Source organism: Silene latifolia, chromosome 4, assembly GCF_048544455.1.
Source record: "Silene latifolia isolate original U9 population chromosome 4, ASM4854445v1, whole genome shotgun sequence".
Taxonomy (NCBI): domain Eukaryota; kingdom Viridiplantae; phylum Streptophyta; class Magnoliopsida; order Caryophyllales; family Caryophyllaceae; genus Silene; species Silene latifolia.
Window position 1 is genome coordinate 12,950,960 of NC_133529.1, and position 144,179 is coordinate 13,095,138.

Here is a 144,179-nt window from a genome sequence, read left to right on the forward strand (position 1 = left end):
CCTGGCGTTGTTTCGACCACAGTCCGTGAAGATGCATCGCAAGAAGGTTTAGAGATTGGTAGTGGCATGGTCAACGAGCAAGTTGAGGGCCCTACTGAACAACCTGGTTGCCCTGGTTCATTTCAGAATGATGACAAGCCCATGGATGTTGCAGAGGGAGCAGATAAGGTGGTTGTTGAAGCACCCTCCTCTGAGTTTAAGTTGCCGGAATTTCAGTGTACGTTTATATCTCTCGAGAGCTAGTCGAGGCATTTAAGGGGGTTCCGGTGAGGATTTTGGAACGACTGATGTGGCAGGCCCTTCTCAACCAGCCGTTCCCGCGGATGTTCGGGAAATTTATGTTCCCCGGAGTAATATGGATCACCACCCTTTCCTATTTCATTCACCTGTTCCCTTACAGTGCATGGAAGTGGTCCCTGAGAATCTGACTTGCACCATGGATTGTGGGGAACCCATGCCCGGCGGGGCTTTATTCTGTAGACTGCGAAATTTGAACAAGAAATTATTTAGGGGTGTTTTTAAGGAAAGGAAATACGTCCTGGATTACGTATTTAACAAATCAGAAGCTTGGTTGAACGGGTGAGTCGTTTAATTTCTATGTCAAACATATTAATACTTATATGTTCTCGTAACCATGTTAGCCTTATATAAATCTTTCTTTTTTTGTAGGGAAGAATTGGCGTTTTTCAGACTTTTTCTTCGTGTCACGGAAGACATGTTAACCCTTGAACCTGGACGGGAAGTTATGAATTGAATCGATTGTTGGTGCCTACTAATCAATAAGATGATGTATGACCAAACCGCACCGATTGCAACCTCTCGTTGTTTCTTCGGGCTTAGTCACACCGTACTTGCCCTATCCTCACTCATTGCAATTTTTATAGTTCCTATTTAATTGTAACGTAAGTGTCTAAATTTAATAACGCTGCCCTTCGCTTGAACAGAGCCCCGCAGACTTTGGATATTTGGAAAGCCAAGAAGAAAGGCATTGTTCTTGACAAGAAGGACGAAACTGGGTCATTTGGGTGGGATGCTTGGATTCAATCTGTTTGTCTCCATTTCAACTTGGATCGATATGGTAAGTATAAATGTGAGCTATTGTCAAGTGTAAATGTGAGCTATTGTCAAGTGTAAATGTCATCACACCGAAAGTGTATATGTGATTTTCACAGAAAGTATAAATGCCTGGATGTGATTAAGAAGAAAGTGTAAATGTCATGAAATATGAAGTGTAAATGTGATACATAGTGAAGTGTAAATGTCATGATGTATAGTGTAAATGTGATTATATAGAAAGTGTAAATGTGACGAAATAGCGAGTGTAAAGGTGACTAAATAGAAAGTGTAAATGTCAGCACATATAAAGTGTAAATGTGAATATATGTAAAGTGTAAATGTCATGACATATGAAGTGTAAACGTGAGACATAGTGAACTGTAAATGTCGTGAGATATTATGAAGTGTAAATGTAATGAAATATGAAGTGTAAATGTGACACATAGTGAAGTGTAAATGCCATGATGTATAGTGGAAATGTGATCATATAGAAAGTGTAAATGTGATGACATAGGGAGTGTAAAGGTGACTAAATAGGAAGTGTAAATGTCAGCACATATAAGGTGTAAATGTGAATATATGGAAAGTGTAAATGTCGTCACATAGGAAGTGTAAATGTGAGATATAGTAAAGTGTAAAAGTTATGACACAGGGAGTGACATATGAAGTGTAAAGGTGACTAAATATGAAGTGTAAATGTCATGACATATATAGTGTAAATGTGAATATATGGAAAGTGTAAATGTCATGACACAGGGACTGTAAATGTGACGAATTATTGAAAGTGTAAATCTAAAATTTTTTACTGAGTGTATCTTTTATGTCTTTGTTGTCACACCTGTCAGGTCTTCATCCCGATCTTATCTGGCAATAATGATCATTACAGCTGTGCATGCATAAACTTCGTTTCCGAGCAGATAGAGTATTTGGACAACCGTCGATACGACGATGATTTTGAGAAGCTTCCATATTTTGGAATTTCCCGTATTGCGGTAATAATTATAAATAGCATACCTTAATTTGTTCTTTAGTGTTGTTGTATTCTGGAATGATAAACACTGTTTTTAAATTGACTTTTTTTTAAATTCCTTTTACAGTGTGATTTAATGGGTGCGTATCTGGAGTCTAAAGGGTTTGTCAGAGGTTCAAAGGTTGCTGGGTTCAAATTTGTGAATGTCGAATTTAAATGGCAAGGCACGGGTTATTCTGCGTTTGATTGCGGGGTGTACATGATGATACACATGCTGCTTTTCAATGGGAAGCTATTTGACTGCGCCTTAGGTGAGAGGGACGTTCTGAACCTCGTCCGGGCTGAAGTGGTGTCGATTCTTATCCTGAGTGACCATAACAAAGTGAGGGAGAGCGTTCGCTCAAGGATAACCCAATTCAGGGAAAAGTATGGTCAAGGTGTGAACCTGCTGGAAAACCTGGTCTCCAATGTTCCACAGAAGCGGAGTCTGGACGACGAGGAAGAGATTACGTACAGTAAACGTCCCCGTGTTGCAGTCCCACCCCCTAAACGCGTAGACGGAAGCCCTGTGGGCAATCCTGTAGCCTTACAGGCGGAAAGCAGCCCCGTTGTTGTTCAAGCGTCAGTGCAGTCGTCGGGTAGCCAACCTTTGTCAGCTGTACAGAGCCGTCCCCGTGGCGGGGGGGATGGCTTGGGTTGCTCAATTGACTGTGGGGCTGCTGGTACTGCAACTCTTGTTGTCTCGACCTTCTTACGGAACAATCAAAGCTTGGTCAGGGGTATTCGATCACGTCGTAAGCATGCGGTGGACTATTGCCTGTTAGACGACTACAACTTTGAAAATTCGTAAGTACCTGCCATACTCTTATAACAGGGACAATTAGTTACGATATTTAATTTGTAACTACTTCTCAATTTCTTACTATTATACATGTGTTTTATTGTAGTGAATCAATCTCTTGTACAAAGAGGCATGCCGCGCTGTGCAGTCCGACATCATGACCATGCTTCCGAGGTTGTAATGTCGCCCTTTGTTGTCATTGAGTCGTGGGCTGCATTTCTTTGAACCATTTGGAGTCTATTTGAACACTTACTTCCTAGAATGGCCTTCTTTGGGATACGTCATATGGTAGACCCCCCCCCCGCTCAATATATAAAAGTTATACATTAGTTCTTACTTGTATTATGTAGTCTCACTCACTCCCGAACAGGGAATTTATCATGCGGACTTTTGGAAACCGTGAAGCAGGCTCACGATCTAATGACATCACCGATCGGTTGTATCACATTTGGGATACCTTCATCCAGGATGTGATAAAACTTTCAACCTGAATGCCGAGTTTATCTTCGTACTTGTCAACATTGGTGGGCACTTTGCATGCGTGTGTATAAATTTTGGACAACAAACTGTTGATCTGCTTTACTACCAACATCATGCCAACCGGGATCGATCGAAATGTGCAATGTTACTCGCCAAGTGGCATCAATTTTGTTAGCGATTATTTGGACGTCGAACGGACGGGGGATATGAGATTACGAGCTTTGAGCATCGGCAAATCCCGTTCAGGCGCCAAACACCCCTTCCTAACATAACGAGAATCAGGGGATTTTCGTATGATGTATATCTTTGATGTACGAGGGTCTACCCTTTGAGCATCCAGACTTGGAGAGGAAGAGGAATCGACGGTACTTGGTAGTCGAGTTGGTGGCGACGCTTGTTCTAGCTGACATAAATGTCAACAGAGACATTTTTGAAGCAAAGTTGAATGGGTTTATCGCCTAGGAAAAAGAAGATTTATGGGCCAAGTTACAAAAGAAGCGCAAAATTAAGGCTGTGTTGTCGAAAAAGTGAACAATTTGTGGACATATTTTTTTTAAAATGTATTTTGTTTGGCAATCTTGAACTTAGAAAGGAATGTTTTGTATTGTGGTTGGCAATGTTTGCAAGTGTAAGCTTTTTAAAGAATGAAGTGTAATGGTTGACTATTTTTGGCATTTATAATCATAGTTTATTCAAAGTGTAAATGTGACTAAATTGCAAGTGTAACTGATATCACACTTGTAATTTACTCACATTTACACTAAGTGTAAATGTTAACACACTTAAAGTGTAAATGTTAACACTGTCAGTGTCAACTTTAACATACTGAAAGTGTGAATGTAAACACACTGAAATTAATTTGAATGCAGTGTAAATGTGGTGACATGGGAAGTGTAAATGTGGTGACAGCCCAAGTGTAAATGTGAACAAAAAAAAGTGTAAATAAGAACAAATAGGAAGTGTAAATTTGAATAGAGGAGAAGTGTAAATGTGAACAAATAAAGTGCAAAACTGACTAAATTGGAAGTGTAAATGTGAAGATATTCAAAGTGTAAATGTGAGGATATAGTATGTGTAAATGTGAAGTTACTGGAAGTGTAAATGTGCTAACATGGGAAGTGTAAATGTTAACACCAGTTATTTGAAAATAAGTGTAACTATTACTTGAAATAACATAAGTAATCCAAAATAAGTTCAAGTAACACAATGTTTGGCTATCTAATAAAACAGAGAGATTTTGGTCTTATGCCAGTGTAACTCTAACGTTGGTGTTACTAAAAGTTACAACAACTGCAGTTCAAAGTTACGCTGCCATGAGATCAATTCCTTATCGCCCGTTCCAGTTATAGCACATCAAAGTTTTAAGTTACACACTCAAAATATATAGAGCAACACTTGTCACTGATCTGACGTCTATTCTTGTTCTGACTCCAGCTCTTCCTCCTCCTCTCCTTCATCCTCTTTAAGTTGATTGACGACCCTTCGCACAATGGAGTGTGTCTTTGAGAAGGGGTTAGGGCGATTTCTCTTGTCGTGATTTGTCATTCTCTTGCAATTCTTACACTTACGTTTGGGTTTCCTAGCCAACACCATTGCTTTTGTTTTGGTGACAAAGAATCTTTTCCCGGTCCCCTTGTTTTTCGAACTCTTTGGTGGCAATATCGTCACTACCTCACATGCCGTACAATTCAGAAATTTCTCCATTTGTTGATTTTTATTCAACACTTCCCCTAATGGTGACAGGGATGCATTTAAATGATCTAATTACAATGGAAAAGTCTGTCAACATCAGCTATTCCTTTGTCTCGAAGGAGCCCTACTGACTTCATGAACTTCGACCACATTATTGACATTGCAATTTGTTTTTCATCGATGACTTGCATGTTTTCTGTTCCTTCACCATTACTATTGAAAATCCTTAATCGGAGATACTCTTTCATCCATCTATTCAGAACATAATCTTCTGGTATAGTCTTTATCCCACTTGCTGAAAAAATCCATATTATATGGCGGCATAGGATTTAGGTTCTTTCAAACATTGTACAACTGCACTTGCTTTACGTGTACTGTGTCATCAGATAAAGCTAGCATGTAAGTGTGAACGTTAAAAATAGTGTCACTGATCTAAAGTGTAAATGTCATGAATTGTAAAGTGTAAATGCTAAGTAATTAGAAGTGTAAATGTTATCTAATAGGAAGTGTAAATGTTAAGGTATTAGAAGTGTAAATGTTAAGTTATAGGGACTTGAATGTGTAAATGTCATGATGTAAAGTGTAAATGTCATGACATGTAGTGTGTAAATGCTAAGTAATTAGAAGTGTAAATGTAAACTAATAGGAAGTGTATATGTTAAGGTATAGGAAGTGTAAATGTGAAGGTATTAGAAGTGTAAATGTAATGATCTAAAGTGTAAATGTCATGAATTGTAAAGTGTAAATGCTAAGTAATTAGAAGTGTAAATGTAAACTAATAGGAAGTGTAAATGTTAAGGTACTAGAAGTGTAAATGTTAAAATATAGGGGATTTACATGTGTAAATGTCATATGATCTAAAGTGTAAATGTCATGAAATGTAGTGTAAATGTCAATAAGTGGAAAAGTGTAAATGTTAAGGTATAGGAAGTGTAAATGTGAAGGTATCAGAAGTGTAAATGTAATGATCTAAAGTGTAAATGTCATGAATTGTAAAGTGTAAATGCTAAGTAATTAGAAGTGTAAATGTAAACTAATAGGAAGTGTAAATGTTAAGGTACTAGAAGTGTAAATGTTAAGTTATAGGGGATTTACATGTGTAAATGTCATATGATGTAAAGTGTAAATGTCATCAATTGTAAATGTTAAGGTATTAGAAGTGTAAATGTTAAGTTATAGGCATTTAAATGTGTAAATGTCATATGATGTAAAGTGTAAATGTCATCAATTGTAAAGTGTAAATGTTAAGTTATTAGAAGTGTATATGCAAACTAATAGGAAGTGTAAATGTATACTAATAAAAAGTGTAAATGTTAAGTTATTAGAAGTTTAAATGTTAAGTAATAGGAATTTAAATGAGATAAAAACAGAAAGTGTAAATGTCATAGGAAGTGTAAACTACCTGGACTGTACACAACTTCAAAATTCTTCTTTCTGGTTGAATCTTTGACAGTTGTTACCTCTAGCTCGCCTCTCTCAGTGAAACCTCCTGTTCTACATGTATCAATTGAGAAGATGGCTTCTTGTTTGAATTTGTTGAAAGCTGAATAGGTGTACACCTTTGCAGCATGAATCTCTAATGCCAGATGTGTTGACGCCGTTGCGGACGAGTGCTTATCCATGTTGTCAAGCTGCTTCTGTGTATGTCTTTGTTGGTCCATAGCGCTCTCAAAACGCATCCAAAACTCAACCAATGTTCCTGACTTGTGCTCAAACCTCTTGAAAAAGCTATTTTCGCTCTCTGATCTTTGAGTTGTCCTCATAATCGACGCCATCCTCAAGTCTCTGCAATGCGCCATCACCCACTGTCCCCTTATTGCATATGTATCTGCAAACCAATCATTTACGCCAACACCATGATCTTGAATTATTTGCTCCCAGATACCATCAAATTCTGCTGCCTGAAGCTCATCGTCCCATATAATGTCATTAATTTTACACATGAACTCATTATAATCACTTCTCGAGACGCCAAACTTACTTGGCATTTTGTTCATTATATGCCACATACGTGAACCGATGGGTATTTGTCTTGAAAACAAGAGGGACAGATTTGATAATACCTGGGTCCTGATCTGTAATAATGTACTCGGGTTCCTTACCCCCCATTGCTTGTAAAAACCGGCTGAAAACCCAATTAAACGACTCATAATCTTCCCTTGCAATTAGAGCCCCACAGAACGTCACAGATCGTTTATGGTGGTCAACACCTGTGAATGGTGTGAACACCATAGAATACTTATTGGTGGAGTAAGTTGGGTCGAATGACACCGCATCACCAAAAATTTTGTAATTATCTCGGGCGGTACCGTCCGCCCATATGGCCCTACGTAGGCTGCCATCATCGTTAAGGTCATAGTCAAAGTAGAAACCTATTCTTGTTTCAGTCATTTCCTTGAAATGGTCAACAAACAAACCGACCATCCCGTTCGTGAATGAAACATTTAACATCCCTATGGAAGTTCTTAAAATCATTTAAGCTTGCTCCAATGTTTTCGTATCCATTCACTTGTTCTTTGCAGATTCTGTATGTTTTTGTTGCTCCTATCTTCAGCTGCCAATCAATCATTAACAGATACGTCATATAAATATAACATGAATGGAATAATTTATTTAGTATAGAGACTGATTATGTATTACAAACCCTTGAGTTTGAAACGATTATCATCTTGTGATAATCTGTTATATTCGCGACAATTTCGGAACTCTGTCCTTAAGTGAGATAAGCTCGTGAGTGTGACCCTCGTGGAACCGGTCAATTAATAAACGACCATTCTTCATATATAGTCGTATCCTCGCTTTACACCCCACTCTAGTGACCCTGAATATCCTCTGTGACTTCTCTCCATCCAGTCCGTCATCCTGATCTTTTCTGGGCGTCTTGTGAGCGAAACCTTCTCGATTGCAGACGACGAGCTTTGACTTGATCTCACCGCCACGCCATTTTTTTGTTGTGTACCTACGTACATCAAACCCACAAGCAATGGCGTATATCTTATAAAAAGTCACCGCATCCTCAACCCCCCCAAACTCCTGGCCGATGTACGGTGTAAACCTCTTCTCCACCTCCTTACACAGCTCCTGCCTGTCAGGTTGAACCCCATTCTGTTTTACCAAGTCTGCAAATGTGCACAGAGTGTAAGTGTAAATTTAAATGTCCTCAGATATGAAGTGTAAATGTGCTGTTCTAAAAGTGTAAATGTCATCAAAAGTGTAAATGTCAAAACTATAGTAAAAGTAAACATCCAAAAGTGTAAGTGTAAATGTCAGTAGAAACGAAGTGTAAGTGTGATGTTCTGAAAGTGTAAATGTCAGCAAAAGTGTAAATGTCAACAAAAGTGTAAATGTTTTCAGAATGCTAACTCAAATAAAAACTATAATATTAACAATTAAAAGGTGACTATAACAATTAAAATGTGTAAATGTAAAACTATAGCAAAAAGAGTAAACATCTAAATGTGTAGCAGAAACGAAGTGTAAATGTGATGGCTTTAAAAGTGTAAATGTCAACAAACGAAGTCTGAAAGTGTAAATGTCATCAAAAGTGTAAAAGAACACCAAAAGTGTAAACATGAGCAGGAATGCAGTGTAAATGTAGGTTGAACCCCATTCTGTTTTACCAAGTCTGCAAACGTGCACAGAGTGTAAGTGTAAATTTAAATGTCCTCAGATATGAAGTGTAAATGTGCTGTTCTAAAAGTGTAAATGTCATCAAAAGTGTAAATGTCAAAACTATAGTAAAAGTAAACATCCAAAAGTGTAAGTGTAAATGTCGGAGAAACGAAGTGTAAGTGTGATGTTCTGAAAGTGTAAATGTCAGCAAAAGTGTAAATGTCAGCAGAAATGCAGTGTAAATGCGATGCTTTATAAGTGTAAATGTCAACAAAAGTGTAAATGTTTTCAGAATGCTAACTCAAATTAAAATTATAATATTAACAATTAAAAGGTGACTATAACAATTAAAATGTGTAAATGTAAAACTATAGCAAAAAGAGTAAACATCTAAATGTGTAGCAGAAACGAAGTGTAAATGTGATGGCTTTAAAAGTGTAAATGTCAACAAACGAAGACTGAAAGTGTAAATGTCATCAAAAGTGTAAAAGAACACCAAAAGTGTAAACATGAGCAGGAATGCAGTGTAAATGTGAGGCTTTAAAAGTGTAAATCTCAACAAAAGTGTAAATGTTGTCAGAATGCTAACTCACATAAAAATATAACAATTAAAATGCAAAGGTGAGCAGGAATGCAGTGTAAATGTGATGCTTTCAAAGTGTAAATGTTAACAAAAGTGTAAATGTTGTCAGAATGCTAATTCACACCAAAAATATAACAATAAAAATGCAAAGGTGACTAGAACAATAAAAAAGTGTAAATTTAAAAGTACAGGAAAAGTGTAAACGTGAGCAGTAATGCAGTGTAAATGTGAGGCTTTAAAAGTGTAAATGTTCACAAAAGTGTAAATGTTGTCAGAATGCTAACTCACATAAAAAATATAACAATTAAAATGTAAAGGTGACTATAACAATAAAAAAAGTGTAAATTTAAAAGTACAGGGAAAGTGTAAACGTGAGCAGTAATGCAGTGTAAATGTGAGGCTTTAAAAGTGTAAATGTCAATAAAAGTGTAAATGTTGTCAGAATGCTAATTCACATATAAAATATATCAATAAAAAGTGTAAATGTAAAACTATAGCTAAAATGTTCATGTAAATGTTGTCAGAATGCGTTCATGCTAATCCAAACTCAAATTAATGAAAACCCAGCTTGAAGATTTAATTCTAACAATCTTCATTTCAAACCCAGTAACAAATAATCAAAACAAGAATGAACAAATTCGATGACATGCAAAAATGCAAAACTGTTGGATTTAGAGAGAACTTTAGCTGAATGCAAAATGCAAAAATGTAAAAATGCTTCCTATTCAACTGAAAAATATGAAAACGTGACTGAAAACAATGAATAAAATGAAGAAATACCATTGATGCCATCTATTATTTGCATGTTTACGCTAATTTGGAGGATTTAGAGAGAACTTTAGCTTCGTTTGGAGATGAAAGCACCCAGTTTTAGAGAGAAGAAAGAAAGCAAAAGGTTGGAATTAAGTGTGTTCAGGAAGGAAGAATGTGGGAAGTGGAAACATAGTACAAAGGATATATGGTTTTGTCCGCAGGAAATTATCATTGGTAAGGACAATTTGCAGGAATTGTTGTCCTCTCTCATAGCCAAGCTTTTCCCTTTTTTTTTGCCCTACATTTTGTAAAAAATCTCCACCATAGATGTTGTCCATCTAAGGGTCCTTATAAGGACTTAAGGACTCAAATGAGGTAAGGGACTCATTAGATCCTTACTATATATATATATATATATATATATATATAGAGGAAGGATCAACTAAGGTCCATTATATATTTGAGTCCATAAGGTCTTTTGTGAGCCATTGGATGGAGGGAGATGGAGGGATGAGATGAACCCACCAAAAGTCATTATACAAGCAAATTAACACACTTTACTAATCCACCCTAATTAACCACTAATTTACTATATATTTGTTTTCTACCCACCTATTTCTCTCTCATCTCACACATTTCACTCTTCTCTTCTCTAAATAAAAAACCCAAAAAATCCAAATAAATAAAAAACCCAAAAAATCCAAATAAATAAAAAACCCAAAAAATCCAAATAAATAAAAAAAACCCAAAAATTCCAAATAAATAAAAAAACCCAAAAAATCCAAATAAATAAAATTCATTTCTCTCTTCCTCATTCACCACCACCCACCACTATCCCACCCGACACCACCCACCGCCCACATCCACCGCCACCTCCACCACCGCCGTCGGTAATTATATAAACTCGTTTTTTTTTTTTTTTTTTTTGCGTCTCGGTTTATTTTCGTCACTTTTTTTTTTTTTTTTTTTTTTTTTTTTTTTTTCGATTTTGTGTTAAATTAGTTGTTTGGGGTCGGTTTATTCTATTTCTTAATTTTTGTTAGTTTTTATTGTTATTTATTCTTTTCAAATCTATTCTTATTATACGTTTTTTAAATAAAAATTTCGGGTTTTAAATATCGTTTTTTTTGGTGATGTACTTTTTTTCAACTAAGATCTACTAAAATATTGACTAAAGTTATACAAATAAGGACTAAAGCTATACAAAAATTGACTAAAGTTATACAAAAATGAACCAAAGTTATACAAAAATATACCAAAGTTATACAAAAAAAGACCAAAGTTATACAAAAATTGGACTAAAGTTATACAAAAAATTGGACTAAAGTTATACAAAAATTGGACTAAAGTTATAAAAAAATGAACCAAAGTTATACAAAAATGAACCAAAGTTATTCAAAAATCGACCAGAGTTATACAAAAATGCACCAAAGTTATACAAAAATTGGACTAAAGTCATACAACAATGGACTAAAGTTATACAAAAAATTGGACTAAAGTTGTACAAAAATGAACCAAAGTTATACAAAAATGGACCAGAGTTATACAAAAATGGACCAGAGTTATACTCTGGTGCATTTTTGTATAACTCTGGTCCATTTTTGTATAACTTTGGTTCATTTTTGTATAAATTTGGATCATTTTTTGTATAACTTTAGTCCAATTTTTGTATAACTCGGTGCTTTTTTGTATAACTCAGTCAATTTTTGTATAACTTTGGTTCATTTTTGTATAACTTTGGTTCATTTTTGTATAACTTTAGTCCAATTTTTTGTATAACTTTAGTCCATTGTTGTATGACTTTAGTCCAATTTTTGTATAACTTTGGTGCATTTTTGTATAACTTTGGTCCATTTTTGTATAACTTTGGTCCATTTTTGTATAACTTTAGTCCATAGTTGTATAACTTTAGTCCATAATTGTATAACTCTAGTCCATTTTTGTATAACTCTAGTCCATATTTGTAAAACTTTAGTCCAAAATTGTATAACTTTAGTCCAAAGTTGTATAACTTTAGTCCAAAGATGTAAAACTCTAGTCACAATCTGTATAACTCTAGACATACAATGTATAACTCTAGGCATTTGATGTATAACTCTAGTCAAAAAAAAAAAAAACAAAAAAAAAACAAAAAAAAAAAAATGTATAACTCTAGTCACAATCTGTATAACTCTAGACATACAATGTATAACTCTAGGCATTTGATGTATAACTCTAGTCAAAAAAAAAAAAATAACAACAAAAAAACAAAAAAAATAATATGAAAGATCTAAAACAAATCTAAAAAACTAAAAACTAGATCTAAATAAATAACAACATAATAAGTAAATCCCAAAAAAAAAAAAAAAAAAAAAACCAACAACCCAACCCAACCCAACCCGAAATCTGAAATAAACCAAATAACAATAAAAAAAAACCAAATAACAAAACCAAATTTAAATATCGTGTGTATAACTCTAATGCACACAGTGTATAACTTTAATAAACAAGATGTATAACTTTAGTCCAAAAAATCAAATAACAATAACAACCAAATAAAAAAAATAACAACCAAATAAAACAAAATAACAATAACAAAATAAAGTAAATATGACAAAAACACAAAAAAACCAATAGATCTAAAAAAAAACAACACCAAATGTATAACTTTAGTCATAAATAGTATAACTTTAATGTTTTAAGTGTATAACCAACAAAAAATTAACAACCAACAAAAATTAAAAACCAAATAACAATAACAAAATAAAGTAAATATGACAAAAACACAAAAAAAAACAAAATAACAAAAACCAAAAATAAAAATAAAAAATAACAATAAAAACAAAAACAAAACAAAAATAAAACAAAAAAAACAAAGAAAAAAAAAAGATCCAAAACAAAAGGAGAGAGGACGGAGGGAGAGAGGACAAAGGAGAAAGGACAAAAAAAATCAAACTTCAAAAAAAAGAAAGACAAAACAGAAAACAAACAACACCAAAAAACGCAGACGAAAAAATGAAAAAATCCAAAACAAAACCAACAAACCACACCACACAAGCAGCCACACCCACCACCACTTTCAGGTTGAGTGTGTGGCGTGGTGGCGGTTGTGGGGTTGTGGGTTGATGTCGGCAGGAGGTGCGGCAGGAGGAGGAAGGACGGCGGTGGAGGGAGGGAGGGAGGTGTGTGGTGCGGTTGATGTTGATGTCGGTGGAGGGAGGGAGGGAGGGAGTTGTGTGGTGCGGTGGAGGGAGGGAGGGAGGGAGGTGTGAGGAGTGCGGTTGTGGGGTTGTGGGTGGTGTCGGTGGTGGTGTCGGGTGGTGGTGGGGTGGTGGAGTGATTTTTGTGGTTTTATTTTGTTTTATTTTAGTTTGGTTTTTTTTTTATCAACTTGGTTTTTTTTTTGTTTAGAGAGGGTGGGAGAAAATGAGAGAGAAAGAGTGAATGTGAGAAATGAGAGAGGATGAGTGAATGAGGGAGTGAGTTGGGAGATTAGATTGGTGGTAGAGTTATACACAATTAGGTAGAGTTATACACAATTAGGGAAGGAGATTAGGGAGGGAGAATTGTAACCCTTCAATGAGATGTAATCTCATCCCTCCATCCCTTCCATCCAAGGGCTCTTATAAGGACTTAGGGCCTTATATTGTATGAGGACCTTATAAGAACCCTTCTCTATATATATATATATATATATATATATATATATATAGATTTAGGATCGGGTGAGAACGAACACTCAGTGAGAACGGTGAGAACGACCTTATTATCTCACACCTAACTAAATCTCCTAATAACATACAGGATACCAAATCTAATACGAAGTACTACCTATCTCAATCCACCACCACCAACAAACAGCGACCACCACGACCAGCCACCACCACCAACAGACGACGCCAACGATACAACCACCACCAACATACGTCGGCGAGTCTGTTGCACGTTAAGGAACTCCATGATGTCGGCGACGTAATCAGAATTCGCGCACCTGCACAACCACTAACAGCAACAACTCAAACGACGACAACCAGGCCACCACCCCTACCCCTCGTCGACAACAAGCCACAACATCAGATCGACATCAACCACCATTTTCCGAATCCCTGATTTGCGACCAAATTTGCGGCGCCATTTACAATGACCACCGTTGTCACCCTTATTCCCATCCCACATCGCTCCTATTATGCATCCTAAATTGCGGTGTAAGCGATTGGAAAAAGAGAATCGTCCGTCGTGATTCAGTGTGGCAGAACAAGATGAAGATTGCGGATGAGTTGGTTTTTGAGGTGTGAGAGATCTGGAACGTGTAATTAAAAAATGGGGTGTGCGTGCTTATTGTGGATTTGAGAAGTTGGAGATGCCGGCAATTTCTCGCTCCAGACTGTCCGATAACATCGTCGGCGAGTTGTTTCCCAACTATTTCAATGTATCTACTATAATATTTTATGTATCCAGCCACTATTTTAATGTATCCAATATAGATACACAAAATTAGTTATTAGGTACATTAAAATTAGCTTGAGATACATCAATAAAGAAACCAGGTACACTAATTTCGTGTAGAGTAAATTGATTTTGCAGCGAATTTTGTAGCTCAAAGTGACGATGGTTAGGAGGATAAAACAAAGTTGATGTTGAAGAGGATGGAGTGTGATCCAGGAAACCTTCCACCGCCGGCGAACACACGTGACAGCGGCGTGACATCTGAAAATCCAGGAAACCTTCGTCGAATACCGGTGACCAACTCCGACACCGCGTCACCGGACTTACCAGAAATCGCCGACGACATCATTTGGTTCACCTGACGAGACCGACGACACTAGCCGCCTAAACAACCCCAATTTATCCGATGGAAAACATTGACATTGGACATGGAGAAAAGAAATGGGCGAGCTGGCGCGGCCTCTGATGAGTGTTAGGTTGTCGAAAGTTGAGATTAATGGTGGTGATGGTCGTGAATCAGGGAGAGGGAGATGAAGCTGATATCAATGGTGGTGAATTAGAAAGAGTGAGAGGAATGGTATAAAGGGATTAGATGAGGGGAGAGAAAATGTAAGGTTGGGTTTTGATTTGGAGGCAGTAAAACATACGCGCGAGTTTGTTATTAAGTTCAATAGTTAGTTCGTTCTCACCGTTCTCACCGAGTGTTCGTTCTCACCGGATCTTGACTCTATATATATATATATATATATATATATATATATATAGAGTCAAGATCCGGTGAGAACGACCACTCGGTGAGAACGGTGAGAACAAACTAATTATCCCCTTCTACAAGACTCACGGCCAACCCTATCTTATAAATCCAATTTCCAGAAAACTCTTTTCCATCTCATCCCATCACCACCCATCACCTGTCGTCGCCGCCGACCACCAACAACGCCGGCGAACCATTGACGAGCATCCCTGACGTCAGTGTAACTCCGGTGACACCACGAAGCCCCATTCTCAAATCCCAGATCCAGATTCTCCTCGACCACCCTACCTCCACCATCCTCCTCGCCAATCAACTCGAACCGACGCTTAACCCCTTACGTCCGCCGCTTCCCGCGGATATTACTCACCGGAAAGATGTCGAAAAACAACAAAAAAGAGGCGTATATGGCAGCCAAATCGCCGACTATGGTGATTTGGGATGAGAGAGTTCACTGGTCCTAATCTACTTGTCGGCGATGTAGTAGCAGACATCGATGAACCCGGCGAAGAGGAATGTTATAAGGAACGACATCGATCATCATCGTTTCGTCCCCTTCGAATCACAGTCCAGAGTATATATTTTGTTAATTTATTAATGAGAACCTTGCCCACTAACTTCTCGATTGACGAGTGCGAAATACAACAGTAGTCTCTAGCTCAATGAAACGTTAGAGAGTAGTTTTGCTATCTTTAATTTAATTGCTGCATTCTAACTATTGGTCATCATTAGTGTAACTTAATTATAATTGTTGTACCTATGACTTGATATTGAGTTTAATGTATTAAATTGGCAAAATGGGTTAATAGATGCGTTAATTACAATATCAGATTTACATTCTTATCAATTAAGCGTATATAGAATTCAGGTAAAAAGTGTACTTACGATAGAAAAAAATGTATCTACATTATAAAAAAAGTGTATATAGAATTCCGGAAAAAAGTGTAGCTACGCTAGAAAAAAGTTTATCTACACTATAAAAAAGTGTATATATAATTCCGTTAAAAAGTATACCTACGATAGAAAAAAGTGTATCTACACTATAAAAAAGTGTATATAGTATTCCGGTAAAAAGTGTACCTAGGATGGAAATTGGATACGCTATTTGCATGAATTCTAGATACATTTTTTAACAATCTAGATACTTTATTTTCCATCCTAGGTACATTTTTATGCTACATATAATACAAAAAATATGAATTATCGAAATACACAAAATATTATTCAAAACACACAAATATGTGAACTAGATAGACGTATTGACGTATATAATAAAACTCGAGTATACAAAAAATAATCTTAAATTACCAAATAAAACTTAATTCCAGAAAATCAAATAACCCAAATCCAAACAAAATCAAAATCAAAAAATAAAAATGTCAGACAATGGTTGAATTGAACATATCTACTTATTTCATCATTTTGACCTTCTCTCTTTTTTCTTTTACTGCATTTCTTCTGGTCACTTTTATTTTTTCTTCCAATTTTTTCTTGGATAAGCTTCTTCTCCTATTTAATGTACGGTCTTCTGAATATTGCACCAACAATTTGCCATTCTCAGTAAAATCAAGAACATGTGTGACTGTGTGAGTTTGCAATCAATAGAGAAAACCTCCAAGTCTGCAGCGTCGTCTTAGCCACTTAAGAACAATTAAAGCTCGAAGTTATACGAGGCCGAGGCAAAGTCAGGTTGAGTTGATTACCTTAATCGAAACCGCTATAAGTCAAGCTGGGTGAGAACGGAGAAAATGTGCGCGCATGACTGGCTGACATCGCCGACGTTTTATGGGAGTCCGCCGGTGGTTTCATCGCTAGTGGTGCGCTGGTGTCACAAACGTGAGACGAGAATAGAGCAACGAAGGGAGAAATGCGTCAGTTCGGTAGTGTATTGTTGTTGTCCAGGGTGATTTGTGGTGGTCGGCGTAGTTCGGAGTGGTCGGCATGTAGTCGATGATATATGGGGTGGACATTAATGACGCCGGCGGTTAAGGAAGGAGTGTCGGATGGATAATATTTTTGAAGGCAGCGACGACAGCGGATGGGTGACGATGGGGTTTGGGGTGGTGGAGAGAGATGATTTCGGAGAGATGAAGCGTGGTGTTAGACGACGGCGGTTTATGAGGAAGACACGTTGGTGCTAAGTGTCTTGCCGACGGCGGTGGTGATGGAAGCTCCGACGCCGACTTTATTTAATGGTGGGAAGGGAAAGTTGGGAAAAAAATAAGAGTAGCAGGGGAGTGTAATGTACGGAGTAATGTATGTCAAAGTATGTGTCAGAGTAGTCAACGGACCCTATATTAGTGTGTTCTCATCGTTACCAGCAGGAGTGATCGTTCTCATAGGATCACAATCTATATATATATATATATATATATATATATAGAGGCAGGATCCGGTGAGAACGATCATTCGGTGCAAACGGTGAGAACGAACTACAACCACAAGATTTAAAAATCAATTTAGTGTCTTCATTATATGTATCTTACGTAACTCACATCCATTTTTACCCAAACCACTCACCATATTCCCACCACCCACTGCTTCACTCTCGGACCGCCACAAGCACCGCACAGAAGTCACCACGCCGGCACCTCCAATAGCACAATTCGCCGGTCACCACCACGCCGGCCGCCACCAATTTTCCTTTTAATCATTTCGCATGCCCTTACCTCCTACTCGCTGCTGTTGCAGCCGTCAACAAGTTCCCAAAATGCCGAACATCACCGGTGACCAGCACAACTGACGACGCGGTGTTGTCGGCGATCTCTCCACGAAAGCTATTACTTCACTCCCCTCCCCACAAAAGCTACTACTTTCAGATCTAATAGGTTGCTGCCGTGTGGTGGTGGTCGTGGTTCTGGGTTGATTTGCTATTGTTGTTGTTGTTGGTGGTACGCGAGTTCAGGTGAGAGGTGGGATTATAGATGTGGGGATGAAAAATGGGGCCGACGACGGTGGTGGGCTACTCGCTGGCGTCGTGGGGTGGTTGAATGTCGGAGGTCGGCCCAGATGCTTGCCGGCAGTAGGAGTTGCTACCCGGAGTGCTTAGTTCTAGTGGATCAACCTCAGGCGACCACCATTAATGTTGATCGACTCCCACGGTTTCCCAATAAATCCAATCGCCCATTCACTTGCATACTTTATCATCCCACACTCGTACTCCGGTCACCACCGCCGACTAATCATTATCGGCCGTTCGAGGTAGTAGGGCTGCAAAATGGGGGACGCCGACGCGACTATTTATTCTGATGTTTGTGAGTTATTAACAAAACCACCTTCTTATTTTGTACTTAATCAGATCTCTAGTTCTCTCCTTCACTCTCGATCGCCTATTTCAATGTAACTACTCGAATTTTTTATGTATCTAACCACTGTTTTAATGTATCTAAGTATAGATACACAAAATTACTTAATAGGTACATTAAAATTACTTTGAGATACATCAATATAGAAACTAGATACATTGATTTCGTGTAGTGCAAATTGTGCATCTGTTGGTGGTGAGGGTGAAGATTAGTTTTTACCGGTGGTGAAAAGGTGGAGTGAAGGAGGTGTAGTCGATTACGGAAGTTGAACTGAAGAAATGGCAGTTAAATAATTGATCGATTGACTGGAATTTTGATGAACAATTGTATTAGGGGGAATTAATTTGGGGAAATTGAATTTGGTGGGAAAAGGTAGAGAGATTGGGAACCGTCGTCGACAACAAACCAAAAGACCAGATCGACATAAACCACCATTTTCCGAATCCCTGATTGGGGACCATATTTTCGGCACCGATTTCGATGACGAAATTGGAAAGTTGAACGGTGGGGACTTGGAAAACTACGCCGGAGATGACGCCTAAGAAGAGAAGTGAAGGCCAGAGCGTCGGCTACAAGGTGGCTGGAATGACGATGTGGGTGACGCCGGCGCAGTGCGACCGTTCTGGTGGCGACGGTGGACGACGTCGACGTAATTGGTGCCGGTGGAGATTGCAAGAGTTGACTGATGATAGATGTCAGGTGGAGCCGTGAAGTATTGATGACAGAGATTTGAATGTATTTGTGATTAGTGTTTGCGTATTTAGTTTTTTTTTTGTAAACCTTTATTAATAAGGTCGTTCTCACCGTTCTCACCGAGTGTTCGTTCTCACCGGATCCTAAATCTATATATATATATATATATATATATATATATATATATATATATATATAGTAATAAGATCATGTAAGTCCACCTCTTAAGATCATGTAAGTCCACCTCTTACATGTGAGTCCATAAGTCTCATTGTGAGCATTTGGATCTTGAAAATGAAGGGATAGGATGAAACACAAAAAAGATGGTTAATCCTCTAATTTTGCTCTTTTCCTCTAATTTTCTTATTAACTTCATTAGTTCTCATCACTAATCATTAACCTCTCATTATCACATCTCCTCATTCTCTCTCTATATCTCACTTCTCCATATTCTCTAAAAAAAACCCAAGAAAAAAAAAACCCAAAAAACCAAACAAATAAAAAACCCAAAAACCCAAATAAATCATTTACTCATCTATTCTTCATTCACCTACCCACCCACCGGACACCACCACAGTCGCTACACCCGCCGCCGCCACCACCACCACCACCGCCGCCGCCACGACGTCATTTTTTAATTATTTTTTTTTATTTTTTTTATTTTTTTTTTAAACTTGATGTTTGGGTGTTCTTTTTATTTATTTTTTTGTTTTTTTCTCCTTATATCGTCTTGCTATATAATATTGTTTTAAATTTGTGAGTTTTTTTTATTTTAATCTTAGATCTACTAAAATAGATCAATTTTCATTGACCCGTTTTTTTTGTTCATTTCCGTTTTGTTATTTTTTTTTCAATTTTCATGTTTTGGTCTTTTTTTTTCATTTCCGTTTTGTAGTTAATGTTTTGTTTTTTTTGACCCATCTCCGTTTTTTTTGTTCATTTCCGTTGTTTTTTTTTTTTTTTTTTCAATTTTCATGTTTTGGTCTTTTTTTTCCGGTTATTGACATTCTTACAAATTATAGTTTGATTTTAGTACTAAATCTATTAGTTATGAAATCTCATTTTTTACTTTTTTCTTGTTGATATCACTTTGTTAATATTCGTCTTGTTATATATATTTGTCAAATTTCGTATTTAAAATTTTCTTTTGGTATTGTGTGATTTAGGATCTATTAAAATTATTTTATCGGTTAAAATTACACTTTTTTTCGTTAAAATTACACTTTTTTCCGTTAAAATTACACTTTTTTCCGTTAAAATTACACTTTTTTGGGTTAAAATCACAGTTTTTTCCTTGTTAAAAATACACTTTTTTCCGTTAAAATTACACTTTTTTGTGTTAAAATTACACTTTTTTTTTTCCGGTTAAAATTATAGTACTAAATCTATTAGTTATGAAATCTCATTTTTTACTTTTTTCTTGTTGATATCACTTTGTTAATATCCATCTTGTTATATATATTTGCCAAATTTCGTATTTAAAATTTTCTTTTGGTATAGTGTGATTTAGGATCTATTAAAATTACTTTATCGGTTAAAATTACACTTTTTCCCGTTAAAATTACACTTTTTCCCGTTAAAATTACACTTTTTTTTTGTTAAAATCACAGTTTTTTCCTTGTTAAAATTACACTTTTTTCCGTTAAAATTACACTTTTTTCTGTTAAAATTACACTTTTTTTCGGGTTAAAATTACACTTTTCCGTTAAAATTACACTTTTTTCTGTTAAAATTACACTTTTTTCCTTTAAAATTACACTTGTCTTCATTAAAGTTACATTTATCTCTACTAAGGTTATCTTCTCAGTGACTAAAGTTACGCTTTTGGACTAAAGTATTTAAAATTTTCTTTTGGTATTGTGTGATTTAGGATCTATTAAAATTACTTTATCGGTTAAAATTACACTTTTTTCCGTTAAAATTACACTTTTTTTGGGTTAAAATCACAGTTTTTTCCTTGTTAAAATTACACTTTTTTCCGTTAAAATTACACTTTTTCTGTTAAAATTACACTTTTTTTCGGGTTAAAATTACCCCTTTCCGTTAAAATTACACTTTTTTATGTTAAAATTACATTTTTTTCCTTTAAAATTACACTTGTCTTCATTAAAGTTACATTTATCTCTACAAACCTTTTATTAGTCGTTACTCCCTAGGCATCCTTCTTATATACTCCGTATGTCTTATCTGGATCGGGCAAATGGGTAAATTGATTCAGTTTCGGATAAAAGTGAAAGATAAAACCTACAAGAATTTGTTAACCTTAAAAAACCAGGCCGGTTCCACAAGTAAGCTTGTCACATTTTCAATTGGTATTCTTTTTGCTTTTTAATTTGTAGGTTGGCCGGTTGACCCGCCTATTGAATCTGGCCTAATCAACCCGCAAAATATATAATAACGATTATAAACAAGACATTTTGACAAAGCCGGCGTCTAACCCGCCTGTTCCAAACCCACGCTAGTCCATGAGCTCATACAAAAACCTAACATAATCGTAAAACAAGCAAGGAACCCTAAATCCTTGGTGATCAAGGAAAAAAAAACAATATAAAAATCAAGGAAAAATTTACAAAAGGGAATACTAACCTGCCTGTTCCAAATTAAACCCGTACTAATCCTTGGGCCACAAATTTCTACTTTATATTATCCCGGCCCAAGCGTATTTGATCACCTCTAATTTGTATAATGAGCTCATACAAAACCCTAACATAGAAACCCTAAATCCTAAAGGCCAATTGGATAACATTTGATAGGAAGATCATATAAAATCTTAAAATAAGGAAACTGTTTTCCTAAATACTCATTACTTCCTTGGTGATCAAGGAACAAAAACTGTATAAAATCAAAGCTAAAACCTAGAAAACCAAAGCAATAACAATTAACAAATAACAATGTCAATGCTAAAAATAAGAGGAAGAAAAAAGAATGGTAAAAAAAGACGAAATAAAACAAATAAAACAAAGAAAATTCTTCAATTACCATACCTTCCTCAAAATGTCATGGAAGAAATATTCCATAGATTGCCATACAAAGCCATGGTACGTTTCCGCTTAGTCTGCAAGACATGGAATTCCATAACATCGTCACCAATATTCATGGATGATCATTACAATCGTCTCTCGGTCGAAGGTACCCATTTAATCTTGTTGCATCTTAAGAGAGGCAGGGAATTTAATTTCTATAGGGTAAGTCATAGTAGTAATGTAGTAGATGATTTATCGTCATCGTCTACCGCGGTCCCTTTAGAAGATTATAAAACATGGGGTATGTCCAAATATACCTTACCAAGGTTAATCGGGTCGTATAATGGTATAGTTGCGGTGTCGTGTCAGGATGATAAGTTGGTATTATGGAACCCTATAACGGGTCAACACACGTCCGTTAAAATGAGTGTTTATGACCTTCATAGCGATTTTAATAGCTTTAATCCACGGCTTTTATTTGGGTTGTGTTACGATAGTAATACCGATGAGTATAATGTTGTGGTCGGGTCAGACTATCAAAGCCCGCCTGTGACACCCTCAAACTATGACTACGATGACCTAGATTATGAAAGCATACCGGTTTTCCTATATAGTTTCAAGGATGGCAGTGAAAGGGTGCTTCGCTCGGCTTTGTCGAGGCGGCTACTAGACAGAAAGTTATTCATTGGAGAATCCGGGAAGGTTATTCGTGGCATACCACATTGGGTAGTCCAATTTTATGATTTTGGTGATGATTCGGGTGTGGAAACCGAAATTCTTTATTTCGATTTGAAAGAAGAGAAATTTAATCAAATGGCACGACCCGATTGTGGTGTTGATAAAACGATGCTCGGGTTGGCGGCTATGGATGGAGAAAATCAACTTGGTTGTGTTTTACATGATGTTGCTAATACAAGTTTAGAGGTGTGGGTAATGAAGGAGTATGGGAATGTAGAAACATGGACTAATTTGTTTATAATTCCTTATGAGAATGTGAGTGTTAATGTTGGAGGAACTTTAAGGTATATGGATGTCTTGGGATTTATGCCAAGTGGTGAATTATTGCTTTATTTGAATGATGAAAAATTGTGGGGGTATAATGTTGAAAAAGGCAATTCTAGGGAAGTTAAATTGCAAGATGGCATTGAATTTAGTTTTGTAATTACATTTCAACCTAAGTTTATTTCACCACCTAAGTCAACAAAAGAACCATCAGATAAGACACAAAATGAAATACGTGGCAGCTCGAGTGAAGAAGAGACCGAAAATGAAACAAACGACTTATCGAGCGAAGATTACCGATAAAAGCTCAACCGAAGAAGAAATAAAACTCAGTGGCACCCTAGTTTTGTTTAGGATATAAACTTGAGATTTAGGAACCTCTACTCTTAGTTTTCATTATTATTTTCACGTTAATTAAGTTTTTACTCCATTATATATGCTTGAATGTGGCTAATAATCATGGATATGTAAGGTATATGGATACTTGCATGTCATGAGATTTAGTTCGTCAATTGAGGTATGTGTGATGAAGGAGTATGGCAACTCGGAATCGTGGACTAATTTGTTCACAATTCCTTATTTGAACGTGACTGTTAATCGTACAGTGGTCAGGTTTATGGATATCATTGGATTTATGCCTAATGGCGAGTTATTGCTTTATGTGAGTGAATGGTAGACGATTATGGATTTATGACGTTCTAAAAGGAAATTGTCGGGCAATTGAGTTCGAACACTTTGAGTTTGATTTGGTGATCACACATCAGCCTAAGCTGATTTCTCCACCCGAGCGCTCAAAACACTTTAATATAGAAGACGAAGATGAAGTCGCTGGTGACACATACTATTAGCAGAGGGTGCATATTACAGAATCATGAAAAATGCATACATTTATGATTCGGCTACTAAAACTCGAAAAATGTTGTTGATCTACAAACTTCAGTATCAATCTAAAAGAGAGTAGAGTGTTTGTTAACTAGGACGAAAGACGATCAGAAAAAATCATCGGAAATAGGTACTAATCTGACGAGTTTCAATTTCAGTATGGCATGATTCCATTGAACTTGATTCCAATTGATTCTTTTTTTCTCAGCACTCCAGTAAGATACGTCGTACCCGGGCCAACAACTACTGGGGTCCACCTTCTCCTCAACAAGATCATCCTCTTCCCTGTCTATCGACTTCCACACCTCATGGATCCGATTAGCAAGAGTGGTCCATGAGGGGCAATCATCGATAGGGACCTCTTCAATTAACACCCCTATCGACTCGTCTGTTTCATTCAAGTATTTCCTGATTTCCACTGTTACATCGACCGGCTCGTCCTCTCCATCCTCCGGGCCCTTCCCCTTATCTCCTCCCGATCCTTCTCCCCGTCTTTCCTCGTCTTTCTTTCTGTCTTTGACTTCTTCGATTTTTTGTTTACTTTTTCCCTTCGCTTGAGGGAGAGGCACATGTCCGAATTTTCGTTTACCTTTTCCCATCCCTAAAACCTCGCCGTGCGCAACAATACCACCCTACAAATTCAGAAAACACGTTCGTCAAGGATTCGATTAGACTTTAGAGGTATTAAATCAAGAACCAAAAGTTTTACTGGTTCGCTTATTAGAGGTTTACATATTAATTCCCGTATTTGAAGTACTTCGTAATTACTTGACAGTCGACAGTCGACACAGCGAGAGATTTTATCATAATATAACGGAATTCTACACTTGAAGGCAACACCGTATTAGATATTTCTAATCGAGTTTTCGTATCAATAACCTCAAGAAATTAGATATAACGGAATTTTACACCTGAAGGCAACACCGTATCAGATATTTCTAATCGAGTTTTCATATTAATAACCTCAAGAAATTAGATATAACGGAATTTTACACTTGAAGGCAACACCGTATCAGATATTTCTAATCGAGTTTTGAGTATGTATACCGATTCAGAATTAATCATTTGTCGTAGCAATTTTTCATATCAATAACCTCAAGAAATTAGATATACGTGACATTACTAATAAATACACGAATGTGCGAAACTTGTATGAACGAAATAAATTGAGAGCCAAAAGTTCGTAAAATGACAACTGAAAAACCGAAAAAGAAAAACCTCAGAAGATAAAAGTTGCGACATACATGAATAGAGAAAATGGCGTTGAGGATGAAGGGGAGGGCAGTATGTAAGCTGGAAAGTCCAAGAACCAGGTTGAGAAGCATTCGACCCCACCAGTTAGCTGCTCCGACACTAGCTGAGACCGAGATGGGCTTAAAAAACCCGAACTCAAGAGGAGAGTTTTTGACGGTAGTGGAAATTGGGTGTAGGAGGGTGGCGGGGAAATGGATGCCGGTGGTTGTTGCGGTGGTGAGTTTTGGGGTGGTGTTGATGGCGGTGATGGTGAGAAAGAGAGAGATAATGATGAAGATGGTGGAAGCCATCGCCATGGAAGAGAATTGTAAGGTTTCTTGGATTTGGGATGGTGGTTAGTTGGTTAGTTATTTTCTGTTACTCTGCTATGGAATATAATTAACGACTTTTGTTTATGTTAGGGGTGGTTATTTATACTTTTTTATTCCAACATTTGTGTGCCTCTTTCAAAATTAACTTCCGACAAATTATATAATTAATACTCGGTAAATATCCATATAATTACTAGTTGCTCTTTTATAGACGGGTTTAAGTTAATCATGTTTCATATTTTTTTTCCATTCGTTATCCTTTTCATAAAAAAAAGAGAAGTAAAAATTCTCTCTCTTTTCTTTTCTCTTTTCATACTGAATAATCAAATTGATCCAAATTCTCCAATGAAGAATCTTAATTCACTCATCAAATAAGTTAATATTCGATTTTGTTGGACAAATTACGTGAACTATTGTTTCTATTGACTCAATTAAATGTATGTGTGTTGAAGTAAGAATTTGGATCATCTAATTCCGTTCAATTTCTACTACAGTATTTGTTTACAGAGTAGGTCTTCTGAGAGACGGTCTCTTAATAAGTTTTATTGAGAGACCATTGTATAATTTTAAGAAAATGGGCTACTAAAGGCAATAAAATAGGTACAAATCATGATTAATGATAAAATGGGTACATTTATTATGTAAATAGGTACGAAATTACTATGTCACGATTAACAATAAAAAGGGTACGAAATACAAATAAAAGGGTACGAAAGATTGGTCTCTCAATAACTTAGTGAGAGACCGTCTCTCCTAAGTTTTAGTGTTGTTTACAATTTACTTCCAATTTTGATAATTTTAGTTTCACGGCAGTAGTATTTTGCCATTAGAACTCTGTCGTCATTAGTTTTGATTTGATTTTGTGCAATTTTTTCGATTTTTTTACAATTTTTTTCAATTGTGATAAATTTAGTTTTACGGCAGTAGTATTTTGCGATTAGAACTTTGTTAATGATTAGTTTTGAATTTATTGTGCAGTTTCTTGGATTTCTTACAACTTTTTCTTCAATTTTGATAATGCTCTCGTCACTGCCGATTACTGCCGATTACTATGCAGCCTGGGAATCCACAAATGCTCTCGTCACTTTATGGATTTTTAATACGGTTGCACCCTCGGTACGCAGGCAGATCTCGCTTTGACCAGAGGCTAAGCAAGTATGGGAGGACATTAAAAATAGGTTCTGCCAAACCACTGAAGCACGTGTATATCAACTTCAGGCGGAGTTGCTGGCCTGTCGACAAGGTCCGACAGAGACATTAATGGACTACTACGAGAGAATGACGACAATCTGGGACGCAATCATAGAGCACGATCATGGCCATTCCCTTTTGCTTCTCTAAATTTCATGTAGAATGTGAATTGACCTGTACAGTACAATTGCATAACAGACTATTCTATAGATAGGCAAGCAACGTAAAAACATTCAAGAGGAATAATGATCAACTCAATAGTACAGTACAATTATTTTCATGATCAACTCAATAGTGGCAGAAAAACCCCCGATCTTATTACTGTAAAAGCCGCTTCCTAAAGTAGGAAAATTTCAGATAACCACCTTGGCTAACTTCTTATTGTAATGAAGGCCAATGTATGACCTAGCCAATTTATGGTACACAATATACTCTTCAACAGCTAGTTTGCAAATTTCAACCATAAGACCTTATTCTCTGTATGTGTTCTTAAATTCAACTTACTTGACAAATACTAAATACAGATGATAGACCTGTACTACTAAATCTGAAAGGTTCTTCACCCCAAACTGTACACAAGATCCCGAAAATAGTACAAATTGCAGGTTTATATCAGAAAATCGCAGCAATGATAAGTAACGAACGAGTAAACTAAACTCAATATAAGTGACGAACAACCTGCCCATACATAACATGACTGCCACCAGTGTTCTCAAATTTAATCACATCGACTGACATCTACAAGTAAATAAATAAATCACATCTAACAAATTGGCAATTACTCTGTAAAATGGAAGTAGGACCGACCAAATTCGTAACTCAATTAATTACGGGGTTAATGGGTTGATCTTACACGGGCCATCTCATATAACTATTGCAAAGATGCGTTCTTAGCTTCTTACAGCAACAGACGGCAAAAGATTGAAGCTAGCAACAATTTGGATAGCAGGAAAACAAAAGGCACTGCCCTTGGTATATATTTGCGAAACCCAAGGAATGCTTGGATGATGACTCCATTGGGTTCTAATAATATGAACATAATACATATAAGAAAATAATCTAGCAACATTCTTGAAGTTGTGCAACATATCTTATGTTTAAAAAAAAATATTGGACAAAAAACTTTAAAATTAATAAAAGGCGCAAAAACCTGGCTGATAGGCAAAAGCAGCAGCAGCATCATAGAATCATAGAATAAATAATAAAAGGGGCCTGAGATGATAACTTAGGCTTAAGGTTTCCAGCTACAAACACATAATTAAAGGCATCCGGGGTGATAACTTAATTGTCTTAGAAATTACAGCATAGAGTCGAAAGCAAACATCCGATTACAACACAAATAAACCAGGACTAAACCAACAAAATCCCATGTATGTATTGTCAACTTGAAAACAAAGTAGCTGAATAAAACCGGAAAAGAGCTGCTGCTTCTCAGTACTCAGTATCAATCTCTCTCTGGATTTCAGACCAAAGCAGAGAATACAGCCGGTCATCAAATATGGAGGCGGCAGTAAGGTAACCCATCTGATCATGAGTAAATCGAGAGACAACCTTTCCATCCTTACCAAATGCAACAACTGTATCGCCAATCGTCTCAGCCCATAGAGGATCATTACTCATAAATATATAGTCTATGACAGATTTCCATTTTCCTTGGGGCAATACTTTGATTCCCAATGTTTCCAGCAAGTCAGGTGAATCACACATCAAGGGAACGGTATAAAGTAGGGAGTCGGGAAAAAGCTTCTGAATATTGGGAAACTCACGTTTCACGACGCTGTAGGAGTCATTATAGTCAACAGCAGAGTCTGGGTTAAGAATGTAAAGGATGACATTCTTACTGCGAATATCCAACATTGGGACATCCCCAAGCAAAGACTCAAGGGTTCTTGATCTAAGGCGAGACAAGACACACCACTATGGGCTTTATGGTACACACCACTAGCTGTTGAAGAGTATATTGTGTACCAGAAGGATCGATGGCGAGACAAGACACACCACTATGGGGAAGAGAATCGAATATGGGGGGACAGGAGTTGGTGGTGTAATCAGAAGAGGGAATTGTAAGGCAGTTAAAAGATAAGGATTTAAAGAAGTCGTAAAAAGGAGGGGGACAAGAAGGGAAATCAGAGTCTAAAAGGAGGACGAATTCGACAAGATGAAGAGAAAATTGGAGTGATAATTCAGAGTATAAGGCTTCAAGGGATTGGCAAATAACTTCACTAGGAGTAGTAAAGCCGCAGACGAGGACGTATTTTCCGTAAAGATTAGAAATAGGAACAATTGCTCCTCCATCACCTTTGGAGGGGACCAGAAAATCCAGATCACCATCCCTGGATAGGATGGTTTTGACATCAACCAATTCGCCTATCTTGAATTCTTGCCATTTCTTCTCCTCCCTCAACCAACTTATCGTCGGCAAATCATTCAGAGTCAGCATCGCTAAGACAATAATACAGAGATCAAGCTGCAAAACTCAGGACGATTTGTAATCGGAATCCTAAATCCAATTGCTAAATACCTAATTACTCTTCTCAATATGACTTATAGTCGGCAGGACATTCAAATAGGGTTGTCCTAGTTTGAAATCATAGTTACGGAATTTTTTCAGTTTTTGTCGAAAATTTTGTCGTAAATGTAGTTTTTTTTGTTCACATCGGAAGAATTTCACTCATTTCTAAGGTTTATAAGTGTTGTTTCTCTTTGTAATTTAAGTTTATGAATTGGGCTTATTAACTATAACTAGTTTTGTTACCCGTGAAAATCGCGTGTTATCTCTAGGAAAATTAAAAATTTAGATAGTTGATTTTTTTGTGAATATCAAATGAAATCGGAATTTATTTCATCATTGATACATATTCATATTCTTTAATTTTGATCATCATCTAATAAAAATTCTATAATTTTAGAATTTGATTATGTACGAATTAGAAAACTTTAAAACCAAATTGAAATATTGAAGTTGTTAGTTATATAAAAAGTGAATTTACCTGTGGGAGTGTGAGGTATGCATGACATCAAGAGTTAGCCGCTAACCATACGACTTCACCACAAGGTTTTCCTTTCGTACCGCCTACAAAACAAAAGTACAACAAAAAACAATACACAAATTAGTAATTCGTCATTCCAAATTCAAGTTAAAGAAAATATGCAAATTTTTACCACCCCAAATGATTGTTTTGGAGGAAAACAAATGAGACGGTCTTAAATAGGAGAGGCTAAATAATGCTAATTTGGAAGTTAAATAATGTACACTAAAATTAGTGTTTAAATGACATAAATATTAATTAGGAAAAAAACAAAAGCATTCAAAGGGTTGTATATAATGGGTTGCTTTATATAATCTTTATGGTGGTAGGAATTATTGCAAAATTAGTATGAGGGTTAAATGGAGTAACGGTTAGGCTAGGGTAGGGAATTAGAAGAGACTTATGAGAAAATTCGACGATGCCTTTAAGAAAATCAATTATCGTGGGTTGAACTTAAATAATGGTTGAATATAAAATGCCATAACTTTACGTTTAAGAATATTATTAAGCTACTCATTTGTTTTTCTTTTCAAGTTTGTGTAATTTTAAATAAATAAATAAATGTATAACTTTTATGAGCTATATTACTATGAAAAATGTTAATCGATTCATCACTAACCTTTTTTTTATTGTAAAATGGGAATTTTAGTTGTAAATTAAGAAATTTTGATGTGAATTTTGGTAAGTTACATCTCTTTTTTTTTTTAGAATTTTTTAATTCAACCATGAAATATAGTTTGTAATTTGAAAGTTCATGAGTAACAGTTATTAAATGGAGGATTAGTGAATGGAAATTATTGTAGGTTTAATAGCCATTATAAACTATTGATTCCCGTCTTTTAATTTGCCTTTTCATTTATTTTTGAGTTATGAGTATTATTAAATAAGATAATTCATTAGTGAGGAACTCAAGTGTAATACTCCGGTTTTATGAGTCATAGGGTACTCTATCGAGTGGGGTTTACTCTGTCGAGTAAGTTTGGTATTACGCAAAATAATAGTCTACCTTATGGGTACTCGATCGAGTAAGTGTGACACTCGATCGAGTAAGGGTCACTCGATCGAGTAAGTGACTTACTCGATCGAGTAAGTCGGTTAACGGGTGATTTGCGACGGGTTTGTTAATAATGCGGATTGATATATATTGTTTCGTCAGTTTTTCCTTAAAACACTTTTCATAACCTAAATCACACAAAGAGAATATTAAAGTTACGTTACTTCATCCTCATCGCATTATTAGCAAATCCCGGAGCTAGGAGTGTCGGTTTTCGTCGTTCTTTACATATTCGTGATCCTTGCGTCGAGGGTAAGTCTTACATATCATTTTTATATCGTTTGGTTAATGTTGGTTAAACCCTAATTGGGTGATTTGGGGGGTTTTTGGTGGTTATGTGATTATGGTAGTAATTATATGTATGTATGTATAGGAGGAGGGTTCGTTGAGGAGAGATTCTGAGTCAGCTGCTTGATCGTCTGATTTCGTGTTGCTTTCCAAGTAGGGTTTTCCCTACTCAGTATTAGTTACATGATGTGTGGTGATGGTTGTTGTGGTTATTGTTTAATTATATTGTTGGTTGATCTTGACGGTTGTTGGTTTCATATTGTTGTTTGGCTTGTATCTGTCTGTGATCTTCGGGGCGCGTCCCTGACTGAGTGGAGTCACTTGCCGGAGTGGCTTCACGCCCTTGGTTCGCCCTCTGTGGAACTCACGACAGGAGGGGATGTGCACATTAAGGAAACTTGGGTTTATCGCTCAGTGGTTGATGAGCGGGGATTTGGTGGGTACGGCTACGGTCCCCCACTACGGTGTGGAGTACTTGTTGCGATGGGTACTCTGGCAGGACTACACACTTTAGTGTGTAGTCAGTTGTGTGTAGATTGGTTATGGAGACTGGGGAATTGTTGTGTTGATTGAGCTGTTTTGGCATTTGTTTCATTGTGGCTTTGTATTGTGTAATTAGTACTGAGTCCGTTGTTTGTTTTAAAAACTGTGGTGATCCATTCGGGGATGGTGAGCAGTTATTGAGCAGGTATGATGTGACGCATATGGGATAACTGGGATGAGTCATCACGTGGCGATTAGAAGAGTCTTCATTTGTGTCGACGATGTTTTCTAGTTTTGATAGATTTGCCAAGTAGACCTTTTGAGTACTTTGTATTTGATTAAACAATTTTGGAGTTGTCATGTAATCACTTTAAACCGTATTTTGCTTTTAAGTATGTTTCATTATTGTCTTATGATTATCATTGCCTCGGGAATCAAGAGATGGTGACGTTCCATACCTTAAGTGGTTCGGTAAGGCACTTGGAGTATGAAGGTGTCACATCAAGGGATAAAACAAATAGGAAAAAATGTTAATGAAAATTATTATTATTATTATTATTATTATTATTATTATTATTATTATTATTATTATTATTATTATTATTATTATTATTATTATTATTATTATTATTATTATTATTATTATTATTATTATTATTATTATTATTATTATTATTATTATTATTATTATTATTGATCTTAAATAGTGGTTGAAATAAAATGTTATACCTTTACTTTTAAGAATATTATTAAACTTCACAATTATTTTATTTTTAATTAAAAGGGTTTGTATAATGATCTTAAATAAATAGATGTAGGTGTAAATTTTAAGTGGTACAATGTCAGGAAAGTTAAGTTTAACTTTTTACCAAAAAAAAAAAAAATATACAACATTTTCAACCAATATTTCATCATATGAAAATAAATAAAAAAAACTATGAAAAACTTTAATCAATTCATTAACATGTTTTATTACAAAACATTCAATTAAAATGTTAATTTTATAAGTTAATGTTATGTTGTCAATTGTCATTAATCAAGTAAGCAATATAAATTAAAATTAATTAATATTAATCAATCTAAAAATGACATGTGGAATAAAAATTAAATGGTGTCAATGTGAATGTCTATGTGGCTTTTTCATATCCTACGTGGCTTTATCTAATTGGCATTTTTAGGATGCCTTTTAATACTATTTTATAGATTGTATTTGGGCGAGTGGGTTGGTTAAAAATGAACTTGACGGTGAAAATGATAGTAAAAAAATTACTGTAATTTTTAGTTAAATTCCGTAGCAAATACCATTACGACAGCCTTCTGAGTCGCAAAAAAGAGCCATTTGCGACAAGATTTTACTACATACAGTACTTTATTGGAATTACATTTCGATGCCTATGACGAGAAGTCACTTATGGGGGGTCAGCCCATCAAAACAAACCCAAAATAGAATTACATTTCGATCCTATGACGAGAAGTCACTTCAAACATAACCAAATTGAGAATGTTAGAAATAAGATCAACCTATGACGAATAGTGATTTGTCTTAAATAGTAAAGTCCCTTTATTTTAATGGGATGACATTGTAACCTATGACGAGTAAGGATCGTCTCTCGCAGGGTTAATCGAAGATACTGATGGGTTCCGACATCCGACAAGGTTTCAGAACAATTTTAAATCTAAGATATGGCTTGTGTTAGTCTCGAAAAAGGGGTCCATAGCCGGAGCGCTTTGTATGTCAAAACCAAGTCTTAGGCTCCTATCGGCTTCAACGTATCCACATCCAAACTCATATTGCTTTTCCACCTCGTCTCCTATATCATAGTCGGAAATTTTAACCGGGAATTTCGTCAATTTAAAGCGCATCGTATTCAGGTTTTGACGAGAGCGCCTTATTTTAACCACCTTGATCAAAACTCTCTTGTTCACTACTTTGTACGAGTACCGGATTATGATGATGTCCCCGTTTCGCTGCGTACCAAAATAGTTTACGTTCCGGCCGGAGTTGATAATGTCGGATAACGTGGTTGGAGGATCGTTCAGTTTAGTAGGTGATGACAATGGTGGTGACGGAGAAAAAATATAAAAGGGGAAGCGCTCACGAAAATATTGGAAAAACCGCGGAAAGACGGAATTGAGGTCACTCATTTGTGCTCTTGTATTTGGTAGTTTAGTCCTTAGGAGGCTTCTTAAATAAAACCTGCCATTATGTACATCACTTCAGCATCTGATACCCGGTAGACGATTCGTTCAAACCATTTTAATTTTGTGATTGCCGGTATCCAGGGGCGGACTAGGGTGTACAACGAACTAAGGTGTTAATGCTTGAAGATTTAAAAATGCGCACTTAGAATGTTTAGAGAGCTCTTACCACTTAAGCTAACTCTTGTTCTTCATCCGCACTTAGAATGTAAAACCTTGGTTCGCTACTACAGGTATCCATTTGTGATGCTCTCTCTCATGTTTTTCGAGTAGGTCTCCTGAGAGACGGTTTTTCAATAAATTTATTTAGAAACTATTTTACAATTTTGAGAAAAAGTGGTATGGAAAACAAAAGGTTCACGAAATACAAATAAAGGGGTACGGAAAACTAGTCTCTCAAAATAACTTATTAAAATACCATCTGTCCAAAGTTTTAGTGTTCCCATTTTTCAAAATTCGACTCGTAAATTTTAAAATCAATCATGTTATTGTGGAAGGGCATCTTGTCATAAAATATGGAAGAAATACCATCGCTTTAATGATTCGTAATTAATTAAGGTAAAGTCGAGTAAGCGAATTTAAGCATGTCGATTTTTCATTTGTTAATTTCGATGGATAAATCCTTCATGTCGAAGGGGCATCTTTTAACTGTGGATGATAAAATAGGAGTATACTGTATATATGATCACTTTCATATGCATCTCGCTTTTTTAATACGATTAGATTATAACCTAAGTGACTTAAGATCATCTATTCCACTTTTGTATACGAAATATTTTTTTTATTTCTTTCTTATTTCGTGTTAATAGTACGATCACGTAAAATAAATTACAATGGCTTGCAATTTTTAACGTAACGCGACTAGAATATAGTACTCCCTCCGTCCCGGTCAATTATTGTCCTTTGGTTTTGGCACAAAGACCAAGTAAAGAGGAGATGACCAATAATTAAATGACAAGTGGAATAAATTGAATGAGAATGATCAAATTACTCATCAAGTTCATTCTTAAAATAGAAAGGACAACAAATGACCGAGACACCCAAAAATGGAAAAGGACAACAAATGACCGGGACAGAGGGAGTATTAAATAACCTCAGCGAACTAACGAAGTAATATCATGTATCCCATTTTTGTGTCGCATTTCTTTTTCATCTTTCTTTGTCGTCGACTTACGACAGAAAATGCCGACATTGTTGTTTGGAAACAGGTTTTTTATAACCAGAAAAATATGTAGTCGTCTCCATAGCAGCGTTTTGTTCATCAGGATGAAGTCTCATACTCCCATCTGCTTCCATATAACCACATTCATACTCATATTCTTCAACCACCTCGTCTTCTTCCTCATCCTCGACATTTAAGTCAGAATATTCGCCGGATTTACAAATTATTTTCACCTTTTGACGGCGCCTTCTTCTTGTAACGACCTTATAAACTCTCATGTTCACTACTTTGTAGTGGGTTATTATTAGGTCACCACTTCTCTGTGTGCCAAAATAGTTTATGTTCTGGCCGGAATTAACGTTGGAGGGGGCGGTTGGAGGATGGTTGTAATGTATTGGTGGTGGCGGAGGAGGAGGTGGAGGTGGAGGAGGCGGTGAAAAATAGTTGAAGGGGTAATAATCGCGAAAATAGTGGCCGAACCATGGAATACCTTTGTGGGTTATTGAATTGAGTTCCTCCATTATGCTCTTAATTGGTAATTTAGGCCTAAGGGAGCTTAGCAAGTGCTCGTTCTCCTTAAATAGAACCTTTCATGTACGAGTCAAGATTCACTTCATTTCTTAAATTCTTTATTTCTTTTCTTATAAGCGGTGAGGATTTTGGCCAAAGGCAAAAGAGATGGTCCAGATTCACTGAAAGCACTTCAATCTACACCTCAGTTTTTACATAATCCATTTAAATCTCGACGTTATTTTTCTTTTCAAAATAGGTTGGACCTATCCTAGAGGATCAACCTAGTTTTCTTACCTAATAAAAAAAAAGTAATTTAATAAACTAGAGATAAAAGGGAAATGGAGAGGATCCATCTTGGTAGAAGCATCAATTCAACGGCGGATGATAGGCATATCTAAGGTAAAGTCGAGTAAGGGAATATATAATTATTACATGTGTCGATTTTGTATTTGTCAGGTTCGATGGATAAATTCCTCATGTCGACGGGCATCTTCTAACTGTGGATGATAGGCATTATCTGATACTTGTCGTCCTACGTAGGCTTTTAGTCTTACATGACCGCGTAAAGTATCATCACTTTAAGATTTTAGTTGAAATGGTTCATCTATCATGGTATCAGAGTCCGAGTGACCAAGAGGTCACTGGTTCAAATCCTGGCAGCCTCCAATAACTCACGAAGTGGAAATTCAACACATGGTATGAGGGGGTCTGTGCACTAACCACTCTTCGAGCCCAATGGGCACTCGAGTGAGGGGGCGTAATAGGAATAAATATAATAGTTGAGTCTCAACAATCACCTTAAGGTTTTGGTAGAGATGGTTCATCTATCAAACTATATCCGTTTTAATATTGAGTCTAGACGCGATGACACGTAAATATCTAGTAGTACTAGTATGGTTTTTTATATATTATGAGCATAATTTATGTAAGAATACGAGGTGGCTCAAGTGGTAAGAGCTCTATTATTTTAACCGTGAGTTTATGGGTGTCAAACTATCAAAATCCACTTGAACGTATATAGTAATTAATTGCTAAATTTTTTGTCTAACGAGGCGCGCACTTTATCGCATTATAATAGTGGGAAAAGGAATTCAAACCTGACACCTATTGTTCACAATAGGTCCGTTTAACCACTAGACTAAGACACCGAATCAGTATTTATGCAAAAGAAAAACATGGTTTTATCATGAAAGGTATTTAAATTATATGGTATTGTATCTAATTGTGTCAAGTTAATGAGTTGGAGTGTGTCCTCAAGTGTTTGACACCTATTTCGGAGTGTCGTGCATGTATCGGTGTCAGATACGAACACGCTAGATGATAAAAGTGTCGGTGCTTCCTAGGTCTTGAAAATTGATACGAAGATCCGATATGAAGATTAGACAAAGGCCCTGTTCTTTTGGACTTAATTTCAGTTCTAATAAGTTCAGTTCACCTTCATTAAGTTTAGTTTAGTTCAGTTCACCTCCATTCAGTTCAGTTCAGTTCAGTTCAGATCAATTCAGTTCAGTTCAATTCATATTAGTTTATTTTAACATTATTATTATTATTATTATTAAAGGATGCGCGCAGCTTTCATTAAAAGAAAAATAGAAGTTTACATGAAATTGGTGGGGAGCCGAGACACAATCTGGGCTCCCACACCCTATTATTATTATTGTTCCGGGTGTAATTCCAGAGCAGATATTCGTTACCACTCGTAGCTTGTAGAATGTCGTCTTTGGTTGAACCCTTCTTTCCTTAATTGTTCCTCTCGGCCTCTCCTGCAACAATGAACGAACTGAGGGCTTGGCTTTGTGCCAAGCGTACTCACTCCGACGCTCAAGTCAGTAAACTTAAGGGATAAGTTGTTACTTGGCTGAATGTATATTGTAGAGAGATAAGGAAGATAATACCAGATGAATAGTGTTTCTTAGGTTAAGTTGTGGATACTTTCCTCAATGAAGGTTGAGGAGTATTTATAGACTTCCACCTTTTGTCACGTAGTGGCCAAGTGGCTAGCAGGTGGAAAGACTGATCTACCCCTCGGCCGAGGGACCTATGGCAGGCCGGCGGTGTAACAACCCGGATTATAAAACAAAGGAAAAACTTATATAAAGAGAATATCAGAGTACGATACTAATAAAAAGGGTCAAGGTGGCGGAAACACCAAGCCCAAATCCGGTTCGCTACTAACTCCAAAACAAACTAATACATTATTCGAAAGGTTCTTAAAACATAAAGTAAAGTCCTAATTTATTATTAAGCTCGCTTCGCACACTCCCCAAGCAAGCATCAACCAAACAGCATCACACTGAACAACCTGAAAAGGGGGTCGACAATCAGTCGGGAGTAACTAGATGCTCTCCCAGTCATGTTTACAACAATTGAATATAACCAACAATCATTAACAATTGAAATGCAAAACTAGTAAACATGCGAGACCATCTATACTCATGAAAAACTTGACAACAACTCACTACCAAAATAATGGCATAAATAGATAAGTATTCGAAATGTCTACTCCAAATCAGATAACATGTGAGCAAACCAACAACCTACTAGAGCGTATAACAACTGCCTCTAATCACAAGCACGGTGTATAAAATGAACGCCTTAGAGCGTATAACAACTGCCTCTAACTGACGGAGCGTATAACAACTGCCTCCATCGGTGTGGACCGTATAACAACCGCATCAAGGTACTATGTATAGCGTATAACCACATCGCCTATATGTCTAAGACTGGCCGGACTCTCGGTGCAATAGCTGACACCGAACGACACTCGGGGAATAGAGCGTATAACAACCGCCTCCATTACCCCCGACCATAGACCATGCACGGACCCGAAGGGTTGCATTAGTTCATTCCGTTCGGTATATAGCGATACCTCACGTCATCTATACAACCAGACCTACAAACAATGCAGTATAACTGACCATACATACATGTGAATAACATCACTATCAAATCATAGGATAATATAACCGACTATCCTACAATCATATGAACAAGAGTAACAAACGATATATGCAAACATAACGTTATATAATGAAACTGATCACCACATAACATGTGAAACAAGTATCAACCATTCAATGTTATAGTAACTTTAGCTATAACTTTAACATTAACCATGAAATGTTATAATAACCTTAACCATAACGTAAACTGCGGATGCGAGGATATAGTAACCTCGACTGTAACTTCAACGTATACGACTTGAAGTTAAACTTACCTCAACTATAACCTTGACACGAAACACAAAGTTATACTAGCATTAACCATAACCTTGAGCCATAAATCTCAGGGTACGATAGTTCCAGCTATAACCTTATCTCGTACTTCAATGTTATAGTAGGTCCAGCCATAACTAGAGTAACTACCCAAAGTTGTATTAACTTAAGCTATAACTCTTGAATCATCATCAATGTTATACTAGCTTTAGCTATAACTTTGGAGAGAACCCTTGGCCGCCTATCATGCCGCCACTAGGGTTTATTCGTAAACCCTAATTACGCTCATGACACCCATAATAAACACATAAACAACATACGATCTATAATTAATGCATAAAAACATATACAACATGCGAAACATATAGTTAACATGATAATAAATAATCAAACATGTACCAATCATGCAAAACAATCATTAAATCATATTAATTACATCAATTGGCATAAACACAATTAAAAGAGAAACACCTAGTTACCTTACTAAGCAAATAAAACTCTAGAGATCGTCTTCAACGATATAAACGTCTTCTCCAGGAGCAACTTCCACGCCTTTATGAATCATCACGTGCCAAAGATAACAAATCTAATAAATATACTAACTATATATATATATAAACTATAAAACTATAAAACTATGCGAAAACATAAAAACTTACGAAGAGGATAGATAAATCCAAGAAGTAGGATCGATCTAAGCACGGAAGAACGACGAAGGACGAAGAAGAAAAGAGGATGGCACGAAACCCTAGGTGGGTGGCGCGCGGCACGAGGAGGAAGAGAGGAGGAGAGGAATTAGGTTTAGGGTTTTATGAGATTATGAGAAAAGAAAAGCAAGGGTTTGGTTTCCTTTCATATATATAGGGAAGCTCATGGGTTTATTCTAGGTTTAGGCCCAAAACTCACCCATCTACACCAAAATCACGTGAGACCCAAGGGAGAAACGGGTCTTCATCGTTTTTCGAGCCCAACGAACCCAAAAGACGACAAACGGATATTTTCCCGAAAATAAAATATAAAATATGGGAAAATAAATTATAGAATTATATTATGGAAATTAGGGGTGTTACAATCCAACCCCCTAAAAAGAAGTTTCGTCCTCGAAACTTGATAAGAGAACTACCTCACTCGAAAAGATGTGGATGCTTCTCTCGCATAGACGCTTCGGTTTCCCAAGTCTCTTGCTCAAACTTCTGACTTCTCCACAGAACCCGAACCAAAGGTACAACCTTATTCCTTAACCTCTTCTCCTGACGTTCCAAAATGCGAACAGGACGTTCCTCATAAGTCAGGTTAGGCTCAACCTCGATAACATCAGCCTGTAGAACATGAGAAGGATCACTGCGATAACGTCGCAACTGCGACACGTGGAACACATCGTGAACCTTCGACAGATTCGGAGGTAAAGCCAACCTATAGGCTACCTCGCCAACTCTCTCGAGCACCTCATACGGTCCAATGTACTTAGGACTAAGCTTGCCCTTAAGTCCAAACCTCTTAACACCTTTCATCGGCGAAACCTTAAGAAAAACCTTATCGCCAACGTCAAACTCAATCGGCCTACGCCGCGAGTCTGCATACGTCTTCTGTCGATCCTGGGCTGCCTTAAGCTTCTCGCGGATCAACCTCACTTGCTCAATCGATTCCTGAACCAATTCTGGACCAAGAACGACAGCCTCACTAGAATCGTCCCAACACAAAGGACTACGACACTTCCTTCCATAAAGTGCCTCAAACGGAGCCATCTGAATACTAGCTTGGTAACTGTTGTTGTAGGAGAACTCCACTAGCGGTAAACTCTTCTCCCAGCTAACCTGAAACTCCAAAGCACAAGCCCGCAACATATCCTCGAGCGTCTGAATCGTACGCTCAGTCTGACCATCAGTTGCAGCATGAAAAGCCGTACTCATCTTAAGCTCACTACCCAAAGACAACTGAAGCTTCTTCCAAAACTGAGAACAAAACCTCGGATCACGGTCGGAGATGATATCCTTAGGAACTCCATGAAGACGAATGATCTCTCGCTGATAAGCATTCGCTAGTTCCTCGAGACTCCAAGTCTCCTTCATCGGAATGAAATGTGCGACCTTAGTCAAACGATCAACCACGACCCAAATCGCATTCATTCCCCTCGGCGACCTCGGCAAACCCATAACGAAGTCCATCGAAACTGAATCCCATTTCCATGTGGGAATCTCCAACGGTTGTAGTAGACCACCAGGTCTCTGATGTTCGAACTTGACCTTCTGACAAACCAAGCAACGGCTCACAAACTCGGCGATCTCTTTCTTCATACCAGGCCACCAAAACTTTAGCTTCAGGTCCTTATACATCTTATCACCACCAGGATGAACCGAATAGGGAGTACTATGAGCCTCTTTGAGAATCTTACATTTTAAGACCTCACAGCTAGGCACACACCAACGACCATGGAATCGTAGACCATCATCAGGTCCAACGTCGAAGTCTTTGGCACGTCCTTCGCTTATAGCGACTCGAACTCCTTCTAAGTATTCATCCTCTCTTTGCTTAACTCGGATCTCATGAAGGATCTCGGGTTCAGCAACCATCGCACTCAAATCTAAAGTACCAGGAAGAACTACCTCAAGGCTCATCTTCTGGAACTCTCGACTCAAGTCATCAGGTAACACCAACACAGATCTCAGACTATGGCACACCTTGCGACTCAAAGCATCGGCAACCACATTTGCCTTACCCTCATGATATCTTTTGACTCCATCTTGTAGTCGTTAAGCAACTCCAACCAACGTCTCTGCCTCATGTTAAGATCTTTCTGAGTGAAGATATACTTCAAGCTCTTATGATCCGTATAAAAGTTGCAAGAGACTCCATACAAGTAGTGTCGCCACAGCTTAAGTGCAAACACCACCGCTGCTAACTCAAGATCGTGAGTCGGATAGTTCGTCTCATGAACTTTCAACTGACGGGACGCATAAGCCACAACTTTACCCTTCTGCATCAAGACACAACCCAACCCGAACTTTGACGCATCGCAGAAAACATCGAACTCAACACCCTCTTCTGGTAGAGTCAACACAGGAGCGGTAGTCAACCTTTTCTTCAACTCCTGAAAAGCAGCTTCACAAGCCTCAGTCCAAATGAACTTGGATTCCTTCTTCATTAACTGAGTCATCGGTCTCGCGATCCTAGAGAAATCATGAACAAACCGACGATAATATCCAGCTAAACCAAGGAAACTCCGAACCTCGTTCACATTCTTTGGACTTTCCCAATCGACCACGGCTCGAATCTTCGACGGATCAACCATAACTCCATCGCCAGATATCACATGACCCAAGAAGGTAACTTCCTTTAACCAAAACTCGCACTTTGAGAACTTAGCGTACCACTTCTGCTTACGCAGAATCTCCAAGATAACACGAAGGTGATTCTCGTGTTCAGCCTCATCTCTCGAGTAAATCAGTATGTCGTCTATGAACACCACGACACACTTATCCAAATACTCGCTGAAAGTGCGGTTCATCTGATCCATGAAAACGGCAGGTGCATTCGTCAGGCCAAACGGCATTACCACGAACTCATAGTGGCCATACCTCGAACGAAAGGCAGTCTTAGGAATATCCTCATTCCTAACTGGAATCTGATGGTAACCTGACCTCAGGTCGATCTTCGAGAACACACTAGCACCACGGAGCTGATCAAACAAATCCTCAATCCTCGGCAAAGGATACTTATTCTTGATAGTAACCTTGTTCAGCTCACGGTAGTCAATGCACAAACGCATACTACCATCTTTCTTCTTGACGAACAAAACAGGAGCACCCCACGGCGAAGCACTCGGTCGGATAAAACCCTTATCGATCATCTCCTCAAGTTGTTTCTTGAGTTCTTGTAACTCAGCTGGTGCCATACGATAAGGAGCTTTCGAAATGGGACCAGTTCCAGGTAGCAACTCAATCGAGAACTCTACATCTCGCTCAGGAGGAATGCCAGGTAGATCCTCAGGAAAGACATCGGGAAACTCCCTAACCACAGGGATATCCTCAAGCTTAGGTTCAACTGAAACACCATGGACACTGCACAGATAGATCTGATGACCCTTTCTACCCATGTTAACCATCTTCATAGTAGAAACCCACTTGACCGTAGGTGTAACCCTAACACCCTGATACGAAACTCTCGAACCTGTAGGAGTCTTAAGCACGATCTTCTGATCACGACATAGGAACCTAGCGTCATAGCGAGATAACCAATCCATACCCAAAATCACATCAAACTCTCCGAGTTTGAATTGTACGAGATCGGCAGGAAGGATCGCCCGCGATCTTGTGTACGTCCTTGAAAAGAACGGAGCAAGAAACGATCTCACCCGTAGGAAGGGATATAGAGGTATGAACGGATGAAGAAGAAGAGAGTCCAGCACGGACGGAAAAGGATTCGGATACGAAAGACATCGATGCACCCGTATCAAAAAGAACAAAAGCAGATAAAGAATGAACGAGAAAGGTACCCGTAACCACATCTGGATTAGCATCAGCCTCAGCACGACTCATAACAAACACTCGCCCAGTCTTGGGAGCATCAGCCTTCGGCGCACTAGTCTTCGGGGCATCAGTCTTCGGCTTTTGAGGGCAGTCAACAGCTTTGTTACCCGGTGACTTGCAAAGATAACATGTAAGAACATTACCGTCGCAGTCCTTACCCGGATGGTAAGCATTTCCACACCGGAAGCAAGACCAGTCCTTCTTAGCTTGACCTTGTCCACGCGGGGCATACGGACGAGCCTCACACTTCGGTTTCTTCTGGGAAGAACTAGGAGCAACATAAGGCCTCTTCATGAACTTATTCTTCGCACTCTCCTCAGCCTCGGTAGCAAGGACAGAATCATAGATGCTAAGAGCACGATCATAAGCCTGTTGGAAAGAAGTTGAAGGAATGCCAGACATAGCAGTCCGGACCTTAGGAGCTAGATTCTTCTCATAGCGACGAGTCCTCGAAACCTCGTCCATAGCTACAGAAGTAACGAAACGTGACAGCTTCACGAACTTGTTGGTGTACTCCTCGACGGTCATGGAACCTTGTTGTAGACGAAGGAACTCCTGCTCCTTCTGCCAACGCATCTCCTCAGGATAAAACCTTTTCTTCAGCGCTTCAGAGAAAACAGCCCAACCATATCCTGGTTGAACTTCCAGACCAGCTCTAGCGAGAGCCCACCAGTTGTCGGCCTCGTCCTTCAGATAATAGGTGGCGATATCCACCTTCTGATCCTCAGGACATCCAGTAGCGAGGAACAACTTCTCGATCTCTCGAATCCAAGCCTCCAAAGCAGTAGGATCATTCGCACCATCATAAGTCGGAGGACGGTGACGAGCAAAGCGATCAAACACAGTCGGTTGCGGATGGTTGTGGTTGTTGTTGTTGTTGTTGTTGTTGTTGTTGTTGAGGTGGTTGGTGAAACCTTCGGCCATAGATGCCAAAGCAGCCTCCAGTCTCCTGATGCGGTCAGCATCGGTCTCACCATTAGCGTTACGCACCATCTGCGAGAACGAAATTTCGTTATAAGTGGTAGAACCTAAGCACCACTCCAAACAACTACTCATACACTTTACAAACATAAGAAAACCAACCAATCCTATTGGTTTCTACCCCATTTACTCTCACTCATTAACTAGGTCATTTATTTTAGTCATCAACTAAGCGAGAGTTGGGAGCGTGTTCGCTCTGATACCAACTGTAACAACCCGGATTATAAAACAAAGGAAAAACTTATATAAAGAGAATATCAGAGTACGATACTAATAAAAAGGGTCAAGGTGGCGGAAACACCAAGCCCAAATCCGGTTCGCTACTAACTCCAAAACAAACTAATACATTATTCGAAAGGTTCTTAAAACATAAAGTAAAGTCCTAATTTATTATTAAGCTCGCTTCGCACACTCCCCAAGCAAGCATCAACCAAACAGCATCACACTGAACAACCTGAAAAGGGGGTCGACAATCAGTCGGGAGTAACTAGATGCTCTCCCAGTCATGTTTACAACAATTGAATATAACCAACAATCATTAACAATTGAAATGCAAAACTAGTAAACATGCGAGACCATCTATACTCATGAAAAACTTGACAACAACTCACTACCAAAATAATGGCATAAATAGATAAGTATTCGAAATGTCTACTCCAAATCAGATAACATGTGAGCAAACCAACAACCTACTAGAGCGTATAACAACTGCCTCTAATCACAAGCACGGTGTATAAAATGAACGCCTTAGAGCGTATAACAACTGCCTCTAACTGACGGAGCGTATAACAACTGCCTCCATCGGTGTGGACCGTATAACAACTGCATCCAAGGTACTATGTATAGCGTATAACCACTGCCTATATGTCTAAGACCTGGCCAGACTCTCGGTGCAATAACTGTACACCGAACGACACTCGGGGAATAGAGCGTATAACAACTGCCTCCATTACCCCCCCGACCATAGACCATGCACCAGACCCCGAAGGGTTGCATTAGTTCATTCCGTTCGGTATATAACTGATACCTCACGTCATCTATACAACCAGCCTACAAACAATGCACAGTATAACTGACCATACATACATGTGAATAACATCACTATCAAATCATAGGATAATATAACCGACTATCCTACAATCATATGAACAAGAGTAACAAACGATATATGCAAACATAACGTTATATAATGAAACTGATCACCACATAACATGTGAAACAAGTATCAACCATTCAATGTTATAGTAACTTTAGCTATAACTTTAACATTAACCATGAAATGTTATAATAACCTTAACCATAACGTAAACTCTGGATGCGAGGATATAGTAACCTCGACTGTAACTTCAACGTATACGACTTGAAGTTAAACTTACCTCAACTATAACCTTGACACGAAACACAAAGTTATACTAGCATTAACCATAACCTTGAGCCATAAATCTCAGGGTACGATAGTTCCAGCTATAACCTTATCTCGTACTTCAATGTTATAGTAGGTCCAGCCATAACTAGAGTAACTACCCAAAGTTGTATTAACTTAAGCTATAACTCTTGAATCATCATCAATGTTATACTAGCTTTAGCTATAACTTTGGAGAGAACCCTTGGCCGCCTATCATGCCGCCACTAGGGTTTATTCGTAAACCCTAATTACGCTCATGACACCCATAATAAACACATAAACAACATACGATCTATAATTAATGCATAAAAACATATACAACATGCGAAACATATAGTTAACATGATAATAAATAATCAAACATGTACCAATCATGCAAAACAATCATTAAATCATATTAATTACATCAATTGGCATAAACACAATTAAAAGAGAAACACCTAGTTACCTTACTAAGCAAATAAAACTCTAGAGATCGTCTTCAACGATATAAACGTCTTCTCCAGGAGCAACTTCCACGCCTTTATGAATCATCACGTGCCAAAGATAACAAATCTAATAAATATACTAACTATATATATATAAACTATAAAACTATAAAACTATGCGAAAACATAAAAACTTACGAAGAGGATAGATAAATCCAAGAAGTAGGATCGATCTAAGCACGGAAGAACGACGAAGGACGAAGAAGAAAAGAGGATGGCACGAAACCCTAGGTGGGTGGCGCGCGGCACGAGGAGGAAGAGAGGAGGAGAGAAATTAGGTTTAGGGTTTTATGAGATTATGAGAAAAGAAAAGCAAGGGTTTGGTTTCCTTTCATATATATAGGGAAGCTCATGGGTTTATTCTAGGTTTAGGCCCAAAACTCACCCATCTACACCAAAATCACGTGAGACCCAAGGGAGAAACGGGTCTTCATCGTTTTCGAGCCCAACGAACCCAAAAGACGACAAACGGATATTTTCCCGAAAATAAAATATAAAATATGGGAAAATAAATTATAGAATTATATTATGGAAATTAGGGGTGTTACAGGCGGGCCCTGTTGCCTCACCGCCGAGGGGTCTTGGATATGAGTACGCGGGTATGTGTCCCGGCTGGCAGGTTGCCATGCCGAGACCAGTTGACAGTAGATGGGTTGCATCCCGGCTAGGCATCTAAGCCGTTGACTTCTTTGTGGATATCTTTGACCTTGCTCAATATGTTGACTTGGTCAGCGGTGCAGAATATGCCCCATCAATTTGCCCCCAGCGTAGTCTATGTCGTGGTATGGGCTCCGATGTACGTTTGAGCGTATATTCTGCGCAAGTAATTTGTAAAAAATTTTCTGCATCGGCTTCTTCTGCGGCGGCTTCTTTTACCTCGGCTTTGGTCTTTCTTAGGCCGTACCATATCCCCCTCCACATGGATGCGTAAAGGGCATCCGATGTGGAAAAAAAACGCTTTGGCCGAGACCGGGGTTGAGAGTGCGGTTGTTTTTGATTGCCCCGACCGGCGCTACCTAGCTTGGTTGTGAGTGGCGGCGGAGAACAGATGCTTGGGAATTTGTTGAGGAAGGTGAATAGGCGGAGAGATATGAATGGGCGTGTTGAAGACGCTTGGTCACTGTTGCATTGATTGACGTTCAACTGTTGCAACGATTGACATCCCGTGGTTGCATGTCCGACACGTGTCTGCACGCTGATTGGTTGACGCTTCACGGGTCATTCATTGATTGGTCCTTCTTTATGGGCTTTTCCCTATAAATAGGGCAGTTACTCCGTGAAATTGGCCACCAATTTCACTCTCCAAAATTTTCTTCTCTCTAAACTTTCAAGGGCTTCTTTGTCTTCTAATTTTCAGAGTTGTTACTCCGGCGAGTGTTTTTCTTCAAGGTAAACAAACAAATTTCTTCACTTTTTATTTTGTTAAATAATTATTGCTATTATGTCTTCTGCTGACGCCGGGACTAGCACTTCTGCGCCGGAGGGTTCCCCGTCGCGTCTTGATGGGGAGGGGATACTAGATGTCATCCCGATAAGGTTTGGGGGCCCTAGGTCTCCTTCTCCCGTAGTCGATCCACCGATTTTGGAGGAGGGGGAGGATGAGGATGACGATGCTGATGAGGATGAGAAGACTCCTTCTGATGATGATAGGCTGTCTATCCCGGATCATGGCGAGGCCTGCACGACTGGTCTTGACCGTGCTTGGTCCCAGAAGTTCGCCAGTTGTTCCGGCGAGACATTTTTCGGGGGGCATTTCTCCTTCGGTGAGGGGTACAAGATCGTTATCCCTAAGGAGGGTCAGGCGGTCTGTTGCCCTCCACCGGGTCACACCGGCGTGTACATCCGGCACCTGGAGTATGGGCTGCGGTTTCCTTTGAATAAATACGTCATGGCCATCATCAAAGCTATGAACGTCGCTGTGGCCCAACTGCATCCGTTGGCCATGAGGACGATAGTGGGCTTTGTGTGGCTCTGTCTTTTTAGGGGGGAGATCCCGAAAGTCAACTTATTCCGCCGCCTTCATCGTCTACGGCCGTCAATCGCTGGTAAAGTGGGTTGGTATAGCGTGCAGGCGGAGCCAGGCTTCGTCTCCGTGTCCAAACTTACTTCTTGCAAAGACTGGCAACGGCGATGGGTGTATGTTCGAGTGCCGGAGGACTACCCACTGCCTCGGTCTTTCCAGAGCCCTGTTTTCTTGCGGTGTAAGAACCGGGAAGAGTATGAGGAATGTATCTCCTGGGGTAAAGTTAAAATGGATGCTTCGATGGTCCCTCTTACTGAGGATGAGAAGCGGGCGATCTGCAAACTGTTTGATCTTTCGAGAAGGGATGGCTGCCCCGACTCGGATTATTCTTCAGGATGAGTGCTCTGCCATGTCGGCCTCATACCGGCCCTCGGCCGGGGTGAGTGGGGTCGGTGTGAGGCCCATCTTTGCTGTCATGCTTTTGTTTGAGCTGTTTTACTCCTTTTATGTGACCTTTGTTTGATTTCTTGCAGACCGGTTTGGCCAGGATCTGTCTGAGAGGACCTTGCGGAGGTTAGGGCTTGACAAGGACAGGAAGGTCGTTGAACAGCATCCTACGGCCGACTTGCGTGATCGTAGACCGTCTCCCAACGAACTCATGGATAAGCAGCTGAAGTCATTGGATCCGGCGGCGGCCCAGGCAAGGGTTCTTGGAGGCGTGCCAAAGAGAACAAAGAAGGCGTCCGAGGTTGGCGGCGGCGTCGTGCGCTCCTCTTCGACCCCGGTGGTTCGGGAGCTGTGGAGGTCATCGAAATCACGATGGGGCGGTGACCGTTGCTAAGGCCCTTTCTCCTCCGAAGAAGAGAAAAGAGCCTCCGTCTGCTTCCATCGTTGCCGGGAGAAGATCGCTCACCCGGCCCTCGAACGAAGAGGGTCCAGACTGGTACGGATCTAACTTGTGGTTCGGATTTAGCTGGTTCGTTGGACATCCCTGATGACCGGCTTTCTGATGTGTCCATGCATGGTGACATGGATGCTCTGTGTAAATTTTTTGTAGATCCTCCTTCGGCGAGCCGCGCTCTCGGCTGAACGGCAAATAGGGAAGCAGCCTGAGAAGGCTATTGAGAAGGCGGGTGACAGAAATGTCATCGTTGACTCCTCAGCTCAGCAAATTCCTGCCTCCGAGCTTGTGGCAGAGGGTGTGAAATTGTATAAGAGGCTGGCGAAGTGGACCCAACAAGCCGGCTCCTACATCACGGAAGCGGGGAGAAAACCATGGCCCAAGTCTGCGCCACCGATCGCAAAGCTTAAACTTGATCTCTCTGCCGCAAGGGGGGAAGCCGGGAAGGCTAAGCTGGATCTCTTCGCTGCCAAGAAGCGCGTGGAAGAAACTGAAAAGCTGCTAGGGGCCGAGAGGGCCAAAGTTGAGGAAGCTGATGCCGTCACTGCCAAGATGATGGAGGAGCGGGACAGGTACAAGGGTGCTTATGACGCCTTGGTTGCCAAGTTCCATAACCAGGCGGAGGAGCTCAGGGGCGTGCAGGCTACCCTTGCTCAAAAGGAGAAAGATATTGAAATGCTTCAAGATGATCTTCTCCCTAAAATGTGCGCCCAATTCCGGGACCAGGCCGAGGAGGCAACCAGGGAGGCGATAAAAAGACTCGTCCCCGAGGGCTCTTTCCCGTGGGATAAATTTGACCAGCTTCTGGACGAGATGGCTGATGCTGCGGAGGCAGCGGCTGCAGAGAAGACGGAGGCGGCGAAGGCGGCTCAGATAGCTGAGGCCAAGGCGGCCTATGATGCAAAGGTGAAGGAGACTGAGGGGCCAAAGGCACTTGAAAACGTTGAGCCCTCTTCTGAGCCGGCTACCGAAGATGCTACTGCTACTGACGGAGGGCAGCAACAGGCATAGGGAGACGGGCGGTCGTCACCAGACTCACCCGGCGTCTCGGATAGCTTTAGCTGTTCGGGGGCCAATTATTGAGCCTTCTCTCCCTGCCATCTTTTGGCGCTTCAAATCCCAAGTCTGTAACCTTTTGTTTTTTTGTTTCCTCGCTTTTTGTAAAGCTTTGGTAGGTAGAGTTTAGGCTATCCTTATGGGGACGGCCGTCGCCCCGTACTCTCCTTGCAATCATTTTCAATAAAGTTTTATCTTATTGGTCCTCGGCTTGGCCGGGACTTTGATCACGATCCTTTACTTATCTTCTTGCGTTATTAATTGAGTGCCTTCGTTTTTACCGTCGGCATGGCCGAGTTAGTTAGAATGCATATCTCAACTGCGTAACGTCTTTAGCATTTCTTCTAGCGTATCGGTCATTGTATCCCCGTCGCTCTCGGCTAAGGCCGAGGTAATCGGGGTTATGGCTCGATAGCAATTCTTCTAGCGTATCGGTCATTGTGTCCCCGTCGCTCTCGGCTAAGGCCGAGGTAATCGGGGTTATGGCTCGATAGCAATTCTTCTAGCGTGTCGGTCATTGTGTCCCCTTCGCTCTCGGCTAAGGCCGAGGTAATCGGGGTTATGGCTCGATAGCAATTCTTCTAGCGTATCGGTCATTGTGTCCCCGTCGCTCTCGGCTAAGGCCGAGGTAATCGGGGTTATGGCTCGATAGCAATTCTTCTAGCGTATCGGTCATTGTGTCCCCGTCGCTCTCGGCTAAGGCCGAGGTAATCGGGGTTATGGCTCGATAGCAATTCTTCTCTTTGAGTGCCCGCCTGGTGGCACTTTGTGGAGGGGACAACACTTCGATGGAAAACTTGGGTGATTCATTTGTTTGTTATGATCGTGCGTTGGGGTGTCCACAATGGGTTTGGACACCTCCGCCGCTATACAAAGTATTTCCTTAAGTTATCGGTGTTCCAATGGCTCATCAAAGGCACACCTTCCATGTCTGTCAGCCGGTATGTGCCCGGCCTCATCTCTTCCACCACTTTGTAGGGACCCTCCCAGTTGGCCGTTAGCTTACCATGAATATTTCCTTTGTTGGTGGCAGCCGACTTCCTTAGGACTAGGTCTCCCACTTTTAAGTCCCTTTTGTGGACTCTTCGGTTGTAGGCTCTTTTCATCCGGTTCTGATATACTGCCAAGTTGAGGCGTGCTGTATCTCGGCTTTCTTCGACCAGGTCTAAGGAAGCTTTTAGGCCTTCCTCGTTCTCAACTGGGTTAAAGGTAGCCGTTGTGAATGTTGGCACCGTTGCTTCAATTGGTAGGACTGCTTCGGAACCGTAGACTAAGTGGAAGGGGGTGTACCCCGTTGCTTCTTTCTCCGTGGTTCGGAGGGACCACAGGACACCGGGTAGTTCATCGGCCCACCTTCCCTTAAGGTCTTCAATCTGTCTTCTTCAATCCGTTGAGGATTGTTTTGTTGGCCGCCTCCGCCGCCCGTTGCTCGTGGGTGGGTGGACGGAGGAGTACGCAAACTTGATGCCAAGCTCTTCTAACCAGTTCATTATCAGGTCGCTCCAAAACTCTCGGCCGTGGTCAAATACCATAACTTGGGGTAATCCAAAGCGAGTTATAACATTTTCCCAGATTACCTTTCGACGGCCATTGCCGTGGTCTTCGCCAGATCGCTGCTTTCGACTTCAACCCATTTGGTGAAGTAATCAACGACGACGATCAAGAACTTCCTTCCCCTCCGAGGCCGTTGGGAACGGTCCTAGCATGTCCATCCCCCGTGCGAAAGGAAGGGGACTAAGCACCGGTTGTAGGTCCCTGGAGGGAGCGTGTATCACCGGGGCATGCATCTGACAGTTCGCGCACTTCTTGGTCTTTGTTCTGGAATCTTGAAGCATGGTGGGCCAGAAGTAGCCAGCTCAGAGAGCTTTGTGGGCTAGTGTTCTTGCCCCCATGTGGTGTCCACAGATGCCTTCGTGAATCTCTGTCAGTATCAGTTCTGCGTCGGCTGGACCGACACACTTCAAGAGTGGTCTTATTACGGATCTTCTGTACAGTTCCCCTTCGAACACCAAGTATCTGGCGGCGATCCTTTTTATTTTGGCCGAGGGATTGCGGTCCTCCGGCAATTCACCTGTAAGTTTGTATTTCATTATCGGAGTCATCCACGTTGTCTCGGTCTCGATGTTGCCCACCATGCCGACGGTCTCAGTGATGCTCTTCGCATTCTCGATATCTACCAACACGGTTGGTGACATTCTAGATGGTTGAGCTGGCAAGTTTGGAGAGAGCGTCGGCCCGGTTGTTCTCGGATCTGGGAACGCATTGGATTTGGAAAGATTTCAATTTCGCTATGTCGGCCTTTACCCTCTCTAGGTACCTTACCATTCCGTTGTCCCGAGCCTCAAACTCCCCTCTGATTTGGTTAGTAACCAACAGTGAGTCTGTCTTCAACACGATGTGTTCTGCTCCGGCAGCCCTAGCTAACTCGACTCCGGTTATCACCGCCTCGTATTCGGATTCGTTGTTCGAGGCCGAGAAGGTGAATTTCAAGGCGTACTCAAACTCGTCCCCGTTTGGGCTGATGATAAGGATGCCGGCTCCTGAGCTGTTCGTCGTGGAGGAGCCGTCGGTGTAAACCTCCCATATGCCTGGGTTTGGCTCTTCTTGATATGTGCATTCGGCCAGGAAATCTGCAAGTGCTTGCCCCTTTATCGAAGGCCTTGGTTTGTACTGAATGCCGAAACCAGAGAGTTCCACTGCCCATTTGATGAGCCTGCCGGATTGTTCGAATTTTTCCAAAGCTTTCTCCAATGGCTGATCGGTTAGGACCGTCACGGGGTGTGCGTCGAAGTAGGGTTTTAACTTCCTTGTGGCAACGACGACGGCGAAGGCTGCTTTTTCAATTAGTGGGTAATTTCTCTCGGCGGGGCAACAGCGTATGGTCGACAAAGTAGATTGGGTGTTGCTTTGTTTGTCTTCTTCCCGATGATCACGGCGCCGACCGTGGCGAGGTAACGCTATGTATAGGTATAGCGTCTCCCAGATCGGCTGGACGAGTTGGGAGAGTACGAAGATGAGCTTTCGATTGCTTGAAAGCCGTGCTCGTTCCTCCCCCAGTGAAGTCTTTATTCCCTTTCAATACTTTGAAGAATGGGGTGCTCTTGTCGGCTGACCGAGAGATGAAACGGGCGAGAGCCGCCATTCTCCCGGTCAGCATCATAACCTCTTTTCGATTCCTTGGTTCCGGCAGGTCTAGGATTGCTTGGATTTTGTCTGGATTTGCATCGATGCCTCTGGCACTGACAAGTACACCGAGGAATTTACCTGCCCGGACACCGAAGTTGCATTTCATTGGGTTGAGCTTCATCTTGTATTTCCTTAGTGAACAAAATGTTTCGTGTAAATCGGCCAGTGCTCATTTGTCGTCGACTTGCTTTTCACAATAGCATCGTCGACGTAAGCCTCAATGTTTCGCCCTTTTTGATTTTGGAACACTTTGTCCACCAGTCTTGTATACGTTGCGCCGGCGTTTTTCAAACCAAACGGCATCATTTTGTACATGTATGTGCCGTTAGCGGTGATGAATGCGCATTTAGGCATGTCCTCCTCAGCCATGAATACCTGGTGATACCCCGAGAAGGCGTCTAGCAGGCTCAGCATGGTGTAGTCTGCCGTGGCGTCGATTAAGCTATCTATTCGAGGCAAAGGATAACAATCTTTGGGGCATGCTTTATTAAGATTGGTAAAATCTACACACATTCTCCATGCTCCCGATGATTTCCTTACCATCACAACATTGGCTAGCCACTCAGGATAAGTGCAAGGCATAATAAAACCCGCCGTAAGTAGTTTATCTACCTCGGCTTTGATGGCCTCATCTTTCTCGTCGAGGAGTTCCTCATCCTTTGCTTGACGGGGCGGCGGTGGGAAGTACGTTTAGCTTGTGAGTAATTACCTCCCGGCTCACGCCCGCATCTCGCCGCCGAGTAGGCGAAGACGTCCTTATTTTTCCTTAGCAGGTCCAGGAGTTCGGCCCTGAATTTTGGTTCTAGGTTGACACCGACGGTTACGGTGCGGCCTGGATCAATCTCCACCTCCTCTGTCTCTGCTCCTTCAACCATGCTGATGGTTCGTTCGTTCTCGGACCTGGGAGTGTGCTGTATCTGGAAGGATTTTAATTTTGAAGCGCCGGCTCTCACCCTCTCTAGATACCTTGTCGTCCTATGGTCCCGAGCCTTGTACTCTCCTTTGATCTGGTTGGTCAATAAGAGCGAATCTGTTTTCACCACGACATGCTCGCCCGCGGCTCGGCTAGCTTGACTCCGGTTATCACTGCCTCGTACTTGGATTCGTTGTTTGAGGTCAAGGAGGTAAGCTTCAAGGCGTGCTCAAACACGTCTCCGTTCGGGCTAAAAATAACGATGCTGGCTTTCGAGCTATCCGTCGTGGAAGGGCCGTTAGTGTGTATCTCCCATACGCCGGGATCCTTCTCGTTTTTCGAGACGAGTTTATGTGCTTCCCCCCGGTCCGAGATGTATATCAATGTCAGGGCCCGGATGGATACCACAGCGTCGATTTCGCTCAAAGTGACCCGACCTATGAGAACGTTGTAGAAGCAGGACGTGCCGTCGATGACTACGAATTCGGACATAACATTCTTGGTCGCACCTCCCCGCCGAACCTCAACGGCAATCTGACCGACCCAGGGGTACGGACCGGCCCCAGAAAAGCCGTACAACGGGTTGGTGCGGGGCTCAAATCTTCAACCCTCGGACCGAGGTGAAAGCATTATCTGTACATAACGTTCGTGTAGGCGCCTGTGTCAATCAGGCACCTCTTCACCAAGTGGTTGGCTATGTCCAGGTGGACTGTAAGTGGGTCGCTGTGAAGAGCGATGACTCCCTCGTAGTCCTCCTGCCCGATGGTCATATCGGGGATGTTGGGAGCGGGGGTGGCTGTGTTGGGCACAAAGTTGATGGCCTGATATGGTTCATTCAGGTGCCGTTTGTGCCCATGAGCGGACCCATCGTTCCCGTCGCCCCTGATGACAACATGGATTACTCCTATCCGTTCAAAGACGGACTTGCTATTTGACCCGCCGGCATCCGGTTTTTGGCCTCCGGCAACATATTTGCCGAGGCTCCCCTTCCGGATCAGTTCTTCAATGGCATTCTTCAGATGTCGGCAGTCGTTGGTTAAGTGTCCGGTGTGGCCGTGGTACTCACAGTACTGGCTCGTGTCACCGTCACTCCTCGGCCTAGGGGGTCTTTCCCACTTCTGGCCCTCGTTCTTGCTCAACGCGAAGACCTCGGCGGCCGATACGACTAGGGGGGTGTGATCATCGTACCGTTTTTGTAGTACGTTCGAGCTCCCCGTCATCCGCCGAGTTCATTTCTGGCGGACTTGTCCGACCGTGACCTATTATTCTCACGGCGTCTTTCATCGGACCGTGACCCGTTGTTGTCACGGCGTCTTTCATCCGGGTTGTCCTCCCGGCGGCTCTTCTTTTCTGAGTGTTCGGCCTCGCTGGGGCCTACCCAGGTCTTGTGATAGTCCTCTACCTTGATGGCCTGGTCGGCCATCTTCCTGGCGGCATCCAAACCCAGGCCTCCGCACTTGATGAGCTCATTTTTTAAGTCTCCCCTTGGGAGGCCCTTCATCAGCGCGAAGGCCGCCAGTTCGGGATTAATTTCTCGAATCTGCTGGACCTTTCCATCGAACCTCTTCACATAGCTTCGTAGAGACTCGCCCCCCTCCTGTTTGATAGTTAGGAGGTCCGACGTCTCCACGGCCCTTCTCTTGTTGCAAGAGTACTGGGCTAGAAAGGCGTCCCTTAGGTCGGCGTAATAGTATACCGAGCCGTCGGGAAGCCCCTTGTACCAACTTTGAGCCATCCCATGTAGAGTTGTTGGGAAAACTCGACACCAGACCTCATCGGGTTGCTCCCATACCGACATGTAAGACTCGAAAGCCTCGGCGTGGTCGGCTGGATCACTTTCCCCTTTGTATGATATGGGTGGCAACTTGAGCTTAGTTGGCACCTGGACTTCTAGGACGTAGGCGCTGAGGGGCTGTTTGACCACGTGTCGAACGGCACGCGGCGATCGGCTCCTCGCATTCCTAATCCGGCTCCTCTCCTCGTAGCGGGAAGGACTCCTTCGATTTGGACTTCTTCTCCAACTCTGCTGAGTCGGACTCCTCTGGCTCCTTTGGGGTAAGCCTCGTTCGTGCTGCGGGGACGCTGTCCTCCCGTGAGTGCGGGAAGGACTCAGGTCTACCACGCCCACTTTGGGCTCCCTGATACGTGCATTTTATATAGTCTTTTTAGCCTATTTTATGCACGTATTTCTATGCTTTTATCATGGTTTTATGCTATGAAATGCCCCGAATATGCTACTTTGGTGTATTTTGTCTTAATTGCAGGAATGGACCAATAAGTAGTAGATTCAAGCCTAAAACATGTCCCTACGCATGCATTTAGGAGATGAGTTGAGTCGGAGCTTGGGAAGTACTATTTTGAGATGCGCATTGGAGTAAGGAAGTTAGGCGAGCCAAGAGAGTGCTTCAATTTGCTAGTTCCTGTTTGTAAGAGCCATATCTCGAGTTCTACAACAGCTATTAAGGTGATTCCAGTTGGAGGTGAAATCTTATCCTCTTAGCTTTCCAACGCCACCAACCACGCCCTATTTGCCCAAGTAACGAAGAAATGGCAGCCGTTTGAAGTTCAGTGCGCGAAGCAGGAATTACGCGCTGAGAAGTGCTCGATCGAGAACTATTTCTATTCGATCGAGAGCCCATTTGCTCGATCGAGAGCCACTTCTTCTCGATCGAGTGGTTTAGGATGAATAAGTACTCGATCGACTATCTTTCCTTTCGATCGACCAGTTCCTTTTATGCCTTTGCTCGATCGAGAGCCACTTCTTCTCGATCGAGTGGATTTTGCTGACGGGCTGGGCTTTTTAGTTATTTTCCGTCACTAGGTTTAATTAAACTCCTAATTTCTTATAAATAGGAGTGAGGTCGTCAGTTTATGCATCTCTTTTTATCGGGAGACACTCGACTCTGTCTTTTCTCTTGAAACGATACACTAATTGTTGCTATTTGCATTTTATTCCGGATCATTATTTCAGTAATTTCTTCCCTCTTTTCTCTCTTTTTATTTAATGTTTGTTATTCCCTCTCCCTCTTTATTTATTGTTCTTATTAATTTCATGTCTAGCTAAATCCCCTTAGTATGTTAGGATTAGGGAAGCCGTGGTAGCAATGTTTTAACTGACTTATATAGATTAGTCTTGCGATAGGAATTGTATTAGGCAATTTAATTGTTATCCGGTCGAATGAATGCATGCAGGAGACCATAAATCTAGTTAACCCCGACCTAGATCGAAAGATTGGAAGGGAAGGCTTGCTTAATTACAATAGGGTATTGCAGTGAGGGCGAAAGTTAAGCTGTTTACGCTCTAGGGCGGTTTAAGGACCGAAAGGTGACGACCATAGCTCTTCTTATCAATAGTCTAATCGCTTTAGTATTCATGATAGTATAAGATCTGATAGCTGCCACGGTAGACCGACTCCTAGCATACTTCCTTCCTCTTACTGTTAATTCTCTTATTCATTTCTCTTCTTTAGCCTTTTTAGTTTAGTCAACACAATCAATTCAACCCCATCAGTGACATTAGACAGATAAATCGACAAATAGATAGTACACCGCCTCCCTGTGGAGATCGACCCTACTTACCGCTGACTTCTGTTAGTAGTACTTAGGTATTTTATTTTTGGTACGAAACGACAGTATCAAATTTTGGCGCCGTTGCCGGGGAGGCAATCTATTTATTTATTTGTTTAGTTTTATCTGTTTTTAGCCTCAGGGGATTTTTCCCTTGAGGCCGTTTTAATCTTTTTCCTTGAGTGCTGTTTTGATAGGCCTTACAGGTACTACCTAGACAGTTCTAGGTGAAAGACAGTCAAAGGGAAGGCTTGAGTACCTTTGACCCATCACCGATGTCCCATTATATGGAACATAGGTGATCTGCTGCGGAGATGTGGTTCGCCGAGCACAATGCGGTAGTAGTTGTGCCGCCACATCCACCCTATCAATGGCCATCGCAACAAGATCCTCCCGATATACAAGAAGAAGAATTTGCGGAGCTGAAATCCTTATTGCGGACACTTGCATCTCAATTGCAAGATCGTGACCGAGTGAGGCAAGATCATGATAGGCGCACTTCTTCGCGACTTGAAAAGCTCGAAACCGACATTGCTCGTTAGCAACCGAGATGCAAGAAGAAGAGGTTGCAGAACTGAGGTCTTTAATGGAGATGCTTGCATCTCAAATCCAAAGTTATGACCGAGTGAGGCGAGAGAGTGATAGACGTGCGGATGCTCAAATCATTGAGCTGGATCTAAAATTGCTCAGTTAACAGCTGAGTCGGATAATTGGCAACCAGAAGAGGTATACCTTGCTGAGAGCGGTTTTTCCCATGAGGAAACCGTGTTGCCCAATGCTGAGGATGACTTTTATGACTCGGACGACGAGTTTCTATCACATTTCATTGCCCCACACGAGGATTTTCACACAGATACGGGAGGAATCACTCGATCGAGTGACAATTATTGGTCGATCGAGTGATTTTCCAGGAGAAAGTGCTCGATCGAGTGAACATTCTACTCGATCGAGTGGAGATCAGGAGGAAACTGCTCGATCGAATGAAGATTTTACTCGATCGAGTAGTTTGGCCATTGGGAGCTTTGGTTCGTCATTTGGGTTTGATTTTGATGACGATTTCGATGACGATAATGGATACGGTGAATCTTCCCTATTCAAAGCCGAGTTGGATGCACTTGAGGCTGCGATTTACGGGACGAATTCCACTAAGAAGGGTGTCAAAGAGGCAGCTGAGTCGGTAATTGCTCCTAGCACGGAAGAGGTAATATCTTCCTTTGTCGATGATTCCGTCATTGAGAGTGACCGACACGAGGTAGTAAACGATAATTTATTTATTGTTTGTTTTAATAGTAAATTGCCTCAGTTGACTTTTGCTGCACATCCCAATGCTTTACCCCTTCCCAGTAGGTCGTATAATTTGACGATTTTTCACCATCCTTATCGTCACAAAATCGTTAATCTGAAATGGAGCCCTACTTTATTGACAATTGCTCCCGCGCTCCTATATTTTGTGGATAAATTTAGGGGCGTCCATAGGAAATTTGTTAGACTTAAACGTTTACATATCTTTATTTCCTACTTCGCTATTCCACTTTGGTGCTACTTACTCTTCTGTGTAGCACATGCGCAGCTATTTGACAGGTTGTTGCGCGCTTTGAGCTGTTTTGATTGTAATTAACCATAAAGGCTCGAAGAAAAAGAAGGTCGATTTGGGACTGATGAAGCTAGCGCTACCGGGAGGCAACCCGGCGATTTTATTCTGCATTTTTATTTTATTTCAGTTGTAATAAATGGTTCTTATACCATAAAACTTTCTCGATATCTTTGTCTTGTTAGTTTGCGGGAAATTTTTTTTATTGCGTTTTTGCAGGTATGCACTGAGGATTACTCGATCGAGTACTTTTTGTACTCGATCGAGAGCTTTTTCTGCTAAATTCACTCGATCGAGTGATTAATCTACTCGATCGACCACCTGCAAGATGAAAAACTGCTCGATCGACTGCTATTCTCCTCGATCGAGCAGTTTTTGGATGCCCTTTCACGCTTTTGACTTGGATTAGCTTCCTGAGACGGTTTTCCGGGCCTTTAGCAACCTCCCATGTTCATGGTCGGTTTGGGGAGGTCCCCTCATTCGCGCATCTTGTGAGTTTTTCCGTATTTACTCTTTTCCTCCTTTAGTTTGCATTTCCTTTCCATGTTTTGGTACAATGGGGGCATTGTACGGTTTGGTTTGGGGAGGTTATGCATCCATATCCGTGTCTGCATATTGTTTTTATTGCATTTCATTTATCACATTTAATTTATGTTTGCATTGTTGTTTATTTTCGTTAAAATTAAAAAAAAAAAATCAATAAAAATTGAAAAATTGTTAAAATTCAAAAAATTTCACGTTTATTTTAGCATATAGGTTGAGTCGGAACGGTCGATTTCCATGATGAAATTGCACTGCATTTATCTTTTTGCTTAGGCCTTGCATTGAACTGTTATCTTTTAGCTTTGTCTTTTGCATAATCTACGAGTTCATGTTCAATTTAGCTGAACGAATAGACTTGACCTGAAATTTTGGCAACCTACTTATAATTTCTAAGATTTAGAGCCTTATAAACTGGTGTCATTTGTGACCAGTTTCATGTAGGATTGTGAGTAGTTACTCCTTGCATAACATGTTCATCAATTTGCACATATATGAAATTCAATTGCTTTTTGCCGTCATACATTCGGGTTAGTGGTTGGTGTCACATGCAGGGAGGTGCTTACATTTCCCTTTTCTTTCGTTTTTACCCATAAACTCCACATTAGCCAAATTTGCCAGTTGACCTTTAGCTACATTCCAAATTTAGCCTGCCTTGTCAAGCTAGTTTAGTGTATGTTTTTGCGGTATATATTTTATTGTATCAAATTTTGGCTTGTATCTGTTGACTTGGAGTTGGTAATTTATGAAGGAAAGGAAGATGATGAAAAAAGATGTGAAAAAGAAGAAAAAAAGAGAAGTTGAAAAAAAGGAATTCGAAAAAAAAAGAAAAAATTCGAAGAAAAAGAAGAAGAAACCGAAAAAAAAAAAATAAAGAAAGAAAAGAAAAAAAAATTCGAAAAAAAAAATGTTGTTTGGTTGACGGTTTCTGCTCCTATGATCTATCTTACATTATTTGAGGAGTATGTTTGGTTTGGTTTGGTGAGATCTTATGCCAAATGAAGAGCATGTGCGCAATTCATAATTGAGTTGGAAATGGATATGTTTCATATGGTTCTGTTTAGGTACTAGCTTGGCCGCCTATACCTCCACATTCCCATAAATGTTTTGCCTTTTCTTACCCATTGCCTCACTTTACCATATTTTTGTAAGCCCTCATTTGTGTGACAGGACCTTGTTTGGTTGGAATGTGTGTACGGTAGTTAGAATTGTCTATCATATTAGTGGCATGCATGTTTATGTGGGTCGTAGTCTAGGTGAGCGACTATTTTTCTTTCTCTCTTATATATATATATATGTTCACCCTTTGCTTCATGAGAGAAGAGTGACCCGTGAGAGTCCATTGTTAAAGGTCTTGCAAGGTCGACGGTTCAGCTTTATTTATAAACATCTTATGACTCGTTTGCATTTGACTGTTCTGCTATAAGTGTTAGTTTGCTTGCATTAAACTGGCTTAAGTGGGCATTTGTAGCTAGCTCTGAGTTATCTTTTCCGTTCCATTAGTTGCATTTTAGTTTACTCGGGGACGAGTAAAGGTTTGGTTTGGGGAGATTTGATACGTGCATTTTATATAGTCTTTTTAGCCTATTTTATGCACGTATTTCTATGCTTTTATCATGGTTTTATGCTACGAAATGCCCCGAATATGCTACTTTGGTGTATTTTGTCTTAATTGCAGGAATGGACCAATAAGTAGTAGATTCAAGCCTAAAACATGTCCCTACGCATGCATTTAGGAGATGAGTTGAGTCGGAGCTTGGGAAGTACTATTTTGAGATGCGCATTGGAGTAAGGAAGTTAGGCGAGCCAAGAGAGTGCTTCAATTTGCTAGTTCCTGTTTGTAAGAGCCATATCTAGAGTTCTACAACAGATATTAAGGTGATTCCAGTTGGAGGTGAAAGCTTATCCTCTTAGCTTTCCAACTCCACCAACCACACCCTATTTGCCCAAGTAACGAAGAAATGGCAGCCGTTTGAAGTTCAGTGCGCGAAGCAGGAATTACGCGCTGAGAAGTGCTCGATCGAGAACTATTTCTATTCGATCGAGAGCCCATTTGCTCGATCGAGAGCCACTTCTTCTCGATCGAGTGGTTTAGGATGAATAAGTACTCGATCGACTATCTTTCCTTTCGATCGACCAGTTCCTTTTATGCCTTTGCTCGATCGAGAGCCACTTCTTCTCGATCGAGTGGATTTTGCTGACGGGCTGGGCTTTTTAGTTATTTTCCGTCACTAGGTTTAATTAAACTCCTAATTTCTTATAAATAGGAGTGAGGTCGTCAGTTTATGCATCTCTTTTTATCCGGAGACACTCTGACTCTGTCTTTTCTCTTGAAACGATACACTGTTACTTGCATTTTATTCCGGATCATTATTTCAGTAATTTCTTCCCTCTTTTCTCTCTTTTTATTTAATGTTTGTTATTCCCTCTCCCTCTTTATTTATTGTTCTTATTAATTTCATGTCTAGCTAAATCCCCTTAGTATGTTAGGATTAGGGAAGCCGTGGTAGCAATGTTTTAACTGACTTATATAGATTAGTCTTGCGATAGGAATTGTATTAGACAATTTAATTGTTATCCGGTCGAATGAATGCATGCAGGAGACCATAAATCTAGTTAACCCCGACCTAGATCGAAAGATTGGAAGGGAAGGCTTGCTTAATTACAATAGGGTATTGCAGTGAGGGCGAAAGTTAAGTCGTTTTACGCTCTAGGGCGGTTTAAGGACCGAAAGGTGACGACCATAGCTCTTCTTATCAATAATCTAATCGCTTTAGTATTCATGATGGTATAAGATCTGATAGCTGCCACGGTAGACCGACTCCTAGCATACTTCCTTCCTCTTACTGTTAATTCTCTTATTCATTTCTCTTCTTAGCCTTTTTAGTTTAGTCAACACAATCAATTCAACCCCATCAGTGACATTAGACAGATAAATCGACAAATAGATAGTACACCGCCTCCTCCCGTGGAGATCGACCCTACTTACCGCCGACTTCGTTAGTAGTACTTAGGTATTTTATTTTTGGTACGAAACGACAGATTATCACTCCCCGCGACTTGACCGGGTCGACTTCTCCTAGTGCTCGTTCAAATTTCTCGGAGTCACATTTCGGGCCCCTGGTCTCTCATGGTTTCCGCCGCTCTTGTCGGCGTGACGGTGTGAGCGGCGTATTACTAATTAGGTCTAGGAGCATTTTCGTTTTGCTACGTCAACCACATGTCCCATGATGGTGACTGGTTGGTAGCGCGGCGTGAAACGGTATTATTGGCATCCCGAACTCCGGTTGGATTACTCCGCCGGTGGAGGGCCGCACGACTCTGAATTGTTGAAGGTATCATCTTGGTAGAGTGCGGTTTCGTCGGTCACGACTGCGTCTTGTTGTTTCGACATCTTCTTAGCTTTTTGGGTGGGTTTTTGTTTTTTTTTGTTTGGGAATGAATGTGACTAGCTTCTAGTAGCGATTTCCCCACGACGGGCGCCAATTGTTCCGGGTGTAATTCCAGCGGATATTCGTTACCACTCGTAGCTTGTAGAATGTCGTCTTTGGTTGAACCCTTCTTTCCTTAATTGTTCCTCTCGGCCTCTCCTGCAACAATGAACGAAGGCGAGGGCTTGGCTTTGTGCCAAGCGTACTCACTCCGACGCTCAAGTCGGTAAACTTAAGGGATAAGTTGTTACTTGGCTGAATGTATATTGTAGAGAGATAAGGAAGATAATACCAGATGAATAGTGTTTCTTAGGTTAAGTTGTGGATACTTTCCTCAATGAAGGTTGAGGAGTATTTATAGACTTCCACCTTTTGTCACGTAGTGGCCAAGTGGCTAGCAGGTGGAAAGACTGATCTACCCCTCGGCCGAGGGACCTATGGCAGGCCGGCGGGCCCTGTTGCCTCACCGCCGAGGGGTCTTGGATATGAGTACGCGGGTATGTGTCCCGGCAAAGTTGCCATGCCGAGACCAGCCGACAGCCGATGGGTTCAGACGGCCAGTCGTTCTAAGCCGTTGACTTCTTTGTGGATATCTTTGACCTTGCTCAATATGTTGACTTGGTCAGCGGTGCAGAATATGCCCCATCAATTATTATTATTATTATTATTATTATTATTATTATTATTATTATTATTATTATTATTATTATTATTATTATTATTATATTAATGTATTTACTATTGTTATTACTATTATTATTACTATTATTATTATATTATTTTTATATTTATTATATTAATATTATATTTATTAATAATTAATTCGTATTGTTTATATTATTATATTTATATTTAATATATTTTTTTATTATTATTATCATTATTATTATTATTATTATTATATTATATTATTATTATTATTTTATTAATATTATTCATTATTATTTATATTATTCATAACATTATTATTATTATTATTATTATTATTATTATTATTATTATTATTATTATATTTAATATTATTATATTATATTTAATATTTTATTAATATATTCATTATTATTAATAATATTAATCACATATTTATTATTATTATATTTAATATTATTATATTAATATGTTATTATATTAGACCTATTATTATTATTATTATTATTATATTATTTGTTTTTTAGTTATTATTTTTTATATATTATATTATTATTATATTATTTGTTTTTTAGTTATTATTATATTATTATTATTATTAATACTATATTAATTGTTATATTACTATTTTATTTTTTATATATCTTATTAGATTATTATTATTATATTATATTAAAATATTATTATTCTTAATGAATAATATTATTATAATATTTATTATTATTATTGGTATTATTTTTATTATTATATTTATTATTATTGGCATTATTATTATTATTAGTATAATCTTTTTATTATTATTTCAGTTCAGTTCAGTTCAGTTAAGTTAAGTTCAGATCAGTTCACTTCAGTTCAGCTCAATGAAGTTCAGTTCAGTTGAGATAATTTCAGTCCAAAAAAACAGGGCCAAAATCTTGAAAATGTTGCTCTAGATACATACTCCTTGGTGAACAAGGAACTCAAACAATATATATAGGAACATAGATTCGAAGTTAAATCCCCAAAATAATTTACCTTTGGAAAACCTAATTAATTTTTTCATACACCACCAAGGGAACAACAAAGCAATAACAATGTCAATGCTAAAAAGAAGAGGAAGAAAAAAGAAAGGCAAAAAAAGACGAAATAAAATGAAACAAACAAACAAATTCCTTCGATTGCCATACCTTCCTCAAAATATAATGGAAGAAATATTCCACAAGTTGCCCTACGATGCCATGGCACGGTCGAAACTAGTGTCCAAGGAATGGAATTCCATAATATCTTGTCAAAAGTTCATGAATGATTATTTTAATCGTCTTGCCAAAATGGTTTTTTTTAAACAATTAGGGTTTGCGAAAACAATTGAATTCACAAAAGTCGGATTGAGAAATGGAATTCGGCGATTTAATTTTGTCTCCCTTCAAATGTAAGTTGGGAAAAATTGCAGCATGACATCATGACCAGCCATTGAATTTGAGAAAGTCAGACTTTAAGAAGCAGAAGAGTAATTAGCAAGTAATTAGCAAGGATGGTAGCTGCCGACTCCGGAATGGGCGGTTACGGAGAAGAGGCTGTCGGCGCGAGGAAAGGGGTTTGTAGGAATAGTCGTCACGTGGATGGGGGTGTGGTCGGCGGCGTTGGGAGAAGCGGTGAGGGAGGTTGCCGGTTGAGGGATGCGGGGGCGGGTGCCACTGAAATAGATATTTGGGTTTTTTTTCATTTCATGTTTCTCTCTCTTACTTTTTTTGAGAGGGGTACTCTTGGAATAAGAGAAAAATAAGTGTGGGATTGAGTAAAATGATGTGTGAGATTTAACACGTCCCTAAAATATTAGACACGGTTTATTAATAAGTGTTCGACACGTATTTCGTAGTGTCGCTTGTGTATCGGTTTCAGACACGAACACGCTAGATGATATAAGTGTCCTTACTCCCTAGGTCTTGAAAATTGATACGAAGATATGATACGAAGATTAGACAAAATCTTGTGAAAATTGTGCCCTGGATACTCCTTGGTGAACAAGGAACTCAAACAATATAGGAGCATAAATTCGAAGCTAAATCCCCAAAATAAATAACCTTTGCAAAACCTAGTTAATTTTCACATTCATACACCGCCAACAACAAATCAATGACAATATCAATGCTAAGAAGAATAGGAAGAAAAAAGAAAGGCAAAAAAAGACGAAATAAAACGAAGCAAACAAACAAATTTCGTCCGTTGCCATACCTTCCTCAAAGTATAATGGAAGAAATATTCCACAAGTTGCCCTACAATGCCATGGCACGGTCGAAACTAGTGTCCAAGGAATGGAATTCCATAATATCTTGTCAAAAATTCATGGATGATCATTATAATTACTATCGATTAATCGAGGGTAATCATTTGATCGTCTTGAGTTTCAATAGTGAGTCTTTGGATTCAGTCTACATGTCGAGTTATAGTAATCTCGTAAAGGAGCAATCCTTAACGTCCATGACAATCCACCTACAAAATTCTGCAACACGAGAACGGTTTATTGAACCGAGGATCGTTGGGTCATGTAACGGTCTGGTAGCGTTATTTTGTTATGATAAGTTTATATTATGGAACCCTATAACAACAAAATACTCGTTAGTTTCTACGGTAGAGTGCTGCCCGCAGAGCTGCATCTCCCCATATCGAAATTTATACGGGTTGTGTTATGATAGTAGTACGGATGAGTATAGTGTGGTAGTCTTGTCGGCCTTGAGGATTGAAAAGGAAATAGGTTATGAATACATATGTATTTCTCTTTACAATTTTAAGGATGGTCGTGAGAGGGCTTTATTGGGAGGCTCATTCGATAAACGGCTATACGACGCTAAGTTATACAATGGTAAAATTGGAAAGGTCATACATGGATCGCCGCATTGGGTTGTCAATTTCTATGATTATACAGATCGGTTCGCAAAAACAGATATACTTTACTTTGATTCCAAGGACGAGTTGTTTAAGCAAATGACACACCCCGGAGACTATAGTGTAACCAAAAAGTTGCTCGGGTTGGCGGCTATTGATGATGAAAACCAACTTGGTTGTGTTTTACATGATATTGTCAGTTCGTCTTTGGAAGTGTGGGTTATGAAGGAGTATGGGAAGTCGGAATCGTGGACTAATATGTTTACGATTCCGTATTTGAATGTGACTGCTAACCATGGATTGATAAGATACATGAATGTCATTGGATCTATGACGAGTGGAGAGTTATTGTTTTATCTGAATGGTGATGAGTTATGGATTTACGATGTTGAAAAAGGAAATCGTAGGGAAATTAATTTTGAAGACGTAGATTTTACTTATGTGATTACATATCAGCCTACGCTGACTTCTCCACCCGAACCTTTAAAGGCTTGTAATACCACTGGAAGGAGGGGTGCTAGAGAAAGTTCAAATTGCAAATTAATGTAAGCAAAAAGCCAATAAAATTGCGTAGAAGGACGAAACTGTGAAAATAATATGTTGTCTCGTTAAATGAACCGCTCAACATAAAAATAAGTTGTCTTAAACTCAAGACGGCCTCAAATGAGATTTTGACAATTCACAACTATACAAACTTCAGAACTTTCTCAAATACCAATATAGTCTCATCTCATGTCATTAAATCTAGTCTTTATTTCTTCTTAAAAAGGAAATGAGCAGCCATCCATTCTTCGCCATCGTTATACCCGAATAGCTCTGCCACTGAAATGAAAAACGTTCTCCAGTATACTGTCCATTTGACGGCACAACCCTTGCCATAGGTTGACTCCATTATCGCCTTAATCAAACCCATGTTTAGGTCCATCCGTTTCAGCCACTCTTCGCTGGAAGATATGTTTGCTAGATGTTAGTTTTTCGTGTCATTTCCAAGCTGAGATTTAAGCTTACTAATTGATTAGAAACCCGAGACTGTAACCCAAGTAACCTTATAAAGCGCTGGTTCGTGTTTGCTCACCTTGTTTGTGCAATTGTGCATAGTGTTTTCCGTTCACAAGCCAGTGGTTTATAATAGAGACATCATCCTGCCATCACGTTCACTAATTGATTAGAAACCCGACAATAAACCTTTTTATATATCTTTTGTAAAATCATTCATGATAAATTCACCTGAAAGTACAGGAGGAGGTTTGCTGCTGGCATAGTTCCGCCAGTAAAGAAATAGCGAGTTATCCAGTCGTCCTCATTAACATCCTGCAAACAACCACCAAGTTCCGAATTTTTTTTATGGCAAGACTCAAATATCCAACAGCTTCAAAATTAGTACCTCAAAGTGGTATGCCAAGGTCTTGTGGCAGAAATATTGAACAAAAAGAAGGCCGTCAGGTTTCATCCAATTAGATATCTTTTTCAGAAGATCGCGGTAGTTCTTCATATGCTGTGAAATTGATAGACCGGCCATTAGCTATAACAGGAAACACCGTCTGTAGACAAACTTAGTCTTTGTTTTTCATACCTCAAACATTCCAATGGAGAAAATCTGATCGTACGCTCCCTCCATATCAAATGTACTTATGTCTGCCACTATGATCTCCGCATTCTGCAGCTTAAGTTCCCTGCAGATACCCGTATTGTTCCTCGATATGAGCTTTCTGTGTCACTGAATTGCAAATACCAGTCACCTGACAGTTACTGTACTTGTTGGCGATGTACAAACTGAGTGAACCCCAACCACATCCCACATCAAGAACAGTTTGACCGTTTTTTATCTCCGACCTTTCACAATATAAATCTAACATAGCTTTCTCTGCGTCATCTAAGCTCGTCTTTTTATCAGAAAAGTAACAGCAACTGCAACCAAGAGGCACAGGCACATAAATGCGTAACAGATCACTACCACAACACATAAAAGTCAGTATCCAGTTGACACTATTAAAAGGCGAGTTAATGAGAAACGTCTTACCTGTACTTGAGATGCTCTCCTAGTACAAGCTTGAAGAAGGAAGTAGGAAGCTCATAATGTTGTTCTTTTGTTTTATCAGTTTGCATTGCTATTGGCATTTCTCTCAAAGCTGGAAAAAAAAGTTTTGATTAACCACATAGTCTATGTTATTCTAGTGAACATCGGGGAGGCTAGCTGTCTAGCAGGGGCGCTCTCAATGGCGTAGCCACATATAGAGTAGTGGGGTCTTGAGACTCCACAACTTTTCGACAATTGACGTTTTTATCATTAATATTCGTCTGTTTTGAAAATTTTATGTCTTTAAGACCCCGTAATAAGATATGAATAATAATTACATTAGAGTATACCCCACAGGTAAACGATTCTGGCTCCGCCACTGGGCATTCTTCCTCACGAACAATGGAAAATTTTCAAATTTTTTCATAGTATACTTGGCTCTAATAGAACTTCACCCTCCTGAAAATTTTCGCCCCCTAGCAAAAAATGGCTAAATGTCATCGTTAGTGCCAACAATCTCCCTCATCGAGTTTTAACACTGTTGCATTCTCATTATCTAATTCGATAGTAAACAACAAAAGAAAGAGAGGAAGAAAATTACATTGAGCAAAGAGTAGTAGATCAGAGAGTTGAGCATCAGTGGTGGGTTTGTAAACGGAACGTAAGCGCGTGGACAAGAGAAGGCGAGTGAGTCTCCTAATGACGACATCAGGCAACAAGTTTCTTTCAAGAGAACCAAGGATTAGCTTCACTGTTGCTTTATATGGCATTTTCAGTACTCCCTCCATTTTCCTTGCACTCTTATCTTTCTTTGTGATAAAAACTAAATGACCACACACCCAAATAATAACGATAAGAAGAACAGGGACATAAATATAACGAGGTTCACCAAATTGGCTATTTACGAGGTTTGAGGGATGAGAAAAATCGGCCTGCGACTTCTGCATTTATAGCAAATGAACAACATCCGATCACTTAGTTGTCCATTTATGTTAAATTCAAATGCTAACAATGATAGACTTTGGTGGAATATCTAGTGCAGGCAATAAATGCATTTCAAGACTCTTTAGCAGAGTCCACAACTATTTTGTTAACAATAGACAAATATAGTTGAGTTTTTACAAAGCTCCAAAACTAAACATCTAACATCAAGAAACATCTGTATTCCTTCTTGATTTCGTTTAACTTATCATTTATTTTGATTTTGCTTCAAAAGCTCCGACGAATAATGTTCCAGCTTCACGCTAGATGTCTCTCGATCACCAAATTTCCATTTTAAATGCCTCCATGATCAAGGCCGTCACCAACTTACCTCTTTAAGAAAACTTGATTGCGACAGTCACCAACTTACCACTTTAGATGCCCCCAACACCCAACTTAACTCTATCACAATCTCATAACCATAAGCAGACATAGCCTACAATGTACACCGGAAAGTATAGAGTAAAAGAGTATTGAATGTTGTTAAATCTCTTAGGAGCGAAACCAAAATTTCGAGGGTGTTCCAGACGAATGCTAGATGATGTACCTTTTCGAGTTCTTGTTCTACTATTTTTGCAATGATATTCTTCTATTCAAAAACAGCATCAAGTTCCATCTTTTGCACACTTGCACGAAGTACTATCAACACAAAGTTCATCGACAAAAAAAAATATTAGTACCCGAGTCAACTACGTTATCAGTCATTTAATGCAATTATCGACCCAATTCACTACAAGAATTATGTGCTCGGGCGACTGATTTCAGTCGCCAAAATGAAATTGGCAACTGAAATCAGTCGCCAGGTCTCTGTCGCAACGTTTGTTCGTCTTTTTAGATTCGGGCGACTGATTTTAGTTGCCAAAATTTGCGACTGATTGCAGCAATTTTTGTAGTGATTGCAGCAAATAAAAAAGCTAATCATACCGTCGAACACATAGGCTTGGATCTGTAATCTGTTCATAGCTAAATCAGAAACTCCGACAGTCACCAACTTAATTTTCTACAATTGATCCTATATTTAAATATGTTCTAGAAATACAATGGATATTTCGTCTTATGTGAGATTAGTTGTTCACTTGTTCATGGTATGACTTATGTAGACCTGGCAAACAGGTTGGTTCAATTCGGATCTGTTATATTATCGGATTAGTTTGGGTCCGGTCGAGTTGTTTAGGATCTAGGGTGTTTTTCGGGTATGTTAGTCGTGTCATTTTCAGGTCAAACGGATTGAGTTAATTCAGGTCCGAGTCATTTTCAAGTCAATAATTAAGAGAGAAAAAACGATATTTTAATGTAAATAATACTAAGTGTGATTTTAAATTAATCATTTCAAGTCTTTTTTGTCCGGTTAGAGCAGTGTTTTCTCGGATCATTTTCTGATCGAGTGGTTTCAGATCGGGTCTAGTCAGTTTCGGGTCAACATACATCGGTCCTCGGGTCATGTTCGGGTCGGGTCGGGTCAACTCGGGTTTCGGGTCACATTTGAGTGTTGTAGTTCCGGTCAATTTATAGTACCTAACATTATTTTTTTTGCCAAAAAGTACCTAAAGTTTACATGTAATTTGTTAACAAATACTGATGTGGCATATTCTGCACCCGCTGACCGAGTCAACATACTGAGCAAGGTCAAAGCCAAAAGACAGCAAGTCAACGTATTAGACAGCCCAACCGACATAGCCTGTCGGCCTGTCACTTGGGTCTCGGTCTCGGCAACTAGCCGGCCGAGAGGCATATCCGCGTACTCACATCCAAGTCCCCTCGGCATGGAGTCAACCAGCCCGCCGCCGCCGCCATGGGTCCCTCGGCCGAGGGTAGGATGATCTTTCCACTCGCTAGCCACTTGGCCACTACGTGACAAAAGGTGAAAGTCTATAAATACTCCACTTCTCTCATTGAGAAAAGGATCCCAAAACATATCTAAAATCTGGTATAAACTCCCTTATCTCTCTACAATATATTTTGCCAAGTTAACACACAACTTATCCCTTTAAGTTTACTGACTTGAGCGTCGGAGTGAGTTCGCTCGGTACCAAGCCGAGCCCTCAGTTTGTTCATGTTTTACAGGAGAGACCGAAAGGAAGAGACAAGCAAAGACGTCATTCTACAAGCTTAAGTGGTCATAATCCTGCTCCGAAATTACACCCGGAACAAATACCAATTAACGTTTTCCGTCAAAAAAAAATAATTTTGAGATTCGACTTACGGAAAAATGTGATATATTATGTATTATATATTATATTTTCTCCGTCCCGATCATTTGTTTGCCTTTGGTTTTGGCGCAAAGACCAAAGAAATAAGATAGAGTCAATTATTAAGTGACAAGTGAACCAAATTGAGTATTGTGAATCCAATTGCCCTTCAAAATGGAATAGGCCAACAAATGGCTGGGACAGAGAGAGTACGTTATATTATTATTATTTTTTTTATTAATAGAAGGGATAAAATCCCAGAGACCTACAGAGAGTAGGGTCCCAGAAAATTCACAAGAAGCAGAAATATAACAAAACGAGTACAAAAACAAACAATCCATCCTTTTCATCCTTTTCAACACGAAAAACTTGCGTACTAGTATCACGCACCAAGCCTCCTTTGCATAATCCTTTTCTCCTTCCATGATCTTAATGTTATCCAATTGTTTAGCCATTCCTCCAAAGTGTAGGGTAAAAGTGTCCTCCATGATGTGCACCCCAATCCAAAACTCAAGAGCAATTCATCCATTATAGAGGGCCGATTTGCGTGCTCTTATGATAGAATGACGCCTCAGGTCTCATTCCGGCAATAAAATTATTTAAGCAGAGCGGCAATGTCCAACCTTTCACCAACCCCAAAGCCCAACAACTTACCTACATCTTTGGTCTTTCTTTCTTCCATACTCCTATCATTATCATAGTCATCATCCGACCAAGGTTCAGTGTTATCTTCCAAATTTACTTCCGTCATATTTGCGATTTCGTCTCTTAAGAATAGGTCTTCCGATTTCCTGCTCGACTTTTTTTTTTGAATCTTTAGTGCTCTTGCGATTAAACTCCTTTGTTGAAGACTTGGACTTCCTCTTGAACTTTTTGGCATTGAAAATCTTCTTGAAGCCAGGGGGACAATCATCATCATAAGACAAAGTGTCTGATGGGTTTTCTAAATGAGCACCGTCTAATCTCCGCCTCCTTGAAATTATGTCCATGTCCTCACTAATATCATAATTGACATTTCCAGTCACAGTTACCGTTATTTCACTTTCTTTTGCTTGGTCATTATTATCAGCTGTTTCAGCGGCCGTAGCCATGTTCTCAGAAAGCTTAGCCCCCTCACAATCTTGGACACCAAACTCAACATGGTTAAGGACTGATAGTGTATCATCCCATTGATGGGATGACAAATTCAAGTTGAGCTCAGGTGGTTTGATATAACATGTAGTCAAGTTTAACCCCTCCCTAACAAAAATTGACTTTCCAATAGATTGCTCGTCGATACTCAAATACACAACCTCAGCAATATACGACATAATATTGGTATCAATCATCATTCTACAGGCAACAAAGCTATCAGGGTTTTCTGAACTCGAGTCACAACATACTAGGACACCAAATTTATCAGCAATCTTTTCACAAGTATCTCTAGACCATACTTGTAGAGGAATTCCCATTACCTCTAACCAAATCCTCCTGGTATCCCCTTGTTGGTATATATCCCATGGACATACATGACTAAAGTATTGCATTAGGAGGGGATTTTCGGTCTCAATAGCATGCTCCATGTCTTCTTTTTCCCTGAAAGTAACTATAAACTTATACGGTCCCAAGTCACGTACCTTAGTAATTGAATTCCATTGGTTGGTTAGTGTATGAGAGAGTACCTCCACTGATCTTGGATGAACACTTTGGCCAATTAAACTTCGTTCCAATTCTTCTACCATAGTTGAATTAACCTTGACCTTAACTATTTTTTGTTCATCAATTGGTTTCATTTTGTCCACTGAAGGTGTTGGAGATGTTCTATTAGCCATAGCTATATGTTTTGGAACCCACTTTCTGCTTTTGTTCATCAAGCCGTTGCCATTGCTGCCAAACCCATATTTACTATTTGGCTTTTTGAATCTTGCTTCTTTCACATAGATTCTTGAGTTATCAATCCATCGACCCCTCATTCCGGCAATTGCCCTATGTGCATTCAACGGACCTTTCATCTGTACAAATCCAAAACATTTTGAATTGTTTACCCTTCTTTTTCTGGAAATGAATACATCACTAACTTCCCTAAATTTCTCGAATTGTGTCCTAATCATTGTATTTGTTGTCCTTAATTCAATATTATCCACAAAGATTGAGATAATTTCGTCTTTTCTTCTCCATTCTCTAAATCGTCTTCTGTAGTTTCCCCTTTGTCTCCACTGATTAAATCGTCTTTTTCCCAGATTGCGATTGAAATTGGTAGGTCTCCTCCAGCAATTGTTGTTTCCGTCACTCGCGAACCATTCCATGTAGCCTACTGTAGTAGCCCCCGGAGATCAGACCACCCTGGTGGTTGGTGAACCTCTGAAGACCACCGCGGGAAAATACGACGCCTTTTCGTTTTCCCTTTTCTTATTTTATATTATTATATGCTCAATTCCTAAAGACTCGATCTCATGCAAACCGGTTATGCAATAATATTACATCGTAAAGCCATATAACGAAATACTTGAACTTTCTTATAATCGCCAAAAGGCTTAATGGTGTCGATATGGGCTGCCCTTTTTACCTCAACAACATCGAAACTTGTCTACATGTGGTCAGGGACTTTGGCTCGGTGGATGGCATTTAGGGGGAGATGGGTTTGGATGTATCGATGGATGGTGGAGATGAGGGGTGAGGGTGTGGGTAGAGAGGCTCTTTTGTGAAATGAGGGAGGATGATTGTGTTGTGTTTATGATATGTTGTTGGGCGCTTTGGGAGAGGCATAACGCTTTTATTTTTGAAGGAGAAATCAGAGAGGAATGTCAGGTGATTAGGAGAGCAAAAGAGCTTGTTCACGAGATGAGAGTTGAAATAGTGTTTGGTGAGCGAGGGACGGAAAAACTCGGAGACGGGGCCTGAGAATGATGGCGGATGGAAGACGTGGGGAAAGAGCCAGCGGGACTAGACAAGGTCTTGGGTGGAGGAGACCAATAAGGGGAACGATCAAGATCAATGTTGACCCCGCGGTAGTGGAAAGAATTGGGGTGGGATTTGGAGTTGTGGCACGAGATGGTGATGGGGTAGTACGGTGGGGAGTAGCAGTTCAAAGCGATGATATGTGGTGGGGGGTGCTTAAGGAAGCAGAGGCTCATGCGATCTAAGTTGGGTTACGTGAAGCACGAAGAGCAGGTTATTCGGAGGTCAAGATTGACGGAGATTGCTTGGTGGTCATCAACGAGTTAAGGCAAAAGAAGACGGAAAGAAGTGATGCTCATTTAATTTATGAAGACCCGTTTTCCCCAATATCAAACATCCCTAACAAGCCTTTCAATTTCACCATTAATTCTTCAAATTCATCATTAAACAAATATGATTAAATCTATAGTTAACCGATTCAAGAACACTCGCCAATTCAAAGATTGGATCACCACTCTAAAAACTACCCTTCTTCCCCACTTAGCCCACAGTATTCTTTCACCGTCGCCACACCACCCGACCCACTTACCCTCTCAGCCCACGTCAACCTCATCCTCACCTACTTCACTACCTACTTCGCCGCACTCGGCGCCGCTACCAATGACGGTATTGATCAGCTCGTTGGGGTTGAAGTGGGCTATGGGTGAGATGGTTGGTGATCTTCTTGAAGAAATGACCCCTGTTCTTTGGGAAAAAAGCAAATGATTATGATTTGAGGCCAAATCGCTACATGGAAAAGCGATTTGCCACTTTTTGTGTCATCCCCAACTTACAGTATCAAATCGCTACTTGTCATAGCGATTTAGCTTAAATCTGTTAAAAAAAATGAAAAGTGATGACGTGGACCCATTGGGGAGAAATAGTTTGAAACCAGCCCTAAAACGAGAAATACTTTACTAAATAACCCTATTTTGAAAAACAATTCCACCAATTTCCTGTAAACTTTTGATTGATTAATAAAAGTATGCGATTTTTATTAAAAAAAAATAATAATAATAATAATAATAATAATAATAACAATAATAATAAATATGTTATTAATAATATTGAATATATTAATAAAATAATAAATGTAATATAATAACTTATTAATATAATAATATTAAATATAATAATAAATAAATATATTAAATATAAATATAATAACATTACCATTAATTATAATAACATAATAATAAATAAATCATACGAATTAATTAATAATAAATATAATAGTAATATAATAAATATAAAAATAAAAATAATATCAATAAAAATATAAAAATAATAATAATAAATTAATATAATAAGAATGATATTAATAAGAATATAAAATAAGAATAATAATATTAATATTAATATTGAAATAAACTAATCTGAAATGATCTGAACTGAATTGTATGAAGCTGAACTGAACTTAACTGAACTGAACTTAACTTATTTAAAAGTGAAATTAAGTACAAAAGAATAAGGCCTTAGTAAATATTAAGGTAGCTCATATGTTAGCACATGCTTTTCCTTGGTTGTTAGGTAGGAGAATTTGGGTGGACGATTTACCTCAAGACATTGTCGATGTTGTGTTATAGTACAGGAATCTAAGTAATTCGAGTACTAAACGGAGACGGTTTACAGGAGCTAAGAGAAAGCTCGAGTAACAGAATGTAGAGAGAGAAAGAGATGAGAGAAGATTGGAAATGTAATTATGTATTGAATGCCCTGAAACAATGATTACATGAGAGTATTTATAGACAAGATGCTAACTAACTCCTCTTTGACAGCCTATTTTAACCAACTTACAGCTGGCTTGTAACAACTTGTAACAAACTAACAGACTTGCTGACTCATCACAACTAACTAGCTAACCGACTTAGTTAAGCTATAACAAGTCTTCCCTCCTTCAAAAATCTTTGTCCTCAAAGATTAGAACCAGGAAACTGGTCCTGAAAGTCATTGTAAAACATCCAAGTAGCATCTTCAGGTGGAAAACCTAGCCATTTAATCAAAACTTTGGTAGCAGCAATTCGACCCCGCTTTACCATTTGCCTTTCTAGAATAGCTTCAGGTACTTTAGGAATTGCAGAATCATGAAAGAGGGGGTAAAACTCCTCGCTTGAGAAGGATCATGGCATTTCTTAAGCTGAGAGACATGAAATACTGCATGAATCTGAGCATAGGAAGGAAGATGCAACTGATAAGCAACCTTACCAATCGTATCAATGATTTGGAAGGGACCATAATACTTTGGACTCAACTTTTCATTACTGCGCTGCTGAAGTGACATTTGTCTATAGGATTGCAGCTTCAAATATACCCAATCGCCAATTTTAAATTCACGGTCACTCCGATTTTTGTCTGCATGCTGCTTCATCCTGTTTTGAGCTTTTTGAAGTTGGAATTGCAGCATTTTCATCACCTGTTCGCGTTGGTGAAGGCTTCTGTCAACAGCTTCATTGGGAGAAGAACCAGGCAAATAGGGTAAATGGAGTGGTGGGGCTTGGCTATATAACACTTCATAAGGAGTGGTATTAAGCGAGGAGTGAAAGTTAGTCAGATGCCACCACTCAGCTAAAGGAAGCCACTTGCTCCATGTATGAGGATGTTCATGACACATGCACCTTAGATAGGTCTCGAGACACCTATTAACCACCTCTGTTTGACCATCAGTTTGGGGGTGGTAGGCAGTGGACCTTAACAATTCAATACCCTGAATTTTGAACAATTCATTCCAGAAATTACTGAGGAAAATAGTATCTCTGTCACTGACAATTGAATCAGGCAATCCATGTAACTTGAAAACATTGTCCATGTAGGCTTGAGCCACAGTTATAGCAGAAAAAGGATGAGCCAAGGCTATAAAATGTGCTGCTTTGCTCAACCTGTCAACTATCACAAAAATAACATTCTTCCCATTGGAGGTAGGCAATCCTTCTATAAAATCCATAGAAACACATGACCAAACAGTTTGAGGTATTGGTAAGGGCTGTAACATACCAGGGTATTTAGCATTGTCATATTTGCATCGTTGACACACATCACAAGTGCGAATATGTTCCTGAATATCTTTTTTTATACCCTTCCAATAAAATAAAGACTGAACCTTATGTAAGGTAGTATCCCTTCCTGAATGTCCACCCACAGAAGAATTATGAAACCATTGCAAGATGTCCTTTCTCAATTCAATATTAAATCCAACCACCAATTTTCCTTTCCTCCTTAGTTGTGAATTACACCAGGTATGGTGCTTATGATGGACAGGATTTGTTGTGAGTTCCCCAATAAGTTTCTTAATATCAGGATCCAATTCCCATGATTCAACGACCCTCTGATATAGATCTGTTTGATCAGCATTGAGGACCAACAAAGAAAAGTCTGAACTGGGCAGCCTTGAAAGAGCATCTGCTACTTTGTTCTCAGATCCTTTCTTATAGTGTATTTCAAAATCATAGCCCATAAGTTTTGTCATTAAATCTTGTTGACAAGGGGTAGAAATCTTCTGTTCCAGGAGGTATTTCAAACTTTTTTGATCTGTCTTAATGATGAAATGTCTATTAAGCAGATATGAACTCCATTTCGAACAAAGATAAACCACAAAGAATTAATTCCCTTTCATAAGTGACTTAGCTTGATTTTGAGGACTTAAAGCCTTATCGATATAAGCCAAAGGATGACCTTGTTGCATAAGTACAGCCCCAATGCCATATCCCTGAAGCATCGTCTCTATGACAAACTCAGCATTAAAGTCAGGGAGCTTGAGTATTGGTGATTTACATAACAAGCTCTTGAGATTATCAAAAGCTGTTTGAGCTTCTCCATTCCAAGAAAATTTATCCTTCCTAAGCAAGTCAGTGAGTGGCTTTGCAATTTGTCCATACCCTTTGACAAAACGTCTGTAATAACCAGACAATCCCAAAAACCCCCTTAATTGTTTCAAGGTTGAAGGGACAGGCCACGAACTTACTGCTGCAACCTTATTTGGATCAGTAGAAACTCCTTCTGCAGAAATGTAGTGGCCAAGATATTCCACCTTACTAACAGCAAATGCACACTTGCTTTTTTTCAAGAACAAATTGTTGGCTTGGAGAATAGAAAGTACACACTCCACATGTTCTAAATGGGAAGCTTGAGTCTTGCTATATATTAATATATCATCAAAAAAGACCAACACAAATTTCCTAAGGAAGGGTTTCAAGATGTGATTCATCAGGCCTTGGAATGAAGCAGGAGCATTAGTAAGCCCAAATGGCATCACCACAAATTCATAGTGCCCTTCATGTGTCCTAAAGGCTGTCTTGTATACATCCTCCTTGTGCATTCTTAATCGATGGTAACTTGACCCTAAGGTCCAATTTAGTGAAAACAGTGGCTCCACCAAGTTCATCCAATAAATCATCCAACAAAGGAATAGGGAATTTATCTTTCACAGTTTGATTATTGAGTTCCCTATAATCCACACACAACCTCCATGACCCATCTTTCTTGCCAACCAAAACTACTGGGGAAGCATAAGGGTCAGAATCGTTTTGAATGACACCCTTGTCTAACATTTCATTCACCATTTTTTCAATGATATTCTTTTGTAAAACAGGATATCTCTGTAAGGTCTTTATTCACAGGATGAGAACCAGTTTTTACTGGAATTCTATGGTCAAACTGGTGCCTGTGTGGGGGTAGTGTAGTCGGTTCCTCAAACAGCCCACCATACTTATCTAATAAGGTATCCATTGCACCTGTACTGTCAGTTGCAGGAGCTACCATTAACAGTGAACATTCAATTTGCTCTATCCATGATGGGTATGGCATGTCACAAACTTGGAGTAAGGCAAACTGGCCCTCTTGATCCAACAATTTATTCATGTGTTTCCCACTCATAGATGAAACTTTTTTTTCGCAGACCTCTTAACAAATGCTTGGTTCCATGTAAATGAAATTCCATTGTTAACTTTTGAAAATCCCAAATGATTGGTCCCAAGGAAGATAACCATTGAATCCCTAAGACAATATCACAAATGACCTAAGGGTAAAACCATCAAGTCCGAAGTGAAGGTGGTGTTCAGAACTTCCATGAGAATCCCTTACAAATTTGTTTCACTATAATCTGGTTTCCATCTGCTACCTTAAGCGCCTTGGGGTTAATTTCCTCTATTTGACACCCAAGTTTCCTAGCAGTTCCTTCATCCACAAAATTATGAGTACTACCACTATCAATCAAGATTTGCAATGGTCTTTTGTTGGAAAATCCAGTGACTCTCATGGTACGAAAGTTAGTGGAACCAGTGATAGCATTTCTTGATATACAAGCCATAGACAACCCTACCTCCTTATTTAATGATTCAAAATCATCCTCAGATTCTCCCCGGTCATCGTTTCAATCCAAAACAAGGTGGGTTTTTGTGTATAAGGTGATGGCCAGGAGTATAAGGATCACCACAATACATACAAAGGCCTTTAGCTTTCCTCTCATCCATCTCCTTTCTAGAAGGCAGTTTCAGTGGCTTCTCACTTGAGGACCCTACACTAACAGTAGGAGAATTCACAGTTTTAGGTTGGGTTGTATAAGAATTCTTGGAAAATGAAGGTGTGGGTAATAAGGGAGGCTGGTTCGGAGTTGTTGTAAAAGATTTTGTATTGAACCGAACTTACATTGAATTTTTGGACAAATTCTCTTCTTGCAGACGAGCAAGTTCAAGTGCTTTAGCAATTGTGACAGGTTGAAATGCTCTAACAAATGGTTTTAAGTCTGGGTTTCGTGCCTCCCACAAAACTCTCTACAAAATAATCCTCAGTTAAGCATTTATTTTTTTGCAACATAAATGCTTTTAAAGACTCAAATTCATCCACATAATCCTCCAAAGATCCAATTTGTTCTAATTTGTTAAACAATTCTACAACATTATTCTCATGATTATCAGGAAATCTTGCATACAAGTCCGTCACAAAAGTCTCCCATTCAATTTGTCTAACAGTTCCCAAATAACTATTTACCCAAGTTTTACGCCTTATCTAACATATGTAAAGACATTAAATCAATTCGCTGTTCTTCAGGAATTTTACACAAATCAAAGTAACGTTTGCATTTTTTCACCCAAGAACGTGCATTCAAACCATTAAAAGTAGGGAATTGTAGTTTAGGAGCATACCCATAAGAAGAAGATTTGGTGTTACCAGGATCAGAATTCCTGAAACCCCCAGATTTAGAAGGATGAACGCTCCCTAATCATCACCATCATCCCCATTCTGGACTTTTTCTCCATGTGCTTCATAAATTGCAAAGATTTCTACCCTTAATTTCGCCATTTGTTGCTGATATTCCTTATTTTGTTGCTGTAATTGGGCATTTTGTTCTTCCAATTGTTGTTGAATTTGTTCTTGTAAAGACTTTAATTTTTCATCCAAATCAGGCCCAGATTCTTTGTTTCCTTTCGCCATTGAAGCACAAGGTCACAGGATTCGAAGACTTCTGATACCAGTGTTATAGTACAGGAATCTAAGTAATTCGAGTACTAAACGGAGACGGTTTACAGGAGCTAAGAGAAAGCTCGAGTAACAGAATGTAGAGAGAGAAAGAGATGAGAGAAGATTGGAAATGTAATTATGTATTGAATGCCCTGAAACAATGATTACATGAGAGTATTTATAGACAAGATGCTAACTAACTCCTCTTTGACAGCCTATTTTAACCAACTTACAGCTGGCTTGTAACAACTTGTAACAAACTAACAGACTTGCTGACTCATCACAACTAACTAGCTAACCGACTTAGTTAAGCTATAACATGTTGTTGCTCTTGATTTACTCAATTACGCCTTTTGGGATTTTTACAAAAAAAGAAAAAAAAAAGTGGTGTTTGTTGGGAGTTATTTTAGTGAGAGAGTTTTAGGTAAATAATCACTTGATTTTACAATAACGTTTAGGTAAAACAATTTTATATAAGAATTTTTTGATTGTTAAAACCCTATTGCAAAGACCTAGCCACCATACATTCGTATACACATACATACACCAAATCAAAAAGGAAATCAAATAAAGTTTTTTTTTTTTTTCGTAGATTAGAAAATCAAACTGACGTTGATAATGTCGTCGGTGTTTACAAAATTTTTAGGGTTGATCCCAAAGAGACGAAGGGGATTAAAACCCAAAGGAAAACAATTAAAAAGAAGAAGAAAAGAAAAAAAGGTTATAATATTGCCATACCTTCCTGAAAATATAATGGAAGAAATATTCCACAAGTTGCCCTACAATGCCATGGCACGGTCCAAATTAGTTTGCAAGGAATGGAATTCCATAATTTCTTCTCCAAAGTTCATGGATCATCATTATAATTACCGTCGATTAATTGATGGTAATAATTTGATTGTCTTGTCTCACGATGAAAAGTCCGATGAATCGACTGTCTACACGTCAAGTTATAGTAGTCTCGTAAAGGAACAATCATTATCGTCTGTGAGGGTCATCGATCAAGTTTCTCCAGGTCCTCCATGTTGTATTATACAACCGGTGCAAACAAGGATTTTGGGGTCGTATAATGGTTTGGTGGCGATATCATGGAACTGTAATTTGATATTATGGAACCCTTTAACAAAAAAACAATTGTCGGTCCACACGGAAGTACATGACCCGTATGAATATTTTTGTTGTTACGACGGTTGTAGTGATGGCGATGATAGACTTTTATATGGGTTGTGTTACGACGGTGGTAGGGATGAGTATAGTGTGGTAGTCGGGTCGAACTTTCAATCCCCTTTCGCTTCGCTCAAGAATTTTAAAGGTCACATAATAGAGGAAGAGTTACGTGTTTACCTTTACAATTTCAAAGATGGTTTTAAGAGGGAACGGTATGAGGACTCGTTGAACGTACGGTTATTAGAGAAAAAGTTAGTCGACGGGGAAATCGGAAAGGTCGTTTGTGGATTGCCACATTGGGTTGTCAAATTTTATGATTTTAAGGACCCGGTTGTGAAAACCGCGATTCTTTACTTCGATTTGAAAGACGAAAAATTTAAGCAAATGACACGTCCCGAAGAATTTGGTGAGGATAAAACGATGCTAGGGTTGGTGACTACAAATGATGTAAACCAAATTGGTTGTGTTTTACATGATGTAATTAGTTCGTCATTAGAAGTTTGGGTGATGAAGGAGTATGGTAAGTCGGAATCGTGGACTAATTTGTTCACTATTCCGTATTTGAATGTCACTAAGAAACCTGGATCGATAAGTTACATGGCCGTGATGGGATTTATGCCAAACGGGGAGTTGTTGCTTTATTTGAATGGTGAAAAATTACGGATTTATGATGTTGAGAAAGGAAAATATAGGGAAATTAAATTTGGAGATGTTGAATTTGAGTATCTGACTACATATCAACCTAAGTTGACTTCTCCTCTAAAAGGGTTCGAGCGGAAAGAAGATGATCGAAGATGAAAATGAGAATGAAATTGACGATACGATGACATATAATATTTGGAAGAGGGCGGATGTCGCAGGTGGCAATCAAATGGTCATTTAAGGTCACTATATTCTAGGATTCCTAAGTTTTAGGATAGTGATAGGGCGTCACCGGGTGACGCCCAAATTGGGTGTCACCCGGTGGCGCCCTTTCATTTTCCTAAGTTTTATGGTTAGACAACTCACCTGATAGCTAGGAGTTGTTTGCTTACCTTTACTCTAATGAAGGGGTAATAATACATTATCCATTCATCTGCTTGGGTAATGATTAATGAGATAAAAGATTACCTTAGTAATTATTACTTGAAAATGTAACACCCCGTATTTTATTAAGTTGGATAAAATTCTTTTAATTGCTATTTTGAATTTAATTACATCATTTAACGATTTATATATTTATGCTTAGCTAATTAATTAATTTCATCATAATTCGATACGTTAATTTTAATAATCATTAATAAGTTTATTTAAAGTTAGTTCGAGTTTATTGAAATTAGTTCGAGTTTATTTATTTAATAATTTTCGTTTCTTTACGAGTCCTTATGAAAGTTGTTTTAAGTGAACCCGAGATGGATTTTGGGAACAAAACCGTCCAATTAGCTATTTTGAGCTTATTTCACTAAATTAGCAATTTTTTTATTAATATCCGTTAGTTTCGTAAAAATCGCTAATAATTCCGTTTCAAGCCGATTTCTTATTATTTACGTTAACTAGCTGAGTTTATTTTATTTTCACTCATTAAATTTATTTATTATTGATTCCGTTTTATTACTGAAACTTTTACTTAAATCGGTTAAATTTAACTCGAAACGGTTTTAATAACTATCGAAGTTTCTTAACGATTTAAGAAATCGTACGATAATAATAAATAGCGGTGGCAGGGTCACTGCCTCATTTTCATTTTTCCTCACGTCTTCTCCTTTCTTCTACTTCCTTCTTTGTTCTTCTTTTTCACATTTCATTTTTTTTCTTTCGTAAAATCGATTTTCGGTCGTCCGTTTCTCATCCGTTTTCGACGATTTTCGTTCCATAGCATTCCTCTCGTCGTTTCCGTCAATCCGTTGTAAGTAAAATTCATTTTCGTCATGTATTTTTACAAACCCATTTATATTTTCAGCTTTATTTATTAAAAGACGGTTGTAGATGCTAAGATAGACGGTGTATACTGACATGTAGGGATTGTTTTGGACTGATTTGGACTCTGTGTTGGGGCGATTTTTGTAGTCTTTAGGGTCTGTTTTTGAGTTGCTTTATACTTGAGGATTTCCGCTCTAAAACCGTCTTAAATGCTGACTTAGTTGGCTCAGCTAGGACTGTTTTTAGGCGCGAGAATGGAGTCTTAAGGGGACGATTGGTACTCTGTTTTGGGCAGGGACGAGAGCTGTCATCGTGGGTTTTCACTTTGCATTTGAGGACTGAAGTTGGGGTCGAACTTAGGCATCTTTTGGGTTCTGTTTTGGACTGATTTTTGGGTCAAGTTATGAAGTAGGGTGAAGGGTGGCTATGGGTAGTCGGGTGGTGGTCGTGTCGGACTCCCAGTGGCCTAGCTGTGGCCTGGCCGTGGCCTAGCTAAGTCACGAGTTTGAGGCCATGTGTAGTTGGTGGTTAGGCCGAGTTTGAGGTTGTCATAATAACTTTTGAGCCGTGTCCATAAATTGTTTTGACGCTAGTTTGGCTTATATAAAATATAATTAAATTAATTTCCGTCTCATATTTTATATAAAGATAATTCGTTAATATCGTCCTTTCACATAATTTTTAGGTGCCTCATATGTGGTTGAAGATGAAGAGTAATTTTGGGTTTTAGAAGCTTTCTCAAGTTATTACTTGTCTCTTTGCTAGCGTAAGGTAACTATTCCGAGTTACTCGACGAATTAATGTCACATTAGTAGTTAATGTTGTGCCTGTTGTTTGTTAAGTGTTTAGGTGATTGATAATATGTTACTTTCGTTTTTCACATGATAGAAATTAGAAATAGCATGAGAATTATATTGTGATAAATTTTGTGATTTGGGCCAAAGTAGGCCAAGACTCTGAGCTGGGCCAGATTGACCGAACGAGTTTGGTCAAACTAGGTTTAAACCAGTCAGCCTCGATTTGACCGATGACCCGTCGCGGGACTCGGGTCGAGGGTTTGTCTTTGAGGTAAGATTGGTTGTTATTGGAGGTTTTATGTTATGCCTTGATATTTGTAATTATCATTTCACATGTTGGTTGTTGGATGCTTTGGATACCTTGTGCTTGAGTCTTGTTTGCCTTTAGCCATTTTAGTTTATTCTCATAGACTATGATATTGATGGTTAGCTAAAATTTGGTTATTGATGACATTGAGGATATGGTTGGATTGTCTGCTGAATAGACATTTATATAGCCTTTCACATGATAGAATGTTAGCATTTATGTTAGTAAGTTGGACTCTTTGCCCCTCTTATGGTTAATTGGGTGTTCTACTTGTCTTGTGTGGTGTGGGTTAAAGTATTCAAGCTGGGACTAGCTGGGACTAGGTCCTAGGTGAGTATTTCGGCCTTAATCATAGATAGGTCATTATAGTCTTTGACGAGTGTATGTTCACTGCTTGATAGCCTCTGTGTTCCTGACTTGGTGGGATTATATCCAAGTTGGGGCATGACCTCGTTACTTATTTTGATAGTAAGTGGTCAGCTTAAGTACTAGCCAACCCTTTGGTGGACTCCTTAGGGTACTCACTTTGTTTTAGAAAAATTGTGGGTCTTGGGTGCGGTGGTGTGTATCCGCATGTCTAGGTCTGCGCAGATTTTAGGCTAGGGTTGTGTTGTGTCTTGGCCATGTTTTGATAGAACCTCTGAGCCAAGATACCGGTTCGATTACCTTCCCTACCTCGTGGTATAGACTCGAGTTACAGAGTGACTATTGACGGGACTAAGAACTTATGCCTGTCTTTGATATATTGCCCTTTCTTGTTTGATGATTCTATGAATCATAGAAGGTGAGATGCAAGCCGGCTATGGTTGATAGAGTTTGGATTCCTGGATGTTATGTGATTCACATGATAGTGTAGTATGAGTCGGTCTAGTATTCACATGCTAGGACTATGTGGCGTTATATTGTTGTTCACATGATAAGCACGATTGTCTAGCATCTATATGCTAAGACATTGTGTGATTCGTATTCATATTCTTATGTTTACATGTTATATTAATTATGACATTTCGTGGCTGGGAGAACTCGGAGTTACTCCCCACTGACTATGGCTTTCGTATTTGTATAAAATGCGAATGACAGGTAGGTGATGCATATATGGGGTACATGGACGAGCTAGCGAGCAAAGTAACCTTGGAACCTAGATTGGCTTTATTTTATTGTGACCCTTAAACACTTTTTATGTCACATACATTTTAGGGACATTTGTCTCCCTCTTTACATTTGGTTGTATAATTTGCTATTCGCGACTTTAGCGATGGTTATGTTATGACTCTTCTAGTTAGACCTTGTATGTTTGACACCTTCCAATTTGGATATCTTTATAACAGGTTCAGGTTTTAAAAATTACAGGTTTTTACCCAAATGAACCTATTACAAACATATCCATGAAATTTTATTCTAGAATTACGTGTTTATTTTTCCGCAATAAATGAGGGTGTCACAGAAAAATTCTCAGTTGTGACGGGTATATCTGTCACAAGTTTGCGACGGGTCAAGTACTACACATGTGAGGTAGATAAGACAAAAGCAAAGTGTATAGGCAGTAGCAAATTGTTTTGTCGTATCTAATCACATGGGTAGTACTTGACCCGCCGTAAGCTTGTGATGGATATGTCCGTCACAAGGAAGATTTGTTGTTATTACTTTACATATCAAACCTATTATTAACGTACTCATTACCTAAGGGGTCGTTTGATTGATGCGAGAATTGTAAAATCACATGAAATACAATATCATCAGAAGTGTGTTTGATTGCCAATGCGGGAATTCACTTCCATGGGAAGTTCAACTTACCAAGGAGGTGTTGGTAAGCAACTTCCCACATTTTTGTAGGAAAAGTAAATTCCATGAAAAGTGCTACTTCCTCCCATTTTTTTTTAAAATAAGTGGCAACCAAACAACTCCATTTTTTGTAGAAACTTCTCACGATATTCCAAGAGCAACCAAACAACACCAACTAGTATTGGTGTGCGGCACCGCCCGAACTACCTCTATTTAACATTAAAATTTATTTTCAAATTAAATAAAATTACTTTAAAGTTGCATAACTCATAAATTTATCATTAATATATTTTTCTATAACATATCTTATAATTATTGTTCCGGGTGTAATTCCGGAGCAGTTATATGTTACCACCCGTGCTTGTAGAATGACGTCTTTAGTTGAATCCTCCTTGCGGTCTCCTGAAACGATGAACAAACTGAGGGCTCGGCTTTGGACCGAGCGAACTCACTCCGACGCTCAAGTCAGTAAACTTAGAGAGATAAGTTGTTGTTACTTGGTGAAGTATGTATTGTGTAGAGAGATAAGGAAGATATTACCAGATGAATAGTGATTCTTAGGTTAAATTGTGGATCTCCTCCTCAATGAGAGTTGAGGAGTATTTATAGACTTTCACCTTTTGTCACGTAGTGGCCAAGTGGCCAAGTGGCTAGCAGGTGGAAAGACTGATCTACCCCTCGGCCGAGGGACCCATGGTAGGCCGGCGGGCCCTGTTGACTCACCGCCGAGGGTGCTGCGTCGGTCAGGCTGTTTAAGCCGTTGACTTGCTGTGGATATCTTTGACCTTGCTCAATATCTTCGGTCGTGGTCACGGGTGCGTAATATGCCCCATCAATTTGCCCCAGGCGTAGTCTATGCCGTGGTATGGGCTCCGATGTATCGAGCGTATATTCGCGCGCAAGTGAAAATTTCACCCTGGCCTCTTCTTCCCTAAGCATGGCTCGCTTAGGCCGTACCATATCCCCTCCACATGGATGTGTAATGGACATCCGATGTGGAAAAAAAAGGCAATGACGCTGGCCGAGACCGGGTGGAGAGTGCGGTTGTTTCGATTGCCCCGGCCGGTGCTTTTCGGCTTGGTTGATCATGTGGCCGGCGGATAAATGGATACTTAGGAATTTGTTGAGGAAGATGAACAGGCAGAGAGATATGAAGGGGCGTGTTGAAGACGCTTGGTCACTGTTGCATTGATTGACGTTCAACTGTTGCAACGATTGACATTCCGTGGTTGCATGTCTGACACGTGTCTGTTTGCTGATTGGCTGACGTTTCATGGGGTCTGTGCCCGATTGGTCCTTCTTCATGGGCTTTTCCTATAAATAGGGGATTAGTCCCCGAAATTGGCCACCAATTTCATTTTCTATAAAATTTTCTTCTTTCTAGCCTTCTTTGACGAAACTTCTCTCTAGCTTTCAGACTTGTTACTCCGGCGTAGCATTTTTCTTCAAGGTAAATCAAATTTTTAATTTTTCTCATTAAGTTTTCGTTGTGAATCATGTCTTCTGCTGATGCCGGTCCTAGTAACCGTGCGCCGTGGGGTTCCCCGCCGCGTCTTGATGAGGAGGAGATGCTAGATGCCATCCCGATAAGGTCTGGGGGCCCTAGGTCTCCGTCTCCCGAAGTCGATCCAAAAGCTTTGGAGGATTGGGAGGACGATGATGATGACGACGGTGATGATGCTGGTGATGATGCTGAAAGGGCTCATCCTGATGAGGGGAGGCAGTACGTTATGGATCACGGCGAGGCCTGTAAGGTCCGCCTGGACCGTGTCTGGACCCATAAGTTCGCCAGTTGTTCCGGCGAGACATTTTTCGAGGGCCATTTCTACTTTGGCAGGGGGTACAAAATTGTTATCCCTGAGGAGGGCCAGGCCATCTGTTGTCCTCCACCGGGTTGCACCGGCGTATACATCGGGCACTTGGAGTACGGGCTCCGATTTCCGCTGAATGATTACGTCATGGCTATCATTAGAGCCATGAACGTCGCCGTGGCCCAACTGCACCCGTTGGCTATTAGGACCATAGTCGGCTTTGTCTGGCTCTGTCTCTTCAAGGGGGAGGTCCCAACGGTTAATTTATTCCGTCGGCTTCACCACCTTCGGCCGTCGTTTCCCGGTCGTGTCGGATGGTACAGCGTGCAAGTGGAGCCGGGTTACATCTCCGTTGATAAGCTTTCCTCCTGCAAGGACTGGAAAGATCGGTGGGTGTACGTTGAGGTGCCGGATGACTATCCGCTGCCCCGGTCCTACCAGCACCAAGTTAATTTGCGGTGCGAGACTGAGGCGGAGCATGACAGATGGGTCACCCGGAAAAAGCTTAAGATGGACGCCAGCAAGGTCCCTCTTAATGAGGATGAGAAGCTGGCGATGAGGCTCTTTGAGACGGACAAGAGTGGGGTGTCGAAAAGATGGATTCCTCCGACGCAGATCATTCTTCAGGATGAACCGCTCTGCCATGTCGGCCTCATACCGGCCCTAGCGCAGGGTGAGTGGGGTCGGTGTGAGGCCCATCTCTGCTCTCAACGTTTCTGTTTCTTGAATTTTGATTTACTTCTACTTAACTCTTACTTTGCTTCCTTTGCAGACCACTTTGGACCGGACCTGTCTGAGGATATCCTTCGGAGAATGGGGCTGCACAAGGATAAGACCGTTGCTGATTTGCACCCTAAGGCTCGCCCGTGATCGCGGGGACGTCGCCGAATGATCGATGGATCAACCAAAGGCCCGAATGTGGAGGCGGCCGGGCGAGGGTTGCTAGTAACATGCCGCGCCGAACGCGAAAAACAAAGTCTTCGGCGGCGACGGCGCCGACATCCGTTCCACCTTCCATCCCTTCATCCGAAGGAGACGGTGGAGATCGTTGACATTACCGATGGGGGGACTCCGATGCGGAGGGATCTCCGCAGACTTAGCGGCTTCGGCCGCCGCGGCCTCGGCCTTGGCTCTCTCGGCGAGGACTTCCTTTCAGCGTCCTCCCGAGTTTTCTCTCAAGCACGGATCGCCTCTTGACCTCGGCCTTGGCCCTCTTAGCCTCCTTGTTCGCCGCGTCAAGTTCCGGCCTTAGCCGCTCGAGGCGTGGGGCGACCTCACCATGGTCTTCTCTTGCTCCATAATGTAGGAGGAGCGGCTGGTGAGTCCATTTTTCGCCCTCTTGCCTATTCTCACCCCTCCGCCACAAGCTCGGTGGGGGAAACCTCCTGAAGTAGGGGATCGACGGTGACATTTCTATCACCCGCCTTCTCAGGCTGCTTCTCCAATTGCCGCACAGTGACATTTCTATCATCCGTTCCCCTTGCCGGCGAGGAGATGCGTCCTCCGAGCAAGAAGGCCAAGCATGGTACAGATATATCCTGTGGCTCAGACTTAGCCGGTTAATTAGGCGTTCCCGATGACAAAGCTCTCCGATACGTCCATGTATACCGACACGGATGTTTTAATTGACTTTTTGTAGATCAACGTCGGCGGCCGCCGTTCTCACTGTGCGGCATTGGAGAAGCGGCTGAGAAGGCGGGTGATAGAAATGTCACCGTCGATCCCCTACTTCAGAAGGTTTCCCCCACCGAGCTTGTGGCGAGAGGGGTGAGAATAGGCAAGAGGTCGGCGAAATGGACTCACTAGCCGGCTCCCACATTATGGAGCAAGAGAAGACCATGGCCGAGGTCGCCCACCTCGAGCGGCTAAGACCGGAACTTGACGCGGCGAACAAGGAGGCTAAGAGGGCCAAGGCCGAGGCTGAAGAGGCAGTCCGTGCTGAGAGAAAACTCAGGGAGGACGCTGAAAGGAAGTCCTCGCCGAGAGAGCCAAGGCCGAGGCCGCGGCGGCCGAAGCCGCTAAGCCGCGGGAGATGCGTGACCTCGTTCGAAGCACGCCGACCTTTACCTTACACAGAGGAACGAATTTAGAGGCTTGTTCCGGGCCCGGGGGAAGGTGGTCGGAACAAGGATGCTATCATTGCCCAAAGGGAGGAGGACATTGAGAGACTCCAAACCGTTCTTCTCCCTAACATGTACGCCCAATACGGGACTGGCCGAAGAAGCCGCCAGGGAAGTGATTGAGGAGCTCTTCCCTCTTGATGGCTCCTTTCCGTGGGACAGATTTGATTTGACGAGCCGTTTGATGACAAGCTCGAAGCTAAGGAGGAAGCCGCGAAGGAAAAGGCCAAGGAGGAGGTAAGGGTGAAGAAGGAGGAAGAGGCGGCCGCGGAGAAGGCGGCCCTTGCTGAGGAGGCTAAGGCGGCCAAGGAGGAAGCCGAGAGGGTGAAGGCACCCGAGGCCGCCGAGGTCGTGGGCCGCCGAGAAAGCCGAGACTACCGAGATACGGGTCGCCCATTAAGGACGATGCCGCTAACGCCGCGATGGCAAGCAAAGAACAGGCATAGGGAGACGGGCGGTCGTCACCAGGCTCACCCGGCGTCTCGGATAGCTTTAGTGTTCGGGGCCAATTATTAAGCCTTTCCTCCCCGCCATCTTTTGGCGCTTAAATGATATGTCTGTAACCTTTTGCCTTTCTTTTCCTTGTATTTTGTACAACTTTGGTAGGTTGTGTTTTGGCTTATCCTTATGGGGACGGTCGCCGTCTCGTATTTTCCTCACTTTGTAACCCGATCATTTTTAATAAGAGTTTGCTTATTCGCCTCCGGCTTGGCCGAGGTCTTTTCTTGTCTTCGTCCGAGTTGTCTTCTTACGTTATTAATTGAGCGCTTCTTTTGTTTCTACCTCGGCTTTGACCGAGGCGTTAGAATGCGTATCTCAACCGTGTTTAACGTTCCTAGGGCGTGCTGATCGCTTTCGCGAGTATCAACCGCGGGTTTGGATCGTCATGAAATCGCTTCCTTATAGTGATTCTTTGTGACGTCTACCTCTTGGAGTGATTTGCTGCGGCGTCTACCTCTTTGGGTGATCGCCGTAGCGTCTACTTCTTGGGGTGATCTGCGACGGTGCTTATTTCTTGATGGTGATCGCCGTGGCGTCTAGCTCTTGGAGTGATCGCTGCGGCGTCTACCTCTTGGGGTGACTGCCCTAGCGTCTACTTCTTGTGGTGATCGCGACGGTGCTTATTTCTTGATGGTGACCGCCGTGGCGTCTACCTCTTGGAGTGACCGCCTGCGGCGTCTACCTCTTGGGGTGATCGCTAGTAGCGTCTACTTCTTGGGGTGACTGCGTCGGTGCTTATTTCTTGATGGTGATCGCCGTGGCGTCTACCTCTTGGAGTGATCGCTGCGGCGTCTACCTCTTGGGGTGATCGCCGTAGCGTCTACTTCTTGGGGTGATGCGACGGCGCCGCTTCTTGATAGTGACTATGGGGGAAAATGAACACTTTGACGGAAAACTTGGACGATTCTTCATTAGATAGAAACGTGGGTCGGGGTGCCCACAGTTGTCTTGGGCACCTCCGCCGCTTATACAAAATTTTCCCGAGATTGTCAGTGCCCTAATGGCTCATCAAAGGTGCACCCTCCATGTCTGTCAGCCGGTGTGTCTCGAGGGATCGTCGGACCGGGAATGTCTTGTATCCGGGAAGGACTTCAATTTGGCGGTGTCGGCTTTCACCCTTTCCAGGTATCTTACTATCCCGTCATCTCGAGCCTCGTACTCTCCACTGATTTGGTTGGCCACCAATAGTGAGCACGTTTTCACCACGACGTGCTCCGCCCCGGCAGCCCTAGCTAACTTGACTCCATTTATCACCGCCTCGCATTCGGATTCGTTGTTTGAGGTCGAGAGGGTAAGTTTCAAGGCGTGCTCAAACACGTCCCCGTTTTGGGCCTGGTGATAAGAATGGCAGCTCCCGAGCTGTTCGATCCGTGGGGGACCCGTCGTAGTTATTTCCCATACGCCGGGATGCGGCTCTTCTTGGTCGGTCGGGGTTCCTTCAACCATGCCGACGTCGGTATTCAACGGATCGCCCCCCTGCTGCGAGGATGGGCTCTTCCCCTTCCCTGACTTCCTCGCCACTTTGAGGGATTGCATGTTGCACCCTCTGGCGGATATCTGGGTGTTGACCACCTCGTCCTTCTCGTCCTTGGAGACGAGCTTATGCGTTTCCCCCCGGTCCGAGACGTACATCGTTGTCGTCGGGCCCGGATTGACACATCGCATCGCCTCGCTCGAGTGACGCGCCTATGAGGACGTTGTAGGCGGACGAGCCGTCAATGACTACGAACTCAGATAGGACATTCTTCGCCGCATTCCCCTCGCCGAACATCACCGGCAGTCTGATCAACCCCAGGGGTACCAGGCCGGCCCCGGAAAAGCTGTACAACGGATTGGTGCAGGGGCTCAAGTCTTCAACCTTCAGACCGAGGTTGAGAAAGCACTCCCTGAACATGATGTTCGTGTAGGCGCCTGTGTCAATCAGGCACCTCTTGACCAGGTGGTTGGATATGTCCAAGTGGACTACAAGTGGGTCGCTGTGAGGGGCGATGACTCCCTCGTAGTCCTTCTTTCCAATAGTCATGTCGGGGATGTTGGAAGCGGGGACCGCTGTTTTGGGCACAAAGTTGATGGCCTGATACAGCTCGTTCAGGTGCCGTTTGTGCCCATGAGCGGACCCACCGTTCTCGTTGCCCCCGATGACAACATGGATCACTCCTATCCGTTCAAAGACGGATTTCTTATTTGAACCGCCGGCCTCAGTCTTTTGGCCTTTGGCAACATACTTGCCGAGGCTCCCCTTCCGGATTAGCTCTTCAATGGCATTCTTCAGATGCCGGCAGTTGTCAATAAGGTGACCGGTGTGGCCGTGATATTCACAAGATCGCTCGTGTCACCGTCCCCCTTCGGCTTGGGGGCCTTTCCCACTTCCTCGGCCCTCGTTCTTGCTTAGGCGAAGACCTCGGCGGCAGATGCGACCAGGGGGGTGTGGCCATTGAACCGTTTCTGGTAGTACGATCCTGAACTCCCCCCGGCGCCCGCCGAGTTCTGCTTCCTGGCAGACCTATCAGACCGTGACCTATTATTGTCACGGCGTCTTTCATCCGGGTTGTCCTCCCGGTGGCTCTTCTTCTCTGAGTGCCCAGCCTCGTTGTGGCCTACCCAGGTCTTGTGATAGTCTTCCACCTTGATGGCCTGGTCGGCCATCTTCCTTGCGGCGTCTAAGCCCAAGCCGCCGCATTTGATGAGCTCGTTTTTAAGTCTCCCTTGGGAGGCCTTTCATCGCGAAGGTCGCCACTCATTGTTCACTCACGAATCTGCTGAACCTTGGCGTCGAACCTCTTTACATAGCTTCGGAGAGACTCGCCTCCCTCCTCGTTTGATAGTCGGGAGGTCCGATGTCTCCACGGCCCTCCTTTTATTGCAAGAGTATTGGGCTAAGAAGGCGTCCCTTAGGTCGGCATAACAAGATACCGAGCCGTCGGGCAGCCCCTTGTACCAACTCGAGCCATCCCATGCAAGGTTGTTGGGAAGACTCGGCACCAGACTTCGTCGGGTTGCTCCCACACCGACATGTACGACTCAAAGGCCTCGGCATGATCGGTGGGGTCGCTATCCCCTTTGTATGTGAACGCCGGCAACTTTAGCTTGGTTGGCACGGCGGTTTCAAGGACATAGGAATTGAGGGGCTGTCTGACCACGTGTCGAACGACACGCGGCGATCCGCTCCTCGCATTCCTAGTCCGGCTCCTCTCCCCGTGGCGGGAAGGGCTTCTTCTCCGACTCTGGTGAGTCGGGCTTCTTCTTCGACTCTGGTGAGTCGGGCTTCTTCTCCGACTCTGGCGAGTCGGACTTCTCTCACTTCTCTGAGGCAGGCCTCGTCGGTGCTGCGGCGACGCCGTCCTCCCGCGGGTCCGGGAAGGACTTAGGTCTACCACTAGCACTTTGGGCTCCTCCGGCGTCTTGACGGGGGGCCGCCTTCTTCCAAAGTGCTCCATTCAGGTCTCTTGGAGTCACATTCTGGGCCCTGGTCTCCTTGACGGGTTCCGCCGCTCTTGTCGGTGTGACAGTGTGAGCCGACGTACTACCAATTAGGTCCAGGAGTAGCTTTAGTTTCGCTGCATCGACCACATGTCCCATGATGGTGACCTGGTTGGCGGGCAGCGGCGTATCTGGTATTATTGGCATCCCGTACTCCGGTTGAATTACCCGGCCGGTGGAGGGCTGCGCAACTCCAGAACTGTGGACGGTATTATCGTGGCAGAACTCGGTTTCGTCGGTCACGAATACCTCTTGTTGTTTCGACATCCTCTTAGCTTTTTGGGTGGGTTTTTGTTTTGTGTTTTTTTTTTGTTTGGGAATGAATGTGACTAGCTTCTAGTATCTTTCCCCACAGACGGCGCCAATTGTTCCGGGTGTAATTCTGGAGCAGTTATATGTTACCACCCGTGCTTGTAGAATGACGTCTTTAGTTGAATCCTCCTTACGGTCTCCTGAAACGATGAACAAACTGAGGGCTCGGCTTTGGACCGAGCGAACTCACTCCGACGCTCAAGTCAGTAAACTTAGAGAGATAAGTTGTTGTTACTTGGTGAAGTATGTATTGTGTAGAGAGATAAGGAAGATATTACCAGATGAATAGTGATTCTTAGGTTAAATTGTGGATCTCCTCCTCAATGAGAGTTGAGGAGTATTTATAGACTTTCACCTTTTGTCACGTCGTGGCCAAGTGGCCAAGTGGCTAGCAGGTGGAAAGACTGATCTACCCCTCGGCCGAGGGACCCATGGTAGGCCGGCGGGCCCTGTTGACTCACCGCCGAGGGGTCTTGGATATGAGTTCGCGGATGTGTGCCCCGGCGGGCTAGTTGCCCCAGCCGGGACCCAAGAGACAGGCCGACAGGCTGCGTCGGTCAGGCTGTGTAAGCCGTTGACTTGCTGTGGATATCTTTGACCTTGCTCAATATGCTGACTGGTCAGCGGGTGCAGAATATGCCCCATCAATTATGATAAAATAAATTATGAGACAAATTAACTATTCCCACTATTAATATTTTACTTAAATCGATTGGTTAGCTAATTGTTCATATATACTTTCTTTTGTTGTTACTATTGCTACTTTTATAACATTCGTAATTACTAATGTTACTTTCACTACTCTCGCATATTGTTACGTAATTATCGTTACTTTCACTACTGCCGCATTAATATTGATAATTTCATTATTCCAGTTGTTATTTTTATTACTTTCACTACTTCCGCTCGCTGCTATTGTTGTTACTTTGACTATTGAAATTACTGATTAATATCATATTATTATATCCATTGTTACTACAATTATTTTCACCACTAACAGAATTACTTTTATTATTTAGGCATGCAATTTAAGAGGCTTATATATTTATATAAATATATTACATATATGTATTAAATCAAATCGAAATAATTATGGAATATTAGATTACTTTTGAAAATGTAGCTTGATTTATTTACCTTTTAATAGTTTCCAAAATATAACATACTTATATTATATTTGTGTAAGCTAAATGATTTTCCTTATACTAATTAATACCATAAGTAGGGCATGTTTATTTTAAGGAAAATCACCATATTCTGGTGTTCTCTAAATTTATAATTCAACTAGAAATATATAATATTTACAATAAAGTCCTTTAGTCAGGTCTATCACACAGCGCTATCGATTAAAAACTATATAGTATATATAATTAATTTGTATAGATTTATTTATTTACATTGAAATCCCTTATTTTCCGGATTATATATAGTATTGATTCTGGATTTGTTCAAAATAGATAACCAACTTCAAATAATTGTTCTTTTTTACTTAAAAAAAGGTGAAATACCAGTAGTTAGGTATGTTAGACGTTTAGATGAGTTCAGATCATCTATTCTATTTTTGTGTATTATCCATAATTTATGTCAATAAGGTGATGTATTGTAAGGAACGATATATAATGGGACATGAGATACGATCACCCCACTAATATATTTAGTCTATGAAATTTTTATAGAGTCAAATCAAGTTTTTAATTGAGGTTTTGGATTATATGGCGGATTAGATATGGATTTGGATCAGCTATGAATTTGGAAAAAATATAGTGAATCGGATATGGATTTTAAAGTTTTAAATATGGTTAGTTTTAATATGGATCAGTGATTTAGCTAATATATAAGATCTAACCTTATCTATTGTCATCCTTCACAAATAACATTATACCTCCAGGGGGGAGAGCAAAATGGTTTTAGAGATAGAGAGAGAAAGTTCCAAAAAAGAGAGAATTTAATTCTGCAATCATAAACCCTAAAAATTGCTGAAATCATGACGGTAATCAAATCCTCATCGATTTCTACATCAAAAAATAAGCAATCAAATAATAGTAATTAGTTTTCGTGTCTTTCTCATAACTTGGAAGAATTTCCAGCTTTATCTCGTCGCAATGGTCCGTCCTCTACGGATGTTATTCGGGAAAAACCTGTTCATGAGGTGGTAGAAATTCCAGCTCTAAACTTAGATGGACTTGTTGAAGATATCCCGTATGAAGAGGAGAGTTTTGCACCTGGACTAGAGGTGATTGAGGAGGAACCGGTAGTTGTTCCCGAGGATGCTCCTGAGGATACAACACCTGGGCTTCTTCAATTCACTGCAGCGGAGGTCAAAGAGGAATTAGACTATTGGAAAAATTCGGTCTATTATTTATTTTGGGTGCAAATCCTCCATGGGAGATTGTTGAGGGCTTCATTAGGCGCCTTTGGATCAACCATCAGGTAGACAAGCTTTCCTTTTTACCTAATGGTGTTTTCCTTGTGCGATTTAAATCTAAGACTGCTAGGGAGGCTGTTTTAAAGCAGGGTCATTTCTTATTTGATAATAAGCCTCTCATAGTCAGGCCTTGGTCCCTTGAGATTGAATTGGTTAAGCATGATGTCATATCAGTGCTTGTTTGGATTCGTCTTCATAAACATCCACTTAAGTTTTGGGGGAAAGGGATTTCCCGCATTTTAGGACTTATTGGGGAGTTTATTAAGTGTGATTTAGCAACTGAGGAGAGAACGAGGATTGGCTATGCTAGATCTATGATTGAGATGAAGTTTGGTGACCCATTACCTGATAAAGTAAAGTTCTTGGATGATAATGGTGCTTTAGTGGAAATAGAGGTAGAATATGAGTGGAAACCTATTGTTTGTTTGAAGTGTAAAGGTGTTGGGCACGGTACTGAAGAGTGCAGGAAAAAGAAGCAGACTAAGGCTCATGTTGGTGATAAGCAACAGCAGAATGGTGCAAAACAACCAGCTGTGACTAAAGTTTGGAGACCTAAAGTTTCTATTGGTGATAAGAGACAGCATAATAAGGCTCCTGTTGCTTAGACACCAAAAGTAATCGTGCCCGTGGATGTACAACTGACAGCCCCAGTAGTATGGCATGAGGATGGGACTTATACAATGGGTCTCACTCCGGCTAGACCTATTGTGAGAATGACTAGGCAAGAGTGCTCTGATGGAGGTTATAGTGTGCATAGATTTGGGCAGCAGACCTTTCTGGAGGCATTAAACAAATCTGGTTCACCCAAGGAAGGAATTGGGACAAGTGGTAGTGCTCCTCACTAGGGATGGCAATTATGACCCAAACCGAACCGAACCCGAATCGAACCGAAGGAAAAAATTCAATCCAAACCCACTCTTTAAAAACCCATTCCCGATCCACTATTTAAAAACCCATATCCATATCCACTATTGGAAAACCCGAACCAAATCCAAACCCGATCCATTCATACCCAAACCCGATCCAAGTGGATATTATTGAAAATTTAGGCTTTATTAACCTTGAAATTTAAATTTTCTTATATAAGATTAAATTTTTATGTAGTCAAATCAAGTTTTCGTATTGGGTTTTGGATTATGTAGTGGATCGGGTATGGATTTGGAGCGGGTATGGGTTTGAAAAAAGTATAATGGATCGGGTATGGATTTTAAAATCTGTGATCCAATAAGTAAGTGGATCGGGCTTGGATCTTGCAAAAACCGATCCAACCCGACCCATTGCCATCCCTACTCCTCACCAGGTGGTGGGGGATGCATAACCTAGGTTTTTGGAATGTTAGGGGACTTAATTAGCCTACAAAACAGAGAGTTGTTAAGTCTTTCATACTTAAACATAATATGGGTTTATTTGGTCTTCTTGAGACAAAGGTTAAGGCCTTGTCTCAAAATTATCTCAGTGGTATTCTTTTAGATGGATGGAGCTTAACCACTAATAATAGCTTTCATAGAGGTGGTAGAGTCTGGGTTATCTGGAACCCTAGCATTTTTCAGGTGGATTTTGTCAATTACTCTGCTCAATGTATCAATATGAGAGTAGCGGAGGTTACTTCTAAAAAGAGATTTTGTTTGTCCATGATATATGCTTTTAATGACTTACAAGCTAGAGTTTCTCTTTGGGAGCAGCTGATTAATTTTGCCTCTGATGTTGATGGAGCTTGGGCTGTGTGTGGAGACTTTAACTGTGTTCTCTCACACTCTGAAAGGTTAGGAGGTACTAGTATTGATGCTGAAATTGATGCTTTCCAGGGTTGTCTTAATAGATGTGGTCTTGTGGATTCCCCTGCTAAGGGATCTTTCTTCACCTGGAATAATAAGCAAGAGGTGGATACAAGGGTGTATAGTAGACTTGATAGGTTTTTGATTAACTCTGACTGGTGTCTTTCAATGTCAGATATGTATGCTCACTTCCTTCCTGAAGGGAATTTTGATCACACTACTTGTATTCTCAAACAATCTGGGCAGCTTCTTACTACTAATAGGCCTTTCAAATATTTTCAAATGTGGGGTAAATCTCCTCTGTTCTTGACTGGTATGGCTGAATGGTGGACTAGTAATTATTCTGGGACCAAGATGTATATTTTAGTTAAGAAGCTCAAGAACCTAAAACAACAACTCAAGCAATTTAACAAAGATCATTTTCGTAATATTGAGCAGTGTGCTGCTGTTGCTTTGAAGAATTTAGAATATATCCAATCCAATATTGCTGCTGATCCTACCATTATTGATTGGTTGAATAAGGAGAAACCTGCTGCCAAGGAATATACTTAACTGCAACAAGCCTGTCATCTTTTTCTTAGCCAAAAAGCTAAGACAGCTTGGCTAAAAGATGGAGATCAGAATACAAAGTATTTTTATGGGGTTATCAGGAGTAGGTTTTTGAGAAATCAAGTGCTTGCTATTAAGGATATTCATGGTGTTGAGAAAACTGATCCCATTAGAATTCAGAATGCTTTTTTGGAATTCTATGGCAACCTATTAGGCACTGAAATTGTTATTGACAAGGTTAATGCTAAAATTATTCGAAGTGGCAGGATTTGCACTGGGGAACATGTTAATCTGCTGCTTATGCATGCCTGTCACCAAGAAGGAAATTAAGGAAGCCATTTTCTCTGTTCCTGATCACAAGGCACCTGGACCAGATGGATTTTCTAGTTCCTTTTACAAAGATGCTTGGAGTATTATTGGAGATGAGGTTAGTTCAGCTATAATGGATTTTTTCCAAACTGGGAAGCTGTTAAAGCAGATTAACACTACCATCCTTACTCTCATTCCCAAGTGTAAGATGCCTACTCAGGTTACTCAATTTTGTCCTATTACGTGTTGCAATAATGTAGTTTACAAATGTATCTCTAAGTTACTCTACAACAGATTATCTAATGTGCTGCCTGATCTTATCAGTGTTAACCAGGGAGGCTTTGTTAAAGAAAGGAGTATCATTGAAAATATCTTAGTCTGCCAGGATTTAGTAAGAATGTATAATAGACAGGCTTGTTCTCCCAGATGTATGTTCAAAATGGATCTCATGAAAGCATATGATTCAGTTAGTTGGAAGTTTGTGGAAGAGTTGTTGGAAGCATTCAAGTTCCCTAAGCACTTCAGGAGCCTGATCATGGAATGTGTTGGCAGTGCTTCTTTTTCTATTTCCTTAAATGGAGATACTTTTGGTTTCTTTAAGGGCAAAAGGGGCTTGAGACAGGGACATCTCATATCCCCTCTCCTCTTCACTCTGTGCATGGAATATCTGAGCAGGATCTTAACCTGTGCCACTGAAAAGCTTAAATTCCATTATCATCCTCTTTGTAAATAATTGAAACTAACCCATATTATGTTTGCAAACGATCTCATTATTTTCTGTAAAGGAGATGCAGCTTCTATGATGGTTTTACTTAGAGCTTTCTCATCCTTTTCTTTGGCATCTGGTTTGAAAATGAACTCTATTAAATCTGAAGCCTATTTTAATGAAGTTTCAAGTGAATTAAAGAAGGAGATCCTTTCTATCTCTGGTTTTACTGAAGGACAACTCTCATTCACGTATTTGGGAGTTCCCATTACTGCTGGGAGGTTGAAGAAGACTGAATGTGCGGTGTTGATTGATAAAATGGTAGAAAAGATTAGAAGTCTGGGGGCCAAGAAACTCTCTTATGCAGGAAGACTGATTTAGGTAGAGTCTGCTTTGGCCACTATGCATAGGTATTGGGCATCCATTTTTGTTCTACCTAAGGGTATAATGAATAGGGTGGATGCAATCTGCAGGAACTTTCTTTGGGAAGGGCATGCTGAGTACAATAGAGTCCCTAAACTGGCCTGGCATAAGGTTTGTGTCCCAAAGAAAGAAGGTGGATTGGGTTTGAAATATAGTCAAGTATGGAATGTAACAACTATTAGAAAACTAGTCTGGTGGCTGGTTGTTAAACCAGACAAGCTTTAGGTCAGATGGGTCCATCATATTTATATAAAAAATGGTGACTGGCTGAATCATACTCCTTCCTCTGATGCAAGCTGGCATTGGTAGAAGATTTGTAAGGTCAAGGATATCATAAGAGATGGGTTTGTATCTAATGCTTGGAGTATAGGTAATGGAGATTATACTGTTACGAGTTGCTACAACTGGATTAGGCAACCTAGACCAAATGTGCCCTGGTTTAGATCTGTTTGACACTCACTAGTCTTGCCTAAACATGCCTTTGTGGCCTGGCTGGTGAGCATTAATGCTCTGCTACTGAAAGATAAGTTGTATCAGTTGTGTGGACGCGGGCCCACGGGAGAAAAGTGAGCAAGCTTTGTTATTCTGCATTTGTGGAGTCGCCACCAATTTTTTTGGGAAATTGGAACCGTTCGAATGCCTCGTGTCATGTCAAGATACAAAGTAATGACATAGACACTATGAACTCGTTACCCTTAGCATTCTATGTCTAAAATGACTCTCGTGGATGCCAATGAACACGGATGTTCACAGAGATCTAGAGTAAGGGGTGAGGGTACGTATTAGGAAGCTCTTTTGATCGAACACCTAATCTCGCCCGCCTCGATAGCGGCCTCTACTAATGATTAGGGAAGTTATTCATACTTGATATGTTGAAGGTTATATGCATGCAATGCAACATCCATTAGATTAATCCTAACATGTGAGAATTAACTAAGTTGGTAAATACGTAATTAGCATACAATTAGGTCGAAGTAGAAATTTAGGTTAATTACATGTGAGAACCATACAAGCAACAATAAAGAATACAATAAAGAAAATTACAATAATTACAATGGATTAATTGATTTACGTCGAAAATACACTTAAAACGGATGGTTTTAGAAAAGAAAGAATAAATAAATAAACGAACAGATTATTAGGTGATAATACGATTAATAGCTAATTAAATACGTAAGCTAATAACTAGGTCAAAGCAGAAACGGAAGTTCAGAGACAGAACTCAGCCCGGAACAGGCGCAGTAGTGTTGCGTCCTTTGGAAGAGGCGCAACAGACGTTGCGTCTGTTCCTGAGCTCAGTTCTGGCTGTGAAGCCGAATTTGTAAATCGTTAATGTTCGTGGGTGATTTAATGATTGATTATTGATATTAGACTCGGATGGAAGTGGTTTAATAGATTATTTACATATGATTGGGTCATAAAAAACAATAAAACATGGAAGGAACTAAATTACAATGAATTAATTAGTAGATTAATTATGGGATTAATAATAAGTTAAACAAACTAAATTAATTAGGTTAAATAGGTTTAGTAATGACGAACTAATGATGGACTAACGATAGCAATGATAAATTACAGATGCAAATATATCAAAGATGGATCCTAGAGACTCAATATTGATGAATCGAACCTCTAAACCCGGATTGATTTTATTGACGAAAACCCGCAAACATGAATTATAAGGGATTTAAGTCGGGAATTAAAAGATGAATTAAATATTAATGATTATCATGTTAAAATTGTTATACTAATAATATTGTGTTAATGAGACGTAAACAAAGAAAGACAAAGCAAAAACAATCAGACGAACAAAAGACGAAGGAAGAAGAAAGGAAGCAGGAACTGCGGCAGCCTCAGGAAGAGGCGCAGCAGGTGCTGCGTCCTTTCTCGACGTTTGTCTCCTGTTAATCCGTAAAAAGGGTTTAAACAAAGATTTTAGAAATCGGTTTTGAATGTGTTTTCGACGTAAACCTTACAATAATGATTACAAAAAATAAAGAACAATAATAAAATACGGAATTTACACCCTCAGACTTACATGTTTGACGAAACGAGATTGACTAAGTTAACGATTAGTGATTGCTCGACTCGAATGTACGACGAAAGTGCTCTCTAAGAGTAAATTAAACAAGATTGATTAAAGTTGATTGATGTGGAGTTGGTCAAATTGCTCGGTAATGCAAAACGAGGCTGGTACTCAGAAAGATCTGAGCTTACGCGGTCGAAAGATCAAGCACGTAGGCGCCAAAAAACAAGAGTGTGGTCTAGAATGCAAAGGGAGAAGAGAAGGGCGGACACTCGCGTGAGAAATATGAGAGACCGAAGATCTCTATTTATACTACTCACAGAAGGAATTAGGGTTTTCGGAGAAACTTTGGAAGTGAATCTCGAAAAGATTTGAAAAATACACAGAAAGGAGCTGAGGAAGAGGCGCAGCAGCCACTGGTCTCTTAGAAGAGGCGCAACACCTGTTGCGTCCTTTCCTCAGTGGTTTCCTCCTGCGGAAGAAAGATTTCCGCGTTTCTATTATGGAAGTTGCGGTTTGATCTCAATTTCTTTAATATTTTATATAATATTCCGGGATATAATTTACGAAAGAGATAAAAAGATTGAAAATATGGAATAGAAACATCCGGAACATTCCAGAATATTCCGACTCGGCATTTTAAACTGTTATTAGAAAATGAAGACGGTTTTTGACCCGGACTCCAAATGTACTCTAATTACTGTCAAAACGACCGTAATGACACCTAGATGACAACTATGAGGTAGACACAAATGTTTGAGCTATCACTTGACGATAAACTTACGAACTGTCATAAATCGTTCCGCATACCAAACATGCGGCCCAACCATCACCGGGTGGCTTGCGGGAGGTGCAGAAATGAGATATCTACAAGTTGGCAATAGCAAATGATGATCTGTGTTGTGTATGTTATCTTCAGAGTGAAACCCATAATCATCTGTTTCAGGATTGTAGCTTCACTCAGAGGCTAGTGCAGGCTATAATAGCTAGCTTGGGTTCTCCACTTGGACAGTAAGACTGGATTCAGAGTATAGCTCGAAGGAGGTGGTCTAGGATGAGGAAAGTTGTGGTTAATGCAGCCATTCTAGCCTGCTGGTATGTGATTTGGATGCAAAGGAATGAGGCCCGTATTTATGGAAGAGTAGCCAGACCTGAACATTTGGCTACACAAATCAGAAGTCTTTTAAGAAGTAGAATTAGTTTGTGTAAATCAAACCTTGTCTCTCCCAGGGATGAGGTATGGTTGAATAGGGTGCAACTAATGTAATATGTGCATCTACTGAATAGTCTGTGTTGTATTAAAAAAGACGAGTTGTAAACGCTTTGGAAATTAATGAGAAGCTTACATTATAGCAAAAAAAAAAAAACATTATACCTCCAGTGGTACAATAGCATCATACAACCAAGTTATATCTTATCGAGCTTATTTGTAATTTTTTTGAGCTTTCTTGAAGTTAATTTTTTTTAAGTGAGTGAGTTCAGAAATTTCATGGTATAGCTCGACTTCTTTAAAACAAAACTCGAAAACTTTATTATATAGCTCAGGTTCTAGAGCATACAACTGGGTACAACTGGTTGTAGAATCTATTAACTGATATACAACCGGTTGTATAATACATTAACTGGGAAAATAGTGGTATAGGAGATGCGATTGCCCCGGTAATAATTAGCCTATAAATAGGTGTGAAGTTTATTCAGAGAAAACCCACAACCACATACACTTTCTCAATTATTCACACTAGAAATTAAACAAAACAATATGGCAAATCTAGAAGCAGCCTTTACTAGTCTTACTCTCCTTCTCGCATTTGCACTTCGTGTGTCTTCTGTAAGATTATTTAACTCATCCACTTTATTTATTTGCAAATCAGTAGCGGATTACGACGGACGGAGTATTATATTGCATTCACTTTGCTTATTTTAATTACAAATCTTTTGTTTATTTTGTACTTTACATGCAGCAAGATTGCAACTATGTAGTCCATTTGAAGACCGGAGATGAGGATGGTGTTGGAAGTATTGCTTCAAAAGAATCTCTTATTATCACATATTGGTATAATTGGTGGGATTGTTAGACGGGTTGGAATTCTATGCGGTTTTTGCATAATTTCCAAGCTTGATAGTTGATCTTCTATCGATGTCGCGGTTTTTCAATACAGATTACTCAGTCTTCTAAACTGATTATTGGCTTTCCCATGCTAATTGTGTAGTCTTCTATGGAACAAATTACAAGACGATATTTAATACGTCTCTAGATCCTTCCTTCTATTCCTATAAATACTCCATGTTTATGCTTTTTCTGGACACAACAACATCCATCCTCTCTTATACTCTCTAAATATTTTCTGATATTCATAGCTGATTTTGGCAACGTTCTGTTAGTAATTCTCAATCTGAGTCTTTATCGTACACCTTAGACTCGTAAGTCGTGTAACCCTGGGAAGTTGGTTGCTAAGAGGCCGTGTGTATCGAGCGGGGCAAATTCAACTTTAGGGCAGTGATTCTATCACGCCACGACATCTTTCTCTTCAATTTATGTAAGTTTATCTGTTCATTGTTCGTCTTATAGTCATACCGCCTACAGATGGTGCGGGCACAGATGCTAGAGTGGAACTCAAATTATATAACGCACAAGGTCACAAGATAGAAATACATAATCTATGGAACCATGGGATCATGGACTATGGCCATGACTATTTTGAGAGGAATACCTTAAGACTTTTTTAGCTTCAAAAATAGCACCTGTGTCGATGTTTGCAAAATCGAATTGGGACAAAACTATTAGAATATACTTATGCATATTCCCTCTTTGTATTCTTAGTAAACATAATTAGGTGCAAATATTTAGGATGTGGTTTCCATATTTATAGGTGATAATTGTTGTAATCGGTTGCTACCCTACTGTATATATGCCTTTGCTAATCAATAGAATAATTGAAGGGGAATACAATTCTTATATGGTGTCAACCCTAAAATCGTTCTACACTCTTCCGCCTCTCTGCCCTCTTATTTTTCTTCTTCTTCTTCTTCGTTCTCCCTTCACCTTGCAGCCATGACCAACGATGCAACCTCGTCCAAAGCTCCTTTTCACCCGGCCTACTCTGTCTCCAATATTAAGAACTATGTCCAAATAACCCTTGAGTCCGAGAATGTTCACTACGCGTCTTGGGTAGAACTCTTTCTCAACACTGCCCGTGCGTTTGGCGTCATTGATCACATCGCTCCTCCAAAGGATGCTTTGATTAACAAAGACGCCCAATGGACACGTCTCCACGCAATCGTTAAGCAATGGATCTATAGTACCATCTCTCTTGACCTACTTCACACGATCCTTGAACCAGGTGCCACGGCCCAAGCCACGTGGGATCGTCTTAAGGACATCTTTGTCGATAATCAACACACTCGTGCCGTGTTACTGGAGCAACAGTTTTCTAGTATACATATGGATAACTACCCCGATGTATCGTCTTATTGTCAGGCTCTCAAGATGATCGCTGACCAACTCGTTAATGTTGGTGCTCCGGTCTCCGAAACCCGTCTTCTCCACCAATTGGTGTAATACCCGCCCTTTTAGAGGCCCTTTGACCAGCGTTGACTGACCTTGGGAGGGGTAATAGTTCTTAGAAGTGCGTGTCAAAGCTATCTTGGGTTACGAGTTATGTGTGGTACTCGATAGAGTAGAGGCTACTCGATCGAGTAGCGTGGTTACTCGATCGAGTAGGAGGTTACTCGATCGAGTATGTGGGATACTCGATCGAGTATCGGGTTTTCAACGAGGCTTTTTAATCGCGTTTTGTTAAATCCGCGAATAATTTCCGCCTCATTCCTTCAATCCTTTAGTCGCCTCTTTCCCTTCCCTTCACCATAAAACCTCCATGGAAGCCTTTTGAAGGTCCTTGTGCCTTAGGAGAGCATAGCTTGAGTCGGGTAGCGGTCTTTTGCCGGGTTTCTCCTTGTAGGTATGTCGTCGTCATCATTCGTATCCTTGTCCTTGCAATTAGGGTTTGCTTGATAGTAATAGATGATTATGTTGTGGTTATAGGCTGTGCTTGATTGCTGGATATGTCATATGTTGGCATGGATTGGTTGCAGTTGCTTAAAGGTAGGTTCGCCTACTCAGTTTCTGTAGATGGTCTAGTGTGTCGGTTGTTGTGGTTGTATTGTGGTTGTTGTGTTGTCGTGTTCGTATTGCAGCGGTTGTTGATTGTGATTTTTTGTCTCTGGTTCTCGAGATGCGTTCTCGGCTGAGTGGAGTCACTTGCGGGAGTGGCTTAACGCCCTAGTTTTGCCCTCCGTGGAACCCGCTACGGGAGGGGATGTGCACATTAATGGGACCGGATTATCGCTCGGTATGATGAGCGGGGATTTGGTGGGTACGGCTGCGGTCCCCCACTGGCAGGGCTGGTCCAGTGGACAGTCGGTGGCGGAGATTGATCGGTGTGGGTGTGCTTGTGTGTGGCTGATTGTGTTGTATTGTATTGTTAGCTGTTGTTGGCATTGTTGTATCTTATCTCAGTACTGACCTTGTGTGGTTGTCTTGTTATTTTGTGTGTCTGCCGTGATCCCTTATGGTGAGCAGTCTGTCTTAGCAGGCGTTGATGTCGTTGATAGCTGGAGTCCGGACAGGGATGAGTCTTCACGAGATTTGATAGTTATAGCGAGTAGCCTTTGAGTTGTATCTTTTATATCATCAGTTGGTTTTAAATCACTTGTAATATAACATAATAGTTCTTTTATCGACATTTGATTATTATTATCCTCGGGTAACTGAGATGGTAATGCCCTTATATGCTAAGGAAGACCTAGTTAAGGCTCCTCTGGATATGAGGGTGTTACAAAGTGGTATCAGAGCGACGATTTTGGAACCTGTAACCAATGAATTTAATGAACGTAGTGAGTCTAATAAAATGAACCTGGTGTATGTGTGATGGGAGCCCCAGCCGATTCTAGGTTTTGGGTGAGTAGGCGCCCTCATTTCAAAATCTTGGCCCCATGGTACTTAAGCCAGTCACAGGGTATGGGAATGTGGAGTCCGTGTGTATGTATGCGATGTGTATGTTAGTTGTGTCAGAATTAATTGTGGTCGAGTCCTTGGTAATGTAGAGATGGGTATAGTAGTTACGTTTGAATGGTGTATAGTGAAGTTTTGGGCACGATTAGTGAGTTTGTGCAAAGGTTATGAGAAACGTGATAAGAGCTTGTTTGATAGAGATGCGTGAAAATGTGAAAGTGTATGCCGTGATATGAAAGTGATCATGTTAGTGTTTGCTTCAGGTCGATAATAACGGTAATCATATATGAGTTATAATATGAGACATAGCATATAGTAATGCGTAAATGCCTTGTTTATTAGTTGAAACTTTTCGCTGCGTGACGATCGATTTGTGTAGTAAAACTTTGTTTGTGTTGAGTTGGAACGTGATAAGCTTTAAATTGCTATGTAGAGTATACATTATATCATTATGACATATGAAAGAATAAATTATCGTCAATTACATGTTTCATGTTGATGTGAATGCGAGTTTAGTAGTAATGTGATAAGACAAGTTTAAGTATGGTAGGATGATGTGATTATGCTTATGAATGACTCGGTAGCAGGTAAGCCGAGTTGGGTAAATTTGTTGTAGCGTAATAGGATATAAACCTTAATTGTTGAGACAATATGATATGTGTGAGTAGAAATGTTAATAACAATGTAAGTGTAATGACTAGTGGCGAATTCCGAACTTAGTTTGGAATCGACACGCGATATTGTTTTTGCAGGAATCTTCAACTTACTTCGTATTTCTGACCGAGTACTTAGCTATACTTGACCGAGTGCGAGTGTTTACTAGACCGAGTAGACCTCACTCGATCTAGTTAAGAAGCTATGACGTCGGGATGTGGAATATTTCTACAGATACTCGACGAAATAGCACCTATTCGATCGAGTAGAGGGCACTCGATCGAGTACCCTGGACACTCGATCGAGTAGGCTACAGTACCGAACTTCTTACGGGTTTCTTAAAACCCCTATTTCTCTTACACACCTCATTCCTTCCTCTTATTTCAAACCCTAACCCCTAATTCTCTCACAAATCTCTCCTTTGCTCTTGTGTTGGGTGGTGATTATTTGGATTACTAGCTTGTTAAATTCCTTCTTTACTTTCCTACTTAATAAAGGTATGATCTCTTCCCTATTTACATGTTTTTATTGCTTTAAATTTGTTGGAATAATGGTATAATCTGAGATTTTCGATTCATTGGGGCAAACTACTGCTTTTAATTGTTGTAATATGATTCACATGCTTCCTTTCAGGAATGTTGGTGGTTAATTGCTGTAGAAATAGGCTAGAAATTTCCAAATTTGGGGCCGAAATTTTCTAGGGTTACCAAAATCAAAATTTATTTTGGGTTGTTTTTACATGTTATATGATGAAATTGGACACTATATGTGGTACATATCATGTTGAAAGTTGAATTTTAGTATTTTTCACCTTAAAAGTTGCCTTAAAACTCCGTCTTAAAAGTGCCCTAAATTGAAATTCGTCTTCTATAATTGATATTTGGTGTCGGATATGGCTGTTTAAATAAAGGTTAGACTTCAATATAGTAGTGGTAATGTTAATTGATGGGGAATATGTCAAAATTGTGACAGCTGTAGAGACCATCTGACAAGCCTCATTGAATTGTTTTGTGTCTAATAATGAAAGTTGATGATGATATGTTCTAAATTACTTTTCTATGAGCATGTACAAGTACCTCACATGTTATTAAGAGTGTGTATGGAGTAACATTGAATCATGCTAGGATGTTAGAATTGGTTGGGTATGTGTGTTCACCATGATAAACTTTTCACAACTATTGAACATGAGTGGCTATAAACTGAGTTTGCATATCAAATTGGGAATTTGTTGGTGACGTGTGTACTTAGCTTCGCATTCAAAGTTCAAATGTATGAATTATGTGCTTCACATGCCTATACAAGTTTGTTTAAATCATATGCTAAAACAGATGCCGAGACCGAACGTAGGGACCCGTCAGAGTAAACGGGGAAGGGTTACACAGCCTGAGACTGGGGAAGGGAGTGGACCCGTGGTACCCGCGGTACCGGTGTACCCTTCGATTGTGTTTGTAGATTTCAAACAAAGAGAGCGTTTTGTAGTTTTCCAAAAACGCAAAATGAGGCCAACGAGGTGTGTGGATACCACACTTCTGACTGATTTGGGAATAGAGACGGATGTCCGTCACATATTTGAGACCTTGGGCTTTACGGGTTTGAATCGGCTGAGGAAACACTCCTACCCTTTTCTTACCTTGGAGTTTATGAGCTCCTTTAGCTATGACCCAGCTGCCCAGACCGTTGAGTTTCGGTTGATGAACACCAGTTTCTTGCTTACTATGGACCTTTTTGCTTCTCGCCTTGGGTTGGCCAAGCCTCCCAAGGATTCTATCACCGATATTCTATTTGAGTGCGGTGTCTGCCGCCTAATGCCTTGTCTTACCGGGAAACCAGCTCCCACCTCAAGCAACATGCTGATTAATGATGTTCAGCATTTTACATTGAGGATCTTTCTTCGTTCTCTGTCGAACCTCCTTTATGATAGACCGGATATCAGTAAACTGAACAACTATGAGGTGTTGCTTTTGATGTCTTACTTGAACCCAGAGCGGGCCAGGAAGGTGGTCTTCAATGCTCCTGCCATCGTCTGCGCTAGCCTTGCTTTGATGGCTACTGCCTCTTCCCGGTACCTGAGTTGTGGCGCTATCGCCACTCGGTTAGCTGAAAAGCTAACCTCCTTTGAGGATTCTTCGGAGTACGTGCCTCTGGCTACACCGGTGCCTACGATGGACCGTGACTACTATCTCGACCTGAAATGGTTGAGAACTTTGGCCGACGGTAGCCTAGCCTGGAGAGTGTGGGGGATGAGTTGGATGGGGATCCCGGCTCCTGAGCACCTTCCACCGACCGAGCCGTTAGAGCCGGTGGTGACGGCTGTTGACTCCGACGAGGAGGAGAAGGATGATGACGTGCCCCCCCAGTTACAGACCTACCTCATTGATGACACGATTCTCGAGGTGATGCCCGAGCCGAGGAAGGAGGAGAACGCGGCGGTAGCGGAGGAGAGGCCCAGGTTGGGGAGAGGACCCCGTCGAGTGAGAGAGAGGACCTCTGAGACTAGACCACGGCCGGTAGCACCACCACAGCAGCACCCTTTTCCGTGCTACCCCTACCTTGACACCCCGGAGACGCGATCGAGTTACCTGGCTGAGAGAGTGTCATCTACTTTGACACTCAAGAATATGCATGAGATGGCGTACACTCAGGGGATTGGGACCGAGGGACCGCATCCGGTATGGTGGAGTGGAGTTGGGGACTATAGTGGGGTTTTCCACTCTTACGGGGTGGATCAGTCAGCTTGGGGGACGCCTCAGTCCTTTGCCTATGGTGGCTTGACCCCATGGTACGTAGGTCCGGGAGCTGGAGCGGGAGTTGATGCAGGCATCGGGTCATCGGGAGCGGGCACCTCGGGAGGCGGTGGTGGTGATGAGGTGATGGAGGAGGAGCAGCAGCAGCAGCAGGAGTGATACTCCTATTTCTTTATCCTTGTTGTGATCGGTTGATGGTAGTCATCGTTAGTTATGGTAGTTGTTGGTTATCAGAACTTTTATTTTCGGATTTGTATGGTTGGCCATAAGGCCGTATTTCCTAGTATGACTTTGTTGCAGGATTTTGGGGGTCGGTAAGTCATCCCAACTCAAGTTATGTGACGATTATGTATATATATCTGCGGGTTATGACAGGATTTTCCATGAATCTGACCTGTAGGTACTCGACAGAGTACCTCATACTCGGTCGAGTAGCTACAGGTATGACAGAATTGAGGCATTCTGATCTCAGGGCTACTCGATCGAGTAGCCAAGACACTCGATCGAGTAGCGTGGCACTCGATCGAGTACCACTACATACTCGATCGAGTAGCACTGTTACAGGAACTTTTGAAAAAATAAAATTGTTTAATTGTTATATAATTGCAAGTTTGGTGTCTAACGTGGTTATTAGCGAATAGTAACATGTTCGGATCGTTTATTTCAATTGTTGGAGGTCGTGCTTGGTTTTAAAGGCGTATTTGCAACGAATAAGGGAGTTGTAATTATTCTTATTGCATTCATTTTACATCCGTTTCGTCTGCAAGTTACCTTTCACCGAATTCAATATATATACAAATTCAAATGATATGCTTATACGTGCTTGATGGTGACTAGTTGTTCGAATATGGTTGTATGTATCTTTATGATTGACGAGTTGTACGAGTAATATGAGTAATGTCAACAATAAATAATATGGTTTTAATTTATGTCACGATACAAGTAATAAATAACGTGTGTGATAATTTGGTGGTGAACTTCGGGGACGAAGTTCCTTTTAGAGGGGAAGAGTAATGTCGCAAAATAAAAAGGCTGATTTTGAGATCATGTTGTTGTTTGTTTAAAATGTTTTGTTGTTTATTTACAAAGCTTTCTATTACTTTGGTCACGTTGCTTGTATGAAGTTTGTAATTGGTTACTTTAGTTCGTTGAGTAATTCATACGTTGAAGTGAATATTGATAGTATGTTTTAAAAGACGGTCATAAAGAGACAGTTATGGTGCCATGTGTTGTAATGGAATCGCGTTGTTGAGTCACATGGGGGTATGGTCATGCGACATGTTGATATGAGATGTGTTTCGCGTTGTTGGTTGTTGCTAAGTGAAAGTGTAGGTTCGTGGGTGTTAAGTATTTCAAGTAATATCTTATAAGAGTTGACCTATATAGAGTGTTAGACAGTGATGATGATGACATGGGGGAGGGCATTTCGGGGGAATAATGACCTGTGTCGAAGAGTAGCGGTGTCGTTGAGCTCCCGTGTCTTGTGCTTTGAGTTAGGTGAGTTGAACTTCGGGGACGAAGTTCTTTTTAAGGGGAGAAGACTGTAATACCCGCCCTTTTAGAGGCCCTTTGACCAGCGTTGACTGACCTTGGGAGGGGTAATAGTTCTTAGAAGTGCGTGCCAAAGCTATCTTGGGTTACGAGTTATGTGTGGTACTCGATAGAGTAGAGGCTACTCGATCGAGTAGCGTGGTTACTCGATCGAGTAGGGAGTCACTCGATCGCGTATGTGGGATACTCGATCGAGTATCGGGTTTTCAGCGAGGGTTTTTAATCGCGTTTTGTTAAATCCGCAAATCATTTCCGCCTCATTCCTTCTATCCTTTAGTCGCCTCTTTCCCTTCCCTTCACCATAAAACCTCCATGGAAGCCTTTTGAAGGTCCTTGTGCCTTAGGAGAGCATAGCTTGAGTCGGGTAGCGGTCTTTTTCCGGGTTTCTCCTTGTAGGTATGTCATCATCATCATTCGTATCCTTGTCCTTGCAATTAGGGTTTGCTTGATAGTAATAGATGATTGTGTTGTGGTTATAGGCTTTGCTTGATTGCTGGATATGTCATATGTTGGCATGGATTGGTTGCAGTTGCTTAAAGGTAGGTTCGCCTACTCAGTTTCTGTAGATGGTCTAGTGTGTCGGTTGTTGTGGTTGTATTGTGGTTGTTGTGTTGTCGTGTTCGTATTGCAGCGGTTGTGATTGTGATTGTTTGTCTCTGGTTCTCGAGATGCGTTCTCGGCTGAGTGGAGTCACTTGAGGGAGTGGCTTAACGCCCTAGTTTCGCCCTCCGTGGAACCCGCCACGGGAGGGGATGTGCACATTAATGGGACAGGGTTATCGCTCGGTATGATGAGCGGGGATTTGGTGGGTACGGCTGCGGTCCCCACGCGTGGTGGTGGTCCAAAGTGGATAGTCGGTGACGGAGATTGATCGGTGTGGGTGTGCTTGTGTGTGGCTGATTGTGTTGTATTGTATTGTTAGGTGTTGTTGGCATTGTTGTATCTTATCTCAGTACTGACCTTGTGTGGTTGTCTTGTTGTTTTGTGTGTCTGCCGTGATCCCTTATGGTGAGCAGTCTGTCTTAGCAGGCGTTGATGTCGTTGATAGCTGGAGTCCGGGCAGGGATGAGTCTTCACGAGATTTGGTAGTTATAGCGAGTAGCCTTTGAGTTGTATCTCTTATATCATCAGTTGGTTTTAAATCACTTGTAATATAACATAATAGTTCTTTTATCGACATTTGATTAATACTGTCCTCGGGTAACCGAGATGGTAATGCCCTTATATGCTAAGGAAGGCCTAGTTAAGGCTCCTCTGGATATGGGGGTGTTACAATTGGTTACTAAGGTCTCCGATGGGTTTGATGGGATCGCTTCTATCATTCAACAGAGTGATCCCCTCCCATCGTTCTACAAGGCACGCTCTATGCTATCACTCGAAGAAAAACGACACGCCAATGTCTCAGGTACCTCTGCCACGGCTCTAACTATTTCGCAAGCAAACTCCGCCTCCTATGATTCGTATTCATGATCCAATTCCAATAAATCCAAGGACGGGTCGTCTAATTTGAATAAGGGGAAGGGTGGCCGTAATAATCGCAAAAACAATCGTGGTAAGAATAATGGTGGTGGCAGCTCGTCAAATAATTCGACTTCGGGTGGCAACAACAGTGGCCGTGTTGGATAGCAGCAACCAGGGACTTGGACTTGGGTTCCCCTGTCTCCTTGGCAAGCCCCGCAGCAGCAACAAGGATGGACAATCCCTCCCTGCCCGTACCCTACCACTGGTTGGACGCCTTCAGCTGCATCTCATGCTCCAGGCATCCTTGGACCGCGCCCTGCTCAGGCATTTATTGCGCAACCAGGGACCGTAGGTGCATCTCAGGGAGCGTTCGTTCCCACGGATATTGCTGCGGTTATGCAATCTTTATCGCTTCAGCAGCCAGATGACAACTATTATATGGACACAGGTGCGTCGTCGCACATGACATCCAATAACGGTAATCTCTCTTCTTATTCTAAATTAAGTAGTAATCATCACATAGTAGTCGGAAATGGTCACTTGATTCCTATTGCCGGTCGTGGTGCTGTGTCCCTTCCCCCTCCCAATCAATCTCTCACTTTAAAGAATGTCCTACATGTTCCCAATATCATTAAGAACTTAGTTTCCGTAAGGAAATTTACATCTGATAATTTTGCATCCGTTGAATTTGACCCATTTGGTTTTACTGTGAAGGATCTCAAGACGGGGACGCCGATTATGAGAAGTAATAGCACGAGGGACCTCTACCCTCTTCACCCCACGTCACCTTCTCCACCATCAGCCCCAGCCCACGCCCTCACTGCCGTTGCCGCCTCTACCTGGCACGGTCGCCTAGGACATCCCGGCTCCGCTATTTTTAATTCCTTGTGTGCTCATAAAAACATTGATTTTCGTCCTATTAATAAATTTGTTGTTTGTCATTCTTGTCAGTTAGGAAAGCACATTAAACTTCCCTTTCATGATTCTTTATCAAGTACTTTATTGCCCTTTGATATTATGCATACGGATTTATGGACTTCACCTGTTTTGAGTACACTTAATCACCGCTACTATATTTTATTTCTCGACGATTATACTAATTTTCTGTGGACCTTCCCTCTCATAAATAAATCCCAAGTCACACAAATTTTCACTACATTTTATGAAATGATTAAAACCCAATTTAATCTTCCCATAAAAACGTTGCAATGTGACAATGGTCGTGAATTCGACAATTCCCCGCTTCACCAATTTTTTGCGTCTCATGGCATTTTATTTCGGTTTTCCTGTCCCCACACTTCCCCTCAAAATGGGAAGGCGGAACGCAAAATCCGAACCATCAATAACACCATTCGCACCCTTCTCATTCACACCCATATGCCCCCCAATATGTGGCACCATGCCCTTTCCATGGCTACCTACATTCATAATGTCCTACCTAGCAAAGCCAACCATTATGACTCGCCTACCTCTAGTTTATACAAACGAGTCCCGTCCTATGATAATCTTTGGACTTTTGGACGCCTTTGTTACCCTCACATACTCCCGGCTACTATACACAAATTGGCCCCCCGTGCTACACCTTGTGTATTTATCGGCTACCCGTCAAACCATCATGGATACAAGTGTTTGGATTTGGTAACTCGTAAGATTTTTATAGCTCGTCATGTAACCTTTGATGAAACAGTGTTCCTTTTTGCTCAAGCAAACCCGACACTCACCTCATCATACCAGTTTCTTGACCCTGACCCGAACTCTTACACTAAACACCACCTTTACCAAACACAACCCCAAGCCCACAAAACAGACGGCCCGACCTCCCCTCCTCCTGCCAACCCCGGTCGACCCCTCTCCCATACGTCGACTACACCCAGCCCAGCTTCCCCACTTGACACCTCTGGTCAATCACTCTCCCCTCCGTCGAGTTCTCCCCCAACCGGTACACACTTCACACCCCCTCCTCAACCTTCCTCACAAATGAAAACCCGAGCCAAACACGGTATTTTCAAACCAAAACCGCTATTTGACATATGTGCTACGACCGACCCGTCCCCACTGCCCAAAAGTCCCATCGATGCACTTAAGGATCGTCATTGGAATCAGGCCATGAAGGATGAATATGACCCTCTACTTAAGAATGAGACGTGGGTTCTTGTGCCTCGACCACCTAATGTCAATATAACACGGTGTCTATGGTTGTTTAAGCATAAATTCAAAGCTAACGGTGATTTGGAGCGATACAAAGCTCGACTTGTTGTTAATGGTAGGTCACAGCAGGTGGGCGTTGATTGTGATGAAACTTTTAGTCCGGTAGTAAAACCGACAACGATCCGTACCGTGCTTAGCCTTGCGGTCTCTAAACAGTGGCCAATACATCAACTTGACGTCAAAAATGCTTTCCTTCATGGACGTCTAGATGAGACGGTGTATATGCACCAGCCGCCAAGATTTCGAGACCGTCATCGCCCGGATCATGTTTGTCTCCTAAAGAAGTCTCTCTATGGACTCAAACAAGCCCCTCGCGCATGGTACTAAAGGTTCGCCTCTTATGCTTCCACTCTCGGTTTTATCCATAGTAAGTTGGACAACTCGCTCTTTATTTATAAAAACGGTGATAATGTGGCCTATCTCTTGCTTTATGTGGATGATATTATCCTCACCACTTCCATGCCCAAACTTCGTGATGACATCCTTGCTCACCTCGGGAAAGAATTTGCCATGACGGATCTTGGTCCACTAAATTACTTTCTTGGTGTATCGGCTGTTCGTCACAAGTCCGGGCTGTTTTTGCATCAAAAAAAATATGCCGCTGATATCATTGCTCGTGCAAATATGACATCGTGCAAGCCTGCCCGTACTCCCGTAGAGACCAATCCTAAATTAGGAGCCAATTCGGGAAAGCCTGTTTCGGACCCAACTCTTTTTCGAAGTTTGGCAGGGGCACTACAATATTTGACTTTCACCCGTCCCGACATCTCGTATGCGGTTCAACAGGTTTGTTTATATATGCATGACCCAAGAGAAGCTCATTTCGGGGCTCTTAAACGCATCATCCGTTATTTGCAAGGTACTACTCACTATGGCCTTCACTTAAATGCTTCTCGCACTGATTCTCTTTGTGCCTAAAGTGATGCCGATTGGGGTGGATGTCCGGACACTCGACGATCCACCTCCGGTTATTGTGTCTACCTTGGCAAAAATCTGATTTCATGGTCCTCTAAACGGCAAGCAACCATTTCCAAATCAAGTGCCGAGTCCGAATATAGAGGAGTGGCCAATGTTGTAGCTGAGTCATGTTGGATTCGGAATTTACTACTTGAGCTTCATTGTCCTATCAAAAAGGCCACCGTGGTATATTGCGATAATGTGTCAGCTATTTACTTATCCGGAAATCCTGTTAATCATCAGCGCACTAAACACATTGAAATAGACATACACTTCGTCCGTGAGAAGGTCGCCATAGGTCAAGTACAGGTTCGTCACGTTCCATCCCAATATCAGTACGCCGACATTTTCACAAAGGGGTTACCTAAGATTCTTTTCGATGATTTCCGGTCCAATCTCAGCATCCGTCCTCCTCCCGCTTCGACTGAGGGAGCGTATTAGAATATACTTATGTATATTCCCTCTTTGTATTCTTAGTAAATATAATTAGGTGCAAATATTTAGGATGTGGTTTCCATATTTGTAGGTGATAATTGTTGTAATCGGTTGCTACCCTACTGTATATATGCCTTTGCTAGTCAATAGAATAATATTCCCTCTTTGTATTCTTAGTAAATATAATTAGGGAATATACATAAGTATATTCTAATAAATATAATAATTAAAGGGGAATACAATTCTTATATAAACAATGCTGGCTTTCAGTCGGGTTGGTATGTTTCCTACCTAAAAGTCACCACTCATTATTTCGACGGTCATTGTACCCGAAACACGTTCCAAATTAATCAATGGCTAGCCGTCGATGAGCCACCTTACTCGCTTAACCTTAAAAGGGACCTTTGCGGCAACTCTATTGAGTTCAATAATGCCGAGCCACTTCTTCAACTCCCAGTTTCAACTTAAGAGTGCTTCAGAATTCAGATATCGTGGATCATCTCAAGTTTTACTCACTCCGTCTCAATCACACTTATTTACCTTTAATTAGAATTTCCTAAAATAAATAAGGCAAATAATGCATGTCAAATAATGAATGTTTTAATTGTTTATGTTACATGTATGTGTAAAACTACTATGTATGATCGACGTCTTTAAGTTTGAGTTGAATTTATCAATATATGATCCCAAATACTTGTTTGTTCGATGTAAATAAATATCACATGTGAATAATTTTTTTTTTTTTGACAACAATAAACAAATAATATTAAAACACAAAACAAAGATACATATAAGTTTTAGCCTGTGGCCAGGCTTACAGACCATAAAGGATAAAGAACAAACAAAGTACGGATTTCACAAAAAGAATTCCGCACAGCAATTGGCACTGGCAGAGAGTTTGCCCGAACGGAAGATAGTTTTCGACAAGTAACCCGAAAAGTAACATGGCTATAGCTCGCTGTACGAGCATGTCGCTTAGCCAGTAGAAGCGCTCTTGTAGAGGCGATAAAGGACGATCCTGCGCGGATAGCATTAGATGAAGACGACCCCAAAACGGAATCCGAAAAATGGCTAGTGAAACAATTCGGAGCTGAGGCGCGTTGAGTCGAGACGTATACCCAGACTGCATCTTGGTGAATTAGAGGTGATCCTGTTACAATAGAAGGAGAAGACAAAGAAGAAGAAAATAACAATGAAGACCTAACCTGGGGAAGTTGATTATGAGAACTCACCCGGTCGACAATAAGCCGACATGTAAACCCAGGATCAACGGGATAGTTTTGAAAAACTACCAAATTTCGGACAGTCCAAATGGCGCGAAGAACACAACAGAAGTAAATCCAACTGGTATCACAGCTCGACCCATGTGAGCGACGACAAAGATATGACAAGAAATCCGCAATCCATGTGCTAAACGGGATAAAGGGGTTCGCCATGGAATTAATACCAAGCACAGAAGACTTCCATAAATGTTGCGTTGACTCAGGCGAAGCATGACAGAGGTGACAGACGGGGTCAATATTCAATCCCCGCGAGATCAAATTGACATTTGTTGGCAAAATATTGTGTGCAATCCGCCAAAGCAAAAGCGAGAACTTAGTTGACATACCTTTTCGCCGCACATAAGTCCAAGGGAAAAGGTGAGCTAAAGAGCGAGTACAGCCAGCAGCAGAAGATTGGGACCAAAGGAAGAAGTATCTTGATCTAACTGAATAAACGCCATCTTCAGTAAACTTCCAGTAAATGAAGTCATCAATGTCAGGAGCAGGAGGTTCCATAGCAATAATTGCTTTTGCACTTTGGGGATAAAAATAACGGAAGACAGCAGACGGATTCCAGTCACCAGAATCAAGAATAAACGATGATAAAGGCGGTGGAGGATCCGGGGCAGGGGAAACCACCGAAGGTATATAACCATTAACCCAACGACTTGACCAAAGATTTACTAACTTACCACTACCAATTTTCCAGCAGATTGCGTCTTTAGTTGAACTCACCGCACGACAAAGCCCAGACCATAAATAAGATGGATTTGAGACCGAAGACTTGGCAGCAGGAATAGGCAAATCTCTTCCATATTTCGGAGTCAAATATCTTGCAAGTAAAGTCGATGGATGAGAAGTAATACGCCATAAATTTTTGAGTAATAAGGCTTGACTTAATTAATATGAATTTTTAAAGCCAAGAGCATCATATTCCTTTAGAGCATGTAGAATATCTCGTCGAAGCCAGTGAATCGAGTGCTTCTTCCAATCATTCCGCCACCAGAAAGCCGCAATCAGAGCATCAACCTTGCGGCATACACTGAGAGGGATAGGAACGCATGACAAAATATGATTTAGAGAAGCCAGCAGAATGGCCGAAATAATAATCAGTTTGCTTGGTTGGCTTAGATGAAGTGCAGTCCTTGAGGCAATGCGAGTAGTAAGTTTATCAATAAACGGAAGAAAAAGCTCCGACTTCTTACGAGGGATATCAATGGGAACACCCAAATAATCGCCAAAAGAACAAACGGTAATCATCTTCAGGATAGAAGTCAAGTGCGTCCGGAAATCAGAAGGGGCATTCGGACTGAATTTAATATAGGACTTATTGAGGTTCATCATTTGGCCCGACACAAGTTCAAAATCCTTAAATAAATCCCTCAGAGCCTCAAACGAATTGGGATTAGCTTTACAACAAAGAAGTGCATCATCGGCATAAAACAAATGTGATAGTGTAGGCGCATATCTTGAAATCTTGATCCCTGTAATATAGTTCATCTTCTCAGCTGTGAGAAGCTGATGAGAAAGAACTTCCATGCAGATAATAAACAGATAAGGAGAAATAGGATCCCCTTGACGGAGCCCAGAAGAAGGCTGGAAAGACTCATAAGGCTCACCATTGATAAGAATCCTATAAGAAACCGTTGAAATACATTCCCAAACAATATTACGCCAGAAAATTGGAAAACCCATATGTCTCATGACCGACATAAGGAAAGGCCATGAGAGCTGATCAAAAGCCTTACTCATATCCAAATTCAGCATTGCGTAGCAGTTATTTTCCTTTTTTGTCTTGTTTATATAGTGCATAACTTCATGTGTAACAAGGCAACTATCAGACATTAGCCGACCTGGAACAAAAGCTTGTTGAGAATATGAGACAATTGAGGGAATTACCAACTTAAGCCTGTTTGCAAGGCACTTGGAAGCAAGACGGTAAATAACATTGCAAAGGCTAATGGGACGGTATTGAGTAACCACGTCAGGATGCTCAATCTTCGGAATAAGGACAATATGCATGCAATTCCACTCTTTCAACATAACACCAGTATTAAGAAATTGTAAAATAGCGGCAGACACTAGATGTCCAATATGAGGCCAAAAATATTGATAGAAACGTGGTGTAATTCCATCTGGGCCAAATGATTTTGAACCACCCATATTATGCAATGCTCGTAAAACATCATTCTCGGTAAAAGGTGCGGATAAAATAGAACATTCAGCAGGGGAGAGGGAAGGTTAATCCAATGAAGAAAGGAATGCATCAGTAGAATCAAAAGACAAGGCAGGAGGAGAAGATGAGGGAGCACCCAAAAGATTACGGAAATAAGTAAGAATTTCAGATTCAACTTCTCCCGGATCGTGGAGCCAGTCCCCAACAGGTGTGCGAAGAGCAATCAGATGTTGTTTGACTGATCGTTGTCGAACTCTGTTAAAAAGAAAGCGAGCTGAGAGTCCATCCAGGACCTCCTTACGAAGCTTAACACGCTGGAGCCAGTACCCATGTTGCTTAGAAATGAGTTGAAGATGATTAGATCGCAGACTTTGGTAACTATTAGCCGAGCAAGAATCAGAAATATCCGAAGATGAAAGCTCAAGAGCATTCTCAATAGATGACCAATTAATACCATAGCAAACACGGTGTTGAATAACCCAATTCAAAATGGCGAATCTCACAGCAGCCAACTTACACGACAGAACATACAGAATAGAACCAAGCACAGGGGTTTGCCACGCAAAAACGACGAGGTTAACAACTTCAGGTAGATGGAGACACTAATTATCTATACGATACGGTCGTTTACAAGCATTTGGAGGAGGAAATAAACGTAAAATAATCGGGGAGTGATCCGAAATGAGAATAGGTAAATTAATGTAGAACTCAGGTATTAGGGAAAAGGTCAAACCAATCATGGGTTGCATATGGACGATCAAGACGTTTCATGATACAGTTCTCATTGTGTTGTCCATTCATCCAAGTAAACCGTAGGCCAAAGAAAGGAACATCAACCAACCTATTGTGAAGCTTCCAAGATGTAAATTCAGATTGACCCCTAATCGAGCTAGAACCATCAAGCTTATCCGAGTGTAATTCCACTTGATTAAAATCACCAATAACAAGAAAAGGAGAGCAACCCAAAATAACATCAGAAATTCCATCCCATAAAGCGGATCGATACTAAAACGAGGATTCCCCATAGATAAACATAATATACATATCATTATACACACCCTGAGAGACCCTAAAACCCATCTTACAAAAGATAAAATGTGGGTTATTACAAAGGACTTGAATATCAACAGAGTTATCCCAGTACAAAAGAAGACCCCCACTACGCCCATTAGAATCGACACCAAAGTAATTTGGAAACCCAAGATGAGCAGTCTTCGTAGTTGCGACTTCGACGGTAGTATGAGTTTCTTGCAAAAACAAAATCAACGGATGATATTTAAGGACACTTCTATGTAGATACGGAATTGTAGGATCATCCGTTTCACCAAAGCCCCTACAATTCCAGCAAAAGACAGTCATTGGCACACTGATGGTGAATTAAGGTCCACCACCAGACCTGAGATAAACGTCACATCTTCAACGTTGGAATAAGACAGAAAGGAAAAGGAAGACAGCGTTCGAGAAGAAAGGTAAGAATCCCAGAACAGCCATGTTGTATATTTAAAACGCTTAGCTCGAGTACACTCTTGGGCTGGATCATCAAGTGGATGAATCAGCTTCTTTGCCCCGTCAACCAAGTCCAAACTCCTTATGTTTGGAGACTTGGGCCTCGTGTAACTTCAATGAGTTACAAGTTGATGATCATCAACTGGATCATCACATGTGAATAATGTTACACCGAATAAGGAGAGAGTTGATCACATTAAAAATCAATGAGTTTGGACACCTATTGGCCATTGCCAAGTCGTTTTGACCTACAAAACGTAAATGGGGTGAAAATAGGAAAATGAAAGAAGTATATTGAAACAACATATTTGAACTCAATATATTGTTTTACAGCATGATGCTTCCCCTAGATGCTTAACATATTGTTTGACATATTCTAAAATAAAAAAAAAAACTTCATTTTACAAAGACAAATAACAATTTATTAGTTTTAATGAGCTAGTTACCAAACACTTTAATGAATATGTTTGCCGGTAGGTCTCATGAGAGACCGACCCCCACTAATTTAGTGAGTGATATAATAAGGAAAAAAGAAATTTAGTAGGTCTCCGACCCCATCATGTGAGAGGTTTCTCAATAACGTTATTGAAAGACCGTCTCTCCGAAGTTTTTGTGTATGCTAAAAACACCTTAGTCTGCTTTTAAAAATTTGATGCTTATGTTGAATGCAAATCGCTAGTTACCAAACATAACCATTATTATCTCTCACATATCTATTTAGGCTTTATTTGGCATGACACTTCAGGTAGATTATTTGACCAAAGTAATTTATTTGACCAAAATTTCAGTTACCTCAATTTTGTGCAAGTGTTTGACAAGTAGCTTATAATAAGCTATCTGAAATGAAATGCTACCTAGAGTAGCATTTGAGATTTCAGGTACCTTAAATTGGTTATTTTCCATGTTTTACCCCTTCAATCTATAATATTAAAGATTATTATATTGTTTTACGTCATTTTATCAAAAATTAGCTACCTTTTCAGCTAGTTTGCCAAACATTTTTTATATAATCAGTTATTTTTTCAACTCCTATATTTGAGTTACCTTATCAGCTATTTTTTTAAGTTTCACTTAACTTTTCAGTTTTCAGGTACCTTTTCAAGTTTCATACTTTTTTAGCTTGTTTTACCAAACAGATCATTAATATGACCCAACTTTAAATGGAAAGAGCTTGTTTTCATTTCTTCTCATTATTGTGGATAAAGAGAACTACTTTTTGCTCTCCAACAATAGGAATTACCTCGGAGAGCCCTTATTATACACGCTCTAGGACATTTACAAAAATATAGGCGAGTTTAAATCACAAAAAGATCGGCTACAAAAAGTTGCTCCTTTTCGGACCAACTCATATAATTTGTGTGCAACCGATGTCTAAAAATATTATTATTCTACGATAATTTATACTTTCTCCGTACCAGATCAAAGGTAACACTTACTACAAACGGACGTACCGCATCAAAGGTAACATTCCTTATTTGGCCCACAACATTACCAAATTATCCTTATACCCATTTGATATTTACACAAAATGTCATTACATACCTCACCTACTAACCCACAATTAAACCCACAATTACATACCCCACCTATTTTTTTCTTCTTTACCCTTATTTTTTTCACATTTTCTTAAATACTCCACTTTTCTCTACGTTATTTTTGGTGTAGTACGGAGAGAGTATGTAGATAATTCCATATCTACGTGGGGCCAACGTAAGTGACTTTTGCATTGGAAGATTGAAGAACCAACCAAGCCCCTCTCTATCCCACGTGATTATGGGCATTGCTAATTATATTGTAGAAATTCTGTACGTGTCATATGCCTATGCCCTATACAAATAATTTTGGGTAACTTGCAACAAATAATTAAAAGGTTTTTCGAATAGGATTAAAAATCAAAATAGAAAAGATTTAAAATTCTATACGTGTCATATGCCTATACCCACTACTCACTGGGTTGTATTTAAGCATTAAATATCTTCTAATTTGGGTATTAATTTACAAATTAAGAACTAAATTACACATTAACCAATACAATTTAATGCATATATCAAGAATTTATTTCCTCTTTTATGTACCCAAAAAAAAAAAGAATTTATTTCCTCTTTTAATTTCTTAAATACAACCCAGTGAATTGTATTTATCATTACCCTAATTAAAATCTTAACAAACCAACAATACTCGTATAAGACAAACAACCATTATTGTTATAATGACTTTCAATTAGGTACCCATATCCATTTATTGATTTGTACTAATTATTAATGTTTTTGCCGGACAGATTATTTGCACCCATTGATTGCAACAAATCGTGGATCTTAATTATTGAAGATCAAAATCCCATACTGTATATTGGAAGTTTGACAATATGGACTACATGCCAAATTGCCCACGATATGAAAGTTCATTGTTGTTAAAAAAAAAAAAAAAGGTTTGTCGTTCATAAATTTGAGTATTTGGTTACGGCTAAGAAGTCTTTTTTAATAATCCGCGCAATTTACTCGCCCCAGATTGGACACTCGGTCGAGTGTCAAACATACTCAGCCGAGTACAAGCTACTCAACCAAGTGTCGCCCTAACTCGGTCGAGTGCCACTATGTCAGAAACCTGACCAAAACACACGATAGACAATTTGTCGAGTGCAGCCTACTCGACCGAGTATTCTATGCCCAAAAATGAGTAGTATTACACAAGCCTCTCTGCATAAGATAGCTTCTTGGCATCCAAACCTCTTATTTTACTTGCAATTTTTTCAATCAATGGTTTGGAGTCTTGTGCATTGAATCTTGTTGTCTTAATAAGAACCCCTAAGTACCTAAATGGATGTTTTCCTTCAACATGCACAGCCCGACACTCGAATAATATCAGCCTTCAAGACCTCTGTCACACCATTGAAGTAGACATTATCCCTTCCTCATATTCAGACCAGATGATTTAGAGAATGTTGAGAAGGCCTTGAGAATTAACATGATTGACTTTGCATCTCCTTTATAAAAAAATGAGTAAATCATTTGCAAACAATAAATGACGATTAAGCTTCATAGGTTTGCAGAGGGGATAAAATTCGTAATCCTTATCTTATGAGATATAAACCAGGAGTTTTGAAAGATATTCCATGCAAATGGTGAACTCCCTCTTAATTTCTGAAAATGTAACACTACATTAAAATACTATTCACGTATATTCAATCAAGGCTGCAATTCCATTGAACGGAAAAAAAGTATTATATTCTCATAGTTACATATTTAAGGGAAGAAAACATTAAAATTTGGGAGCTTATATTATCCCCCGACCACCAATGTGTAAAAGTTATTCATGTAACCACTTTTACAACAAATACTCTTATCTAAAACTATGAAAAGTTTTTCCTCCAAAGTGCACTTACTTAAATAAAGAAACAATAATTTTTCTTTCACTACACCATTTATCCTTACATATTAAACTATAATTTTTTCAATAAACTCTAAAATATAATTTTTGGATTGAAATAAAATATGGTTTGAGAATTAGAAAATAAAGTCATTAAAAATTAAAATACACATTTCATGACATTACCCAGTTATTTCAATTTGTTTTGCCGATCAATTTTCGTTTTCTCAAATCAAAATGTTATGAGGTGAAATGAATTTTTAATAGATGTCAATTTATTTTGGATAAAAACTCAATTAATTAAGGGCTATTATGATTATATTCATTTATCTTATCTGATTTTAATAACATCATCCATCAATGTGATGTTTTTAGTGGATATAGTAATATAATATTATTTTTAATAACGTTGACAATATATTTTGAGTAAACATAATCTTATTCGGGCTCAAACTATTGAAATTTCTCGTTTTCAACTTTAATATGAAATATTATCAATATAGTTGATTTTATTAATAAATTTCTAATGGAGTTAAATAAATAACAATTTAATTGTTATAATCTCTAATACTTTCATCTAAAAAACCGTACATTTGGATGGGAACTACACTAGTTTAAAATACTAGCATAAAACCCTTGAAATTTACGGATCGGCTTTACAGTTGTTGATATTGAAAAATGTAATAACGATTGTGCAGTTAAAGTTGAGTGCTGATTTTCATCGACGACGTTTTTAGAAAAAAAAAAGACAATAATTACCCTTACACTCACACACTACTTTCTCTCTCTAAAATATTTCCTCTCAAATTGTAGTAAAAATCAACTAAATTTAAAAAAAAAAACCAACAACAACAATTAACAAGATTAATTAACATGACGGATCCCGAATCACCGGTATTAAACAACTTAATCGCTTCATTATATGGTTAATTTTTATTTTTTTGTGCACCGTTAAATCTATTCGATAATTGATTTACGTCACGTATTGACCTAGTAATAGTAACATTGCGATTTTTCTGCGTAAATCAGAAATTTGTGCACCCAAGGTTTATTCAGCCATGGACCAAATGTTGAGACCCAACGTTCAGCCATGGACCAAACGTGAGAACCCAACGTTTGCCATGGTCCAAACGTGGGAATGCGACGTTTGGCTATGGTGAACTTTTTTTTTTACGTTAGCCCGTAATTACACGTTGGGATTAAACATCCGTCCATGGTCGAACGATGAGTCTCCACGTTTGGTCCATGGTCGATTGTTGAATCCCAACATTTAGTCCATGGCTAGCTAGTTCATTTTTTTTTAAAAACCGTGTTTAATACGTTTATTTGCCAATTTTTAAAAATTATTTAAGTTTTCTAGTCGATGTGCGTTAATTTCTAACATTTTTTAATTGGTTTAATGCAGATGGGAGATCGAAATGTAGTTTGTTTTTAGTACAATTTGAGAGAAAATTGTTTAGAGAGAGAAATGAGTGTAAATGTGCAAAGGGCATTATCGTCTTTTGGAATGAAAACGTCGACGATGTTTACAAACCAGGTTAAAGTTACATTAACAATAATATTATACGGAGTAGTTATTACATACAATGTATATTATAATGGAGTAAATGATTCATATTAGGGTGAAATTTACACCTGACAAAATTGACCCGCCCGAATAACCCAACCCTTACCTAACCGGACAATCGAACTCAAGACCCCAGTTTGACCTGAAATCCGAATTGACCCGGCCCGCTATGACCCGATCGAATTTTATTGTTACAAACTAATTATTATCCATGAATAACTTGATAATAATTGACCGGAAATAACCTGAACCGACCCGAAGCCATAAAATCCGAAATTGGCCCGATCCGAACTAACTCAACCCGAAATCGACCCGGTTGACCGTTTGCCCAAGCTAAGGTAAATTGATAACTTATATAACAAGTTGACTAGCCACCGTCGTAACACAACTCCAATAAGGTGTAATGTGTAACTTTGAACCATTATTGTCATCACTTAAGCCCAAAAGTACAAGGGCTTGTTACTAAGTGGTAGGCGCAATTCTTTAATTAAACATATCACAAGCCTCTTATAATTTCGATGTGGGACATCTTAATCTCATAACCTCACGAGGTGTTACAACTTATACCTGAAATAATTCAGTTTTTCAAAACTTATACATACCTAAAATATTTCAGTTAAAAACTTATATCTAAAATTCTATTTTCTCCTAAACTTGATCCCGAATCTCAAAGAACATACTTGAAAAAGCTGTTTTCCCCTTACTAATTAGTATTGTTCCGGGTGTAATTCCGGAGCAGGATTGTGACCACTTGAGCTTGTAGAATGATGTCGTTGCTCGTCTCTTTCTTTCTCTCTTTCCTGTAAAGATGAACAAACTGAGGGCTCGGCTTGGGGCCGAGCGTACTCACTCCGACGCTCAAGTCAGTAAACTTAGAGAGATAAGTTGTATGTTTAACTTGGCAAAGTATATTGTAGAGAGATAAGGGAGTTTTATATTAGATATTTCAGTTAGTTTCTCAATGAGAGATGTGGAGTATTTATAGACTTTCACCTTTTGTCACGTAGTGGTCAAGTGGCGTGGCAGGTGGAAAGACTGTCTTACCCTCGGCCGAGAGACCCATGACAGGCCGATAGGCCTGGTTGACTCCATGCCGAGGGGACTGGATGCGAGTACACGGATATGCCTCTCGGCCGGCTAGTTGCCGAGCCGAGACCCAAGTGACAGGCCGACAGGCTTTGTCGGTTAGGCCGTTTTCTTTTGACCTTGGTCAATATGTTGACTTGGTCAGCGGGTGCAGAATATGCCCCATCAATTTGCCCCCAGCGTAGTCTATGCCGTGGTATGGACCTTCGATGCGTGTTGAGCGTATTCTGCGCATATCGAACTTCTTCCTCGGCTTGGTCCTGTTCAGGCCGTACCATATCCCCCCTCCACATTGTTGTGTAATGGACATCGAATGTGGAAAAGAAAATGGCGCTGGCCGAGACCAAGGTTGGGAGTGTCGTGTGCTTTTGATTGCCCCCGGCCGGTGCTGCCAAGCTTGGTTGATCAGCTGGCCGTTGGCAAGTAGATACCAAAGAGCGTGTCGAAGAAGATTTGTCACTGTATGTCGATTGACCTTCTGTGGCTGCATGCTTGACACGTGGCCTGGTATTGATTGGTGGACGTTTTATGGGCTTTGCTCTGATTGGTCCACTGAATGGGCTTTGCTCTATAAATAGGGCAGTGTGCCCCTCATTTTGCTGTGCAAATTTCATTTTCAAGAAAATTTTCCTCTCTCTAGTTTTCGAAGAGTTTTCTCTCTCTAATTTTCGAAGCGTTACTCGGCGTAACACTTTCTTTCAAGGTAAAAACAAATTCTTCCCCAACTTTTATTTGTTAAGTATTCGTTGCCACCATGTCTGCTGCTGACGCTCCGCCTAGTACCTCAACCCCGGGGGGCGAACCGCCGCATCCTGATGAACAGGAGCCACTGGTTGTCTGCCCGGTAGGGTTCGGGGGTCGCAAGTCGCCTTCTCCTGAAATCGACGAGAAATATCTCGAGGATTTTGATGATGAGGAGGAGGAAGAGAACCGATCTGATTCAGAGAGGCCACATTACTCGTGGCACGGCGAAGCCTGCTCGATTAAGCCTGATCGCGTTTGGACGAACAAGTTCGCTTCTGTCTCCGGGCCTGAACTTTTCGAAGACCACTACAACTTCGGCAGGGGGTATAGAATTATTGTCCATGTGGGTGACCAGGCAGTCTGTTGCCCTCTCGAAGGTTGTATAAGGTGTGTATATTAGACATCTGGAGTATGGGCTCCGTTTTCCTCTTAATGAACACGTCTCGGCCATAATCAAAGCCATGAATGTTGCCGTGGCACAACTGCACCCGTTGGCCATTAGGACGATTATTGGCTTCATATGGTTTTGTCTCTTTAAGGGGGTGGCCCCAACGGTGAACCTTTTCCGCCGGCTCCACCATCTTCGACTGTCTACCCAAGGCGTCATGGGGTGGTACAGCGTGCAGACCAAGCCGGGTTACGTGACCGTCTCCAAGCTGACATCCTGCAAAGACTGGAAGGGGCGGTGGGTATATGTCGAGGTTCCGGAGGACTATCCATCGCCCGGTCCTTCAGCGCCGCGTCAATTTTATTTGTGAGAGTCGGGGGAGCATGAAAGATATGTCTCCCGTAATAAGATTAAGATGGACGCCAAGAAGGTTTATCTTAAAGACGACGAAGTGCGGGCAATGAGCATGTTTGAGGCTGAGAAGGATGGCACGCCGAAGGGATGGATGCCCCCGACGCAGATCGTCCTTCAAGACGAGCCGCTTTGTCACGTCGGCCTCATACCGGCCCTCAGCCAGGGTGAGTGGGGTCGGTATGAGGCCCCCCTTTGCTTTTATGCTTCGATATTTGAGCCTCGGTTTACTTCTTTCGCTTAACTCCTACTTTGTTTCTTGCAGATCGATTTGGCCGGGATCTCTCTGTCTCCATCCTAAGCAAGTTGGGACTTGACCAGGACAGGAGAGTTGTTGAACTGCACCCTAAGACCGCGTCGCGTGATCACAAGCAGGCCCCGCACGAACTCATGGAGCAGGCGTTGAAAGCAATAGATGTGGGGGCGACTCAAGCAGAGATTGGCGGTAACGTGCCACGCCAGAGACCAAAAGCAATGTCTTCGGCGGCTACGACGTCAACTCCAACTCGATCTCCAATCCCCATAGTCCAAAAAGATAAGGAGGTCGTCAATGTTGACGAGGACCTCACCGTTCTGGAGGGTCCTCCTCCTTCAAATAAGAGGAAAGAAACAACGCCTGCTGCTGCTGTTACCTAGGCAGGGAAAGAGAAGGGGTCAGCCGGCCCTCTATCCAAGAAGGCTAGGACTGGTACGGATCTAACCCATGGCTCGGATTTAGCAGGTTCCTTATGCATTCCTGATGACAGGCTTTCTGATATGTCGATGAATGTTGATATGGACGCTTTGTCTGGGTTTTTTCTAGATCAACCGTCGCCAGCTGTTGCTTCCACCGAACGACAATTGGAGAAGCAGCCTGTGCAGATGGGCGACAAAAATGTCGCCGCCGACACCTCGTCCGAGAAGGCTTCCTTCGTTCAGCTCAGGGCGGACGGCATTAGGTTGGCCAAAAGGTGGTGAAGTGGGTGAAGTTGCCGGCACTCATCTTATCGAGCAAGAACAGCTCGTGGCTCAAATCGCCCCTTCGCTCCAACGGCTTAGGCTTGAGCTTGCCGCTTCTAGGGAGAAGGTCGAGAAGGCGAAGCAGGACTTCCTCGCTGAGCGAAAGCTTAAGGAGGACGCTGAGAAGGTGGTCCTGGCTGAAAGAGCTAAGGTTAAGTCCGCGTTGGCTGATGCCGCTAAGTTGCGGGAGGAGAGAAACAAACTTGAGGGCGGTTATAAGGCCATGGTTGAGCAGAGGGAAATATGGAAGACCCTGCATTTGGCCGAGACGAAGGAACATAAGGGCACAAAGGCTATCCTTGCTCAGAAGGAGAAGGATATTGAGCTGCTGAAAACCGTCATCATCCCTGAAATGTGTGCCCGGTACCGGGACCAAGCTGAAGATGCTACGAGGGATGCGATTAAGGAGCTCCTTCCTGAAGGCACTTTTCCGTGGCAAGATTTTGACAAACTTCAGGATGAGAAGGCGGTTGCGGAGGAGGCGAAGGCCGCGGCCGAGGCGAAGGCGGCGAAGGCTGCTCAGGAAGCTGCGACCAAGGCGGCCCATGATGCTAAGGTGAAGAAGGCTAGAGAGAAGGCTGAGAAGGCAAAGGCACGTGACGCTGCCAAGTCGTCCTCTGGGCCGTCCACCGACGGTGACGCTGCTGCTGCTGCCGGTGGCGAGCGGCAACAAGCATAGGGAGACGGGCGGTCGTCACCAGATTCACCTGGCCTTTCGGACAACTTCAGCTGTTCGGGGGCCAACTTTTGAGCCTTTCCTCCCTGCCATCCTTTTGGCGCTTCAAGTCTGAATGTTGTAATTTTTGTTGTTCCTTCTTTTTTGTTAAACTTTGGTAGTTTGAGCTTAGGCTATGCCTATGGGGACGGCCGTCGACTTTATTTTGTCTCACTTGTAAACATTTTTAATGAAGTTTGTTTATTTGCCTTCGGCTTGGCCGAGGCTTTGATCTCATCCTCCATTCAGTTGTCTTCTTACATTTTTAAACATATTGAGCGCTTTTTCGTTTTACCTTCGGCTTGGCCGAGGCAATTAGATTGCGTATCTCAACTGTACTTAAACGTTTTTAGCATATTGGTTGTGCCCTCTGCTGTACCTGAACAGGCCGAGGTAGCAAGATTCACGTTTCCCAATTTGCTCAGCAACATGTTGGCATGTCGGTCGCTTCCTCCTCCGCTCCCGGTCTAGCCGAGGCGGTCAGATTTGCGCTTCCCAACTGCTGTTGTAAACATGTTAGCATATCGGTCGTTTCCCCGTCACTCCCGGCTTTGGCCGAGGCAATCGAGGTTACGGCTCGACTGCATTCGTATCTATAGACATATTGATCGCTTCCTCTGCCACTCCCGGATTGGCCGAGGCAGTCAGATTTGCGTTTCTCAACTGTACTTATACGTTCTTAAGCATGTTGGTCGCTTTCGTGAGTATCAACTGCATTTGTAGTGACTGCCCGGCTTTGGCCGCGGCGTCTACTTTGGTACGACTACGGAGGGGACAAGCATTTCGATGGAAAACTTGGATCACTCTTCATAAGATATAATCACGCGTTGGAGTGCCCACAACGGTCTCGGGCACCTCCGCCGCTATACGAAATATTTCCTAAGGTTGTCTGTGTTCCAGTGGCTCATTAGAGGCACACCCTCCATGTCTGTCAGCCGGTATGTCCCCGGCCCCCTTTCTTCAACCACCCTGTAGGGTCCTTCCCAGTTGGCCGTCATCTTACCATGGATGTTTCGTTTGTTGGTTGCGGCCGACTTTCTCAGGACTAGATCTCCTACTCTCAAGTCCCTTTTGTGGACCCTACGGTTGTAGGCTCTTCTCATTCGGTTTTGATATACGCCAAGTTGAGCGTGCCGTATCTCGACTTTCTTCGACCAGTGTCTAGGGAGGCTCTCGAGGCCTTCTTCATTTTCGATCGGGTTAAAGGTTTGTGTTCGAATGTCGCACCCGCTTCAATTGGCGCGGACGGCCTCGGACCCATAGACTAGGTGGAATGGATCAGAACTCCGTTGCTTCTTTCTCCGTGGTTCGAAGGGACCACGGGACGCCGGGTAGTTCATCAGCCCATCTTCCCTTTAGATCTTCAACCTTCTTCTTCAACCCGTTCAGTATTGTTTTATTAGCCGCCTCCCCGCCCGTTGCTCTGAGGGTGGCAGACGGAGGAGTATGCAAATTTGATACCGAGCTCTTCCAACCAATTCATCACCATGTCGCTCCAAAACTCTCGGCCGTGGTCAAATACAATGACTTGGGGTAGCCCAAAACGAGTTATGATGTTCTCCCAAATCACCTTTCTTACGGCCGCCGTGGTCTTGGCAGGTACCGCGACAGCCTCGACCCATTTGGTGAAGTAGTCAACGGCGACGATCAGGTACTTCCTTCCTCCTGAGGCCGCCGGAAATGGTCCTAATAAATCCATCCCCCACTGTGCAAATGGTAGGGGATTAAGTACCGGTTGCAGGTCTCGGGAAGGTGCATGTATTACCGGAGCATGCATCTGACAATTCTTGCACTTCTTGGTTTTTGCCCTGGAATCTTTCAGCATGGTAGGCCAGAAGTAGCCGGCTCGGAGAGCTTTGTGGGCTAGCGTTCTCGCCCCCATATGATGTCCGCAGATGCCTTCGTGAATCTCTGTCAGTATAAGCTCCGCGTCGGCTGGGCCGACACATTTCAAGAGTGGTCTTATTACGGACCTTCTGTACAATTCTCCTTCAAACACTAAGTACCTTGCAGCGATCCTTCTTATCTTCTGAGACAGACTGCGGTCCTCCGGCAACTCTTTTGTCAGCTTGTATTTCATTATCGGAGTCATCCATGTCGTCTCGGCTTCGATGTCGCCCACCATGCCGACGGTCTCAGTGATGCTTTTAGCATTTCGATATCCACCAAAGACGGTTCGACCGACATTTTTGATGCTTGAAGGCGGCAAGTTTTGAGAGAGCGTCGGCTCGGTTGTTCTCGGACACTGGGATGCACTGTATTTGGAAAGTTTTCAATTTTGAGGTGTCAGCTTTTACCCTCTCCAGGTACCTTACCATCCCATCGTCTCGAGTCTCATACTCTCCTCGGATTTGATTAGTCATTAAGAGCGAGTCTGTTTTTAACACAATATGCTCCGCCCCGGCAGCTCTAGCTAACTCGACTCCAGTTATCACCGCCTCATATTCGGATTCGTTATTTGAGGCCGAGAAGGTAAACTTCAAGCGCTCGGCCAGGAAGTCTGCAAGCGTTTGCCCCTTTATCGAAGGCCTCGGCTTGTACTGAATGCCAAAGCCGGAGAGCTCCACTGCCCATTTGATAAGTCTGCCGGATTTTTCGAATTTTTCTAATGCTTTGTCCAATGGCTGGTCGGTTAAGACCGTCACGGGATGTGCGTAGAAGTAGGGTTTCAGTTTCCTTGCGGCAACGACGACGGTGAGGGCTGCCTTTTCGATCAGTGGGTAATTTCTTTCGGCGGCCAGCAGTGTATGGCTGATAAAGTAAATTGGGTATTGCTGCTTATTTTCTTCCTCGACGATTACGACCGACCGTGGCCGAGGTAATCGCTAAGTATAGATATAGCGTCTCCCCGGCGTCGGGCTGGACCGGGGTCGGTGTCGAGAAGGTGGGCTTTCAGTTGCCTGAAAGCCGTGCTCTGTTCCTCCCCCCAGCCAAAGTTTTTATTCCCCTTCAGCACTTTAAAGAATGGAGTGCTCTTGTCGGCCGACCGAGAGATGAAGCGGGCGAGAGCCGCCATCCTTCCGGTCAGCGTCATAACCTCTTTTCGATTTCTCGGCTCCGGTAGGTCTAGTATTGCTTTGACTTTCTCCGGATTGGCATCAATTCCCCTGGCACTGACAAGCACGCCGAGGAACTTGCCGGCCCGGACACCGAAGTTACATTTCTTTGGGTTAAGCTTCATTTTATATTTCCTTAGTGAACAAAATGTCTCGCTCAAATCGGCTAAGTGCTCGCTGTCAGACTTGCTTTTTACAATAGCATCGTCGACGTAAGCCTCGATGTTTCGCCCTTTTTGATTTTGGAACACTTTGTCCACCAACCTAGTGTAAGTTGCGCCAGCGTTCTTCAAACCGAACGGCATCATTTTATACATGAATGTGCCGTGACTGGTGATGAATGCGCATTTAGGCATATCTTCCTCGGCCATAAATACCTGATGATACCCTGAGAAGGCGTCTAGCAGGCTTAGATTAGTGTAGCCTGCCGTGGCGTCAATTAAACTATCTATTCGAGGCAAGGGATAGCAATCTTTAGGGCACGCTTTATTAAGATTGGTAAAATCAACACACATCCTCCACGCCCCTGACGATTTCCTCACCATTACAACATTTGCTAGTGATGGTCTCAAGTTAAACCTCGCAAGTGCACGATTTTATCGTTGTACACTCTAGAGGGTCGATCCACAAGGAGTAGGGGTGATTACTAATTGTCTATATTCTTGAGCTTAGCTAAGTCGATAAATAACAAAGAGGTGGGTAACAAACTAGCACTAAAACTAACAAAGTTAAAGACTATAAACTAGACTAGAAGAGAGCAAGCTAAAGATAAAGGATAGAACAAATAAAGAGAAGGACTAGAACTCGGTTCTCCCACGAATATAAGTAATTCCACATACTAATCGTTTCGGCTAATCAAAAGGGGTAGAAAGGTAAGGGGGAGATGGCTCTAATTCGCCTAGAACCTCCCTTCCGGTCTCGCACTAGGACACTAGCTACTCCGACTAACCCCCCTCCCGGGTTCGAAAGCCGGTCTCCCTAACTCAAAACCCGACAACCCCAAGAACATGCATTTTCCCAAGGAGGTCAAGTAAATGGTCAAGGTCATTAAGCACTCATCATATTCCGGGTCATCCCACTCCCCCTTCCGGAGGTCGATTTCAAACGCTAGCCTAGAGGCACCCTCCCTCGGTTCCTTCCTTAGGTCTCAACCTTAGTTGGTGACAAGGCCAAATTTCGGGTGTCCAATTTACAACCTAACCAACTTCCGTTGGTGGAAAAGGGTCACAAGTTGACACTACCCAAAACCCAAACCTTAAGCATGCAAATTCCTCTAAACTACCCTCACCAATTTCCCCCACAAATTAGCCTTAATGATAATTAGTTAGTGAAATTACCCATATCGGGTCAAACCGAGTCCTAGAAGGAGACTACTCACTAATCATGTTTTTAGAGGCAAAGAAAACAACAAAGATAGAGTCTTTAAGCATAAACATGGTGATAGGATGAATTTTACTTCTAAACATGCAACAACCCAACAATAATTATGAAGAAAGATGGTTTTAATCTAATAGCAAGGATGAACAAACCAAAAGACACAATCTTTAACACAATCAACTCAAAGATTAAGTCTTTGAGGACAACTAGCCCAAGAAGAACAAAGGAAAGAGAATCAAAGAAAAGAAAAGCAATGAAAAGATGAACAATGGTGTAAACAACAACAATCAAACAAAAAGGAAGTAACTTTAACCACAAGCAAGGTAAATATTCAAAAATAAGGGAAGCATAAACTAAAGAAGTATGAAATTAACAACTAAAACAAAGAAATAAATATGAGGAAAGGAAATATACCAACAAAGAAGAAAGAAAATAACTTGATTGAATTGATTTCTTCACAAAACTAAGAACAAAGTGAGATCCAATGTTCTTCCCAATTTTCTCTACCTAACCAATTTTTGATCCAAAAACAAGTGTAATGAAAAGTTGTTCTTACAAGGTTGCCCCTTTTCTATATATACTATGGGCTTAAAAACATCAAATTACAAGCAATTCTCAAAAACAGCCCGGTTACTATTCCCAGCCGGTGTATCGATACACCGCCCGCCTCTTAGTTACACCGGCTGGATGAAAGTTACACCGCCCGCTCACAAAGTTACACCGGTTGACCAAAATTACACTGCTCCTGATCACAATGCACAGGCTAGGGGAAGGAGATACACCGACAAGGCTAAATGAGATACACCGGCTACCCTTGAGTTGCACCGCGCCTGATCACAATACACGGCTAGGGAAGGAGATACACCGACAAGGCTAATCTTGATCCTTGGCCACCAAATGTTGATCAGTTTTGCATGGGGAAGCGTGCAACACTACAAAAAGCTTAGAAAATAATCCGGTGAGACTTATTTAGGCAAATTAATCATAAACTTGAGTAATTATCAATTAAATGCACCAAAATTAGGACTAAAGCAAGGATTTTTGACAAGAATGAAGGGGCGATAACGTAGTTATCAAATCTCCCCACACTAAACCCTTACTCGTCCTCGAGTAAGCTCAAGTATGATCAAAATGCAATACAAGTCAAAACTCCAATCCTAAAGTGAATGCACAATATAAGCACCACTTAATTATTCTAACTAATATCATCCGAACGAGTATTAGCGCACTCAACGCCCCTTCAACTCACAATTTGACACTCATGAGGGGAAAGTGCCCTATTGCAAGGCAAGTTGGGTCTTGCTACAAAATTGCGACGCATCTATCATGAAAGCACGTAACTAATCAATAGAATGCATCTAACAAAATGATCCACTTTCCTCATCTAAGTGGCCGGATTTTTCAAACAACAAAACACGATCGAGGTCGGGAGTACCGTCTCAGAAGTGCCAATTGAGGTGCCAACCCCCTAAGCATGGCTCAAGCAACCCTCGTGTGACCAATGCCCAAGAAACAAATTCAAGAGCGGGGTAAGGGGAAGTAAGCAAGTCCGCCGAGGATTACTAAACCGACACGAGATTCAACCCAAAGACCCATGACCAAGGGGACCTAGGCAACGACATCCTCACGGTTTTCACTCGTCACTCAATGAAAGAACAAGGCGATTTTTGTGACAAAAAGTAACCAAAATCACTCACCTAACTCGACTAGCGAAAACGTGCCCGCAATCTAATGTGTAAGACCGTCCTATGTCCAATAAAATGCAAACAATGATAAAAATGCATACAATATGAAGCAAAGGGTTGTAACGGGGCTAGGGAGTAGGTCGAAACGGGATTGGTGCAAGCACCGTTTGGATATGTGGAGTTCAAATCAAGAATTGCCGACACATCTAAACCCATTTCTTATTGCAACACATGAGACACGTCTATGCCCTAACATAGCATGGATCACCAAAACTATGCAAAAATTGCATAAACCCAACTCAAATTGGAAAAACTCAAAAGTACTCTTCTTATTTCAACAAATGGTAACGTCTACACCGTAACAAAGACTCGGTTTCCCAAGCCATGCAAAAAATGTGTAAACCCGACTCATTTTGGAAAAACATCAATTTGCCCCTTTATTTAGCAACGGCTTTTTCTACCCCGTTTAATGATGAGGAGGGGTGTTGCTTGCCTTTTTCTTTTCTTGACAATATATATACAACACAAGTAACTCATTTTTTGGATTTTTCATGACTTTTTCACTTTTCTATTTTGTTTTTCATTACCTTTTTCAAAACCTCTTATCTATTTACAATGCTGAAAACACCAAGCTTTTGACCCGAGTGGACACGTACATTATCCACCATCATAACCCAAATCACCTCCTACAACACAACTACAAAACCGACCAATTCTTGATTAAGGAAGGGTGGTTATGGAATGTAGCTATCTTGGTGGGTTTGCCAAATGAATAGGCTAAGGCTCAAGGGGGTGAATCAAAAAGGGAAATAATGGAAGGGAGAAAACAAGGCTATTTGGCTATGTGAGGTTCATATGCAAATGGACTTTTGCTTCATATCATGTGCACAAAAATGTAATGCAATTTCATGGTCTAAGGACGCAATGACACACTTATGCGTCTTGATGTGACACGCCTCGCGAGGAGGCCTACTCTCAAACCTAGATGAGGGCGGGGTATGAATGTACCCACCCTAGGAGGCTCTACCTTTACTTTTGAGTAGCTAAGTCGAGCCTAAGGTCTAGCCTACGGCCCTAGGTCTCACAAGATCGGTCTAAACTCATTGGTCAAGCTCGCTTCCCTTGGCTAACTAAGAGGTCACGGGTGCGAGTCACGGGGAGGGGAAAGGCACAATTGGACACAAAAACTCATCATGGGAGTACGTGGTTCCCTTCCTCGACCATGTTCGTGCAAAACATTTATTTACAAACGGATGCAAGACTTTAAATTGAAAAACATGTATATACGAGAACATATGCATGCAAGAATTGAACACAACAAGGGTAGAAACATGCAACAAGTCAACTAAACCTAACAGCACATCAATCACCAATAATCCAATAGTTCCCCAAAGGAACATCCAAGGCACAAAAACCCATCCTCCTCCATATTATACAACAATATAGAAAGAGAGAGAATGGAAAAGGAGAAAGAGATAGGAACGTGTATACCAAGCGGTCTTCTAGTCTCCTTTTTGCCTCAAATGGTTGATGCCTATGCCAAAGGTTAGCCGACAAACAACATATATATACAATGCAATGTTTTTGTGATTTTTTGAAATTTTTCAATTTTTAGTCATTTTTTTGAATTTTATCAATTTACAAGTATTTACAAATATAAACAAATATTCACAAGAGTGGATATTTCCCTCCCCACACTTGAGATGTACATTGTCCTCAATGGACAAAAGCATAGGGAGTGAATAAGAAAAAGAAAGGAACATATTTTTGCATTTTTGATTTTTTGAAAATAAAAATAACATATTTTTGGTATTTTTGTTTTTGGAAAATTAAAATGACATGTTTTGGGTTTTTTTTTTTTAGGCCCTCCCCACACTTATTTATAAACATGGGAGGGCATTTAGAGAAATAAAAGAACATGTTTTTGTTGGTTTTTGTCATTTTTCAATTTTTTTTTGTGATTTTAAAAATAAGAATGCAATGCATGCTCTATACTATATGCAATAATTGAAAGGACAATGCAAACTATACTACATGACTGCATAGAGAGCCAATTTAGATTAACTCCTATTTGGGTCATGTCACTAAATGCAAAATGCGATAAAAACTTAATTAAAGAGAAAAAGAATATATACATTGTGGTGGTTGTTAAGTAACTCCACCAAACCTCTTCATCAAAGAGTCTTCAATCAACCGGGATCCCCCTCTTGGAATCTCGCTATCCCTTTAACAACTTCAAATTTTCCCATGGAGTAAGAGCTTCCAAGATTTGACAACACTTCATGTACACCGCTTATGGCGTGGTGCACTTCCGACCATTTCCGGGCAATTTTTTCTTCAAGCTTCTTCTTGTCATGGACAAGAACTTCTTCATTTTCAAGGCTTGGTTCACATTTCCCTTTTCTTTTCACCTTCTTTCTCCATTTTTTTGGTTTCTTCTTCTCAACCCTTGGCTTCATTTTTGGAGGGGTATTAGTGCTAGAATCAAATTTGGGAGGGATCACATTGGGGTGATCCCCTCCACCCTCAAGCTTCAACTCTTCTTTTCCTTTTTCATTTGTTGGACAAGCTTCTAATGGATCCAAAAATGAAGGCCCTAAATTAGGTTCATCCAAGTTATCTTCCACCATATCCACCCTACAACAAGAGTTGCCCATAGGAGGAGACTTCATGGAATTGTTGAGTTCAAACTCAATCTTCTCATTACCCACTTGGAGTGAGAGTTTTCCACTCTTAACATCTATCATAGCACCTCCCGTGGCCAAGCAAGGCCTACCCAAAATGATTGGCACATGGCTATCTTCGGGCATGTCCATGACAAAGAAGTCGCATGGGATCACAAGTTTTCCAACCTTCAAAGGAACATCTTCAATCACACCCAAGGGACACTTAACCGAACGATCGGCTAGTTGTAGGGAGATCTTTGAAGGCTTCAAATCTCTCAAGTGTAGCTTCTTAAACAAGGAAAGAGGCATTAAGCTAACACTAGCTCCCAAGTCACACAAAGCTCTCTTTATCTTCACCCCTTGGATAGAACAAGGAATAGAAAAGCTTCCCGGATCTTCAAGTTTGCTAGGAATTTTGTGAGTGAGGATTGCACTACACTCCCTAGAGAGGTTAACGGATTGTACCCCTTCACTCTTTCTCTTCATAGTCACAAGTTCCTTTAAAAACTTTCCATAGTTAGGGATTTCGGTGATCATGTCAAGAAATGGTATGGTGACATTCATACTCTTCAAAATATCAATGAACTTCTCATATTTCTTCTCAAGCCTTGGCCTTGCAAGCCTTTGTGGAAAGGGTACCGGTGCTACATACTCCCTTGGTGGTGGAATACATTCTTTGGCCTTAGATGCAATAGGTTCATCTTGCTTTGGAGGATCAACCATCTCCACCTCCTTAGACTTCTCCACCCTAGTCTCATCTTCTTCCACAACTTCAACCGGGTGCTTTTTCACTACTTCACTAGACACCCTCTTCCTCTTCCACTTAGGAGATTTCTCAACCTCCTCCAATTGCTTTCCACTCCTCAAAAATACCGCATTCATCTCCCTTGGGTTAACCGTATTACCCGGAAACTTCCCCGGATTTTGAGCCAATTGCCCCAATTGTTGAGAAATTTGGGCCACATGAGTTTCCGTAGCCTTTTGGGATGCTCGTATTTCATCATTAACCCGGTTTTGTGAGGCAATGTGGTTGTCAAGCTTTGAGTCGACTTTTTGGTTGGCAATCACCAATTGCTCAAAGGCTTGCTCCCAAGAAGGTTTTTGAGGGGTTTGAAAGTTTTGGTTTTGAGGTTGGTTGAAATTTTGTCCCTTGAAACCCCCAAATGGTTGTTGGTTTTGAGTGACAAATTGTTTTCCTTGGAAACCGGGTGGGATTTGTCTTTGGAATTGAGAGTTTTGATTGAACCTTTGTTGTTGTGGTGAGGAAGTGGTTGGGTTTTGAATGTTTTGTGAAGCATAAGACAAATAAGGATGAGTTATTTTTCCATTACCAAATTGGTTGTTGTTACTATTGAACCCTTGCCTTGCACTTGTGGATTCCCAAACTCCATTTGCTTGCTCATAGCATTCCTCTTGGAGGGGTGCAATCAAGGGACACCTAATGGGAGTGTGCCCTTGTTCCCCACACAACTCACAAGACAAAACTTGCCTCATATCGGAGCTTGAAGGTTTTGAATTTAGCAAAGCAACTTGTTGGGTGAGTTCATCTAGCATATCCTTAACCTCCACATTCAAAACCGAATTAGAATCCTTGCTCTTGCCCTTCCTCAATTGCCTATCACTTCCCCATTCCATAGTTCTTGAGGCCATCTCCTCAATTAGTTCCTTTGCCGCTTTATGCCCCAAAATGTCTAAGGCACCTTTCCCCGATCCCGCATCCAATGAAAGCCTAAGATCTTGAGTCAACCCTTTGTAAAAATTGTTCACTAGCTCGGCCTCGGAGATGCCATGGTGAGGGCATAACCGTTGGAGCTTCTTATACCGTTCCCATGCCTCATATAAAGTCTCATCCTCTTCTTGAGTAAAGCTTTGTAATTCACTCTTGACTTTGGCCATTCTTGAGGGTGGGAAATACTTGTTCAAAAATGCCGATGCCAACTCATCCCATGTCTTGAAGGAATCCGGGTCACAATTCTTCAACCAATCCTTGGCCGAACCCCTAAGAGAACGGGGGAACAACCTAAGGCGAACCGCGTCATCGGAGACCCCATTTGACTTGTACATATCACAATTTTCAAGGAAATCATTTAGATGATCATTTGGGTTCTCCAAGGGACCTCCTCCAAATTGGTTGTCTTGAACAAGGTTGAGCAAGGCATTTTTAATCTCAAAGTTGTTAGCTTGAATTCTTGGTCTTTGGATGCTTGGATTGACTATGTGCTTAGGAGCCATGGTCTCTCTTATCGGAACCGGATCACCCATTGTGTTTGGTTCTTCTTCTAAAACCCCAAAAGGATTTTCAAACACTTCGGTAGCCTCTTGGTGATTACCTTCTTCTATTGGTGGTGTATCAAGTAAACCCCTTCTTCTTAGAGAATTAAGTCTTCTTGCCGTGGCTTCAATTTCAAGATCAATTGGATGTGTTGGTCGACCTCTTCTTTGTC

The 144,179-nt window shown here is 40.9% G+C and overlaps 5 protein-coding genes, 1 non-coding gene and 1 pseudogene across 6 annotated transcripts; 5 read left to right on the plus strand and 2 right to left on the minus strand.

Annotated features, from left to right (window-relative positions):
* The first annotated feature begins 22,018 nt into the window (after window positions 1–22,018).
* LOC141653001 (F-box protein CPR1-like) lies at window positions 22,019–23,790 on the plus strand. Its single transcript, XM_074460649.1, has one exon. It carries the CDS (start codon window positions 22,053–22,055, stop codon window positions 23,427–23,429), a length of 1,377 nt encoding a protein of 458 aa, XP_074316750.1. The 5' UTR covers window positions 22,019–22,052; the 3' UTR covers window positions 23,430–23,790.
* A 325-nt stretch (window positions 23,791–24,115) lies between these two features.
* LOC141651089 (uncharacterized) lies at window positions 24,116–25,611 on the minus strand. Its single transcript, XM_074458813.1, has 2 exons — window positions 25,253–25,611; window positions 24,116–24,640 (listed from the first exon to the last, which is right to left on the minus strand). Exons 1-2 carry the CDS (start codon window positions 25,556–25,558, stop codon window positions 24,116–24,118), a joined length of 831 nt encoding a protein of 276 aa, XP_074314914.1. The 5' UTR covers window positions 25,559–25,611.
* Window positions 25,612–66,129: 40,518 nt separating this feature from the next.
* Window positions 66,130–67,314, plus strand: LOC141651090 (F-box/kelch-repeat protein At3g23880-like). Its single transcript, XM_074458816.1, has one exon. The coding sequence runs from the start codon at window positions 66,130–66,132 to the stop codon at window positions 67,312–67,314; it is 1,185 nt and encodes a 394-aa protein (XP_074314917.1).
* Window positions 67,315–67,476: 162 nt separating this feature from the next.
* On the minus strand, window positions 67,477–69,645 carry LOC141652087 ((S)-coclaurine N-methyltransferase-like; annotated as a pseudogene).
* Window positions 69,646–99,319: 29,674 nt separating this feature from the next.
* Window positions 99,320–100,249, plus strand: LOC141651091 (uncharacterized). Its single transcript, XM_074458817.1, has one exon. The coding sequence runs from the start codon at window positions 99,320–99,322 to the stop codon at window positions 100,247–100,249; it is 930 nt and encodes a 309-aa protein (XP_074314918.1).
* Window positions 100,250–106,762: 6,513 nt separating this feature from the next.
* On the plus strand, window positions 106,763–107,269 carry LOC141651092 (uncharacterized). Its single transcript, XM_074458818.1, has one exon. It carries the CDS (start codon window positions 106,763–106,765, stop codon window positions 107,267–107,269), a length of 507 nt encoding a protein of 168 aa, XP_074314919.1.
* A 36,249-nt stretch (window positions 107,270–143,518) lies between these two features.
* Window positions 143,519–143,625, plus strand: LOC141654502 (small nucleolar RNA R71). Its single transcript, XR_012548060.1, has one exon. It is a non-coding gene; the product is annotated as a small nucleolar RNA R71 (small nucleolar RNA).
* The last annotated feature ends 554 nt before the right edge of the window (window positions 143,626–144,179 follow it).

Coding starts and splice junctions, on each gene's coding strand:
- LOC141651091 (XM_074458817.1), top strand. CDS start 99,320: ATGGGTTTATTTGGTCTTCTTGAGACAAAGGTTAAGGCCTTGTCTCAA.
- LOC141651089 (XM_074458813.1), bottom strand. CDS start 25,558: ATGGCGATGGCTTCCACCATCTTCATCATTATCTCTCTCTTTCTCACC. Junction 24,641..25,252: donor ACGCCATTTTCTCTATTCAT/GTATGTCGCAAC, acceptor CTGAATTTGTAG/GGTGGTATTGTTGCGCACGG.
- LOC141651090 (XM_074458816.1), top strand. CDS start 66,130: ATGGAAGAAATATTCCACAAGTTGCCCTACAATGCCATGGCACGGTCG.
- LOC141651092 (XM_074458818.1), top strand. CDS start 106,763: ATGACCAACGATGCAACCTCGTCCAAAGCTCCTTTTCACCCGGCCTAC.
- LOC141653001 (XM_074460649.1), top strand. CDS start 22,053: ATGTCAATGCTAAAAATAAGAGGAAGAAAAAAGAATGGTAAAAAAAGA.